General features: G+C 44.0%; 1 protein-coding gene across 2 annotated transcripts; it reads right to left on the bottom strand.

The window, feature by feature from the left end:
• Positions 1–27,693: 27,693 nt before the first annotated feature.
• Positions 27,694–96,443, bottom strand: GRHL3 (grainyhead like transcription factor 3). Of its 2 annotated transcripts, none has more exons than XM_086956422.1 (16): positions 96,287–96,443; positions 72,572–72,764; positions 70,805–70,869; positions 68,741–69,080; positions 67,245–67,324; positions 66,484–66,637; positions 63,126–63,237; positions 60,398–60,492; positions 57,657–57,815; positions 52,682–52,760; positions 50,381–50,514; positions 48,550–48,581; positions 46,365–46,453; positions 43,408–43,493; positions 38,360–38,424; positions 27,694–29,117 (listed from the first exon to the last, which is right to left on the bottom strand). In XM_086956422.1, exons 1-16 carry the CDS (start codon positions 96,313–96,315, stop codon positions 29,003–29,005), a joined length of 1,827 nt encoding a protein of 608 aa, XP_086812548.1. In that variant the 5' UTR covers positions 96,316–96,443; the 3' UTR covers positions 27,694–29,002. The 2 variants fall into 2 exon arrangements, with proteins under 2 accessions (XP_086812548.1, XP_086812547.1); XM_086956421.1 differs by having other exon boundaries at positions 63,111–63,237.
• Between the last annotated feature and the right edge of the window lie 47,736 nt (positions 96,444–144,179).

Consider the following 144,179-nt stretch of genomic DNA (forward strand, 5'->3'; position numbering starts at 1 on the left):
CATTTTTGATGCAGAAAGTGTAAAGCTTGTCCTTCAACTATCCAATCTAAGGACTTTGTTTTCAAAAACCATCAACACACTCATAAAAGCCACACAAATTGTAACACCAAGAATGTGATCTATGGCATAATCTGCCCATGTGATCTCATTTATGTGGGACAGACACAACAGTGTGTCAAAGCAAGATTCCTATCACACTGCAGCAGAATTAGATGTAGAGTACCAGGAGCACCCCTTGTTGAACATTGCGAAAAAACACAACCATCTGCCAGAAACATTGAAATGGGTAGTTCTGGAGCATGTACAACTAGGTCCAAGGGGAGGTGATTTATCCAGTATCCTAAACCTGAGAGAGATGAAGTGGATTCATATTTTCAACTCTGTAGCTGAGGGTTTGAATGAATCTGAAAGCAGTTTCACACAATTAGCTAATCTTTGATTTTGTGTCCTTATTACAAACCATGTGACAATCAAGGTTATCCTCATTTCATGAAAGAGCTTTTGCACAGCTAATCGTTGTTTTTGTGTCCTTATTATAACCCATGTGACAATCAAAGTTATCCTCAATTCAGGCTCTAAATTTGTTTGATTTGCCAGTAACCTACTCTATTCCTAGATTTGTAATGTCGTCAATAATTAATTATGAATCGGGATGGAGTTACAACATCCTACGAGACAAGTGCACTCCACTCCCTAGATGACATACCTTTGTAACGTATAAATTTTTCATCTAAAATAGAAATCGGATGAGTTACACTATCCTACGAGACAAGTGCACTCTACCCTTTGGATATGACATGTACTTTACTATATGTAAGAATTTCAACATGTTTAGATGTTTTACATCGTATAAGTCGAATGTTTTTGATTTTGTGTTTCTTTTGTTTTGAAACTTATTCCCTCTGTATGTACAATGAAGTACACTCCAATATTTCATACTAATGATGTCCAAGATGTTTCCTAGATTACGATCCCTATTTAAATGGGCGTGATTTTCACAACCTATTCCTATCGGCTTGATACTCCATATATGAATTTAGTTCGCAACAATTACATGAGGTTCTGTCCCGGCGAGAATACTGTAAAATTGTAGACACGCTATCAATTGCTTTGACTATCGAACCCAGGCTCGAGTTCATCCCCATAAAATAGATATACTTAGTTTCGCCTATTTACTTTACTTAAAATGGGCTTTCACCCTGACCAACACGGATCGTGTGACGCAAGTCTTTCTTCCATTTTCATTGTGTTCTGGATTGAAGCTCCACCCCTTTAAAACTAACCAGGAAGTAAGCGCAGTCACACTGTTTGTGGCTGAGCGCGGTGTATTTCAACACTACAAACTTTTTCCGGCTATCTTCTGAACTCGTCTCAGGTAAACTGTTCCGCGCATCCCCTAGAGTGTTGAGTGAATGCGGCATGCAAACAACCGGCGATTCAAACTTAGTGGATCTTTTATTGTTTCTTTAGGGGCCCCTGTCAAATAAACACGATCGACGCACCCTCCTGATATTCTTGAAAATATTGGCGGTAAGCCTCATGTAACGTATCACGACTGTTTTTTTGTTGAAGTGTGGGCATTTCTAATCACTGCCATTCTCCTCATTTCCCAAGCAATTAAATGTAAGGAATCACTCCAGCAAGCCTAGTGGTAGATGCCTCAAGAATCCTTCATTGATCGGAGGTTTGTTCTTTTCGAATGGATTCACAATCAGGCCCTGTCCTATATTTTCCTACACTGAGCCTTATCAGGTGCCTCTACTTTTTTATTAAGATCCTTTTCTAATTTGTGTTTCCCATGCACAGGCATACTACAAATGTTACTTATATTTGGAATTGCCCAGTAATAGATAGCTGAGCACCACTAAAAATCTTGTATGGAACAGATCCACTCTGTCTGCCTAAGAATTGAGTGTGAGTGGTAAGCTCTCTCTTTCTTTAATTGGTGCTTTATTTCAACCAGGGCAATAAGACCCGTATCTTTCAATAATGCATCTATGTTTTCTCTGTTCCCAACACATAGGCGTATCTGATTTGTTCTTAACAAATTTGAACTGAATAGCATCCGTTCATCGGAGTATTTGAAAAAATAGATCCGCTCTTTCTGCAACAGAAATGAAAATAGTGGTAAGCTCGAAAACGTTATCTATATTCTACAATCCAGACCCTTTGTACTAGTGCGTCAATGAATAATGCCTTTTCCTAATTTTAAGGTGTCGGGATGAACAACCGCTAAGGATCTTGGTCTCTATTTACCAGAAGCTCTGAGGAACTTCAGAACCTATAGGTATGACTTTCTCAATAGTTTACGGGCGAGTCCCATCGAAGTTGTGCATATATAGGCCACCAATAGTAACTTTGTGTAGATTTAATCTCCTTAGTGAGGTGGTTCAGTAGTAGCGAATTGAGTACCCTGAACTGATCCAAATCTCTCAACTTCTCCCTGGAGCCGTGAAGTGTAGACTCTACACTTTGCTTTAGAATATCAAGTGTATAGAGCCTATCGTAATCCATTTAGGTCTTCTGTATTTCTTTTTTGTCTCACACTGTATAAATGTTGTTCGTGACCAGACCTTTGACAGCACGTTTTTAATTGCAATTTGCTCTCTCCAATTCCGCCCTCCTTGTAATCATTAACAGGATGGGTGCGTGCTAATTGATTTCTTTTCAACTACTCCCCAGGAGGTTGCCCACTCACAACCCCTTTGTCCTGAAGAAGACCCGCCTCGTAAGGACTACTTTCCTACCTATAATCCGGGTCGAAACGTTGACTACACAACTACGACCAATCTCCTACCCCAAGCAAGACCCTAACGGCTGAAGCGGAGTTTGGTTTTGTGCATCAGTCATATGTTGGACTCTCTAAGAGCCTTATGTTGTGGCCTTTTGGCTAAAGGGACCATTTGTACTAAGTCTCCAAATTGTGATTAATACTTGTCACTGAATGAATCTGATTATCCTTTGACCCCACCCTGTCCTTGACACTTCCTTCACTTCCCCCCTCCCCGTTGTGAATGTGGGCACGTACATTTATCACAAATTTGTCATGTGTATAATCAAATATAATATGAACTCTAACCAGTAAAAGGTAATCATGCAAACCTGAATAAAACTTTTTTAGCAGTTACTAGCTTTGCTCCTTGAATTAATCAAGTGTTATTGATATAAGTTTGCAATATTTTGTTTTTTGTCTGGGACCCCTTCCCTTTGTAACGATAATTACCCAGGTCCCTTTCACTTTAGTGGGTTTAACCCTGTTTTCCATAATCTATATATAGTTCAGAGGATCTATGATGTTACAACGCGTTATTTTACAACGCATGCTGTAACATCGCAACTTTTACAATGCAGGTTTCATTACATCGGATGCCATTACAACGCAGGACATTACATAGCAGATGCAATTACAACGCATACCATTACATCGTAAGTATAGGTAAGTATATCTTTTTTTTAAAAATGTAATTAAGTTAGTCTAATTAATTTAATTTAACTAATATAATGAAATTAATTTTAAAATTGTAATTAATTTAATTTATTTAATTTAGTTTAATTAAATTTAAAAATGGAATTAATGTAATTTAATTATTTTAATATAATTTAATTAATTTAATTTAATTAAATTTATAATTGTAATTATTTTAATTTAATTTATTTAATTTAATTAATATAATTGAATAAAACTTAAAATTGTAATTAATATAATTTAATAAATTAAATTAAATTCAATTAATTTAACTTAATTAAAGTCGTACTTTAAAAATAATAAACCCTAAAAACACCCCTGTACCCCAAAACCCCAACCCAGCCCTAAAACCTAAAAATACCCCTGTACCCCAAAACCCAAACCCAGCCCTAAAACTTAAAAATACCCCTGTACCCCAAAACCCAAACCCAGCCCTAAAACCTAGAAATACCCCGGTACCCCAAAACCCAAACCCAGCCCTAAAACCTAAAAATACCCATGTACCCCAAAACCCAAACCCAGCCCTAAAACCTAGAAATACCCCTGTACCCCAAAACCCACACCCAGCCCTAAAACCTAAAAATACCCCTGTACCCCAAAACCCAAACCCTGCCCTAAAACCTAAAAATACCCCTGTACCCCAAAACCCAAACCCAGCCCTAAAACCTAAAAATACCCCTGTACCCCAAAACCCAAACCCAGCCCTAAAACCTAAAAATACCCCTGTACCCCAAAACCCAAACCCAGCCCTAAAACCTAAAAATAGCCCTGTACCCCAAAACTCAAACCCTGCCCTAAAACCTAATAATACCCCTGTACCCCAAAACCCAAACCCAGCCCTAAAACCTAAAAATACCCCTGTACCCCAAAACCCAAACCCAGCCCTAAAACCTATAAATACCCCTGTACCCCAAAACCCAAACCCAGCCCTAAAACCTAAAAATACCCCTGTACCCAAACCCAGCCCTAAAACCTAAAAATACCCCTGTACCCCAAAACCCAAACCCGGCCCTAAAACCTAAAAATACCCCGGTACCCCAAAACCCAAACCCAGCCCTAAAACCTAAAAATACCCCTGCACCCCAAAACCCAAACCCAGCCCTAAAACCTAAAAATACCCCTGTACCCCAAAACCTAAACCCAGCCCTAAAACCTAAAAATACCCAAACACCCCAAAACATATACCTCAGTACCCCAAAACATATACTCCTATACTCATAATTAAATTTAAAAATGGAATTAATGTAATTTAATTATTTTAATATAATTTAATTAATTTAATTTAATTTAATTTATAATTGTAATTATTTTAATTTAATTTATTTAATTTAATTAATATAATTGAATAAAACTTAAAATTGTAATTAATATAATTTAATAAATTAAATTAAATTCAATTAATTTAACTTAATTAAAGTCGTACTTTAAAAATAATAAACCCTAAAAACACCCCTGTACCCCAAAACCCAAACCCAGCCCTAAAACCTAAAAATACCCCTGTACCCCAAAACCCAAACCCAGCCCTAAAACCTAAAAATACCCCTGTACCCCAAAACCCAAACCCAGCCCTAAAACCTAGAAATACTCCGGTACCCCAAAACCTAAACCCAGCCCTAAAACCTAAAAATACCCATGTACCCCAAAACCCAAACCCAGCCCTAAAACCTAGAAATACCCCTGTACCCCAAAACCCAAACCCAGCCCTAAAACCTAAAAATACCCCTGTACCCCAAAACCCAAACCCTGCCCTAAAACCTAAAAAATACCCCTGTACCCCAAAACCCAAACCCAGCCCTAAAACCTAAAAATACCCCTGTACCCCAAAACCCAAACCCAGCCCTAAAACCTAAAAATACCCCTGTACCCCAAAACCCAAACCCAGCCCTAAAACCTAAAAATAGCCCTGTACCCCAAAACTCAAACCCTGCCCTAAAACCTAATAATACCCCTACCCCAAAACCCAAACCCAGCCCTAAAACCTAAAAATACCCCTGTACCCCAAAACCCAAACCCAGCCCTAAAACCTATAAATACCCCTGTACCCCAAAACCCAAACCCAGCCCTAAAACCTAAAAATACCCCTGTACCCAAAACCCAAACCCAGCCCTAAAACCTAAAAATACCCCTGTACCCCAAAACCCAAACCCGGCCCTAAAACCTAAAAATACCCCGGTACCCCAAACCCAGCCCTAAAACCTAAAAATACCCCTGCACCCCAAAACCCAAACCCAGCCCTAAAACCTAAAAATACCCCTGTACCCCAAAACCTAAACCCAGCCCTAAAACCTAAAAATACCCAAACACCCCAAAACATATACCTCAGTACCCCAAAACATATACTCCTATACTCATACTTATTAAAAACATTACTTAAATTAATATATTTAATTTATAATATTAAAAAACATAAATATATTTATTTATAATTAATATTAATTACATTAATTAAATAATATTAAATAAAATAAAAATAAAAATTATACACTTACCAATACTTACGATGTAATGGTATGCGTTGTAATAGCATCTGCTATGTAATGTCCTGCGTTGTAATGGCATCCGATGTAATGGAACCAGCGTTGTAAAAGCTGCGTTGTAACAGCATTCCGATGTAAAAGTTGCGATGTAACAGTAACATACCCAGTTCAGACTATGTACTTAATAATAATAATACCAGCATTTGTAAAGCGTGCAGCTACCTCAGGTGAAGTGTTCCGCCGCTAGCGGCCATTGGGAAGATTGAGCGAGCTATTGCCCAGAGTCACAAGGTGCTGAGCTAACCTGCCACAGGCGATCGAACCGTGAGCCCCGGTGACACCACACCTCTTCCCATGCACTTAGAACCATTCACTAAGTGGGACACTGAAATTGTAAAACTTTTGGTACAAAATCATAAAGACTTTTTCAAGCTCGAAATGTACAACTATTGCGCTAGATAGGACTAGGCCAATGGTTTGCTAGGTTTGGGTGATACTTCATTGATATCCTGCTAAATCCCGAGAGTACAATAGAATCTGTAGAATATAGGTTTATAGACCTAAATTTAGAAATGCATGGATGAATAATCTCGCATTTAATACCAAAATGGGAAGTCAAAAAGACTGTGTAAATGTGAAGAGTGAGTAAATACAAAGGGGCAGATTTATGATAACTGGCTAATTCCCAGGGATGCGCCAGTTATTTTGCACCGCTGCTCCGCCACCCATGGTGCGCCGCATTTACAATGCGGCGCACCATGGGGCAAAAACGGCAGAGATGCGTGGCACATCTGTGCCGTAAAGGTGGCACATTGCTCGAGTTGCGTCGCAAGCGTGACACAGCTCCAGCAAGGCTCGGGGGTGCCCCATCTTAACAATGCTGCGTCAAGACCTACGCCTGCTTCAAGCAGGCGCAGGGTTTTGACGCAGCATTGGCCTGAAAGTGACTGAGTGCAATCTTATAGATTTCACTCAGCCACTTTTGCGAGGCGCATCTGCCCCGGAACCCCCACCCTGCCCCGGAACGCCCACCCTGCGCCGGAACGCCCACAAGTGGCGCAGGGCTTTACAACGTGACGCATCTGCCTAGATGCGCCACGTTTACGCCCCAGTTGCGTGCCCCAAACGTGGCGCATTCCCAACATAAATCTGCCCCAAAATAATTGCAGATCGAAGTCTGAATGAGTAAATGGAGTGTGATTTGACATTTTTCAAGCTATCAATACATTTCATAGGCCCAGCTTCTTTGAGATGATTCTGACATTAACAGAAGAGTTCAAAGAATGATATTTGAGCAATTTCCATTTCTATGGTTCTTAATTTGTTATGGCAGCTGGACGTTCAAAATGTAAAGTTTGCTAATGTTTTCTAGTTTAATCTTTACAGTGCGAGTAGGTGAGGGATATGGTGGTCTGGAAAGCGATGTGAAGTTGTGACCAAGGAATAGAGGTTGGCACAACACAACAGGAAGGAATGGTTTTGGTGTTTGGCTCCGGTAACCTCTTGGGTCGCTTCATGACATGTCATCTCAATCAGTGTTGGCTTTAGGGCAGTGCGACGAGTGCGGCCTCACTGGCCCTGACTTGGAGGGGGCGCTTACCTCAGGTGGGGGCACTGTGGTTAGCAATAACTTACAATTTGAAAGCAGCTGATGCAGAGTATCTCATGAGTCCAGAGTTCAGGCAACAATAAAAATGTCAAGATAACGCCTGTGATTAATGTTCCTGCTACAGAGATAGATCGGAGGTTTGTCTAGTGGCAGTTTTGCCTCGCCATAAAGTAGTGCATAGGGTTACTATGCATGCTGCAAAGAACACCTCTGTATTTTTTTTGGGGGGGGAGGGCTATGAAAATTTCAGGGGGGGGGGTCTTAATTCTTCCAGCAACAGGCAGAGTGGAGATGAAGGGGTGAAAAAAACAATAACGCCTCGTTAACACGTAAATGGTCTTTTAAAGACCTGTGAAGTACTCAGGTGCAGCTATGATAGGCTAAAAAACTGTCTGTGTCAGCCAGGGAAGCTGTCTCAGCCCGGGCTGACACACACAACAGGGTTAGGGGCTGAAGCCCTTTGAGTCCCATGGGCGTTGCGCGCCTGTGAGTAGGTCATTGGGGGGCGCCACCAGCACTAAAGCCCACCTTGACCTCAATGGTGCTGCCATATGACCTAGGGCTAGCCCCAACAAAGATTTGGTGAAACTTCCTCCAGTTATAGTGTATCTGTTTTCTGTTACCCTGCAAGCATCCTCAGAATGTCCAGGATGATCAAAAGCTGTACTAAAAATGCAAGGCAGATCAGCGTGTTGGTGAAGACCAAAATAACTTTGCAGCCTGATTTTTTCTTCATCCTCCTGGATTTTTCCCCAAATTGGAGGCGAGTGCTGGGAAAGAATTTGTAGAGCTCATCGAGGGGATGTCCGACCTTTTTTCAATGCTGAGGGGAAGGTATCTTTTGGAAGACAGGAGTATGGTGTTGTGGAAGGATGGACGTGGCTTATTAAGGGACAAGAGAGAGCTGATTGTTCTCTTGAAGTTGGCCATTATTGAGTTGAAGATACTAACAATGGAGTCTGTGGTCAAACGTTCCAGGGAGCGCCAGCTGGGGAGAAGATGCCACATGTAGCATGTGCGAGTGGTTGGAAATGTCAATGTTGTGCAAGTTGTAGATGGGCTTTTTATTAGTGAAGAGCAACTGATGTCAGTTAATGTTTTGATTGAGATTGGGGTGGCAGCAATAGTGATCTGTTATCTTGAAGCACTGCTGTCATTCTTCTGAATGTAGTTGATTTTTTTACTAGCTGCTTCTATACAATACTTCACAGGTCAGCAAAATAGAATTTTTAAATAATTTAAATAAAGTAGTGAGAATCAAAGTGAGTGTAAGTGTAATTGTGATTGTATTTAAGCAGCGCTTTCTACCCCTGATGGGGTGTTTATAGGACTTAATGTTGATTTATTAAGTCTGCATTTAATATTCTTGCTTAAAAGCTTACTGGCATGAGTTAAATATAAGATAAAAAAACTGAAAAACATTAGATATTTATGGAATTTAATTGTAGTTAAATATCCTGAATATCTGGCATGAATCTGGCCCATCGGTACGTACATTGGGAACCCATGCACAAAGTCATAAGAAATCCATCAAACTTATTTGACAATAAAACATGTATATTATATTTCTGTGTACCAAAAGTATTTAGTTTTGGAGTAAATGTTTGTGGTGGCAACAGAGTTTTGTTGAAATTAGGGGTAGGCATAGAGATGTGAGGCGTGTAAAGGATGTTGAATGGTTGGAAAAGCAATCAGGACATGTTGGAAGACATTCCAGATCAGTGCATCCAAGTCCACACATAATCTTCTGGGCCCCTGTTACATGCAGGGCACACTGTTCTTATTTGCACCACAGCTCACCATTAACCAGGTGCATAGGTGCACATAGGGACAGTACACCCTATTACAATGAATGTGTCGCACCTATGGCAGTTGCAAACTCACACTGCCATGGGGGTAGCGCATTCAGTGGAATATGGAGAGGCTCTTTCGAAGCCACTCCGTGTTTCTCTGTGCAGGAGGCAACCCGCCTTCACTTTCAGGAGAGGTTACAGATCCCCCCGCAAGCGGGTGCAGTGACTGCACCTCCTAAGGTAAATTAATTCCCCATGCAAATGAGAGAATACCCTCTGAAGATAGCGCTGGCACTACCATATCACAGAAGGGGCCTCTTCTGTAATACCATAGTGCCCTGGGGATGCAAAAAGTTGGCACACATGCCCGTTTCGCCCCCCAGGGCACTATGTACCAATCCAGCCCCTAGAAAACAGGGCATAGGCTACACAAGTAGATATCTCGGAATTTTACTGTCAGTAAAATCATGCTAAACCCCTGTCAAAAGGCAAAACGAAGAGTACCCACACACCTGGGGCTTATTACACATAGTACACCTAGGGCACAACAGGTGTTTGATGATTTTGGCCTCAGAATTACCTCTTAGTCCTTGATCTACATCGAGGATACTTTATTGGTAGGTGTCTCCTTCTGGTAATACACACAGAGAGAGGCACTGGTCAGGTTCACCTGTAGGTTCTATGTACACATGGGTCTCAATTGCTGTGGTTCCTTAGATGTGCAGCTTTCCCACAGGTTTTTGGCTGATGCTGCAAGCATTGCCATATTTACCACTCTTAGTCTCTCTGCCTTCCATACACCAGTGATTGGCACATTCGAACAGAGACAGAGCTTTAAATTGTCTATAAGGGAATTTGTGTTCTGCCTCCTTCAACTATGGGCTTTGGATTGGCCCAAAATTGATACTGCTGATCTGCCTCATGTGTGGTGGCATCACTGTTAGAATCTACACTCTTTACACGTTTTGAGAGCTTTACGTTATTTAGTAGAGGCCCCAAAGAAAGATGCTCCTTATTTACCATTCTTATTGACAAGTGATCAAACTATTGTATGAAGCAGAACTTTTTAGGCCCTGGGGAATTCACAAAGACTCTCTTAATAACATTGTCTCTCTATATGTGGATGATGTGCTACTATACATTCCTGACCCTTCAACTTTTCTTCCATGTATATGTGTCACATAGATATCCTTTGGAGTTTGAGTTTGAAAGTATTTGTAGAGCGCGCTTTCACCAGCGGTTTCATGGCGCTGTAACATGCAGATCTCCAGAGTGGAAATGGCAGGGGAGGAACAACGTAACAAATAATCTAACTAAAGGATTTGGTGAATAGGTGAGCTTTGAGTTTCTTTCGAAACAGGGGGTAAGGCATTAGGGATCTGAGCTCAAAGGGCAAGGAGTTCCAAAAGACTGGGGCAAGGGTCGCGAACTTCGACCCCCCCCATTTTTTCCTGCGGAACCGGGGGACTGATAACAGGAATTGAGATGAGGATCGTAGCTCCCTAGTTGGAAGATATGGGACAATCTCTGAAGCGATGAAGGCAGGGGCCGTGCCCAGTCGAGCCTGGAAGGTGATGGAAGCAAGCTTGAACTGGACACGTTCGCGGACAGGAAGCCAGTGTAGGGATTTAAGGAGGGGTGTAACGTGACAAGATTTAGGGAGTTTGAACACCAACCGTGCCGCCTGGTTTTGGATCAACTGCAGCCGCCTAAGACTATATGCAGGTATGCCAGCATATAGGGCGTTGCCGTAATCCAGGCGGGAGATGACCATCGCAAGGATGATCAGCTTCAAGGCCTCAAAGGAAAAGAAACGAGATACCTTGCGGATGGTGCAAAGTGAAAGAAAAGAAGAAGAAACCACGGAGCTAACCTGGGAGTGAAGGGTGAGGTGAGAATTAAGTTTGATGCCTAAGGTTTTCACTGAGGTAGAAGGGACCGGGGAGAACCTAGGGAACGGGGCCAAAAAAGTGAGGACCAGGGACTGGAGGCACCACCTGTCAACACCAACTCAGTCTTATCTGGGTTGAGTTTCAGGTGGTTAAAGTCCATCCAGTCCCGGATGAAAATCATAATGGACTGAAAATTAAGGATAGAAGCAGAAGAAGAAGAGAGGTTGAAAACAATTTGGAGGTCATCCGCATGGTTATATACGGCGACCTCCATTTGTTGTAAAGCAAAGATAAGGGGAGCAATGTAAAAGTTGAACAAAAGAGGTGAAAGGGAGGAACCTTGGGGGACCCCGCACTGAACCTTCCGGAAGTCCGCAGAAAAGTCACCCAGGCGAACCGCCTGGGTGCGGTCCCTCAGGAAGGAGGACAACCACACCAGGGCCGTGCCCCCTAATCCTTGCCACCCTGACACGGGAAAGCAAGATGGTGTGATCAACGTGTCAAAGGCGGCCGAGAGATCAAGGAGGACCAAAGCCTGGGATCGACTGGTGTCCATTCCCTCCCTGAGGTTGTCAAGGACTGAAAGCACTACGGACTCCGTCGAGTGTGCAGGGCGAAAGCCAGCCTGGCGAGAAGCCAGAACCCCATGCTCCTCCACAAAGGCGCTCAGAGACTTGGTGACGTGACGCTCGAGCACCTTAGCCAAAAATGGTAGGAGAGAGATGGGGTGATAATTGGCGGGGACCGAAGGGTCCGCGCCAGGCTTCTTTAAGATGGGTAGAATGATAGCTGTTTTCATTGGGTTGGCCACAACCCCCTGGGAGAGGGAACTGTTGAGAAAGTGAAGGGGGGATCAGGGCAAGTAGTGTAAATGTGACGGAGGATGTGAGCGGGACAAGAGTCCAGAGGGGAACCAGATTTGATGAGGGGAATTAATGAAGAGAGGGATTCCTTGGTCAGAAGTGGGAAGGCATTAAGTTGTCCTTGAGGTGGAGGACACTGAGGGTCCACAAAAGTAGGGGAAGTTAAGGGAATGTTGGCTTTGATGGCGGCAATCTTATTGATGAAGAAACTGTTCAAGGAATCACAGAGGTCCTGGGAAGGGGAGGGCTTGAGGGATGTCTGGTCCGAAAATGCCAAGTTTTGGACAATCGAGAAAATTTCCTTCGATTGGTTCTCGGCTGTGAGGATCTTAGAGGAGAAATAGGCCGTTTTGGCGGCCAGGATAGCTTTCTTATATTGAGCCAGGAGAGCGATGAAATCAGCTCTAAGAATGGAACAGTAATTTCTCCTCCAGGCCCGCTCAGCACGGCGTAGCTCTAGTTTGATGGTTTTAAGGTCATCGGTAAACCACAGATTGGCATCCTTCTCCCGCTTAGTGGTCAACCGCTTTAGTGGAGCAATGGACTCACTAGCTGAAGAGAGCCACTGATCAATGGCGTTGGCCTGAGCCAAAGTGGAAAGGCCTTGTAAGGTGGGGTAGGAATCAACTAAGAGGGCAGATAAGTTATCCGGATCCACTCTGCTCCAAGAGCGGACCCAGACATTTTTGGGAAGAGGGAGCCTGGTAGTAGAACTAATGGGGAGAAAAAAAGATATTAGATGGTGATCGGACCAGGTGCAAGGTGAAATGGACAAGGAGTCTACCGGGTAGTTTAAGGACCAAATCTGATCCAAAATATGCCCCTTGACGTGAGTTGAGGAATGAACGTGAGAAACAAAGTTAAGAGATTGAAGTGTGTCTGAAAACTCTCTCGAGGATGAACACTCTGCTGGGTCAGAGGGCCAGAAATTAAAGTCACCCAGCAGTAAAACGGAAGAGTTATTAACCGTGAGGGTGGCCAGCACCTCCTGAAAGTCAGAAAGAAAACGTACAGGTGGCAGGGGAGGGCGATAGATGAGGACACAAGTGAGAGGGGGGGAAATGGAGGTAGTGCGGATGACAAGGTACTCAGTAGTAGCAATGTCTGACAAAGAAAGCAATTGGAATGGGAAATCAGATCGGGCAATAACTGCAACGCCGCCCCCAGTTCTGCCAGATGAACGATCAGCACGAAAAGCATAATAAGGAGCAGGAAGAGAGGCTAATAAGGCAGGCTATGCCATTATGAACACTTTTATTTTTCCGACTTTATACAATTGGAAAGGTTCACCAATAGTCTAGTTTCTGGACACACTCCTATCCTATCAAAAAGCCAAGTAATATACTTCTTGAGCAGGGGATTCAAGGACTTGTCCTGTCAGGAATTGATGTCACAACAAGCAACAATAGTTTATTGGGCATGAGGGATGGCATTGGTGGTACTAACCAATGATGCATCCTATGTAAGGTTGTTATATGATTCCGCCATGCCACTGTTATGACAAATCCTGAAGTAGGGAAATAGTTTACATGAAAATTCTGATTATTATCTTTCATGTATTTTGTATAATTGTAGTTTTTCTTTCACTTTTACTTTTCATGCAATTATTGCTGGCAGGTGATTGGTTCAAACAGAAATGTATACATGTCTGCATTATATGTGTAGCGTAAATGTCATCAAAACGCAGTGGAGGACTGTACACCGTTAATGGCAAGGAAGCAGTCAAACGTTGATTGGGGAGTTGAAGGGAAGCAGTATTCTGAAACTAGAGGTGGACTGCTACTTCGATCTGATGTAGTTTTCTTTACCAAGGTGTTTTTTTTAACTCTTTCACAAAGAGCAGGTTTGGCCAGTTCTGATGGATGTAGTGATGTACTTCCGGATTCTGAGTGCATAAATGGAGAAGGCCTGATGCCTCCTTGTCTTTACTTTGTTATACTTCTTTATCTTCTTTCTGATGCTGTCCTGGCTGTGGGTGTACCAAATGTTATCAGAGGTAGTGAGATAGGCATGGGTGCTGGTAATGATGGCTTTATAAATGATGCAGATGGTTTTGAAGATGGCGGAGACAGGCAAGGAGTTCTATTATGATGTCTCAGCGGAGCTGACAAAAGAGGTAATGGATGACAGTACTTCAGGAAACAGAAAGACGGTCACCTATTTGTAAATGATTCTCACAACTCTTGTGTCTGACACTATCAAAATAGTGACAGCACACTTCAGTCCTAGTGTGAATGGGACTTTGTTTTGTCATTAAAAGGAAGTAAGGGACAGTAGAGAGCTCAGCTTTGATACTAAATGAGTGAAAATGTGTGTGTCTACGATTTTTTCAGTATGGAAGTATGCTGTGTATTGCTTGATTTTGGGAGATTGCCTTCGGGGAGTCCATGGTAAGAGAGTATTACTACCTAACTTGATTTTGTAGATGGTTACAAGAATCAGAGAGACCCAGGGCCAGATTAGACATCAAAATAAGCCCCGACAACATTTTCAAACCAGTTCGACACTGCAGGAGAAGTGCCTGAATGGATCACACTGGGCCACTCATTCAAGGTCCAGGAGACATGACCTGTCTGTGATCAACTGAATCTCACTGCTGCAATGCTGAACTGAAGGAAGATGGTCTTGTTTTAGAGAGGGTGTAGTAGGCCTTCCAGGGCGCATAATTACAGTCTTGAGCTGGTGTCAGGATGCTCTAGAAACTGGGGCTACCATAGCTCTAACGTGCTGAAGGCCTATTTCCACTGCAGGACTACACATACATATATGGCATCAGCTGTGGAGTACTTTGCTCATCTTGTATTTGTTGTTTGTTGTTGTGTGCCACAGACAGCTAGGGGCAGCTGGAGCGCAGCAAAAGACTGGGGCCTACACTTGACAGGATACACTGCCAGTAAGGACCATTGACACATCCCAGTGTGACCACCAGATAGCGCCTACAATGAAGACACAAACCACTTTAACACCAAAACATGGAGATCCTGTAATCCTGTTTCAAATACTCTACCACACAAGCTGTGTTTTATCCAATGAGTAAGCTAATTTTAATGCTAAACAACTAATTGAAATCTATTGAAATATAACAAGTGAAAAGATTTGATGTGGGAGTCGACAAATGTTGTATAACAGCTTTGTGATTTACGCCTTTAAAGATCATTAACCTTCCTGACAGACCCCGAGGACATTGTCAGGGTAGGTTTAGCCTAATATGAACTGTCATTTTGAGGCAGGGCTGCGGTGCTTTCTTCAAGGGAAACATTCCAGTATCACCTCCTGGACTTTCCTCACTTGTCACAGCGCTGCTTACTTTACCCCTCCTGAGGCGAAAAGCCGAGAGCCACATTGCCGAATTTTTAATATTACTGTCACATTATTCTTTGTTTTTAAACGCACTTACCCCCCTGGGCACTCTTCATTCTAGCTAGCTGACACCCCGCACAGCTGATTGAAAGCTGCCGCGGACGAGTGTTGGTTTCAATCTTGACGCCATCCCTGGCCCAGCGGACACGCCCACTCGTGCTGGCCACGCCCCCTATCTGCTCATATAAACGCGCTGAACGATAGCGTCGCACTAGCAGAACCCCTCCTGAGGCGAAAAGCCGGGAGCCACATTGCCGAATTTTTAATATTACTGTCACATTATTCTGTGTTTTTAAACGCACTTACCCCCCTGGGCACTCTTCATTCTAGCTAGCTGACACCCCGCACAGCTGATTGAAAGCTGCCGCGGACGAGTGTTAGTTTCAATCTTGACGCCATCCCTGGCCCAGCGGACACGCCCACTCGTGCTGGCCACGCCCCCTTTCCTCACCCATTTCTACTCCATAAATTATGCTCATACATCGGACGCTCAGCGGACGAGCGCAGCAGGCGCGACGATTGCGCACCGTAGGCGTGCTTAAGGCAAGCTCGTCTGTGCTCGTCCGCGCCGGGCCAGGCCCAGGGGCCATGTCCCCTGGCTCTTCTGGGGGTGACAGGCATGTCTACGCCCGTCCGCGCCTGGACCGCGCCCAGTGCCAGGACCCCTGGCCCCCGAAGAGCCCGACCGACCCGCCTGACGTACTCAGCCGCCACCCTCACCGCTCTCAACACCGGCCGACACCCAGAATGCCACCAAGCCACTCCAAGACGCACCCACGGACCATTCAGCTGCCACGCCTGCAAGTTCTCCTGCAGCCGGACCAGCCCCGCACCAGCACCCGCCAAGTCGAACTCCAGCAGCACCCACCTCAAGTGCATCCTCCTCAACACCCGCTCCGTCCACAGACACGCCATCGAACTCTGGAACCTCCTCGACACCACAGCCCCAGACGTTGCCTTCCTCACGGAGACCTGGATGAACGCCTCTTCAGCTCCCGACATCGCCATCCCTATCCCAGAGGGCTACAAGATCGTCCGGAGGGACCGAAACGCCAACCAGATGGGAGGAGGCATCGCCATCATCCACAGGAACACCATCCGCCTCACGACCAGCACCGACAACACCCTGACCAGCGCCGAACACCTGCATTTCCAGATCCACACCAACCCGAACACCACCCTCAGAGGCACCCTGATCTACCGACCCCCTGGACCACGCACGCAATTCAGCGACGACATCGCCGACTTCGTCAGCCCGCATGCCCTCACCTCCGCTGACTACATCCTCCTGGGAGACCTCAACTTCCATCTGGAGAACAACAACGACCACAACACCAGCACCCTGCTCGACAACCTCGCCAACCTGGGACTCAAGCAACTGGTGTCCACCCCCACCCACCTCGCCGGACACACACTCGACGCCGTCTTCTCATCCAGCACAGACATCGACTTCAGCCACGCCACAGAGCTTCAATGGACGGACCACAGCTGCGTCCACTTCACCTTCAAGAGAACAATGACCCACCAACACCAGCAACACACCGCCCGCAGAAGCTGGAACAAGATCACAGCAGACCAGCTCGCCACCTCCCTGAGCCAACACCCTCCTGCCAGCTCAGCGAACCCCAGCCAGGCCGCCGATAACATCACGAAGTGGATCAGCAACTGCGCGGACGAACTCGCCCCGCTGAGGACCCCGCCTAGCAGACCCGGCAGCAAGAAGGCCCCATGGTTCACCGACGAACTCAAGAGCTCCAAGAAGAACTGCCGAGCCCTCGAGAAAGTCTGGAAAAGGGATCCGACACCGGACAACAGGACCTCCTACAAACTTGCCACCCGGAAACACCACCAGCTGATCCGCGCCGCCAAGAGAACAGCATTCAAGGACCGGTTGGACAACAACGCACACAACAGCAAGGAACTCTTCAACATCGTGAAAGAGCTTTCCAACCCCAACGCGGGAAACAACGACATCACCCCTTCGCAAGACCTCTGCAACTCCCTGGCTTCATACTTCCACAACAAGATCGCGGACATACACAGCAGTTTCAACAACCAACCAACACACACCACGACCGACCAGCCAGCCCCCCCCACCACCACCCTCCACGCCTGGACCCCGATCAGCACAGAAGACACCATCCGCACGATGAACTCAATCCACTCCGGATCACCAACCGACCCCTGCCCCCACCACATCTTCAACAAGGCCGACGCTGTCATCGCACCCCACCTGCGAGACATCATCAACACATCCTTCGACACCGCCATCTTCCCCGAGAGCTGGAAACACGCCGAACTCAGCGCTCTACTCAAGAAACCAACAGCGGACCCCACCGACCTCAAGAATTACCGCCCCATCTCGCTTCTCCCGTTTCCAGCCAAAGTCATCGAGAAGACCGTCAACAAGCAGATGGCCGCCTTCCTCGAGACGAACGGATCCCTCGACCCCTCACAGTCCGGCTTCCGAGCCAAACACAGCACCGAGACCGCCCTCATCGCCGCCACCGATGACATCCGAGCCCTGATGGACAATGGAGAAACAGCGGCCCTCATCCTCCTAGACCTCTCCGCGGCATTCGACACGGTCTGCCACCGCACCCTAATACGGCGCCTCAGCAACATCGGAATCCAGGACAAGGCGCTGGAATGGATCATCTCCTTCCTCGACGGAAGAACACAGCGAGTCCGCCTACCACCATACAAGTCAGAGGCCTCCGAAGTCATCTGCGGCGTCCCCCAAGGATCATCCCTGAGCCCCACCCTCTTCAACGTCTACATGAGCCCCCTCGCGGCCATCGTACGCAAACATCACCTCAGCATCATCTCCTACGCCGACGACACCCAGCTGATCCTCTCCCTGACCAACAACCCCGCCGCCGCCAGAGCCAACCTACACGAAGGGATGAAAGAGGTAGCCGAGTGGATGACGACCAGCCGCCTGAAACTGAACTCGGACAAGACGGAGGTCCTCATCCTGGGCTCCTCTCCCTCCGCCTGGGACGACTCCTGGTGGCCTCCCGCCCTGGGCACCGCACCCAAACCGACAGACCATGCACGTAACCTGGGCTTCATCCTGGACTCCTCCCTCTCCATGACCAGGCAAGTCAACAGCGTCTCCTCGGCGTGCTTCAACATCCTACGCATGCTACGGAAGATCTTCTGGTGGATCCCCACAGAGACCAGGAAGACCGTCACCCAGGCCCTCGTCACCAGCCGACTGGACTACGGCAACGCCCTCTACGCCGGGACCACCGCCAAGCTCCAGAAGAGACTCCAGCGGATCCAAAACGCCTCAGCCAGACTCATCCTCGACATCCCACGATCCAGCCACATCTCCGGACATCTGAGAGACCTTCACTGGCTCCCCATCAACAAGAGAATCACCTTCCGCCTCCTCACCCACGCACACAAAGCCCTACACGACCAAGGCCCGAGCTACCTCAACAGCCGAGTCAACTTCTACGCTCCCAAACGCCACCTCCGATCAGCCAACCACGCCCTCGCCGCCGTCCCCCGCATCCGAAGAGCAACTACAGGAGGAAGGTCCTTCTCCTACCTGGCCGCCAAGACCTGGAACTCCCTCCCGTCCGACCTGCGCCTGACCCAAGACCACCTCTCCTTCAGGAAGAAGCTGAAGACCTGGCTGTTCGAGCAGTAGCGGCACCCCCCCCCCCCCCCCCCCCCAGCGCCTTGAGACCCTACGGGTAGGTAGCGCGCTCTACAAGTGTCACTGATTGATTGATTGATTGATATACAGCTCAAGCCTCTTACATCAGCTGCGCCCACCAGTTACACCCAGATGTGACCTTCCTAGACATCCCCTGGAGATCCCTTGTTGCTGCACGCATTGTAAATCTGAGCTAATTATTACTACCACCACTGCCAGATCTGAGGTAAAGGATTATTCTATGTTTTTGCTTAACTGCAGGTCTCTAGTGAAACATTGCCTAGAAATCTCCCTGCTACTAGATGAGCACTCACCGGACGTGATCTTTTTGACCGAGACTTGGTTAAATCAAGATTCTCAGCCGGATCTTGCACAGGCCATTACTCCGGGATATCAGATAGCGCGGGCTGATCGACCGCTGGGCAGAGGCGGCGGCCTTGCGATTATTTACAAGGAGAGCTATGTCTGCCGCTGTTTGACGGAGGAGATTGAGGATTGCAAAAGTCTTTCTTTTGCGGTCGAGTCTTCCCCCAATACCAGCTTCACTGGTATTCTTATCTACCGCCCCCCCTGGATCTATCGGACAATTTAACACCTCTCTTCTATCGGTGGCATCCCAATTGGTTGTCTCTCCCTCCAATTTTACCTTACTGGGAGAATTTAACATCCATTTTGACAACCTGCTGGACTCCACGGCACTAGAGATGATGTCAAGTCTAGCCGCCATTCAACTGGAGCAATTAGTCCCCTCCGCCACGCATGAAAAGGGTCATCTTTTAGATCTGATTTTTAGTAACAGTGACCAACTTAAAGTGGGCACCATTAGCAGCCTTCCATGGTCGGATCATTTCCTGATAGCCTTCCCCTGGACCACGAGCAAACCCCCTCTATCCTCTTTCACATATCGGAAAACTCGAAATTGGTCCAAACTTTCTATCGACAATTGGACGAAGGCTCTTAGCACTACTCGATCCATACCTTCCCATGACCCGATGGCAAATAACGTTAAATATGACGAGTGGATTACCACCTCTCTTGGCTTGGTTCTCCCTTCACACCTATCTAGGTCAAAGAGGCAAAGCAAATCAGCCCCATGGTACACAGAAGATCTCAGAAACCAAAAGCGTCTCTGCAAGAGACAAGAGAGGAAATGGTGCATGATCTACAACCCAGTTGATAAAACTACCTACAGGAAAATTATTAGGAACTATAAATTGGCAATAAAAACTTCGCAAGCAGCCTACTACAACGATAAAATAACAACGGCTAAATCTAAGCCGAAAGAAATATATTGTATAGTAAACTCCCTGATAAAACCCTCCCCGCCTGCCACAGATAATAGTAGTTCCCCGTCTAAATGCAACGAGTTGGTGGATTTCTTTTTTCAAAAAGTGAACAAAATCTACCTCTCCTTTCCTGATCCAGCTATTGATTCACCTTCTCACCGCCTGGACTCAGTTCTGGACATGGACAATAAGCTGGAGTCTTTTCCTCTGTTGAAACTGGAAACATTGGAGTCTCTAGCACAACAAATAAAAACCGGCTACGCGTGTGACCCTGCTCCACCGGGCTCGCTGGGGCTGGCCAGCAAAACCATTCTCCCTACCCTTCTGGAATTGTTGAACTCTTCCATATTGAGTGGGATGGTACCTGCGACATGGAAGCATGCAATGGTACGGGCCTTATTAAAAAAACCTTCCCTCTACCCAGCTAACCCTAGCAACTACCGCCTGATTTATCTGCTCCCATGGGCATCTAAGATGCCTGGAGAAGCACGTCAACACCATTCTGACGAAATTCCTCGAGGAAAACCATCTCCTCGGTGCGTCCCAGACGGGCTTTCGCCCAAAACATGGGACTGAGACTGCTCTACTGGCCGTAACTGAGGAGGCGAGATGGATCTTGGATCGGGGGGGGGGTCAGTGGCAGTGATCCTCCTCGATCTAAGTGCCGCATTTGACACGGTACATCATAAAATTCTGTTGAACCGTCTCGCCGACCTAGGAGTGTCAGGAGAAGCCCTGGTCTGGTTCGAGTCTTTTCTATCGGACAGAACCTTCCAGGTCTTCGACTGCACATCAGTGTCATCGAGTAGACCTTTGGGGTGCGGAGTCCTGCAGGGTTCATCCTTGAGCCCTACGCTCTTCAAAGCATACATGAGGCCGCTGGCTGGGATTGTTCGTCCGCATGGTGTCAACATCATCTCCTATGCGGACGACACCCAGCTGGTGGTCTCCCTTGCGCAGAAGAGCGGCCTCCAATCACCGCCCAATCTAGCGGCGTGCCTGGAGGATGTAAAGAGCTGGATGATGAGCTCATGTCTGAAGCTCAACGACGACAAAACCGAGCTCATGCTCCTGGGCCCGGCGGCCCCCTCTACTTTGGAGCTGATATGGCCCGCGAGTATGGGTGCGGCCCCACCCCCCAGAGATAACATCAAAAGTCTGAGGGTATGGCTCGATAAGTCGTTGAGCCTCAATACACAGGCCACCAAGGTGTCGGCCACTTGCTTTGGCCTCCTTAGGGTGATCAAACAAATTCTCCCCCTCCTTCCATTTGAGGCCAGACAAATAATCATACAGGGCCTTGTCCAATCCCGCCTGGACTTTAATAATGCCCTCTATCTTGGAGCACCAGACTACACCTTACAAAAACTCCAGCGCACTCAAAATTGTGCTGCCCGTGCGCTATTGGGAGTCCCACGGAGGACTTCAATAAAAACTGGCCTAAGAACTCTACACTGGTTGCCTGTTAGGGACAGAGTGAAGTTCAAAGCTCTATGCATTGCCCATCAGACCCTCTGGAAAATGGGTCCAGAAATCAACTGTTCCCTGATTTCTCCCTATCTGCCCAACAAGGCGCTTCGATCCTCAACCGCATCACTGGCCAAAATTCCCAGAATCTTCAGAGCCAGAGCAGGAGGACGCTCGTTCTCGTACAATGTGTCAAAATTGTGGAACACCCTCCCTTTGCAGATGCGAGATAATTCCAACCTAACTAGTTTCCGGAAACAGCTCAAAACCTTTTTGTTTCAGTAATTAGTAACCTCCTGTTCTTCTGAGAGCATCTTCTGTTTTAGTTTCAGTGCCTGGACGCCTCAGGGCAACTGTAGCGCTTTACAAATCCCATTTTCATTTCATTTCATTTCACCAACAAATGCAAAGAAGCTACAAGACCCCCCATCCCCACCCCCCTGAGAGGTTCAGTGCTGTTCAATACTTTTTGGGATCCCCTTCTGTTCATCCAGTGACAAAGCCATCAGATTTCTTTGAAGTCTTACCTTATCAAGCATATGGTCTATAGAGAAGATTGCAAGTGCATACATTCATAGCCACACTGTGAAAAACCATGACCAGGAACGACAATCTATATGCGTGCATGAGTACTGCATTCTTCAAATGACTATATACTGAGATGACAATACATATGTAATTGTATGATAAACCACTGGAGAGCCAAATAACACATGATCCACCTGATCATCTAAAACCATCGCGCTCTCATGCCATCTCGGAAAGATTTTGTCCCCCTCTATGCCCCATATCCAGTTGTCAATCTCAAATGAACCATTTGTTATCAGGGTCTAATTGGAAACCAAAGTAGGCCCTTGTAAACATTTCTCACCAAGCCCACACTGCAGAAGCCCAAACGTATAACAGATCCATGGTTGGGCTATGGCAGGCCATCCTAATGAGAAATTAGCCTCTTGACCTGCCGTTATCCAGGAAAGAGGCAGAGCGGCCATCTTGACTCAGTTTGTTATGCTACCATGACTCATGCAAACAGGTATTGCAAGCTTTCTTCAAAGTGATACATTGTAGGAGGTCTTTGCTCCCTAGGAATGTCATCCATCTCTCATCTGGCATAATTCCAGCAACCACTCTGCTCCTGATTCTCCTGGGTTATACACCCAGTAGGCTCTGCTGTCAGATGAGGACTTCGCTCTCACTGACTATAAACTCAGAGTCTGCTCACTCCATCTGTGGTTTGGGTAGTGTACCTTCTCCAACTTATCTCTGCTCTAGGTGGATATGAGGTAGGGTCCAGCCCCTACATAGTGGCCTATTGCCCTGCTAGTTACACTGCTGCAGCACAATACTATCGCGCACAGTCTTATCTCTGGCTTCTTATATTTTCAACAGCAGACCTTTAGAATTGTCCTTTCATGCTTTCCCTTCAGAATGAGGCTCTTCTTACAAGAACAGTAACACCAGACATGGGCCCCAGAAGCCTTCTGTTTAACCACCATCCAGTGTACCACCAATAGCCGGAGAGATACTGAATGCAAAGAGGTAGGGACAGTAATCGGCACTCATACCTTTTCTCTTACTCTCTTTCTTTGCATTTTTTCTCTGCCCCTGTCAAAAACCTGTGACTAATTACACAAAGGCACCATCCTGATTTAGACTGCTGCCCATTTGTGCTGCAGAGATTATATCTGAAATAAGGTAAATTAGCAGAAATGTGAACAAGAGGGAACTAAAGCAGAACCCTTTTCAAGAGAATATATGCGTTACCTTGAAAAAGCCCTATTCTACAACTTACCATGGAGAAACCTGAGTCGGCTGAACTTTTCACAAAGGCTCTTCCTCAGCATCTGAAATGTCTTCCTTATGATTAGGATGGATTATAAATCATACTTAATCTCACATAACGGCCCTTCTACGAGCCTGTTACAGTTGCAGGTAGAAAATCTCACTTGGTAGGGGGTAATCCCACTTCGGCCTTCAGCACCTCAAAGTTCACCTGAACCTTTTAGGTATTTGCACTAATCCTAGAGGACAGGTCCAGTTCAACAGCTTAAACTAGCCTGTATATTATACCTCCCTGACACTCTACCAGCCTCTGCAGTGTTCAGATGCAGGCTTGCACTTTAGTGGGAAGCCAAGGGGGCAACAGGCTCTGAGGGTGGAGGAGCATAGCAGATTAGAGAGGTGGGGGTGAGCCTCAGATGTCCCTTCTCGTGTCCGTGGGGTAAATCCCAGCGCTTAGATCATAGGAAGTGTGGCCAAATGGCACAAAGCAGAGGAAGGGTACCTGATGCACAAGAATTGTAGCACAATGGCACATGAGGTACCAACCGGGGGGAGGTTGAAGGAGAGAAGGAGCATAGGGACAATTAGATCTATAAGGTGCATGTTAGAATATCAATAATTAAAATATTGTCTGACATAAATGCCTTGGCTTAAATGTAATTGTCAAAACTATTGCCCCATTGGGTGTAGATTTTGTATTATTAACCCCAAGGGGATGGTATCTTTGTAAACAATATTTAAGACATGTTATTTTTCCATACAGAAGCAGAGTAGGAGTACACTGAGTCACATCCGAGAACTCAATTTGCCCCAGTGCATCATGGTAAATGCAGTGCATCATAACACTTACTTCAGTAGTAGTCTTTCATTGTTCACCCTTGTTTGTGCAGCTTGTGCTCTGTAACTCCAGACATGCGTTTCTGGATTCATTCCTTCATCAATAGAGGACAACAGGTTGTTCTGAGAATGCTGGAAATGCTACCCAAAGTGTTCTCAGGTCTCTGTATCACTCACTGGGTGCAGGTGCATCAACACAAGCTTGCCAGCTCAGTAGCTTAAGGGAACCTTTTAAAACTGAAGCAGGGTGAAAGCACTCTGCCTCACATTCCATAACTCATTTTGCCCTCAGTGCATCATGGCAAATGCAGTGCATGAAACACTTACTTTGGTAGTCATCTTTAATTACTCACTCTTGTTGGTGCAGCTTGCGCTGTGTAACTGTAGATGTATTTCTGGATTTATTCTGTGAAATGAGTATGACTGTGGTTACTTATAGTGTATTCTGCAGAACTGACTCTAGTGTATTGCTTTTTCATGATACAGGGACATTGTTATGACTTAATGCCAATGAAATGCTGCATTGCTGGGGCAATATTGGGCATTACCACAAGATAATAGTGATCCATGTTCTGGTGCACCATTGCATGTTACTGGCATGGGGCAATGGTGCTGTACATACTAGGTTCTACATTGTGGATTGTGAAGATGCGTATAATGGTGCTGTACATGGGTACGTTTTAGATAACCTCTAGTATGGCAATGGTTTACATACTGGGAGCAATTTTGTAGATTACTATTGACTTGAGGAAATGTGTTGATTACCTAGTGAATACTAGGAGTAATCTTGTGTTTTATCATTAACATTTGGCAAAAGTTAATCGAGGTATTGGGGGAATGAGAATTAGTCGCATGAAAATGTTACATCATCTACTGTAGGCAACATGGATTGATGGCACAACAATGCTGCTTTTATGTGCTGAGAACAAATGAGAAATACATGCATAGAGATAGTTCTTTATAGGTTGGGGCATTATACGGACTGGCAATGTAAGGTACACTTCATATACTGGGGTTATGTGGATCTGGGGAAGTACTGTGTACTTTCGAAATGGCAAAATAGAGGCACCGATTTTCCTGTGGCTTAAATATATGTGCCTACTCTACGTCTGGAATTGTGTAACAGAGGCACACATTTTTTTAGATCAGATAATTTACTGCTACTGATTAAAATTGTTCATGGGTGCTGTGAGAGACACTGAAATAATGAAACATTTTATAGGTTCTTGTTCAGAACTACTTTCAAAGAAAATGGGCCAGATTTACCACTTATTCGCGCAGAGCAGCAGCCGCAAATGCTGCGGTTCGTGAAAAGAAAAGAGGAGAGCACCATATTTACAGAAATATGGTACTCTTTTCCCCTTTCACTAGCACTGGCACTGAAATCAGCAGCCGTGTGCCAAAGAGACCCTTTGCGCTATAGTACATGTTTTTTTTTTTCGCGAGTCTAGCATAGGTTTTGAACTGGGAGGGTACCCTTCCAGTACAAAATACCATGCATAGACTGACTTTAACCCTTTCCCCTCTTTCTATGAGTGCTGTAAAAAGCACACATACTAAGTTGGAAAAGGATGGAGAAATGAAAGCATTTCTCCTTCGGTGCGCCTACTACAAATGGGTGCAGTTTTCTGACACTAAACCCTGTCTACTTTATAAAGTAAATAGGGTTTAGTGTCAGAAATCTTGGGTGGTTGCATGGCAACGCCCATGCTCTACTCATGGTACTCCACCTTGGCGCTAAGTAATGCAAAGCAGCGCTATGGTTTGCTTTGCTTTGTTTTCATGTTATTTCCATCGCTAAACAAGTTTAGCAATGGAAAGTAAATCAGAAAAAATGATTTTGTGCTGATTTGGTTCACTTTTGTGTAAAATCTTAGTAAATTTCTTTCCATGTCTTTTAGCCAGTAAAAGGGAATCATTGTGCTATAGGAGGCACCATTGAGACCCATTAAAAAATGTTTGGACAGAACACAGGGAGAGGCCCAGATTGTTTTTGTGTTTGCCTGTCAAAATTAGTGATCATTGTTTGCTTTGTGGTATGTGTTGGACTAATGTGTGCCAGTGGTTGGCTGTGGTCGGAACCGGCACTTATTTTTCTGGACATGGACTTACTTTTCATCTTCAGACTTTGACCCATGGAAAGAGAGAGATCACCTGATAAGGGAGAAATAAGGAGGAATAAAAAGACAGGAGAATAGTGGCAAAGGGAGAAAGCAGGTATGCAACATAACCCTCAAGAGCAGGGTAATGAGTCTTCTAAAGAGACAGGAGTTGCCGAGTGGTGAAAGGAAGAGGCATAAGGTAGAATGAACACTTGGCAGTCTTGATATTCAGCAACCCGGGCATCTGCACTTCTGCAGCGCAGGATGAAGGGCTCTAAGAAAAACTTTAAACACTGCACAGATTTTTTTTAACAAACACTGCTCTTATTGTGTTGTTTGTGGCTGTGTTCTAGCAGAATGATATTGCATTGATGTACTAAAAAAAATGATAGACAATGCCTTTACTATCACTATAACCCCACACAACTCTGTCCTTCTGTATTTGGTGTTTAATTTATAAAAGGTTTCGTACGGGGCCAAACTTTTCCCCAGAGGCACGTGGCCTGTGTTATCGAATGTTGGGGGGGTGTAGGATAACAAGGCTGTACAGTCATGTTACTACCTCATGCCTCTTTCCTCCACCACCACACACTCCCTGCCCGTTTAACTCACTCTTTCAGGTTCTTTTTCATCCATGCTTTCTATCTTTCTCTTCCTCCTCCTCGCTTTCTTTTGTGTTTTTCTCTTTCTTGCTCTGAGTTAAAGTCTGATGTGGTAAAATAAGTTCTGGTAACGAAAAATTAGTGCTGATGTGCCCTCCCTGCAACCACCGGTTCAAATTAAGCACTGCTTCGAGGGTGAGAAGTGACAGAAAATAGGGATCAAGAACGGAAATGTAAACACGTACTTAAAAACATACTTACATGCATAATTACATATTTAAAGCTTTATCAAAATTGATGTGATTCGCTCTAACACCTAAATTTCACATTCTGAAAACTGGCAATGAAATATGTCTGCCTCCAATAGTGCCTTTTAGGGTGAATTCATTTAGACTCCCTGATTTGCACCACAAAAATATTTTAATATTAAGGTAGCTTCATGTACAACAAACTACCCCACCTTTTAAATAACAATATCTAAGTACAATTTTCTCTGTTTCATATTATACCCTTTATTACAGAACAAGTTTACATAATATACAAAAATATTGGTTGAAATAGAAAACAATATCATAGTTGAAAATCGTATTTTTGAAATGACATAAATGCAGCGTTTTTTCGGAAAACATAAAAAAGAAGCACACATAACACAAACATAAAACACAGAAAATATTTTGATGCTTAGAAATGTATCAAACAGTGTTGCAAAAAACCTGTAGCCTGTTAGGATGGCGGGAGTGTAACAGCCAGTTGATCATGTCGGCCTTTTCTGTGCAATGTAGGAGGGTTGCACATGCCCTTAAGAGCTTTCACAGGCTATCACCAGGCAAGAGGCCCTGCAATATGCATTTAGCGTTGACTGACACCCATATTCCCTTCTTGCTGGATTATGCACTTCCGGGTCACATAACCTACTGGACCATCCTTCAGGATACCTGTGTAAACACATTACATTAGGTTTCTGTGGTCTAAAACGCGACCCAATGGCGACACTCATGAGGCCCGTTGTGTCGTACTTTTTGAACATATGGCAAAGGTTGTGTGAAAACAAAGCAGTATGTTGCTTTCCTGAAATGCAACACATGAAACCATGGCAGATTCCAGCCAAACATGGATGAGCTTTGTGGTTATAATGCGCGAAAGAATGGCTCGGATGGGACACCATAGCTTTTGAGACACGTCCCCTCTGACCCCATCCGAGCGGTTGCTATGCCACTAGTTTTAGAATGCTAATTCGCAGTTTCTGTTTTAACTCTTTGCGCTCAATGCTTGTAGTTCGTTAAAGCGGTCCCTCTTTAGTCTTTTCAAAGTGCCCATCATGGGGAGAACATCTTGAGACTCAATAGCCGGGATGAGGAGGCTGAGCGCATGCGCAGTTGGTAAACCAAAGTCTGCTGGGCCAAAATAAACACTGGAACAAAGGTATTCAGTTATCAAGGTTCAATGGGAGGTTTCTCCGCATCCGCTTTCACGACTGCTTTATAGGTTTCACCAGAACAGTCAAAAGTTCATAAACAGCTCGCCTTTACAAAATGTATAAAAAAAAGATACATAAAAATTCAACATGCGCTCCAGCGATGCAAACTTTGCATGTGTGCTTTTCCACAGTCACTTTGTTAACGCGGCTTCAGAATACTTCCATTATGTCTTTGGGTGGCACCGTGCCTGTGGGAGTGCATGAAAGCAAAAGGCTGAGGTTTTCTGGCGTCGGAGGTTTTAGCCCGTTCCAATTTTGCCTTTCATCCACAGCTGGCAGAGTTTGTGTTAAGAGGTCCAAAAATGCAGCCTGTGCGTCATCATAGCTCCTTTAGCGTGATCTGTATTTTTCCCTCCAGCTCCATCATATCAAGCAGAAAGGCCATGTGGTTGCTATAATGTTGGATGATGTTGTTATCCATATTGACGAGAATTCTAAAAGAAAAAAATGATACAGGGCTTAGAAGGTGGGGATTTAAATTTATAGTTATTTTTAGGTGCTGTTTTAGAAACGTTAAGTACTCATTCTACTGAAATGTATCTTTTTAAATATTGAAAAGAGCGACTCAGTACAACTCAGTTGATAAAATTCCCATTCTGCAATTTTCTGTTGGTTTTTAAGAAATTTGAACTATCTCCCCAAAACCCCATTCTCCATGAGGGATGTGTGTGAGCCCTCTTCCGTTTTATCTATGTTTCTTAGGACCCAACTTTTTTTGCCACCTTTTCTCATCTAATTCCCTCACATGTGGATGACACCATAAAAACTGATGCTAGCGTAATCAGCCTCGAGCATTTACTGGTTCTTCTGGATGCGATCATATATAAGTGAACAATAAGTGTAGGGAACAATCATTTACCCTCACCTTAGTCTTTCATTCCTATTGGACATGTATCACCTAATTTGATGTAGGGCACACATACATGATGGAAGCGGTCTTCAGATCAAAATAAAATCTATACTACCATAATAAAGGAAGAACTTTCAGCCTTTGAGGCGGGTAAACTCGGGAACCACAGCACCAATCCACACACCCGATACACCGTTGGAATTGTCAGGGTATGTAGATGGTTATAGGCTATATACATTTTTAAAAAATACGTTATTTAAAAAATGTACATTAAAAAAAAAAAGTAGTCCCTCTGAAGTAGCGCAGGCCGCGACGTGTGTGCTCACGTCAGGGGCGCGAGGAAGAGCGGCGGCTGAGGTAAGGGAGCGGCGGACATGGCGCGAGGCGGAGCGGTGACATGAGGAGCAGCGGGCAGGCCAGCGGCGATGCGAGCAGCGGACAGGCGGGAGGAGCGGCGGCTGAGGTAAGGGAACCCATGTCGGTGCAGGCGGGGGCCGGGGCAGGCAGGGGTCGGGGCAGGCGGGGGACGGGCCGGGCGGGGGCCCGGGCTGCTGGACAATGTCGGGGCGGGCGGGGGTCGGGGAAGCCTGTTGCTCCCGGACAAGGTCGGGACGGGCTGCTAGTTATATATATAAAGACATGCAAAGGTAAATAAGGCAAAATATATACACAACATAAATCCTAATATAAACAGCGTAGTGTTACCAATACCTTGAAAATTGTTTATCACATTAGTGTCTGCCCATTTATTTAAGGCAGTCCACTTGGAGGTAGCCAAATGATGTGTCCACAGAGGCAAAACAACCTTTATCCTATTGCTCTCTTGTGTCACAAAACAATAACTTATGCAGTATTCAAAAAGGACTCCTCCACAGTTGTATCGTCGACGCGGACTCGTTTATTAATTGATTGCTTGTTTTCTTTATGAGGTTCAACAGTTGAAAACCTCAAACTGCGCCTCCATGGCACTTGGTAGGCGCTGGGATCAGAAATGTACTCCCATATCTCAAACGTCACGATTATTTTGTAATAGAAGAACAAAACCTCTAAAATGCAACTGCCTTCCGGTCAGCTGAAGATAATTAATCCGGTCACGAAATCTGGTCCGCAGTAAATGCCTCTGCATGCGCCATGTGGATGAACATTAGACAACCAAGTTGATAGGAACCAACTGTAACAAGACAAAAATCACGAACAGCGGTTGTGTAGCTGAGCAGCCATCTTTAAAAATCGGGCTACTTTTTATTATTATTATTAGAAACTATGAGTAACTGGGATTACTTTTTTGATAAGGACTTGTGTCAGGTAAAATGAAGGAGTTAGGAAAAAAATACTATTTTACAAGAGGGCACAGAATTTGTACGTACAACGGTTTTACTATCGACTTACACAAATACTGACTTTACTCTACTGACTACCACTATGTAGGTAATTAAATATAGGGAGGCACTGATTTACTTTTCGTAATTCTACATCTACTTACCTTGATGATGTGGTGGTAGTCGACAGCTGCGGTCCGTGCAGGTAACAGCAGCGGGGCAGCGTAGGGTGAATTTCAAGGGACGATGCAGAGGAAAAGTTAAATAAATAATGAATTTTCCCTCTGCATCGTCCCTCGAAATAACCCCCACACGGCCCCACTGCTGTTACCTGCACAGATCGCGGCTTGTAGTCGATATTGTGGGGTAGATGTTTTGCAAGTCAATACTAAAACCATTACACATTGATATAACACTAGCATGGAACAGCTTAAAGACAATAAAGTGGTCTTTGAAAAACTTGTAACAGCATGATGCCTCCTGCAACCAAGTAAGCAGCAGAAGTAAGGGCTGGGAGGGCTATATGTTCTATTTAAAGTCTTGAAGATGGGATAAGAGCATCAGGGGTGAGAAGGAGCACTGGTGTGGAGATGATCCCCCAGGAAGTTGGGGTATTATCCTGTTATGTACATCCCTTACAGGAAACTCTATCTTTCTGTATGCATTGCTCCATGATTTGATCAATTCTCTAATATTGTTCATGAACTAGGCCCTGTGATTACAAAGTACTCGAGCGTGATTCCGTTTCACAGTGTTGGGCTCTTTTTGATTCAAGCAGTTCAACCTATGTGGCAGCTTCATGGATCAAGATATGTCTACCTTATAGGGTTAGGGTCATTACTCCAGACTCTTGCCTCACGAGCCCTTTAAATCCGAGAGCACATGTGCTTTACTAATACCAGATGTCAAAATTTAAATATTTCTTTAGAATTGAGACACTTATGACCCGATTCACAAAGGTGAATTTACAATTTTGTGTAAGTTTATGATTTGTTTGCAATTCACAAAGGAATTTTGAGTGCAGTATCTACAGGACTGTGGATTCTCTGCACTCTTGGTGCGGACTCTGCACGCAAAAAGATAGACAGTCGTAAAGATACTTTTCACAAAATTCCTCTGTGGTATCCAAAAAATTGTACATTTAGACAAAAGTGTAAGTTTACCTTTGAGAATCAGGCCCTTGATGTTTTTAACAATATATATGGGTGGAAGACGACTGCAAAAAAGTCAGTATGCAGGGATGATACAGTGCACAATCTGCCGGGGATGCCTTTCCCTCTCTTCAAACAGAGGCCAGCCAGCCTCCATTCAAAGACAGAGGCATTGTTTCAAACAGCAGCTCTGCCATTCATTGATGAGCTCTCCTCACGAAATGCCAGAATTTTTGCGTTGAGGATAGCACACTTTTTTCGAATCTGCAGCACTGCACCAGTGTACCTGGAGAGCACCTAGTTTTCTTTTTTTTGCAACACATTTTTTATTAGTTTCAAACAGTGAAGTCAAGACTTTGTACAGTGGAGGCCCACAGAACCCCACTCTATTCTGCACTTCAATGAAACACCCACTGAGTCTACCATCGAGCCAATTCCAGTCCAGTAGCCCACACCCTGAATGGCCATCACACCCATCACTACTCCCAGCACATAAACATCTGACCCGAATAACCCCAAGCCTCCCCTAAACTAAGCTGTGCAGTGCATCCTTGAACCATGTCTACTAGCAATGAGTTAAGAGTCCTCAGTGTCTGTGGAGTGCACCTAGTTATGGTGAAAATAGGTAAAGTATACTCGATTTGTAATTTGCACCCTGGTGTTACTTTTATTCAGTTTAATGGTACTCGATATATCAACCTTTGTAGGAAGAAAGTGTCTGTTGGCCTTGAAGAATTCAACAAAGGGAACACACTAGATGTATACAGAACGACCTTTACTTGCTGAGCAATCATGGCAGCTAAACCTTACCTCATCAGGCCCACAATGTGTGTTGGCACACAATGGGTGCAGGAAGCAAGGTGTCAAATCTTGACAACCATGCAATCTGGATGATGACTTGCTTGGCATGTTACTTACGTGCACCCCAGCTAATCCACTTTTAATTGGATAATAACCGAGATATAATTTATATTGCCCTCGAAGGTAGGAACCATAGTATTGAAATAAGACGCTATTCTATGAAACCTCGAATGACTAGCTTCACTAGCCATTATGCTTTTTTCAGTCTTGGGCTGCGTAGGCGCTAGTATTTCAGGCAAGCATAGAAATATCTGTGGCCTCCACAGATCTCCTTACCTTATTTTCAAAGGTAACAAAGAGGAGGAGGCGCCGAATGTAGCTAATCTAACTCAAGGGTCGCCATTTTGAGCACCCGCTAACACCTGCTGGCAGGGGCTCATGGACGGGTATTAGAGCCACTGTTTGCCATGAGTGCATTGTCACCTGAAGCAACAGCCCTGCACAATGCGTGACCTGCCGTCATTTGAATTCACTTGTCTCATTTTACTTGAAAAGAAAGAGCAGAAATTGGGCCTACGCCAACAGCACACAATGGCCGGCTAATCCATCATGCAGTCATCCATGCGCGCAAAGCCGATCATATCGGTCTTCACCCAGAAGACTTTCTGTGTAGGATTTATGAAAATAAACTTTGCCATTTCCTGGAATTCCTCCACCTCAAATTAAGGGAGTGAATTGGTGTGCTAGATGATTCATCCAGGTACTTAAGAAATCGGTGTTGAAAATAGCAATTACATCTCTTTAAATGATACACCCACAGTTAGTCTCAATTTTTCCTTCTGGCCCAAATAGTAATTCCGTTTGGACAGCACAATGGGGCTTGGCCGCACACTGTCTCCGATTGCTATGAAAGCGAGAGCGTCCTACACAGGGCACACACCTTGTCTATTTGCACAGGTCTTACTAGTCTTTCAGCAAAAGAAATGTTTAAATAGCATTCAAGGTAAAGCTTTTCAGGCTTTGTGAGCGACATAGTGCGTGCACATGCTAGGGTCACAATGGCCTGGCATTTGACTGACCACGCCCTAGTTCTAGCTGCCTCTTAGGGGCACTGACTTATAGGGAAATCTCCGGATTTCTCTGTATCCAAGCTCCCTCTGGCGAAAATACTGACTTGTGATCTACAGACAAGTGACATCAAATGTCCCTATTAATTTGTTATCTTTGTCATTGATTCTTCATATATGTATTTATGTTCTTTTCATTATGTGAGACATTATGTGTGGTTATCATGCTATTTCCTATACAAATTAAATCACCCTTACCCTATAATGTAGACATAGCCTGATGTAGACACATATGTCTTGATATATACATATATATCTTGATATATACACACACACACATATCTATATATATCTTGATATATACATACATATATACATATATACACACACACACACACACATATATATACAGTTAGAAATGATAGTAAATCGGATATTATACTGAGTTCATCTGTGTATGTCTATATATATTTTCAGCCCTTGCATCTTGCTTCTGCATACAGCATGGGCCGAAGGGTCAGTCCACTTCAGCCATTGGATCTCTTCAATGTGAGGATGGCATTTTTCCATGTACACATCCACCTAAAAAATAATCCACTTTAATCCCTAGGCTACTACACTTTTTTCCAAAGTCATTTTTGCAATGGGTTATTTTGCACTTTTTGTTTTGCAAACATATGCAACCCGCCATTATTCACCTGTATTGTTACTTTGTATTACTTTTAAAGTCTATTGTGTGTTTGCAAAAATAAATCAATGAACATGAAATATTGCTGTCTTGTCAAGGTAATACTAGTTGGCTTTGCCTATGATTGTTATCTATGGTTGTTGATTGGTGAGAAGGTTCCTAGAGGATGATCTCAGGCACCGTGATAGTAAGGCAGGAAGGGTATAGTACCGAGTGGTTAGGTAACCTGACAAATTCTATGCACCCTAAACAGGCCTCGATGCCCATGCAACACAGGGTCCTTGTTAAAGCTGCAGAGCGCCACAGATAAATGAATAACGATTGCCAAACTGGTAAGAAAGCGGCTTGATGTGAGACAGCGCACACTCGATGCGCTATTTAAATGGTTGGGTGGGGGGTTGAAGGATGACGAGTCTTAAAGGTGTGTAGAAAAAAGGTAAGAAAATGCCTAAAAGTTCACAACAGCACTGATAGCATAAGCGGTCTGGCAGCTGACAACCATGTGTTAGAAATACCACATTTTTGGAACCCTTCACTGTGTGGTGAATGGACAGCATTGTGCAGGAGCGGGGACACAAAAGCAAAAGTTCTCCAAAGGACACCCGCTCTTGGCGTGTGCAGGCAAAGCCGCGACTTGCCTGCTATTGATGTCCTTGCTTTAATTTCGTTTTGGCAGGCACCCATTCTGCCCAGGGCCTCTCGAGCCCACGCAGCTGTGGTGCAGCCGTCACCTCCACTACAGTGTGCCCACGCGCTTTGGCAGCACACACAGGTCCAGGAGAGTGCCTTAAACCCATCAAAGGGGCCGTCTAGCAGAGGAAAAAGACAGTTCTCTTTACTCAGTCCTGCATCCCTGACAATTGCATTAGGTATCCCAAAATGGGCTTAGTTTGATATTTTCTGCTTGGGATTTGAGACTTATTAGGACTTCCTTCCCGGATAACCCTTTTAGATTGTGCACAGCTGCATGCTTGGATGCCAAAGAACCTCAAAGGCTGACGGAACTACTTGGCAGTGGGGAATAGTACATGGCAGGCTTGTGCCTCTGGAGGCCTGGTAGGACTGGGGCGGAGACAGTCGCATGTCGGGTAAAGCCTGGCACCAAACTGGCTGTGCACCCACCTGGGAGCTTTTACAGAGGCGGTCTGCCATCCAATCCGCTCTTTTCCTTATGATTCAGCCTACCTCTCCCTGTCATCGAGCTGAGCCTCGGTCTATCAGGACAATCGGTTATTTTATATTTAAGCTCTCTCGCAAAGGATGCTGGGAAGCAGTGCATGCTGTGCCGTCTGTTGCTTTCCAGTTAAGAGACAACAGGGCACTCTTTCTGAAGGATCCTTGGCGGAAGTCCATACCCTGGCCTTTGTGCGACGGTGGCCTCCTCCGCAACCACACATCAAAGGACTCACAGCCTGCAGAGGGTTTTAATGTGGTGTTACCTCTGAAGTAAAGACACCAAAGTAAACTGCCATTAGGACTGAAAACAATATCTGTTATTTATTTTAATGCACACAGATTCATTTTAGTCATGTGAATAACTATTCGGTAAATGAGAATGATAAAGGTCCTGGATATAAAGATAAATTAATGCTTGAGTAAACTATGAGTTTTTCTGGGAGTAAATGTCATAACACTGAAGAAGAATGTCTACTCCGAAGCAGACAACTGATAGTATAGTGTAGAAAAGTTATGTAATGTATACAATTAATATAATTTTTTATTGTATCTTTTCATAAAATGCTTACAAAGTATGAAAATAGTCAAATTAAGGAACAATTCTTTAAAAAAGATAAACTCCTGAAAGTATCGATCAACGTTATAAAGACCCGTTCAACAGTAACATTGTGGAAAGAAAAAGGAAATATATCAAGACAAAGACGGAAGAAATGGCATGAATCACTTTGCAGTGCATTGCATTTTAATGGTTTTATGTCACTGCTTGTTTTATGTTTTTGTGATGAAAATACGATACATAACTTAAAAAGTTGTCTTTGCAGATTTTTTTTGTTTGCATTTCCAAAGAGGAGCGTTTGCAATACGTGAACAAGAAAAGTGGGAATATTTTTTGGAAAAGCAACCCAGGTGCCATTAAAGAGGCATCCTGCGGCCATGATAGATTGGGAACCTGTTTACTTACATACCAGCTAAACGGCCTCCAAACTTACCTGACCGCCTTTGCAAAGGTCAAAGGGATTTTCATAGGCCAACCTACTCAATCCCTCACATATTTGGGGGTGAGATAGCCACCTGTGAGTTTCCGCATTAATGTATTTTGAGAACATACAAGCACTTTACGGCTTTAGGTGAGATACATTGACTATTAATAAGATTCCAATAAAATCCCCTAAAGCCCAAGGGATCAGTCCATTATCCTTTGAGAGACATTACACAATACAGGCTGCTAAGCACATTAAATGCAGGTTTTCTGTTCAAGGACACTATCCCACCTGTCAGTCAGTGCCTCTGGTAAGTACTCGTGTTGCTATGTTTTGACCCAAGATTTAGAGAAGAGGCATAGGAATATTTGAGGCGAGGATACATTACTATTCTAGCAATCACATTTTTAGTAGCTTTGGTGAACTCATGGTATGCAGGGAAACCGATTACAAATGTGCGGAAAGCATTTGCATGAGTAACCGGGGCTGTGATGCACTAATAGATGGGAAACTCACTCCACCTTAAGGATTTGTTGCACACAATACTTCTGTGTGTGGACAGTAACCTGTCAGCCACAATTCCCCTGCTGCAGCCACCAGGAGCCAAAGAAAAAGCATGCAATGTAACTTCTCTATTTCACTAGAAAATGTGTAACTGACACTTAAATGTTACAATATTCACACTCTTCTATAAGATAATTAATTACGAGAATACGTAACAATTAAGGGGTTTTAATACCGTTTTTTTTCTGGAAATCATTGCTTCGTTAATTGTTCAGGAGAAAAAACTATTGAAATTTCTTGCCAAAATAAATATGTAATTTGTTCAATTTTATGAAGACCTAAATACTTCCATACCTATCCTTTTGGCACCAAATACTTTCTATAGCATAACAATATTCCTTGCTGTGATTGCTTAGCCCTTGTAATCAGGGCCAAAGACTCCACAGCTAGCCACGATGTTCTGAAATTCATGAATGTCTGACTTCCTGGTTTAAATGTGTGGTTGTTTTTAAAATTTCTGTCCTTAAAGTGTCCCAAAAAGATCCTAACTGAAGCCCTGCTGACTTACAACTTTGTAGTGCCTTGAACAACAACTCTGGTGGAAATTCTGGCCGGCAGGATACAAATGGTGTCCACAGGATCCAATAGCTGGTATCTGTATTAGTACATCTTCTCAACTGTGGTTGATGAACGTGTTTTTTATTTTAGTTGCCTCTAAGAACCAGCTGCAGTCCTTGCAGGTATCAGCGGTGGGGCCGGGTTAGGGGGGATTTCAAGGGACGATGCCGAGGGAAAATTAATAATGCATTTAATATTCCCTCTGCACCGTCCCTCGAAATCCCCCCTTACCCGCCCCATCGCTGTTACCTGCACCGACTGCGGCTGCTAAGAACTGATTTTTGTTATCCAATTGTGTCTCTTGGTGCAAATGTTCTTATTTGTATTCAATATTAGCAGTCCAAAATCTCATACGCCATTTGTTCGTCAAGAGGTTACCTTTTTAAAGCTGGTCAACTGCCTTGTCTCCCAAGGATGTCAACTGACTGAATGGCAAGCACTTGTATTTTAACGTAAAAATAACAAACTAAGCATTGTTTTATCGATTTTGACTGCTTTTTATAAAAATGGGATTTTACTCACCCTCGTTTGCACTTTTTATACACTTTGTGAATTCTGTCTTCTGGCAGTCCATATTTTTCTGAAATCTGCAGTAGAAGAAAGTGCTGTATTGTAAATTTTAGCATGTTAATGAAAGTGATTTACACAAAGAGTATGCAGATAAACTGGAAAGGTCTTAGCCCTGTTGACACGTGAACATCATTTCTGGGTGCATATTGCCAGCTCCTAGAGGCATCAGATTTCCACATGTAAGATCTGGTATAGCATATCTGTGCATGGTTTGTCGGCACTAATTGGTGGGATGGCAGTTGAACTACCATATCAAAACATCATTAGGGTTCAAAATCTACAAAGTGAGGTCCGAGGAAACTCAACCACCCATGCAAGTCTGATGCACTACTGCCTTTGTTATTGGAAGCTGATATTTATTTATTTTATTTTGAAGGTTTTATATAGCGCGAAAAGACCCTTGCGGGTATCAGAGCGCTTTACAAGAAATATAGGAAATAGATATATACATACAAAATACTAATAGAAATATTAGTCCGACAGTGTTGACTATTACAGCATAACACATATTTACATGACTGCATCCAATAGTTCAAGTGAATTTGGCCAAGGGAATCGATTTCCGTTCTTTTTTGAAGAGTGCTGTGTTAGGGGTATGTCTTGTTTTTGGAGGCAAAGCATTCCAAATCATAGGGGCCATTCGTGAGAAGGTGCGGTTATAAGTTTTCTTCTTGGAAAATCCTTGTGGTTTCAGTAGCAGGTTATAAGAACTCCTGGTGGTTCTGTTACCTCCCAATAGTACTAATTTCTCCGCACGGTATCGTGGGGTTTTCTGATGCAGTGACTTGTGTGTCATACAGGCGATTTTCAAGTGGATTCTATCATAAAAGGGCACGCAGGTCTGGGGAGATGTGAGTTTCCTTTGTAGCCTGTGATTAATCTGGCGGCTACGTTGATTGTCGCCCTTAGAGGGGTTGTCATTGATCTGGGAAGGCCACAGAGAGCGGCCCTCCCATATTCCACTCTGGGGATTACTAGAGTTTGGACTGTCTGTTTAAAGTCATTTGCGGGTATGAAGGGTTTTAGACTTCTAAAAGTGTTCAATTGAAAATTGCACCCCCAATGCCCCCATCATGGCAAAACCGCCTCCCACCCTTCCAGTCTCCCGGTTGAAACGCCTGATGCATTGTACTCCATGTCTGGTCCTGAATTCACCACAACTGTTACCGTAGATTTATCTGTGTGTAGACATGGACATCCACACGTATGTCGAGACTGTCACCTCACATAGACTCCACAGACCAGCAGACTCCAGACAACTACCTTGCTCTAAACACTGACATAGTTCATGTGAGAATGTGGCCTACAGATGAAGGAGTCAAGATAACAAACCTGTTTAGCCAAACAGTCCCCCACCAAGTGCTTTCTGTTTTATCGTTTTGGGGTTTAGGTCAAAGGTCTTGGAGCAGAGATTGCTAGTTAGACCTAAGTTCAGCTGCTGCTCCAGGTGGTTTTGTGTCTCCTGAGGCTGCTGGCGATGAGGCCTCCATGTCAGAGGTTCTTCTGCATTCCAAGCTGATCAAAGCTCTTGAAACAAGCCGAGCAAACGTTCATACTCTGAGATATATATATATATATATTTGCGGTCTTCAAGTTATCATTTGCTCTGTCATCTCAGGTGGGCATTTCAGTGCAGAAATGCTGTCACGTATTCATTGACCACTGAAGATTTGACAGGAAGATACACTGAGTGACCCATGACCTAAAGATGAGCCATTGTGTGATTTAAAAAAAAAACAATTATAGTTGGAAACCCGAGGCTACAGCACGTTGAAGAACACTGATTGATAACTGACCCAAACCGTCTATTACAGCAAGCAAAAGCTAAAGGCATGGTTACTTTAACTGATAACGGTGAGATTGGTTAAAACACAGGGTTGAGAAACAGACCGCAGTGGTCGCAAGCGACAACTTAGGGGTGGCAATTGTAACTCTTACATGAGTCCACTAAGGGAACAGGTCCTTCGTAGACCCCCTGCACGAAAGGCTTTGTGTGAGTACCTCCTTGGAGCCATAAACACACACTCAGGAAATGTTTCTGCCAGTGCTTTACATAAAGCGCCAGGTCCGGGCTGTCATCAGATAAGCCTGTCTGTATTTTGATTTTTGGAGTCCGTTGTGTCAGAGCCTGTGCTGATAAGGATCAGGGGGCCGAGCACGCGGGCCGGCAGTTACAACATGGCGGAAGCTTCCAAAACAAACAGAAAACGGCGCAGCCTTCGTCTTCACATCTCACGCAGGCCCGAGGTTTTAGTGGAAGCACGAAAACATTCAAAGGGAGGGGCGCACCGTGTCCTTCTCTCCCTGCCAGTGCATGATTTAAAAACATAAATCAATAAATGGGTGCAGCGGCCCAAAGGTTTACAGGACCCTGCGGCCATCGCTGCTGAATGCCAAGGGTGCGTTGACCCAGGCTGCCTAATTCTGAATGCACCTCCTGCGTCTTTCTCTCCCCACCCTGCACTTCCTACCTCTTTATCTCACTCTTGCAAGTTTTTCTTCATCCCTATCTCCTTTTGCAGCCGTTTTAATAACTCTTTCTCGCTCATCTGCATTTCTCTCTGATGCTTTGTGCCAAAATCTAACATGAAATCTCTGAAAGAGGAGTTCCAGTGCCCGCCCCACCTGAGAAATAAAGCACTGCTCTCTGGCGTCCTCCTCAGGTGCAGCTTATAAAGTTCCATGATGACATCATCGCCGTTGACATTATCCTGAGCGTTTCCTAGGGAAATGTTGGAACTAAAAAAAGGGACTTCTCTCAGAGAGGTTTTGACAGGCCTTCCTCCATGGTTGGCTATGGGGTTTCCTCCAGGAGGCGAGAGGGCTCACACGCAGCACCAATTTCTCCAGTGTTTTGATAGCCCGTGCTAAAACCGAGGGGTGGGAAGATCACAAAAAGGTACCTCGTCTAGTGCACAAAAATACTTTGAGACGGTCCTGGCCTTCACTCCGGTGTGCATTTTTGACTCACTCAATGGGAGGTACAGAAGTATTAAAAATAGAACTGGCTCATAGAGCTACCGAATGACATCCACTCAGGCTTTTCGAATACCCACCTACATGGAATATGCGTGAGCTTACTTTCAACATGAGGAATTTCAGTTGTGATTACAGGGACATAACACGGACCCCTGTGGTGCAGGGGGACCCCCAACCTTTCAAGGGGCCCCTGTTCAGTACAACAACAAAGCCTATGAATATTTGTGAGATACTGGACAGGTGGGTACCCATTATCACATTTTTCAGGGAAGGGGGGGCACTGTGGGTCATACATTTTGCGTTATGCCACAGGCGTGATTATGTGCCTAATGAGAAGTTTAAGAACTTAAATGGATTTTACTATGCCTCTGGAGGATAGGCCCAGTTCGATATCAAGAATAAAAGCAAAAGTAATTGCTTTCCAGAAAGACAAGCAAGATCAGATCACAGGGCATAGAGCTTCCACAAAACAGGACTCGACTGAAAGAGGACTGTACTGATGTCAGGACACAGGGCCGGCTCTTGGAAGAACATGGCTGCCACAGCCATGGTGGTGGCTTTCCAGGCCATGCAGAAACTGTGAAATGCCACCAGATATGTGTTATGTACTAACCACAGTCCAATGGGACGGTCACTGCTAGTGCTTCTGCACAGCAAGAAGACACTTACCCTGCATGGAAATTCGTAAGATTTCTCAACAGGACCGACTTTGCCCCAATCTTATGTATATCCATGATAAAATTCCTCTTTTAATGTTCATTGCAAATTATCTGTCTATCTATCTATCTATCTATCTATCTGTCTGTCTGTCTGTCTGTCTGTCTGTCTGTCTGTCTGTCTGTCTGTCTGTCTGTCTGTCTATCTATCTATCTATCTATCCATCCATCCATCCATCCATCCATCCATCCATCCATCCATCCATCCATCCATCCATCCATCCATCTATCTATCTATCTATCTATCTATCTATCTATCTATCTATCTATCTATCTATCTATCTATCTATCTATCTATCTATCTATCTATCTCTATCTATCTATCTATCTATCTCACACAGGTAAATGGAAAGGGTCCCTTGGTACTGTAGACAGAGAGGTACAGTTCAAGAGTCTCGTCGATTCTCCTGAGCAAACTAAGCAGAGAAGAGACAGGTTTTAAGATGTTTAAGATGTTTACAGAACTTTAAACGTTCTTGTTAGACAGCTAGAGTTGGGCTTAGGGTAAAAGTTAACGTTAGTATAAGGGATAGGGTGAGATAGTTTTAGGAAGGTTGGCCATGTTGGCATTCTTCATTGCTGTTCCTTCATTATTGCCAAAAAACTGTAAATTATTGAAGGCGTCATCATGTGGATGGATCAGTATTACATTTCTTTATTATAGTATTCATTTTCAAATAGAATTTACTGCAAACCCAGTTCTGCTAAGACTCTCTGACCCCATTCTCTCAGTGTCAAAAAAGCCATCCCTTGGTGTAGGATGTGCTCATCAGGTCAAATACTGTAGTGTTTGGGCAGTTTGTAGCCTCAGCAGCTAGAAGTTAAACCTCCTTGAGAATCAGTTCACATTTAACTTATAATCTCACAAGTACGTCATATCTTGACCTTGAATTTATTTCTCCTCGATGGGTTATGAGGCTAAAATCCTCTACAAAAATATTATAGCCTGCCACAATAAAGTGAAAGTAAATGTATATGTTGGTAAGAATAGCTTCATTGTTTTTAACTGCACATCTCTGTACCTTGACAATACATACGTTGTCACAGAACATAGATGGTGAACTAAGAAGAGCACATCTATCCATACGTAAACATACTGACCATCACAATACCATGGTATGTAATATTTGGCCATAGAATTTTTGTAGGATGATATTTAAAATATAACATTTTCGTAGGATGCCCACTGACTGAGGTGGATGGAAATGATATCCAGTTTCTCATTTAGTCTCATGGTCTAAACATAAACACTTTTGAGAAATGCAGAGCCATCCACACAAAATACCTATTAGTAGTGAAACTTACAGCATTCCTTAACCCTTGAAGGTCCGGCGTCTTCAGCATTAAGGCATCAAACACTTCCTCTGATTCTTGCCGTACATACAACAATACTAAAAACATAAAAATAAGGATTTCAGCCTTTTTTGTTCATAATAAATGTAACATAGATCAGTGCTGGAAGATTTTAAAATAAATCCCATGTTTTCTTAAGATGTGTAGTTGTTCATGCGAGTAAAATAGTGGGAAACAGAGAAAGAAAAGACAGGGGGGAAAGAAAGAAAAAATGGAAAAAGTGAGAATAAGAAGGAAAAAGTGAAAGAGAAGTTTTAAACAAACGGTGAAAGAGAGATCGAAGGGGTCAAGGAGAGAGCGTGAAAGTTGAAAATGCTGGTGAAAAAAGAGGGTTCTAGGAGACAAAAGGAGTTAAAAGGAAGGACTTGCAAGTAGAGAGGGGGAGAGGACACCTGAAGAAAAAAGCTAGAGGCTAACAGATAGAATGGAAGAGAGGAGAAAAAATGGGAGTGAGTGAGCACGATAACCAGATAGACAGTACAGTTATACAAAAGATATAATATTATCTTTGAGTTAGTGGTTGTTATGCTTATGGTGTGTTCTGTCTCACTCTCTGCGTGCCTTCTGGCATATTTTTGCTTTCCTTTTTTGACCCATCACTGTGCTGTTTTATCCCTCAAGATGACCAAGGAAAGGAAGCTCTCTTCTCCAAATCACATGATGCTTAAGCCCAAATCCTGTCCAATACTGGAGTATTGAGTTAGTGCTGTCCACTGCCGTGAACGATAGTGGAACAAACAAGTGCATTGACAACAACTGGTCATTCCACTGAGCGCTGCCTCTGACTCTTTCGAGTGACAGGAACAGGGTAGGATGAGCACTTTTCAAGCACTCCTCACAGCTACTGTGAGGAGTCATATGTGGACTGTGTACAACCAACCCACAGGTGATATTTGGGTAAAAAATCTGTCAGAACTACAGAAATGTTCACAAACAAGTGAGGCCACAATGAACAATTAGTACCACAGGAAGAGGATATCATTAGTTGAAGTATTTCTTTAAGGGCTCCTAGAAAAAAATCCCAAGAGACTGTAAGAGGGTATTTAGAAGATCCTGCCTTTTGGGACTAATCAAATCCTAAAATCCTGCAATAACACTTGTAGGCAAATTTCTTTAAATACAATGATGTACAACTCTCAATGGATCAGAAGCGACGCAGTCTTTGCAGCATTTGTGGAAGCTGAGTAATTGTGTATTTGAATGGCCTGAACTTTGAGGCTATTCCTCCAAACCATCTTCTTTCCACTAACTTGCAAAGCACTGTAGTCACCATACTCCAATGCCAGTTAACAGATGTTTAAGGCACATTGGTGACCATGCAAATCATTGTGTTGCATCTAATGCCTAAAGCAATGGAGCCAGCATGGACCTATATTTATCTGTCAGGTTTACCATATTTTTGAAAGATTTACATCTGACTAGATACGGGTCTGCCAGCAGTAGCCAATGATTTCCAGAACCACTGTTTCTTTCTTCCCAACAAATATCTTCCATCCAACTTTTAAAGCTCCACAGAAATTATGTTGGTTCAATACTCAGAATCTGTCGCTGATCATCCGCTTCAACATTTAAAAAAAGGTTTTAACCAGATTGAGATTGTCCAGCATTAGCCCCTGAGTGCCAGATCAGCTTTTCCAAACCAATAGCTTTTGTCCCCCTCTCAGAGTATTTTAGCAAAGAAAGCCCACTGCTGATTAATAGCGCCACCCTCGCCTTTTGACACATTGGTGTCTATTTAGCTGAAGTTGCCCACTGTTAATCCAGATGCAGTGGCGGATGTTCCTGATATCCAAATTTGCTAAAACTACACACAAATAAATTAAACGAGAATGAATTACCTAGGCAGTGGTTATTACGACAACTGGCGATGCTCCGGCCCAATTTAAACAGGCCTGTTCTATGCGAAAACCTCCATATATTCAGAGATTTGCATTCCAGAAGATTAAACCCACTCAAAATCTCTTACTAACACTTATGTACAACAAACACCTATGTCCACAAGCCTAACCCTCTGACATTCTCCCAAAGGAGGTCCAATAGTATTGTACTTTCTACCCATCACTCTACACGCCTTCCCAGGCTCTCTTCCCTTCCACAGGAAACAGGAGATTTTCCACAACACATCCGGGTCGTGCCTAATCTCCCCATTTCCTTGATTGACAGCATTTAATCTACGCTCAACATAGATAACCCTACAAAAAAATTCTAACAACTTCAACACCTTATTTCAAAATATGAAGATAAATATAATTAAGTTTGCCTGCATTCAGACTGTATATGTGGCCCATTGGCTCTGTTCACTAGCCATTGACTCCAGTGCCCACTGCGAGGAGTCACCTTTTAAGATAAGTAAAAATAGGGGCATCATTAGAATATTTAGTGTCATTCTTAGGCTGTACTACATTCAAAATTACCCACCCCTGTTGTGTTATTAATACCAAATTACAAATGGTGAAGTCAACGAGCAGACAGGTTTCCTTTATTTTTCGTAAAATATGTTTTATACCCCTTTCCTATGTCATTCCACCAACCGACTTCCATCTTCAGGTCCCCTGCCTCACTTTGCAGCAGCCTCAGGAAGAGTTTAGCACTATGCAAGCATCCAACACGACAACACATGAAAAGCCGTACAAGTTATAACAAAAGGTGCATGACTGTAGGTGGTTGGTTGAACTTGTAGATAAGTTCATAGAAAAGGTTCTTTCAAGTGGGTAAACAAGCTAAGTGTGTTTATTTAACCTGACTCACAATGCAGCTGACTGCTTATTGACTATCAACCCCTGCTCTGCCGCTATAAAGTATCCAGCCCCTTTTTTATTTGATAGATTTGAGCAAGAAATACTTTTTATAAGCTTATAAAACCAGCCTGGCTCTAGCAGTGAAGTGGGAGTGATCGGTGAAAGAATTACCTCTTTGTGAAAGATCCACCTTCGGCTGCTTGGACGACGACGGGTCATATTCATCGGCGAAAGACTGGCAGCTTCTTTTCATTGATAACCTGAGAATACAGAATGCAGTTCTATCAGAAACAGCTTGTAATCGGCTCATGCATTAATACAGAGCTGCACAAATACCATCAAGCAATACGGATATCTGTGTGTTTCCTTCACTTTCTAGCTAGTGAAATATTGACCTACAAAACTATTGCATCCACTATATCGACCTTACCGATACTTTGCAAGATAATTCTAGGTAGGTGGATGTGGACCTAAGAATAGTAAATATATTCATACCACAACTATGAAGTGATAGTTGATGTAATGGTTTCGATATTTTGTTGCTCGATATTTCTGCTGCAATATGGTGATATACAACAGATATGGTACACAGTTGATCCAAATCTGAAAATATAGTACAGTCGACACTGGTGATTTCATGAAGGTTGTTTTATGCAAGAATGTTCATAAAGGAAAACAAAGCCAGCCTTCACGTGTTTCGTCAACAGGTCGCTACCTGTGACTCCTTTATGAACATTATTGCATAAAACAACCTTCATGAAATCACTGTTGTCGACTGTACTATGTTTTCAGATTTGGATCAACTGTATACTTTATACGTGTGCCCAGGACTTGCATATATTTATCTGGCAATGAGCTCTTAACTCATTCCTTATTCAGGGGTTTGGGTCCTCCCCTGACCTGGTTGCACCGTGAACCATTTGTTCTTCGTTTTCTATAACCCTGCACTGTTACCTGCCCGAGTGCCACTCACCTGCTACCCTAAAACCCTTGCAGAAACCAATATATAACAGATATGATAGTAAAATATTAAGACATAAATCGGTACTGCCAATTGAAATAGGTAAAAAAAAAGCTCTTGGATGTAGTGCCACTTTTCAGAAAAATAACTCCAAAAGTTGGAACTCTCATCCAAAACATATACAGCTGGTTGACTCATTACATCAGTTTAAAACATGTTGAAAGGCCATTTAACCAGCTACTGGTGGGTTTCAGGCCCTATGTACCACATATTGACTGTCTCTACTAAATGGACAAGAAAGAAGACCCTAAACGCACCCTTGGGTCAGTAATGGTCAAACTGCGGTCAGTAGCTTAAAAGCAGACTTGCGATGTGGACTGGTCTTTTTATGCCTAGCTCTAGTCCTGAATGTTGCGTGCTGCTATGGTTGTGGGAATGTTATATCCAGGGGTGTGATGTGGGCCCATGAAGACACTTTGATTGGGGAGGCCCCTACATCGAGCAATGAAGGAAACCACTCAATCATTGGTGCTTGTATCTTTGCTGTAGCATCAACAAGCTCTTTTTGCTCTACGTTTGCCCGTCCCACTACAGACTGTGGCCTCAGAAGTCCCTGTGTACATTTTTTAGAATTGTCCTGCTATTTTACTTCATCCTCAAGGAGATAATCTCTTTTCACCTCATGGAGCTATTCTATATTCACCTATGGACAGGGCCCATGGAATAATGCAATTGTGTGGCTGTGGTGATTTTCGCATTAATATAGATTTGCCGAATTTGCCACATAATTCCTCATCTCCCACATAATTTGCAGATTTTCACCCCCAAAAATGTGTTTCTAGCTCAAATGGTTCAAAAGTTAATAAAAATACAGCCACGTGTTGCAGCGCAGTGGAAGGCCCTTTGTAAAGCGGGACTGATCACCTTTCTGTTGCTTACATCTAATTTTGGGTATTAAACTGGTTCTAATGAAGTGCAACCATTGCTCATACATTATTACCAAGATAAAAAATGACGAAATAATGAAGTAATATTATTAAAAAACATGTCACATTATGCAGCCTAATTTGCTTTTTCTTGCTGCATAATGTAGTCAACCCTGCCACATATCTTGGTTCTTTCCTGCCGCATAATTCCAGTGGCCCTGCCTATAGAGGATGTCATTTAATGTGCATTTATCACAGACATACACACAGACACACAAATAACATTGCATTCCACGTCAGCAGGTGAGCATAAAATAACTATCATGACCATTCTACAAATACTGCTGTTCCACTAAATTCCAATACATAATTGAAGTTATATATGAAGTTAATATGTACACATACTAAGTAAAGATTGACAAGTACACCATTTTAAGAATGCATTATCAATTACAATTCATTCAAGTACCTGTCGTTCTCCTCCTGAGCAGCAGGGAGTACCTGAATAGGACAAGAAAATAAAATATGCTTTTTTAGTCACAGTTAATGCATCTGTTAAATATTTGCGGAGTTTCCCCAATAAACCCTTTCCGTGTTACTGTTTTTCCTTCTTTCAGACCTGCATTCTTCTTTTTCAGGCTCTTTCGTCTATGTTATTTTTATAGAGAGAGGTTTGTTTGGTTTGGGGATTCCGGCATTAGGAGCAGGGTGCGCTCCTGCAGCCGCGCCCTGCTCTGTGGATCAGGTACACATGCTCTGTGGCTCCGGTACACCAAGCCCCTCCATGAGCACACGTTTTCTAAAGCTTTTCAGTATGTATGTTCTTAAACTTGTATGTATTTATCTATAGGCAGTTGTAGCGCATACGTCAGGTTAAAGATTAATGGAGCCCTGAACATGGGCCTAGGCATTGGTGTGGCAAGGGTGCTAGTGGAAGCAAGCAAGGGTTGGATTTGGACCAAAATAGGCCCATGCACCAAAATAACTGTGCCCCCATTAATGAATCAGATAGATTAAAAAGGGACCCACATTTGCGAATCAGGTCAGTTTTGATCTTTTAAAGACATGATGTATGAATGTTTTGCATGATATGGGCGATTGCATGCAAGTGTGCTTGTTGTAGGCAATCCTTGTGTCAATAACGGGGAAATGAACACTACAAAACGGCCCACTTGGCCATAAAACAGACCCACACACTGTTAAAAACCATCCTACACACTGATCTGTCAGACAAGCCCATCGGACACTGCCTGATTGCCCTATAGACTGGTCCGTACCAGGAAGCAAGGAAAATGCACCTCTAAATGCTCTTTGGCAGGGCTTTAAGTGGGCCAGGTCCTGAGGGTGCTCAGCACCGGCAGTTCTTAAAAGCAGGTGCTGAGACAGGCTCTCCATTTTTGCCCTCACCCTCATGGTGAGAAAAACAACCCTCAACTCTGCAGTAGTGCCACTGCGAAAAGTTTTTGATCTAACTTCAAAGAGACTCGTCTTAGTTCTTTCACAGGAGCATTTTCAAAATTAAATACAACAAAGCCATAGTTGCTAATTATTTATCGTGTGCAACTAACAACCATTGACAAAGCCAATAGTACTGGCTTGTTGTATGAATAATCATACTTGTATTATATGTCTGGATGCAATCAGGGCCGGACTAGGAATCAAAACCAGCCCTGGCAAAGTGTTTCGCCAGCTCCCCGGGGGGTTCGGAGTGCTGTTGAGATGTTTGCCAGGGCTGGTTTCAGCCAGTTTTGTTACAAGGACCGATATTGCAGCTATGCTGCAAAAACGGCAATGTAACAAAATCCCCCTCCCCCCCAAGGGGCCTAAAACTAGCCCCCACCATGGCGGCCCACTGAGGAAATGCCCGGTGCACGCTAATGCCATTCCAGCCCTGGATGCAATGACGGAAATAGCAAACTACCACACTATGCTAAGCACAGATTTTTAGCTTAGGTGTTTTAAGCCACATCCTTAATTACGTTGGCCACGCCCCTTTAAGAAACCCTCCAGTTTTTTATCCCACCTACTCTTTGGCTAGTAAAATACAGCAATAACAAGGACCCCGGTGCCACCGCACCTACTGCCCCATTAATAGTTCCATCGCTGAGTGACAGCCCGGAGTTGAATCTCACAGTTGTTTACAAGATGCGGGACGATCATGAGTGGTGAATTCTGTCGTATGGTGTTATAGTGTTGTCTGAAGGGGTTGGATAGTTATGTGAGAATGCGAAGCCATGCTATGTTTTATTTTAAGACGTTATGACATATCAACATCGGTGCCCACTGTTAGGGATACGTACCACGCCGCATCGGTGCATGTTGGAGAAGTGCATGTTGGGGATGAACAGCACAGGCTGGGTTTCGAGGTCGGCTTCCGGCCTCAGGTACGTGATGTCGTTCCCTCGATAGCCGGCGAGCAGCGAGGATTTCACATCTACCCAGAAAAAGACACATCATTCTCATGTTAGCTGTCGCCACAATTTGGAAAGGAATCAAAACAATACAGCATGTCTCGAGCACTTCGATCGAAACCCCCCCGGGCCGCGTTGACAGGGACATGGTGCAGGTGTAAGCTGAGGCGGTGCACCCCGAGCCGTGTGGCGCGCCTGCTCCCGCCTTAGATTAACGTGATACACTATATGGAGGCGTAATGCGCCTCATTTATTGTCCTCTTTGTGTGCTGACGAGCCGCCTCCTTTCACTGGCTGCGGGGCAGGGCTGACAGACAAGCAGAGGGAGCGTGTGTGCGTGCCTGGGTGAGCTGCTCTGCCTACAGAGAGCACAGATCTGGCATGTGTTCATGTGCTCCGAGCAATATTCAGAGGTGCAAGCATATCAGGATTTGGGTGAAGAGAGCTTCTAAGGTCTATGCGAGAATAGCTCATCCAGGACATCCACTTTGCACCCTTGGACTTGCAGTACTGATTTTAGAATAGGATAAATTGGATGGGAAGTCCCAGAATGCAAAGCAAAAACCTGGACTAGATGTGCTACCAACTCATGGACTTGTGAAACTTATGTGCTCTGTGATTACCATAATGCATCTGCGCCTCCGGACAGATTAGGTCCATTGCCTTGATTCATGTTAGGTAGAAGAATAAGGAATACTGGCAGCATCTGAATTCTCAAGGTACTTAGGTGCGTGTGTGAGTAGCTCATCCACTCCAGACGTTTACATTGCGCTGTGGAACTCGCTGTCCTGATTTAAAAAGGTGGCTAAAGAACAACAAACCCCAGAATGCATAGTATAAAAAAGGAGTGACTGTGCTACTCCAGCATGAACCTAGGAAACTTGAGAGCTTAGAAGAATTTAACTCTGACCTAAGGGCTCACTGGCTTTCACTGTCTTGGATCAGAATGAGGTATGGTTCTAGTCTAAATAAAATCTATTTCCATACTGTAGGTGTAGCGTATCCATGAGCGTCACTTTGGATAGCAATGAATGTGATGTGAAATTAAGCAATAGTGGTAGTAAAATACCAATCCACAACAGTGGGTTCTCATCAGTTTTCACATCACATAATCACATCAATATTGATGGCATTGGAAGATGTCCAAATGACTGTCTAAAGTTCATTCTCTGGTGACCAAATTAATGCAGACGACACGCTAAGGCACGTTGGTGTCTGGTGAATTACCCAAATTTAATGAACACCCCTTCAGGCCTGGAGGTTTCAAGATAATCACATAATGCACCCAACACAAGAACCTACGCTCATGACTGGCCCATAGTCTCAAAATCCCAGCTCTGAAGAAAAAACACATGGGCACCACATTGTTCTCTGTGCAAGAGGCTAAACTATGGAATTTGTAACCGCCAAAAATAAAAACTACTGAGAACCATCTCAGCTCATCTTAGCTTCAGAAGACTAGTCAAGAGCTGGCCCTTTCCTTCCTGATCACAATACTTACAACACAACAATCTACAGAAATAGTATGAACAAGACATTAAAAAATATATATAATTTTTAAAAAAGACCTCCACTATGCCTATAACAATGCTTGTAAATGCATACGATACACATTTCTTATATATGTCTATGTATATAGATATTGTAATGTGCATGCACATACGTGTATTTAAAAGGGTCTAAACTTTATATAGTTATGTACCATTATGTCTATTTATATCTGAATGCATATACTCATGTGTGTGTATTTATCAGTATCTGCGTTTTATTTAAAAAAATCTGTTATACATATCGCGATGTAGGTATACTTATGCATTACAAGTAAATGCGGATATAAATTGGAATTTACATTACAACCTTTGTGTTCACCAAGGCCCTTTCCATTAGCGAAATATGTTTTATTACTACTGTCGATCAATCGCTCGCATAGATGTTGAGTGTTTCCATATCATGAGAGTCCATTTTAATCAGTCCTGAGTTTTCAACAACCAGCACTATGCATGCGGGGACTTGACGCTTCTCATGCCCCATTACAACCACTGGCCTACATGTGCTCGTATGCTAGTAGCTGTGGACTAAATACACAGGACTGGCTAAAATTCACCCAGATGGCCAGGGGTCAGTGGCCGGCTGTGCATTCTCTCGCTCACTACTCATCATGGAACATCTAGTTGGGGATCTGGCACTCACCTTTGTTGCTGGAGTCTGGGCACTTGCCTCTCCGCCTAAACTGTTTCCGCTCTTCGTCTCGCATTTTTCTCTCCGCCCCCTGTCATAGGGAGAAAACCGTAGTTCACGTTTAGATCTTAAACTAGGCACGAAAAACGGCTTATCTGTTTAAAAAGATAGCTTATGAACAGAAAGGAAACACAAAGGAACAAAAGACAACAGCATCGAAAGGACAAATTCAGTCGACCGGTTGTTTTTTCATAGAGCTTGTTACATTTTTTTTAAAGTGCATGGCTGCCAAGTAGGCCGCTGTCATGTGTATCACTTTCCTCCTGTAGTTTTGCAACCAAAACTTAGCATTCTGGTAATTTCAGTTTTGCTTTTGCCATTAAAACTATGTGCCTACAAATCCCAGCTTGCAAAGCCTGAGTGTTTTAACTCCAAGGCCGTCTGATGATGCCACTAATGTAAGCTGATTGTACAATATAGAGAATAAAGAAGGAATGCAAATTTTGAAGGTGCATTTCTGAATTGCCATATGACGATGCTTGGTTCATGTCACAATGGCACATTTTTTCCAGTCCTGGGTATTTATTTAACAAATACGTGGATTCTAGGAGTTTTTTTGTCCAGTTCAATTGAAATAACCTGCCTATAAAAAGTAATGTGTATAATGAAAACCCAGGACCAACAATGCTGTCTGTCATTGTCGTGTAGTCACCTCATAAAGCAACCCAGAAGCTACTCACATTCGTTTTGACTAACCTACATATAGCTTTTTAAGGCTTTTGAAAATAAAGTCATGCAGCACTATATCGACTGTGGCGAGGTGACTTATCATTCAAACACACTACTGCCAAGTGGCACCTTGTTATGTGTGATACCTACAGTCATTCTTGGCTTTTAAGCCAGCAGCACTGACCAAACAGGTTTTTTAAGCATCACTTGTAATGTTAAAAGCAAAACTACAAGTCCCACAATGCATCACGTTGTTGGTTAAAAAGCAGTGGCCGTTTCAAAATGTTGCTTATGGTCTGGGGCCATTTAATAGCGCTGTATAAACCAAATACTGTGTAACTGTTTATGAAGGAAAACCAATAAGTAAGGAAAGCACTGCATGTCTTGTGAATTCGGTGGGAAACAAAACAACAGTAAAAAGCAGATCAGAGGTTTTACTTTTCTGGGAAAACAACGCTCTTATCAGTTCATCTCCCCCGGTGCCCCGGTCTGCAGAACCCTGTAATTTAATGACAGCGCCATGGAGACAGCCCTGCAAATTATGAGGCTCTGTCTGTCCTGGATTGTGCCGATAAAAGCATAGTAAAACTCAATCTTCGTCCACTCATAAACCCAAGCTTTCTCTGTCAATAGGAACCGTCATGAACGGTGCCTGCACTTTTCTGTGAGCCACCCCTGATCTCAAAAATATCCTGCCCTCCCCCCCACCACCCCATGCTAAATTTAACTCTGTTTTGAAATTTCTGTCTATACATTTTTTGCAGAGCCCTCAGGCTTTCATGAACAATGTGCGAGTAGCTCATCCAGTCCAGGTTCTTGTCTTATGTTAATACACATTTTCTTTCCTCTTATCTCATGGGAAAATTAGGCCAAGTCCCAGCAAGCAAAAACGGGGTGGCTCCTCCGTTAAGGCAGAGGAGCTTCGCCCCACTAACTAAATTGGCCCCAGAGATGAAAAAATAAAATGTTAATAAAATTCGTTCATTACCATTTAATTTTTCAGTACCCCATCCCAAGCAGAGCATCAGGACGAGGGGGCGGGGCTTTCTGATTTCTGTTGAACAGCAGAAAGCAGTGATGGGCAGGGCACTTTAAGATTAAAGTGCGCATGACTCTTTGGGCAGCCGTCTTGTGATGGCCGGCCAGACATGCGCATTTTAAGCCTCTCTAACCCAGCAGCTGGGTTAAAGACAGCATAGAGCTCCAGTAGCCGGAGGAGTGCCGAAGGAGGCTGCTCCCTCCAATACTGGCACTTCTTTCATGCTGCATGAGAGCAGTGCCAGGATTAGTTACTGCAGTTTCCTGGTTGCCGCATTGGAGCCTGCCTCCCCGGGAGCATGGAAAGATGCTTGCAACATACATTCTTTACATTGTTGTTCATGGCTCCTTTGTCTTTTATTGGAAATACTGACACAAAAACAGAAGCTCACTAATTCCATTGCAAATGAATAATATGATGAAACAGTGGTGGAGAGCAGCAAATGGATCAAGAGAGTCCAGAAATAAAGGGGGGCAGGAAGGGAGAGAAACGTATGATTGATATGGAAAAGGGATGAAAGAAGGTGGATGGCGAGAAACAAGGAATAATGATGGAGGGAGAGAGAAAAGGAAGAAAGGAAAAAAGACTGCGAGAAGAGCAGTAGGAAAGAAAGTCGAAAGAAGGATGAATGAAAGAGATTAAAAAGACAAATTATGAAGAGAGGAAAGAGAGAAGAGATGGATGGGGAAAGGAAGAGAGGGAGACAGAATACAGGGAGGAAAAGGATGGAAAGAAAGCATGATTGAAAGAATTAGTAAAATAAAGAAGAAATGTGGCAAAGAGGAAGATAAAGTGTACACGGAGAAAAAATACATGAAAAAGCAGATGTGAAATTTGGAATGAAAAAAGGAAAGATAGAATGAAATGAAAATTTAAAAAAACAAAGAGAGAAGGAAAGAACAAACCAGCCCTGGTTTACCAGCTTGATGACTCGTGGCATTGACATATGGTACAAGTGGTGGGGAGTTTGTTTTGTGGCTATTTCCTTGCCTGTGGCCCTGTGGAAGTTAAAGATAGACTGGCTCTGCCCTGCCAAGGTTTTAATCTACTACCTCTACCTCCCTGGGTGGCACACAAGACCCTGGGCAGACTCCATTTTAGCCACCCACCCTCTGCCTATCCTTCAGTACAGGCCCGAGTACAGACCCTCTTCGGCTACTGACACAGACATTTTCAAGATAGTAAGCCTGCCTCGTTCTGACTTAAACGCAGAAGTTTTTAAAGCGAACCATGTGGATAAATCCCATGTTATAGATTTGGGTGCTACCCGCAATGAACACACACGTGTTCCACAGTACTCTCGCTGATGGTATCCAGTACACCCATGTGGGCCAGCACAGGCCACAGAGCTGACTCATGGGCATCCGAAGGGCAGGCCGCGCCCCTCAGCGGGTTTTCCAATCCAGACCAAATGAAAGAAAGGAGGGGAGACATGAAAAGGAACCACCGGCTCCAGGAGCCTAATTAATGCAGACGAAAGACAATGCGAAGAAACCGCGTGTTTATTTCTGTTAACAGATTGAAATTAACAAAGGGACAGAGGCAGTCCTTCCAACCAAAACACTTGCCACAGAAAGGACACATTCCCCAGCGTTCGTCGAGACGCCACCCCAGAAACAAAGGCACAGACGCTGCTGCTGTGCACGCTTTCCCCGAGGAGCCGCCTCTTACTCATTCAAGAACGCCCAGCAAAACCTCAGAATAAAGTCCTACAAATGTCCCCATGTCACGTGCGACATCTTCAGCCAGAGTTGGCTTTTTTAGCTAACATCATTTTGCACGTTGGGGTTTTAAGTCCAGAATGTTTATGAGAAACACAGAAAGTACATGTTTTAGAATGCAAAAGTCTGTTGACAAAAACCAGTGGACTGGCTAAAGATGTAAAAATGAATGTGTCTACTGAGCAGGTACCCCTTCAAAAGCCAACGCCCAGCAGACACATCTCTAAAAGATGTTCAATAAATATAGACGTATTTTACTCCCCTGGTATGATTTGTTTTATATTTTACTCTATGTAGGGAAACGATGAAGTTCAAAGGGTGAATAATACAGAATACCATCAATATTATGCGTGCATAACATTGAACAAACGCAGCTGTCAAGTGGTCCCATGACGTATAAAAACGTAGGCATCTTAGCTTTATAGCCAGTGGGGCTCTGCATGCTCACATATGTATGTTCATGCAGAGAACGGAACAACCAAAAGTCTCAGAAGGCAACTTTTTCCTAAAACGTTTGGCATAGTTGAAGTGGTGTTTTACCACAAGGTGCCTTGTTGGCAGCTATGGGAGAAAACAATCTCTTGTAATCTGGTGTAGAAGTAAACAAAGCATTTAGCAAGGGGTTTCACTTCCACAATCTGTGGTACAAGTTGCAGGTATGTATATCATTTCATGAGGTTCACTGGGTGCTCACTTTGAGCAGGTAGTTGAAGTGGGGCCCACCTGCACTCATTTTTGGGGGGGGCGTCACTTAATTTTCAAAATCAGACTTTGACGCAGAGCAATAGAGCTAAAAACATAAAAGTTAGGGGGAGACAGGGGAAGGGAAAGAAGCAATCAGTCCAGCGAGCCGCAGCAGCTCCTGCCCTTGCTGCAGGGCATCCTAAGAGGTGGGCGGGGTGGGGCGAGGAGGTGGTCAGCAAAGAGGATGAACACCATCTCACTGTACCTTTTGTTCTGGTGGATCCCTATGAAGGCCACGTTTCTCACTCCGTCCCAACCACCCGAGAACACCCAAGTTGTGGGGATGCCAGACAACCAGAAGGCGGGCTCCGTTCAATCGAGGGGTCCCATAGACCTGCCATCTTGGAGTGGTCACAAACAGAAATTCAATTCTAATTCTTGTAAAAATCTCAACTTGTCCCATGTCAGATGCATGGAATGATGACTAAGTATTTTATAAAGAGTGCTTGCTGTTTCCCTCCAGTCAAAGGCACTTACTTAAGTTACTTTATCATTTCAGAAGGATGGAAGCCTGCTTCAGGCCTTTTGAGATTCAAAACGCTGCTTGTTGTGTTCCTCAAGGACCTAAGAACCGGTCCCAGGAATCCCCTTAGTGTTCTTACTTGGTTCAGCTAAGTTGCTTCACTTGTAGTTTTGCTTAATGAGCCACTTATGCATGACATGGGACAGCTTGAAAACTTTTTCTTGATTGAATCTTTCCTCAGCCATTGATCTGGGGTGTGCTGCTACATGACGGACGATCACTAGTTCTTACCTTGTCACAGAATATTTTGATCTGACAGACGGCCCGATGCACGAGTCGGTTGGTCCCAGTGCCGCAGTCATAAGTGTCGATCTGGAGGTTTAGTGGGACTCCTTTCACGCCCTTTTGTGAGGAGAAGTCGGTGCTCAAGCAATTAATTCCAATGAACATCTGTGGAAAGAAAAGGGCCACTTAGTCTTTTGCATTGCAGATTCTAGCACATGTTACTTGACTCCGTCTGTTATTTTTAGATTTACTTGGGGTTTCTGTTTATCACCACTTCCTTTATCAGGCTCTGGTTTAAAAAACATACTTCATGAAAGAGCTGCATAGCATAGCTGCCAGCTAACCCTGTGTCATGAGAGGCACCAAATTCCAGTCCTAACAACACTGGGACTTGTAGTTCCACAATTCTATGCTAAGGATTGGGCCCAGGTTTCTGCATCCAAATGGTGATGAAAGTAACCCTCGTGGTAAGTGTCATGCAGCAGCCATGCTATAGTGATTTGACTTCAATTAAGGATTAGGAGATTGCTTTGTCTCTTTTACTGGGTTCCTTCTGACATTACACTGCATGAGTGGATTTCATTAAAACCTAGACCAGCTTTTATCATCTCTTAGGGTCATAGCTGCCATGTGCCCACATCAGCCGGTCATGACTTTTTACCCTACAGCTGTTCATACCCTGAGACCTTTAACCCCACACCTACACTCATAAATGTAAACCTATAGATGTCAGAAGCGAAAGTGCTGGTGTATGAAATGCATAGCCTGGATTGTCTGAAAGGGCATGCATTGCCTGGGACTGCTTGGAATCCCGATTGTCTTAAGCACATTGACAAGTGTTCATCATTCATCTTTGCCACCGTCAGTGTAACTCAAGAACTAGTCGTGTCGCTCAGACAAGGGAGGTGAATTAATATATACATATACCGTCAACGAATATTTTAATGTGGATTTACACATGCCTTTCAAGACGTTTAATCAAGTATTATGAATCCCTAAATTATGATTTTTTCCCAGGCGTTCTGACTGAGGCCTGAAAAATCTGTTGTGAATTGCCCTCAAATGTTTATGGAAAAATATATGTAGTGACATATAACTTTGTCTTGGTGTCAGCAAAATCTTACTCAGATATTGCGCTGTTTGCTGAAAACGTCTGAACTGCCTTTTTTCCAGCTGTTTGCCAAAACGCATCAACAGCCATCAAAACAATTTAAGAACATTATTGCATTAGCTTTTACTTACATTTTACAATGAAGCTGTAGTTCAGTGTCATATAATCTTGGTATTTTGGTTAGCATGCATGCTCAGAATTTATGCTAGAGACTCCTGATTTTAAAATGCAAAATTGGCTTTATTAACATTTTCCAGCTTAAATTTGACTCCATTTCAATGCAACACAAAGGCAAAATTACATCTCCTATTGTTTTTCGAAATCTACTTTTTATCTGGATCCACATTTTGGAATGGTGATTTACAAATATTAAAAATATATATATGTCAGTTCACTGCTTGCAGAAACCCTGAGGGTTCAGTCACAAAAGATGTTTTCCTATAAGTGTGTCTTACTTGAAATATAGGAATACATCACATCTAAGTTTGCAGTAGGAAAGCACAGCTCTGAAAAAAACGTGAATCTGGCTCTGAAATTGCTTCGTGCATGTTCGGGTGTTTAATCTGTGCAGACTCCTCTAGGCCATTCACTTTTCTGCTCATTTCCTCCAGCAGATATTGAGCAATCTTCCAAAAAAGCTCGAGGCTTGAAGACAGGTGTAGGGGGCGAATGCCTGTCTTGTGAAGTCATGGTTCTAGCGTTTTGTTTTGCATACCCTTCCACCCAAAAAGAGACCATTTCGTTGTTTTTTGTACATCTTAACTGTGGGAAGGAGGTGGGAAGGGGGGTTGTGCAACAAGTGCAATGCAGATTTCTAATTGAGTCCAAATCCCAGCGCCTTTGGTGAAAGCGCCCTCTCTTTTCTCTCTGCAGTCACACCCAGTCAGCGCCCCCGGCCATACTGTAGACAAGGGTTCCTGTTAACTGCTAGATCAGTGCATTTGTCATGAGCTGCCCCCAGGTGCGGGGCGACATGCCTGAAATGTCTCGTTTCTGACAGCTTGGCCTCCTCGATGTTTATCGACATCTCAGCGTCGTAAAAAAGATGATTTGCCTCTGGGCGCTAACCACCAGGGAAGGCATCTCTGCAAATTACAACTGTCCAAGTCAAACCTTGAGGCTTTCTTATCATTTCCATCAGCCAGTGTCTCTTACAACGAGAGCAGCAGTGAAGGGAAAGTATCACTAGTGACAGAGATGTCCTGTCTCTGTGGGTGGATTTGAAAAGAGTGGCTTCCCGAGCTTTGAGTGTCTAATCCCTTGGATTTGCAGCAAGAGTCACAGTAACAGGCGGAGTGTAAACTAGGCCTTCAATTGACATTGCCAAGATTGAAACGGCTCCTCGATACTGGGATACATCTTGCCTCACTACATCACACTTAAGGTTTCCTAAAGAGGAAACAGCTTCTTAAAAATTGAACATTTCAAGACCGTGCAGGGGGATGTGCCTTATTGGATGTTTCCCCTTTAAAACCTGAGAAAAACCTACTCCTAACCTTAAACAGTCAAAACAAGGCAGCTGGTCAATAGAAACTAACTAAAAACTTGGACACAGACTCAACAGTCACTGATGCTAGATGGCCTCCAATTATGCACCAGCGCAAATCAAAATATATTTTCTGGGATTTTTACATACCTTTCCTTCTTCGTGAATGTTCCACACAAAAGACAGTGCATTGTAGGCCACTTCCTCGATGTGCTGAACTGTGTTGAAATTTTCTTTGTAGTCAGCTGAAATTAAGACATGAAAGTTACAGTTACACCAGATATCTTAAAATGAGCTTTTATTGGACAATACGGAAAGAGGAGATGGCACATTAAATACACCCTTAACATGCAAAACTATGTGACCATGATGACAATGTCAGATATAGGATAGATCGATATACAGAAGTGAAAAGTGCTTGTTTGTATTGCAAATGTTGATGGTTTAAAATAAAAATGAATACACTCATGTTTAAGGTATTCTAAAATGCTTGTGAATAGCCCACATGGTCGCAGCTACATGAAACTGTAGAAGGGGTTAACGCGGACGGTGATAGGTTACCTGTAAGCTTCAAACTCAGCATTGAGCCCTGGTCGCCAATTCTATAGTGTTTGGGCGTCAAGAGCAGCTCCTGAAGTGCCAGACCCATGGTATATTTTTGGATAACCACTGCATGTGTAAATTATTTCCCATTTAGTTTTCTTGTATGTAAAAATACCTTATGTGGATAGTCGGAAAACGTGACATGGATTCGCCCCCGAATGACCCATGCTGACACCAAAGATATAACCTCGAGAAGTAATGCTGACTAAAGAGAGCAAAACAAGACAAAGAAAGTGTAGGGAGGTGTATTCCGAGGTAAGTGAAGCTGATGTGTGTAAGCTTTTGTAGTAAAGCCTTACAGGACTCACAGAGAGTTAAGACCAGCTTAACTTCTTTGACAGATAGGTGCATTCTAATCACAGTTGTAGTTTGTTAATGCTGCATATGGTGTCAAGTGCTGCGTCCTAGGTCTACATTAGAGGTATTCAGCAAAGGCTGATCGCAGATTTTCAGGATAATCACTGACTACGTAAACAATTCCCATTTACATTAATTGTTTGCAAATGTATTTCGAGAGCAACTCTTTAAAATCTGGTCAGGCGCTCAGAGTGCAACTCTGCAAACCTGTACTCTATTTATTTATTTATTGGCATTTATAAAGCGCAGCATATACCCTAGGGTGTCTAACGTTTTTAAAATGTGCCTAGACAGAAGTCTTTCCTCAGTGATTTTTTTAATGCTTTTACATACGTGCATACAAGGGACATTTTAAGGATTTCGGGGGCCCTGGACGAAACAATTATTTTGGAGGCCACTGTTTGAACTAGCTTTGAATTTATGATCCAGTTTCAGCTCTTTTATGTCCCGTTTGCCCACTGCACAGGCACACTGGTCCAAATTATAAATCTGTTAAAATCTAATATTCATGGATATTGATGTGTTTTTGGGTATTATAGTGCACTAACAGCTCACTAATATTATTGCAAATAATCTTTGTGACCCCCTCCAATTTCTCAAACTGTTTTGATCTAAAAACAAGCTTTTTTTTATAGATGTTGCATGGTTTTGAAAAACAAACATTTCTCTGCAAAATGTTAGTAATAGACTCCCATTCATCACTCACACTAAAAATAAATTGAAGGAAAATGGTATTTAAAACAATCTGTTTAAGAATTATTCAAGGTCATCAGGACAAGACTATCTACAGAAGTGAGCTAGCTTTATCAGGCCCTCCCTGAAAGGCTGGGGCCCTGGGCCAGGGCCCGCTTTGCCCATGCCTTAAAACGTCTCTGGTGCAAAGCCAGTGCAGGGGGATAGCAGCTGCCTCTGCTCTTTCGTGGATGGTACTGCCCTTGCCCACAATGTCCTTTCGTAGTACCTGAATCATTGTTATCGGGCAATGTATTGCACCATGCCTAGATGAGGAACTGAGTCATGTACTCAATGGATGCTGTTCGTCACATTTAAGGATTGCAACATATCGCGTAATTGCAGCTTTTGCTCTTGGTAATGCTTGCAACGCGGCTGATAAACACTCATAATAAGGAAGTTGCCTATATTGGATTTCATCCCAAATGTGACAGCGCGCTGTACCTTCAAACTTGAGGTCATCCTTCACCGGAGGCTACTGAGCGAAATTATTGCGTTGGCACTGACCGAGTACCTCATTGCTGCTCGAGTCATACGGCCGCCATTTTAGAGCACTTTTTCCTTCCTTAGAGGGGACTTTTGCCCGTGCAGGGCTCTGTCAGCAAGGACTCTACACAGGGAAGGAAGGTCTAGCTAACGAAAATGAACAACAGGCAGGCGCTGAAATGTCGTGTTCACCTGACAGACCACTATGCATATTCAACACAGAGCAAAATGGTCAGTCTCTAAAAAAGATAACCACTACTCTATATGCAAATGTGCTGAATTGATAGGGAGTAACATCTATCATTAGCTCAACAACACACGTTTTATAGTTTTTGTACTCAAGTGTCTTCAATAAAAAATAACGACCATTTATGAAGCAAACAACACAAACTGATTTGCCTCTTGGTACTTGAATAATAAGCGGTACTATCACGCAACTCAATATTACATATTTTATCCACTCTAGTGAACCATTCTGGAATTCCAACTTGTGGCCTGCAATCTCTGGGCGCTGCACCTTCCACTTAAGAATCTCTCTGCTCTGCTATGATAGATGACTAGCTACGTAACATATTCCAGTTTTAATGTATTTGTACTTAGTGAAACAAATGATCTTTACATTTAATACAAGTAAATGATAAAAATGTAAGTGCTTCTTTCACAAATCCAAAAGACTTATATTTACAGCAGCTCGCCGTACCAACATCGATGACCCTCTGCTTGGCGGTGGGCTGCCGCGAGTGCCAGTGCTTCCAACATTTCAGCTGCTCTTCTGGATTCTTCTCATTGTCGAAGACGACCATAACAACGCTCTGTGGAGCACAGGAGCAAGGATTAAGTAAAAAAATGCAGCATATATTTAAATAAAAATAAAACTAGTTTAACCCTAGTTTCTTCGACATGCGGGTAGTGGAGAAACAAGAATTGTCAAAAACTGTAACAATGGATCCGTGTCTTTGGGTACATTTTGAGACTGGCCAGACATCACTAATCTAAGGTACATCATATTGATGGTTTGTTTGTAATGTTTCTTTCTTTCCCTACCCTGGCTTGTCTTTCTTTCCTAGGAGTGGCCTGAGCACATTACCTACTCCTTCCTCCAGGCCTGGCCTTCATCCCAAGGACTGATATCTACTCCTTGCAGTGTGAGTGCCATTCTGATCTCCTCGCAGTGAGGGAAAGATAACAGCCCGATCCTTGCCCCCGCCTGCCTCATGTGAATGATGAATTGCAATTTAGAGCAGAATGCTTCCTGGGGTATTTAAAACTTGATACTGTTGTGATTGCCTGATACTATGAAAAAATGAGAGTCTGCTTTTTGTGAGATCCAGCTGTGAATGATTGCTTGGGTTTTTTCTTGCCTCCACAAGCTTGTGTCATTTCCTGGTCACAGTCAACCAATCAGACTTCCTGCAACCTGAGCCCATCACCTGGCCTTTCCACTTATCTGTCCTGGTCTGATTCCCTTGTTTTGTGGGCGCCATCTACAGCTGCTTGCCAATCCCTTTCCATTCCAGCTTTTAACCCTGTCTTGTCTTCAATTAACCCAGCATGCCAATTAGATCCTTCAGGAACATTAGCCTACTGCCAACAGTACTAGTACGGGGTATGGCAGATACCCAGTTTGTTACAGAACCAGGTCCCTCACTGATTGACTCCACAAAACACTGACACAGGCCTCCGGTACCCAGCGCATGGTCGCAGGTTTCTCCTCTCTTGCTCCTGGGTGGAAACTAAAGAGAATGATGTGGGCTACAGGGCATCCATCCAGGCTTCCTTTAACAATTTCGCACTGAAAGCTACACCACTACCACTCCTGGATTGCCCCATACAACATTTATCCTGCTGCCTTTTGCTTGTGCACTCCCAAGGGTTGTTCTTCTATAACTCCCCTGTAATGCCTAAAAAGTGTTTAGTAGGGCACGCTTTCTCCTGTGTGCCTGTCGGTCATTTCTCATGTCTCTTGAGATAATTTACAGTGGCTGACTATATCCATGCATTCCATAGGCTGCTTCTCTGTCAATCCTATGTGGACCCTGTAGAGATCCACTCAACCAAGCGTAACAACAAATCGCACCTCCCACTCCTCTTCCTGCCATTGCAGACCTATTTACAGTGACCAAAGACAGGAAAGGAACACCACTCTGGTTACCATCACCGACATTAGAAGGCTTCCTACATCTTCCAAGCACAGTGTAGCCTGCTATCCACCCGTGAGGGCTTTTTGGCACCTTGTCATGGGTATGAAGCACTTTTTAAATGTATTTACATTGTAATAAAATGAACAATCGCACACACTCTAAGATTACTCAGGGAATTCTCATGGTTTGCATTTGCAGAAAACACTTTCTGCTGAGCCAGGCAATTAGGGAAATAGGCTGCACAAAAGCAAAACGCCCTCTAGGCTGGGGAAACCCCAAGAACTGCTGTGTACATGACCCGGAAGTAGTGGGGATTTCCACCGTTTCCAACCGGCGCTCTTTTTTTGCTTTTCGCCCCAACTGTCAACTGAAGAAAGTCAAATGTAATCATTAAAGCATCTTTTTTTTATTTAAAAGGACAAAGCAAATTTCATATTCTATTCAATCCAGTAAAACTTTATGCTCAAATACATAAGAAGCAGTCTCTTTGATGAGAATCTCATCCGTTTTGTGAGATCCTTCGAAATATACAAGTTGGAAATTAGCAATTTTGGGTAGTGCTGCTGGGTTTGCCCAGATAACATAATATTTTAGAATGTTTGCAAGGTTATAATAAAATCTACTGAGAAAGACTGAACGGTGGAAAAGGCATTGGGGGAGGGAGGGAGATTATGACAATGTTTCAGCAAGGTGACAGAGACAGTAATCCATAATGCAAGCCAGAAAAATGGGACCCTAGGCCTTAGGTTTGTAGTAAACAGAAGCTATAACTGTGGTGCAGTGGACCACAGTCCAGTCCGCCTGCTGCACTGTTGATTGCTATGCTCCAAGTGGAAGACACTTCATGATGCACTATCAAGACATGCTATCGGGTAGCAATGAGAGTCACAAGATTGAGATTTACCACTAGCTGAGATGCAAAGTCATGAAATCTGAACATGACTACAATTTCTCTTCAATAATTTTTTCATTTTGAATTGGGTATCTGAGCAGGGCTCAGAAGGCAGAACCCTAGCTCTCTTGTACATGCCTCCCTTCCTGATGTAGGTGGGAGACTACCGATTTCAAGGTGAGCCTACTGCCTCCCGATTCCTGCATACAAAGTCCTGATTCCTCCGTAGGCTACTGGTGACAGGGACTTTTTTTGTGGGACTCGGAGTGTGCACTGCCAGTAACCTGCTCTTTTGTCATATTCTCTCTACATGTCATAGCACTTTCTCCGGGCTCCTGACAGGCAAGGGAAAAATATATATATTTGCATTCCTAATATCCAATCCTGCAGCAGCACAGTTGCAAGTTCCATACATGACAACAGACCCAATTCAGCCTCGACAGAAGTCAATTGGACAAATACTGTCGCCCGATTATTTTTTGTAATTCCCACTTTCCTCTTATTAAATGTTGCCATGTATGCACTCTGGTCAACAATATTTTTTAGGACAAACATAGCAGGATTAAGAAAAGGGCTACAAAGAAGATACCCAGGCATAGTAGAGCTGCATGTTGTGCAATTCTGCTGGCTGAACCTACAGCCATGGGAACATAGGGCAGAGGGGCCATGAAGCCGTTTGGACATTGGAGGAAAGTCCCTAAAACGTGGTCCTCCTATTTGGACAGATCAGTTCAACCTACTTGAAAAATAGGCTGAGTTGATCAATCCAGGATTGGCAGACTAAGCGCATTGCTGGTACACTCTTAGAGTCTATAAAAAGGATCTGTCCCCAAAAGAAGCACTGCTAAGGAATATCATATATATGTAATCCATGCAAACAAACCAATACTTTCTCTGAAGAAAGGGTGTACGTGTTGCATTTGCAAACATTGTAACACATTCATTCCAGACTAATTTGCTACTGGAAATCCTCTTTTGTGTGTGTGTGTGCGTATGTGTGTAGATGGGTATCTAAAATGCCTTACCTTCACTTTGTTCGAAGATAAATGTAAACACTTTCCACCTCCAGTTGTTCTGAGAGTGACGGGGTAGAACTGCCCCTTGTTGAGGTATGCCATCGGAGAGTCTCCGGATTTGACATGAATCGCCTTCGGAGAGCCCAGAGTGTATTCAAAATCCCTGAAGATACCAAGAGAGAACGTTCTGTAAATACTCAGGCCCACAATCCAAATTCTGCAGTAATAGCAACGCAATAATACTGCAACCAGTATTTGCGACAAAGCTGACACCGCTATTTCTAGGATGCACAACTCCCCAATGGATTACAGGCAATCCCACATAAACCCCTATTGAATTGAGACTATAACTGGAAATCGGTGGTTTCCATGTTATTCTGCTGTTCTGGGAATTATTGTTTTGACAAGTTCGTCTAGGTTTATCCTTGAGCATATGTCCCCAGAAATGCATGTGGTAAAGTGCATTGGGTACCACAACATTACCTGTAATACTTCTGTGGCTGTTCACTTCAGTCTACACCCAAACCAGTATGCACAGGACCTTTTAATATGAGCGCCAGTGTTAAGGGATTCACTCTCCCCAGGATGAGCATGAAATACACAATCTAGCTAAGCCCGTTGTAAAGGAATGGACAACATCAGTGCATTAATAATTCACTTCTGTCAAAAACAAACTATGGCCCAAAAGCCCAGGAAGTACAGCTTTGAATAACATATCACGATGTAAGCTAGGATATACCTCAATCACAGAAATGTTATGTTCAACCAACCTCTTTGTGCCTGAGGGAATGTAGTCCTCAGAGCAGGTGGGTTCAGCCTGCGTTCGAAGAATGTCATGAAAGATGAGCGACTGCAAAAGACAAAAATAGAAATAGATATAAGGAGGCTACACAAACTTGTGTGGATTCTTTCTATTGAATAATCTGCAAGCCAGACTTGGTAATTTCAGTAGAGAACTATGGTTCGATAATCTCACACTTAATGCGGACATTACTTTTTGGTGTTCTAGCAACATGTTTTGGAACTGTATTCTTTTTTCCTGGAGATAATGAGCACCCCTATGGTTTGTGAGTCAGATTTACGTCTGCTTTTACCTCCTGGATCTCAAACCCCTCCATACAAACACCATCTCTTGAGCTAATTTGGTCTTGGGGGTTTTCAGTCGTGTTGTGGTGGGATCTTTTATTAACTGAGAGGAACTGAAGTGCAAACCCATGGAGGACTTTTAAAACTGATTTGTCAACTTTTTTAATGTATACATCCACAAAACCTATGAGAGCTAGGTCTAGCTTGTATGGCCATTTTACCTTCTTTCACACTGTAATACATCCCTTGTCGCCCGATTTTCATACTAATGTGATGAACTGCATTTCCTCCGCACACATTTTGGACTTTGTGTTAAAGGCACCATTACTACAGCTGCTTAGTACCACTGCCTAATGGCATTTATGCTGATGTGGCCTCTTCTTCACGTCAGAGACTTTCCTGGCATTACTGCAGCACATAGATACTTGTTTGCAGTCATCAAGGACTGCACCGAGTTTGGTGTTCGGGTACATAATTGCTATGCAGATAAGCAATTTGTTGCATTTATATGTGTCATGAATAATCATTGTGGAGATTCTAAAAGCTGTATGCTGGGTTTGGTGGTCAATGACAGTTAGCGAGCACGCATACTTTAAAGCACCACATCTGCAAGTCTCAATAAAGAAACCTTCTTCTATTTAGATTCACCCTATAAATGAACATGCTTGAATCATCTGAAGTGTTTTTTGGATGCCTGTGATGTGTGTATCATATGTTGACTTCCCTGTATCTTACACAATTGCAGGTCCTTGCACTTATCTTTACAGTGCTTCTGTTATTAGTAGCATTAACAAATTAGATTCCTAGAAACTATCCCTAATTTGCCTTTGTCCATCTTGCCTTAGAGAATCCAGAGCTAAAAACAACATTTCATGTAAAGCCTCGCTAATAGTTTAGTCGACATCAATAAAACAACACTATTGGTTTAAAGTAGTCCCATGCCTGGTGGTATATTGGCTTGTCTTAACACTTTAGAAAAAGGGAAAGGATCTAGAAACATCATAAAACACGATATGGGGTACTTTAAAGAAATTGTAGAATGTCCAGAAATGCAGGAAGTGTTGTATATTCGGAACCCTGTGTTCCTTGAGAGGTAAGGCAGATAAATGAAATGGTAAAACAAAGGGAGATGCACAGCTTTTGTACCTAAGTATGCAATCCAGGCAAAAAAAGTTCCTACCTCAGGCGGATCATCTTTAAATGTGCTATCCGGCTGCCAGCGTTGTTGGGAGGGAGCCACATGTACTGTCTCAAACAGAGAGTTCAGAGTGTTTTTTTCATAAACGTTGCATGAAGAGTCCATGAAGTCATCGGTGGAGTTTGCGTCTAACTTGCTCGTGCTTGGTGGGGGGACAGATTTATCCAAGCTGAAGAGGTAATCCAGGCCCAAAAGGCTTGGCTTTTTATGTCCATCACAGTACTCTTGCGTCATGGAGGCGTTCTCAGCTAAAAACTTCATGATGTGCGCAGAACTTTCCAAAGTTGAAATATCCGACTCATAGTCCATGTTACTGAAATTCCTACAAAGATAACCATATATACAAAGTTAGAGAACTACCTCCAAAGTCAACCACAGATGTAAAGATAAACATATTTGAATAAGTAGCCCCACCTGAACCCTGCCCATTACATTCTCTTTTTTAATCCAGGTTGAATTTATCTCCTTGGAGTCAGTATACCCAAATTGATATTGTATAGCAAATCATTGGGGCTCCCGGAAGGCCACTTGGTGAGTAATGACCAGGAGAAGAAAGGAATGAACTGAGGGATGAGCCTCAATAAAAGTTAATTACAATGACTTGAACCACAAGTAATTAGATACACTCAATCACATACAAAAAAATCTCAGGCATGAACCACGACAAATGTATTAGTCTAATTTAAAGCGCACCTACGCTTTGCCAAAATGAATCATGGAAGACACTGTGCAGCAAATTTCTAAGCCAAGTTTGAGGAAAAACACTAGAAAGGGAGAAAGTGGAATTGGAATTGAAAGAGCTGCCGAGAAGTTTACACTAGAATGAGGTGCTGAGAGAGGTCACATCATCTCCAAGAAATGTCAGGCCTCATGGTAACACGATTATTTGCTGACCTTGATGGACTGATATGCTAGGACATCAGCACAGATTCCATAAATCACCTAAAACACAGGGTTCAGCAAAGCAAAAGGAAGAACCACGTGTCGCCGTTCCTTGTCACCAAAGCATGCTTCCTGCAGCTCCCCAAAACCAAGCCATCTTTGCAGGCCATAGTCCTGATGAACATTGAACTTTTTGTAAGAAATATAGAATGACCACCAGAAAAGCACAAATCTGGTTCTCGTTCCCGCAAAATGCCAAATAAGTGACTGATGTCTATCCATGATACTTTACTTCTGTCCTGGCTATGCATTCAGCAGGAAACCCGAAACTGATACCTCCTATGTATCACCCTTATTTCCTTTCATTTCCTAATTTGTACATCGACAGATAATGTAGACCTTTTAACCCATGTGCATGTACAGAACCTGAATATGGCATTTATCCAACCAAGAAGCGAAATAAGGCTGCTGTAAATTATGTGAAAAGTTATACTACAGAGAGGTCGCCATACCAAATTTAACTCCAGGTCTCTGCTTGCTTCTTGCCCCATGTTTCCCATTCCCCTACTCGTTCATGTATAGTGTTAGTTGAGCTGTTTTATTTTCCATTTAAAACCGTGCCATATATATATCTTTGTTTCCACTTTCTCACAGAGGTATAGTCAAGAGGAATATTTCCAAGACAGTTAGGAACTAAAGGCATCAAACATGCTCTGGTTTAACAGTCCTGGTAGGTGGCTAACAAGTACAGAGAAAGGCTGCCAACATACTTGTATACTTAATCCCTGAAGAGCACACACAAGCTGTGTACAGGCAGAAACTATGAGCCGTGTCTGGGATCAGAACATTGGGATGGTAAGAGTTCCACTCAAGATGGACCAATGATTAAATTGCAATAACTTCTCTTTCCTTCGATAGAAGAGAATACTGCTAAGCTTTGACTTGAGACCATTTGTTTACAGTAAATCAAAGGAGAGATACCAAGCATGATCTATTATATAACATTGAGATTTCAGCAGACGAGGGATACAAGAAAAGACAAGAAAGCAAGAGCACTCCAGCGACAATCCATTTTGATTACATGAGACTTGAGAACATATACTTATTTGATTGAGAAGGTTAATACAATACATAGGGAGAAACTGTTATCAAGAATCGTCTAACCTTTTCACTTGTTCGTTTCGTCCAGCTGGCCCAGGTGGAATATTGATTCGCTTTTCCTTTGGAACCTTTTGAAGGAGAAAAAAGCATAATTACTTGTAAAATATGTCCTAACATCCTATGATAGAAGGCAAACAAGTAAATATGGACACTTCCAGAGGTTGAGGTAGATGTTTCCAATTCACTTAACATCTTAAGGGTTGTGATAGCGGCTACTGGATCCACCAAGGGACTGAAAATATGGTGTTGAACATTAGATGTTGGAACACATCAAAACTCTTCTCTTAAGGCTATTAAAGTTGAAGGTGGTGCCTCTGTGCTCATTGTGTCTAATGCCCTACACTGGCCCTGCATCATATTTTTGGCTAATGAAGAGCCAAGCACATGCAAAGTCTTTATTTTACAATAAAAAATGACAAGGAATATTTCCTATCACTCATACGTGTTATAACATGCCCTTTGGCTTCATAAATAGAGTCTACATGGCATATTTTTTAACCTTGGGTATCTGATTCCATAAAGCGAAGTCTATTACCATTTGTTACAATGGTTAATAATACTTATGGTGTTAGGATGAAATAACAATTTTGTTCTCCATTTTTGTTATGTTTATCTCTAACAGTGCTGAGCTTTTTTTAATTGGAATAACAACTTAAAGAGTCTTAAATTCATACTCTTAACTTTCCAAAGCTTCGGATGCCCTTAGCTGTCCAAAGCTAGACCGAGTGAAAAGGCAATATGTTTAATTAACAATGAAAAACCTGTGTATCAGTACAATGCAGGAATAACATATTCATTTTTAAAATCCTATATTAGTGTACAATTGAGGTTAACATATGATTGAATGTTTCCATTCAGACTAAAATACATAGTGACTGCGAACGCACCTAAGAAATATGACATTCAAACTGGTTAAAAATAAATAAATATATATTATGGACGGTTAATTGAATATGGATGGGTGTCCAATGGTGCACTTGCTCATTGATCGATGATAACTGGACATCCTCGTTAATAAACAATACAACCAAACAGGAAACAATTCTTCTCTTATGGGTGATTGTTTATTCTAAAGGTGGCTTGTAAGTTGGAGCAATGACTCATTTTCTAGCCATTGTTCTTCTATTTATCGATTCACTAGAGGTCGATGATGTTCTGTGCTCTAATTATTGCCTGTCCTCTTCTGTAAGCATAAACGTCTCTTTGAACATTGTGCAGGATGTAGTTGACATGGACGGAGCAGGGATATGAGAAATATCCCTCTCACTAGAGGGGTGCAAAGCTTTCCTTATGCAAGCAAAGTCTTACAAAGATCATGGTTATCGGACTATCACCTTTTTCGCCAATGTGGAGAACATATTTACGAATACACAGCCGCGGCCGGCAGTGGGAGTACCTGCATGGCAGTGACGTGGGAAGGGGGAGGGGCAGGGTGGGGGGTAGTAATGTATGGATTACGGAGTAAACATTTAAATAAATAAAACGAATTTTGTTGTGTGCACTGCATTCGTTTTATTTATTTAAATATTTACTTACCTGTAAAACTCTGTAATCCATACATTACTACCCCCCACCCTGCCCCTCCCCCTCCCCACGTCACCGCCCTGCAGGTACTCCCACTGCCGGCTGTGGCCGCGAATACATAAGTAAAAATGTATATCTATGCCACAGCTCATTTTCGGAATGTCCTCTATGTAGTACAGGGAAGTGGGGAAAATTCAAAGCATATTCAATGAAGGCGGTAGCATGAAGCATAAGAAAATGTTGTACCCTATAATAATCGTATAAAAGACTCAAAGCAGCCACACTGTCATCATCTCCGTTCACCCTCATCATGGCCTTGGTGGCAACCGTCAGTGGGTTTTCAAGGTAGTTCTTCCAAGCTTCGTCGTCGTTGGTGTTGGTGTAGGCGTATTTCTGGAGGTTTGCGCTCTCGTTCTGTAGCAGCATGACAGGTCGGAAACTAGGGAGAAGAGCACCAGAAGGATCTTACAAATGAGACATTGGATTATGCAGTAGAGATGCTTAACAAAATCAGAATGGCATGTTTATTGGTTCCTACCATCCATTTGTGAGGTGCTGATGTACTTAACAGAGTATACACCACAGTTACTTGATTTACTGCCAACCTAACTCTAAAGAGCAGCAAAGGACTTTATGAAGAACAGTGTATCTTCTAGAGCAGTTATTTCAGCCATAGCGTAGCGCCGTACTGAGACAGGTATGGTGTGTGGAGTCCAGCTGTGACCAGAATGCATGACCCAAGTCTTTATAACTGGGACAGCACTAGAGACTACCCTGTGCATTTGGTACATACTTGTTCATAATCTACCCAGATTCATGCAGTCAGAGCTAGAAATAAAACCCACAGATTATTGGGTCAGCATGTTAGCCATTAGATCACCTCTCCGCGTTTGATCTTTTCAGCCAGTTTTACTTTTTCAAAACATGCATTTATTTGCTATAAAAGATGCATAGATTTCAGAAGTCCAACAGCAATACATAAAGAGAACATTCAATTCTAGATTAAGGCCTGTATCTTTTCTAGATCAGTACTTTTCTGAAGTGCTTCTTGTACTACTTGTGGTCAGAAGTAAATCCCATGTTCGATGAGAGGGAGTTCTAGAGATCAGCTCCAACTGAAGTGAAGTTTGGAGATCTAAATATGGATGTTTTATTTTCCAGAGTTATCACGTGACTGACGTTAAATAGCATATAATTGATTGCTATTTTACCTCCACCTTATCCTGTTCCCAGGTATTTGATATTAAGTATATTGTTCAGAATTACACGATGTGCCACACTTGTACATATCCATTTGCAGTGAAATTAAAGTACCTACAAAAGATCGGGACCCAATCTAATAAAACCCATTTGGAAACCTGGATGCCTAATTTGCAGACTGACAAATGTCAGCAGCCAGCATCAAGTTTTGCCCTTAGTCTGCAATTTGCAGTGCTCCCTATGAGCTGAGAGGTCACATTGCAGAACGCACAATTGCAGGGGATGTCACAAAAGGACCAGCCTATGAATATTAATTATGAAAGTAGCAATTTGCAATCCCCTGAGCATGCCTGCACATGCAGGGATGGTGGCCTGCAAGGGTCAGCAGACTGCATCTTAGCATCTACCCTTCCCTCTTCTATCCTTCCACTATCCTTTTTCAATCCAAATAATAGACCCACATGTCCACCACTCAAACTAATTTCGTATTTCCCTATACTAATTCACTACTAATCCTTTTTGGGTTCCAGAGTAGCGTGCTACTGGCCGAAAATCGCTTCGCCACCTCATCACGGGTAGTAAGCGCCACAAAAATGAAAATACAATTAGATTTTATCTTCAGAAACATTTTTTCATGCCCCCTTCTCATTGCAATTTGTAATGATTCACAAGATACCTTTTTAGCGTCAGAAAGGGTCCCCCCACATAAAAAGGGGGTTTAGTACGAGGCCCAATATCATTTTGCGGTCGCAAACCTCCTGACTTGCAGAGCTTGTGCCTGCAAAATGGTTTGGTGCCTGTTTCCATTTTTTTTTCATAGTGAATGTTGGCTCTTCTCTGTTTGCCCTCTCTCTTACAAGACACAGGCCGCACTTCTTTGTGGCTTCTTTGCTTTCTTTACAAATTATAATCTTTTTCTTAAGACTACAACAAACACTGCCATATTCTGATTGCCATGAAATTACAAACAAGCACCTCAATATCTGGTGTCCCTCGGGTCTTTCCTCATACCTTCTTGCAACTAACCGCCTTTGCATATGCAGCATTGAAAACAAATCTGGTGAAACAAGCGGGAAATTCAGTGATGAGATAATGACCATCTTCGCTCGAGCATGAAAGAAGGAAGACAATCATAGAGGGAGTGCCATCATCTCAGTTGTATTTAAATGGTAGTTGTCAGGTCTATGAGATGCCTGAGGAGCACCAGGGCTGATCCCCTTTACCTCCGTGCTCTGTAGCCCATCCTTCTCCCGGGACAAAATAGCAACATGCAGAGATATTTTAAGGCGTGGGCACAGTGGGCTCTGGCCCAGGGACCCAACCTTTAGAGGCCCATGATAGAGCCAGCTCTTTTCTGCAGAGTCTTTCCCTAATAACCCTGAATAATTCTCAAACAGATTATTTCAAATACCGTTTTCCTTTCATTTATTTTTAATGTGGGTGATGTGTGTGAGCCTTTTATAGACATTTTGCAGCGAAATGGTGTGTATATGTTTCATGCAACAGCCATAAAAAAAGTTTCTATTAGATCAAAACAGGACCTCACATATTCATATGTCACAGAGATTATTTGCAGTGATATTAGTTAGCTGCTGCTGTGATACAATATTGAAAACACACCTCATTATCCGAACAGGGGCCTCCAAAATACGTTTGGCACAAGCCCCCAAAATCCTTAAGATGTCCCTGGTGACATGGCTTGATGACACGCTTCCAGCTCCAGTCCTCAGGGCCCCATTGGAAGCCCCACACTGAGCGAAAGCGGGGAGCCGCTGCAACAGAAAAGTCCCTGCAAGAGACAACCAGAAGGTCCAAACCATAAGTGGGCTGTCCTGCAGCAGCGATACCTCCATGAGGACAAAGGGGCGTCGCCCTGCTGCTGAAAGTCATGGGTAACATGAAACGTAAAATGGTAATAAAACAAATGTATTACCATTTTCTTTTTCATTCAGGCAAGCAGCCGAGGCTGAGAGGGTGGGGCTGGCAGCAGGAAGGAACAGTGGGCACAGTGGACTTCTGTTTAAGGTGAGCATTTCACTTTGGCCCACTGTCTTGCAATTGCCTGCCAGACATGCGCACTTTAAACACCCCAACCGAGCTGTCTAAGACAGCTGGGTGGAGAACAATCACTGGCCTCCAGGGCCTGAAGAAGCATCATACCAGGACGCTCTAGCCAATCCTGGTGCTGCTCTCTCGACGCCTGAGCAGCAGAAGAGCAGCGCCAGGATCGGTAGAGGGGAGTTGGACGAGGCTCTGGAAGCTTGCTGCCCGTGCTGGAGGAGCCACTTAGTGCTGAGACAGGTAAGTAAATCTTTATTTCTTTATTTTAATTTACACTAACTCACTGACAGGAACTGTGAGAAACTTGCAGTACCTTCAGCTTCAACTTCAGAGCTCTTAATCATGCCCCTTTATAAACACTGATTAAAATGGATCATGATTGAGAGATCATGATTGAGAGCAAAGGGCACTGCTGTTTTTTTTTTTTACCAATGCCTGTCAGTGGGTTATATATTTGCCCTACCAGTTTTGTTTGCCTCTGGCGGCCACAGCTGCTCTGCCTACCTAACCAGAGTGCAATATTCTGATATATACATCAATTTGATTAATGTGTGAAGTCACTCAGTAGATCCCGTATTGCAATTATTTTTAATTGCGGTCTTTGGAGGCGTTTCCCCCATGCTCTTTAACGGTAACGCATCTAACAGACTTCCTCTTTCTTTTTAGGTCCTTCTCCCTCTCCCTACATGGAGGCAATAATTCAGTTTAGCATCCATTCATTGGTTGAATAGGGTGTAGGCCCCGCCCCAAAGCCCCAGTGAGATCCAGAGGGCAAATCAACCTAGCAATTATCCCATCTGTTTTCTAGTTGGCTGCTTCCATGGCGGTGCCCACTCCATATGTCCAAGACCCACTGTGACCATGGCCACACAGACCGGGGAACACGCTCCCTGCCCTAGATCTTTCTTTGAGAAGAAAACAAGCTTCCATTTCTTTCAAACTCAACCTAACACACACTTTGTATTATAGAAGTTGGAACAATGTCACAAAAAGTCACATTTCTTCTCAGCAAAGTCAGTGGTTACACAGTCAACAAAGCCTAACATCAGGGCCATGCCTTTTGTCGCTAAATATCAAGTTGTTATTTTACTGTGAGTGTTGGCGTCTCTGACAGTCTGCAGTGGGGGCCAGTCACGCACAGCATCTTGGTAGTGGTTAGCTGCTTTTCAATAGACAGACTCTGCCACACTCCCTCCTGTGGCATTTGTCAAGGTAATATGCCACACACTTTGTGGTTGACGGCCTTTGCTTTTGTCCCACTCCTGTGCGGCTTCTTGCCTGAAAGAGCGTATTCAGGGAGAGGTAGCAGAACATAAGCAGTCATGCTCGACTGTGGTTCTCTGTTGTTACTAGACGACAATGCCTCGCCGTGCTGTACATGACTTCACCAAGGGTGCAGCTTGTTTGTTTTCTAACTTTTTTTAGCCTGACATTTGGTGACCCCGTTGAGATGTCTATTTTGCTTGCTGTTCTTCAGTCATTTCGACGCCGCCTTCGCACTGGGTACATGTGTAGGGGTGTTGAAAGAGGCTCAGACGCCAAGGAAACTAGATGTCCCAGTACTCAGTCAAGTGTAAGTAAGTAAGTAATTTATTGTTTTTAGGTTAACAAAAACCATTACAAAAGAAGAATACATTAAAAAACAAGTCTCACAAGAGAAATTAAAAAAGACCTTTAAAAACAAGACTCAGTCAAGTGGAAAGGCACCTGTCTTGCACTCTATTTCTCTTGTTTTTATTCTTAATTAAGATATTTATGTTCAGTTCAGGCGGATTTATATGTTTTGCTAGCCCACCACTAACAACAGCACACAGCGGAACGAACATGAAGACTCTTGTACCCATGATCGGTATATAGTATTTTATAATACAAGAATCTGCATTATTGTCTGGAGAACTACTGAATAATATGTAAATAGGTTCGATTTGGATTCAGTGCAAGTAAATATCCTGGAAAATGGGCATACAGACGACTTTTCAAGACCAAGTTGACAACCCTGCTGGATGGCATGTTTGATGACTCGTGGCCATCAGTATTGTCAAAATACAGTTTTCGTGGGAATTATAATATATGCAAAGTTCATGGCTATGATATTGTCCTTGCTTTCCATGGATTTCCAACAGTGATAGTAAAAAAGTGTTACAGCTCTACCTTCTGCCGAGTCACATTGACAAACCTTTTAGCAAGAGTCATGTCCTTCCAAACTATGTAAAAGTTTGAGTATTTGTATGTAGTCGAGGTTTAAGATTGCACTAAAATTGCAGCCAGAGAGCACTCTTTAACAGAGCCTGGTTGATCGAGGACAAAACACCCTCAGAAATAGTCTTGTTAAGTGAAGAACAGAGTATGCAAACATATGAATATACCCCAAATCAACTATACTCACTCGAAGACCAAACACACTTATTTGAAACCAGCTCGGAGTTTGGAGCAAGGCACCTGTAAGGTATGAAGACCAGATATTTCAAATGGTGCTTGCGGTTCTTTGGGTTAGCTTGTATGGAGCTACTACCCATCATTCTGTTTATGTTCAGGGTGGCAGAATTGTGCTATCTATGTTGATTTTTTTCTATTATTGGAGTAGGCCAAGTCTTTTTCTTATGTTTTCCAGATTATTATCATTTCATTGGCTTTCCGATTCAGAAAATTTGTGACAATGTTCGCTTTGATTTCCCAAACCCACCATGGGAAACATTCTCTTCCTAAATTGAATGTTACCTTAAGGTTAACACTTTCTAGTTACCACCCTCCTATTAGAAATGTCTAAATCTCAGCCTTGCAAATATGCACACCCGATCTGAAGTCAACATGAGCCCCAAACTAACAACAAACATGGGCCAATCTATTTTAGTCTGCAACGAGGCAGGCAGGAGTAGTCTGTCCCAATAAAATATTAGAAAAGTGCTTCGATGTTTACGAGGGAAAATGTCGACTGCAAAGATATTTCAAAAAAGATATATCTGTTGATCAGAGTTAAACGGAGTCAGGTTAGTCATTCAAGTAGTTTATTTGCATATTGTGTACAAAAAGAGTTAATGACGATCTATGTGTTTATCGTACTTAATTACATTATCATTAAAAGAAACCTCCCAATGTATACCATTGTGAAATGGTTCCACTTCAGCTGGTATCTGGGCCATTCCTTGGAGGTCAGCAGAGGGTGGAGTATGTGTTATGTACATTTGTATTATAAATACCTATTTACTTTCCACCGGTTATTTGTATTCTTCCCTTAAGAGCAGAGGCATCATTTTTGAATTTATCAGAGTTCCTGCAATCTCGCTGTTCCTGTGTCTCGTTCCTGTGGCATAGGAACTGGAATGACAGTGAAGCCTAATCTGCTCTTCTAGGATGATTGGAAAGACCATCTCTCCCTGGGCTGCGTGATCACAGCAGAGGTATCACCACCCTACTTGGGGTGGCTCTACTGTCCCTGATTTTCCTTTTCAGGTTCCCTCTGATAAGGGAGGCAAAACCCAATGCCAGTAAAACAAACAATAGCATCTAAGCGCAGGGAGAACACTGTGTGTCGGGGGCATCGCTTTTTTTGTTTGTTGGGAGTGTTTGTGACTAGCAAAATGACCTCTCAGTGGGCTGAAGCAACATGGTGGCCCACTTGGCATTTGACTCTGACGAAAGTGTATCCACCGCACTGGCTGATTTGTTAAAGCGATCTCTACTAGGGACAGTATGTCACAATATCAAGGGGAAATGCTGTTATAAAATATAGTGGCTTAATAATTACCTAAGTAAGTATTTCTTGTTAAGCATAGATGTACTATTTTTAACTCCACATCCACATAATTTAAAGATATATACATCATCAAGGTACATATATAAGGAGTTTAGTAGGTAAAACGATGCTTTCCTGTATAAATGTACCTTTACAATATTCGTGTAATAGATATTTAAGTCATGGCACTGTTGTAATATGAAGTTGAGATCATTAAATTCTGACAAAACCCTGCCACACAAGTAGATAACCCTAAATACAGCTGGTGTCCCGCCACAGGTGGGCAAAGATCAGGGGCTTTGCTGACCTTGCAGGCCCTGCCATGGTCAAAATCCCTCTATCAGTGAAATGTGACACTCTGTATGCTGATTTATTTTAGCTGACACTAATTGCCGCATTTGAAGGAAGGGAGCTTCTACCGGGCCCCTTGAGTGCTTACCGCCTTTGGACAAGCTGAATTAGGCCAAATTGTGCAAAGAAGGAAAGTAGATGGCTGCTGAAAGAGATCAGCGCAATGAAAAGATATCTATTGTCTGCAAAAGTGTGTAGGTGGTGAAGGCACACAAATGCGAGCATGACAGGAGGGCGAGGTTGTTGGAGCCCGTGTGATTGAAGAGGGTGTGTGCCCTGACAGGTGCTCTTGCATTCTGTGGCTGGCTAGAAGGGGAAAATGGTTAATTTCGTGTAATTGCCCATGGGAATTCCTGCTGCGTTGCGTTTGTTATCGCGGCGTCGCGGGAAGCCGGCGTCAAACCATCCCACCCCTTTAGTTCATTGAGCTTGAAACGTGTCGTTGACGACCACCTTTGCTGTGTCGTTTCTGTGGGCAGGTGATGTAAACACAGGGCTTGTCTTGATAATACAAGCTGCCTGTCAGGCAACCTGTTAACAAATGGCGTCCCTTGAATACAAACGCCTTTTAATGGCCCCTGTGATGGGCGGCTACTAAGCGACTGTCCTGGGTAACAGGAGCATTGGTATTCAAAGACAAAATATTTATGGGTTCGCGGTGGTCCTGGGAGGTGTTGCCTTGAAATTAAGATTCTGTTTCGGTAGGTTTCAGGTGAACGTATGTACACAACACATTTACTCAGTATATAAACAAATGTACGATTCGTCATGGGCGGGGGGGGCTGGGTCTGATGACCTGCAAACTGCGTAAAAATGCTATGTATTTTCATTATGGTCACATTCACCCACCTCTGCTCCCCCAGAATGAATGGATGTTTGTGACCACAGATAATGTACACAACTTTTATGTGGTATAGACAAATAGTCTTCAAATTGCTGTCGTTTGTTTAACCCTTTGGAGGAGGAGGCCAAAGGACACCCAGGTAGGCGCTAGACACAGGTGATAGACGATTCGTCCAAACCCCGCCTGCTTTTCTAGCTCATCAATTATTTTTGAGTCCAATATCGCACATGCCAATCTGTAAACAAGTATGACAGCCACAGTGTGCCGTTTCTGTCACAGGAGAACAGGCATTCCTGTTGCCTGTCCTTTAGGCAAGATGCCTACCTGTTAGGCATCTGTATTTTAAAAGAATTTAGCGTGAATTCTAGTTTTATTAGTGTACACGTTTACCCATGGCCTCGCAAAGGGGATCACCCAAACTGAACTCGAGGCTGACTGTCCGGTACTAGATATATAGGTGCTGCCTCTGAAAGGACGGCGGCTGGGGCAGAGACAGTCTCTCCTCTTGCTCTACCTAAGATGTAACTGATTCCACCTCAGCCCACTTCGGGAACACCACACTGTCGATCACACTCTCCGTTTAACTTTACGCCAGTGGCCCCTGAATGAAAGTCAACAATAGAAGCTTGAATATGGGACTGAATCAGCAATAAGGTAAACCATAATGCCATTATGTAAAGTCTTTGGAGCCACCTACTGAGGGTGGGTCAGATACCATCCTCATTCAACCCATGGACCCTTTTCTGGCACAATTATTGAGGGTACCACCACGATTCAACAACTGGAGGGTTTCGTGAAAAGTAAGAAACTGCATGATAGGAAGTACCCTGTGGCCACAACTCCGTGTCACGTTGGCGAGTGAACACTCGTCGAATAGTGCTGCTTATGAATGTGGATGGGAAGGTGAGCAAGTTACTGGGTGAGAGGGTGACGGAGTGAGTGAAAGGGAGTTTTTCAATGGATACTATAGCATGAATCAACTGGTGGGTGAATGAAAGGGCAGATGAGGGTGAGTGAGTGAGTGAGTGTGCGAGTGAGTCAATGACCACATAAGCAGGATGCCAGTGTTGTGACTTTAAGGCACCTGGAGTCTAACGATGAGCGGTTTCAAGGGATGATCTTGTGTAGGATGTCACAATAGGCCATAAAACACAAGCATATATTTAGTAAAATAACATCCTCAAATGTTATGTTCATTGTAAGCTGCAATATGCCTCGCAATACACAGTGCAGTCCAGTAGGCTCGACCTAAAACGGAAGGGCACAATACAATGAAAACTCATCACCTGTGCATCCTTCCTTGGGTAATTTAAGCTCTATAAGTATACCTCTCGAGCGCTGGTGAAAGTACAAATTAGACGACTGGTGTCCTAATATGACCGCAACTCTAACCTTAGTAACCTAATTCCAAGTGAACATGAAACAGTGTACGCAGAGCTTCCAGGAGCACATCTTCGCCTGCGTGCTTACACAACACAATGAAATAAGCCTATTTTATTTAACATATGCTGATGACCCATATGTCTTTTAAGTATGTATAATATCTGTCTTACTGTATTTCTGATCTACCCACAATTACAGCTGGAGCCCTCGACTCCTCCCCCCAACAAATAGTCAAATTCATCCAGAAAACTGGACTGACAAATAGGTAAATTATTTTGAGAATGAAATTCATCGAGTGTAAATTAGCTTCATATATATTCTTTGTGAGTATCCTGAAAACCTGATCAGATTTTTACCTGAGTGGGGACCATGAGCCCAGCCCAAGGGTCTTTCTGTTTCCTCTGCCTACAGCACTTACTTCCTGCCTCTCGGGCTCATGCAACACCTCACTGACAAGGACCTAGGAACCTGGAACACGTTGTAGGCTTCAACTCAAAATACCCAAAGACCGAGTATTAAACAACGTGCTACAGTAATATTGTAGCAGAAAAATTGACAAGGTAATATGTAGTTAAGTAAAAATTTACTAGATCCATGCACATTGAAGATATATATATTGTCATGCTATGTATATGTATATAGTTAAGCCTAAGTTTACTAGTCTTAACGTCAGATCTATGTACATTGAGGATATCTATATATATGTATGTATATGTATACATATATGTATAAATATTCAAGTTACGTATCTGTGGAGTTAAATATCGTGACTTTATATTTATCTATATGCAAGTAGCTTGTCGATATTTTGGTTGTCGATATTTTTGATACAATATGATTGTACCCAATAGTTAATGCTTGCTGTTGGGTAGCTTACCATAACAGGGGTGTATCAAGTGCTGTTAAGAAGCCAGGACTTGAATCTATATAACTCTGTTGGTAATAGTTTTGCAATATGCAATATGATGGGCAACAATTATTTTATTCAGCGGGATCTGCCTACCAATAAAGTTCTGCCCAGGTAATTTTTAGCTCTACTGCCCAGGCACAGATGTATTTGTTCCGGGCTGGATAAATCATATGCACAAAATGGCATGTCTGATGAATATTAATGAGCTTGGCAGTGCCTTTGTGTCAAACTGCAGTAGCAGAAAAGACTGTGTAGATAGGTTCACTTGGGGCAGTGGAACTACACTGATTGCCTACATGTAACCAGTTCCCACCTTTTGCAAACGCTTCACTTAAAGAGGCAGCCATTAACAACTCCATGGCTACCACAGGAGACTACAACCATTACCGAGAAGGCGCGCTCACTGCACCTTCACTAGTGTCAGACTGTGACAGATAATAGGCCCGGGCACTAAAATAAAAGATGCTGTATAACTGTTTTGCAAGGTATGGAAGGCTGAATGGATTTGAGCTGGCTGCAGGCAATGTTTGTTTTAATATCAGGGAAATCAAAGTAAGAACTGGCCCAGCAGACTTTAAAATGGCCATCAAACAGCCAAAAAACGGTGCCCCACACTGACCTCTCAGACAAGCTCATTGAGGACTGTCTGATTGCCCTGTAGGTCAGTCGGACCATGACCTTCACTCATCCAGCTCCCTCCTTCATCCATGGGTGTGCTACAGATCAGTTCTGTAGACATCTCCATGGGGCTAAAGTTTAGCAAAACCTGGGGTTTGCACATGCAGATCATAAAGCCATACCAGGCCTCATTTCTTCCCCTAGGGCAGTGGTCTTCAAACCTTTTAATGCTGGACCCTCCACCACCACCCAGTAAAGAAATAAAATTCATCGGGCCCGCCTCAGATTTTTCATAATTATTCTATTAAACTGGCAATGTTTAAATAAGTATAGACTTATTTATACACAACATGTTAAAAAAACATTGCAGTAAAATTCTGTTACCTTTTTCCCCAGCTCGGATATAAATGACAAAAAGAAGCTAGTGATGGTACATTACAGAGTGGCCTACTGCTGCTCATTTCTCCCCACCGCTTAAAACAAAGCACTGCTATCAGCACAATGCTTCTTTTGGCCAGAGCATGGCCCGCCCCCCAGCTTGAAGACCCCCATCTCTAGGGGCCTACTCTGCCTTTAGGTTGATACATTGAGTACCATTAAATTGGAACCATGGTAACATATGTTCTTTGTAGAGCTATGAAACTGCCAAAGTGTGGAAGCAAACACCATAAAAAACAAGATGTTATGAAAAGTATTTCTTTTCAACAGGAGAAGGCTCAGTGATCAATATTCATGAAAAGCGTTAACATGGGCGACCTCGCAGAGGCAGGTGAACACCTGAAGCCCCATGTCTGATTCCATGAGTAATGCTGTTGCAAGTGACTGCGTCACAAACACGATGGGTACTCCATACGGCTTAATGCAAGTGCCATAGGATTAAATAATGCAGACAGGAAATCGGCAATGTTTGTGAAGGAGTAACCCATCCGCCAAACTGTAAACAAGCAATCAGAAAAAACACATGCAGATAGGCACGCAGGCCAATATAAGTGAAGCCCTGAGAGATAGGCAGACACAGAGCCAGTAGACAACATATATATTAATAAACAGAGATGTAAACAAACTGACAAATGGGCTGGCATGGGATAGTAGGCAAGCAGTGGGCAGGCAGTAGGCAGAAAGGCAAGCAATACACAGGCAGAGTGAAGGCTAGCAGGAAGGCACAGCAGTAGACAGGCAGGACAACAACCAGCAGACACGCTGAAAAGCAGCATGGTGAATTGACAGCCGGGCAGGCAGAATTAGAAACGTCGGTGGGAGTTAGAAGATTCACAAGCGCAGAAAAGCAGACAGAGTATAAAATACACAGATAATTAGATAAAACGCAAACTTTCAAGTCCTCACAAAAATAAACAATATAGTGATCTTGGAAGGGTTAACCTAGAACAGTCATTGTAGGTCTATGATCATATGTTCACTTTTCTGGTTCAAGAAGGGTTTGCCACTTTATGGTCCACTAAAGATGAGCAATGCAGGGACATAAGGCGACCCTTGCAAGATGCTAACTGTTGACTATGTGAACTAATTCTAGTTAGATTGATTGCACGTAAATGTATGTTGTGTGGCTAATTATCTAGCATGTCTTCTGCTCTCTTCGACATATGATTAAAAGGCCAGCACTAACGTAAATGTCCCATTTTTTTATCTTTTTCATGCCCTCCGTTTAATGTTCACTATTTGTGTAATACTTTTCTGCATAGCTATTATTCTCTTATGTAACAACACATTTCTCCAAATCCACAGAATGGGTGAACCACTTTGCTACTTCAAGCTCTTAGTCTCTTAAGCACTTTAAGATAATGTTAGGTGCAAACAGGAAATGTGCAACATATTTTTTCTCCTAGATCTTAAGATGCAATGACTGGGATGCTATTTTAAAACTAGTAAATCTATCTGAAAGACATTGAAGACAAAAAAACATAATGCCTCCATGCAGCGTCAGCACATCATATTGTTTTGTGATTTTTACTGGCTGAAGCATCTCCACGCCTCGTGCAGTTGAGCTTTACTAACACACCTTCTGCTGCACAGAAATTTGCTTCTGGCAATCATAGTTTCGACCGCAAAACCACAAGGAGGAGGCCCTTACATTAACCCTTTGTTAGCCGCTCAGTACGCTTATCACGTTGTTGCGTGATGATTCCTCGCCGACATTAATATCCGCTGATTTATCTGGTGTTTAGTGATCGCTTTGCACATTCCAAATAGTTTACAGACACGATTTGCATCTAATTATAATGTAATTGCTATGAGTTGTCGCTCAGTATACGTCATAACTTAGGGTGGCTGAGTCAGCAGTGCAATTGTCAGGTCATTTAGGTTCTTGAAGGCTTGCATCCCATTGGGCGGAACTCTGAGAGCATCAGTAATCTTCTTACAGAGTAGTTACTGCAAAGCGGCCTTTATATCTGCCCACATTTCATAATTTACGGATAAGTCTGCACATTTAATTTAATATTATTAGGTTAATAATACTTAATCCATCACACCTGAGCTTGGAATGTAGAGAAAAGTGTCCGTCTGTACAGATAAGTGCGATGCAGGATCCTGAAAAGTATCACTGCGTACAGAGAAGTGCTGATTTCTCCCCCTTATATAGTATCACATTCTTAGAATGAATGCAGCAAAACCTTTTGTAGACCAAGACTGCGCTACAGAGGTGCGCCGATGTTACCCCACAGAAAGTAACACAGCCTGAGAGAAAAGTGCTGATTCAATGCATCGAAAAACAATCTATTGCTGCAGAGAATTGCTGATACCGTCCCATGAGTAGATCAATGGTCTTACAGAGACCAGTGCTGTTAAAATCCTTTGAAGAGAAACACATCCACACAGGGAAGACAGGGGAAGTCCCTTGTAGAGCAGAGAGATTCTGACACTTCTCCATGAAAGTATTGATAACTACGGGCCCAATCCCTTGAAACATAACGCTGCGGTACACAGCACTTCTAAAATATTCAATGAAAAGTATTATGTACCTTGGAGGACACAGTGCTACTGAGAAGTTCTGCTACCATCCCTTGAACATGCTTACAGTCCTACAGCGGAAAGCAGGTGTTCTCAAATTAAAAGTATTATGGCCCTGTAGGCATACTACTTTCATATTGTGAAATCAGGTTTTTTCAATTTTAAATGTAGAAGGAGGGGCTGCATGTCTTTAATATAAATATACTACTGGGCCACACTTCCAGCTTTGCTTTGGAGGTTAACCTGACATCTGCCACAAAGCCCTTCTCACTATATTGGGCATGGTTTGTTCATGGAAAGCCTCCATAGGCCAAACCAACCCCGCATGGAGTCTCGTCCTAGATTAGGCAAAACAGATCCCCGTCCATGGGCAAATCAGAGAAGAGCAACAACCTGTCACTGAGCAAAGTGGCCAGGTCCATGGTAAACAATTACTATATAGAATCGTATAACGTATACTATACACTTGATCCCAGAAGCATTCATTAAGGTTCTGATGAATAAATGACAACAAGTAGATAATAAGTACACACATTGGTCATGTCTGGACAAGAATGACTTTAAGTTAAAAGTTGCTTGGACTTAGCATCGTTATATATATGAGTGGTCACCAAATGCCAATGGTAGGTCCGCGTACCATTGAGAAATACAGCCGACCCATTATGTAATGTTGGGTGTTCCCCAGCAGAATCTTCCTCTGACAGGAAAATACCACCAGAGAGACACTCAGCCACTAATCACTTGCAGATATTGGTGAGCATGACGGTATGTGAATGGTGTTGCCTCAATTGTCTTCATCATCCTGTATGGTGAAAGGACACATAAATGCTGCCACCTCATGAGGGGACACCATAAGGTCCCCCTCGCTAGATGCAGATATTTCCAGTGACACTCATGTACAGCAGCTGGCAGAAATAGATAGGCAGATAGGAAAGGGTAGGCTCTGTCCTTTTCCCACCCACCCATGGTGGATGGCGATTATTTTATGTACTCTCCCTCTTCCACATGCAGTAATGTACAAGTTAAGTGTAAAACCAAATCACGCGGCACAAAGTAGTTTGCACACAGAGATTTTGAACTCATTGCTATGTTTTATAAGCACCTAAATCCTACCTACATTCAGGATATGGCAATTCACTTTAGCGTTCTATGCTCTTGTACAGAAGGCTAGGCCTTGTTCCCTATTCTGGTCAAGGGTGTAGGCTAGGGTTAAAAATATATATTTAAGCGGTGGTCAACGTAGTGGGTGAGACAACCTCTTAAATTTCTTTTTATGACCCTACTTAAATGTAGAAAGGCAGAAGTGACCAAAGATTGGAATTTTCAACTATTTTGTCTGATAAGTACTCTCCATGACTCCCAATATCATGTAGGCTGGAAGCACTATCTCCTTAAATATATACATTTATTTATTTGAGTATTTTTGTACAGCACCTCAATTTCACCCGAAAGCCACTTCAAAATGTTCATAAAATAGTTTGCATCTCTGGGATGATGCATTATATAATGTGTTTCCCTTGTATCAGTAATGCATGTTTTTGATTAAGGCACTTTCAGGGTCATTTGTACCCTAGAGAGCTTCCCGCGATCCTGCCAGGTCACTTGTGGCCATGGCCTCCACTCTGGTCATAGAAGACAATCTGCCCTATTTAGAGATCTCCGTCTGTCTGTGGAAATCTCTAAGCCTTCAGAGCAACTGCTCTTTTTTGGTTACATTTGTACGGTATTAATACCTACACAAACATAAGCATGGAGGTTTCTCCCTGCGCCTGGGGGCCATTGAGCGATGTCCCAGAGCAAGACCTCCTTGTGTCATGGGCACAGAAATCTATTGATGGTCACCCTGCTATAAATAGGCCAGGCCGACTGTCACTATGACCTGAAGGCTCTTTGACCAATGGCCCGACAGGTGAAAAGTTTCTCGTAGCAGAGCCAGCTGAGGCTCCATCATCAAAAAGCCTGCAGTTCCCCCACCTCTAAAATGGGCAAGGGGGGACAATTCATTTGGGGTAGGGGTGGTGTTGCGGCAATGCAACGGATTTACAGCAATGCTGGCGCCCTGCCGACCTCTAAATAATCTGCTTTATGTCCATGTAGGCACTTCTATGCCAGTCATCTTTACGGTTTGTAGATAAGGTTTGCTTGGATATTCAAGAAGGTGAAGTTAGTAGCGAGGTGAATCTTAAGGTAAGAGTTGTGTTTAATGTAGGGTTGAGGTGAGGATTAGTAAAGGTCATTGAATTGATTTTTCATCAGTAAGGGTCTATTGTTGTTAAGGGATGTTTATTATTGTATTTCTCCATTATTGCAGAATATGTTTTCAGTCAGTTTTGGTTTAAAGTTTGATGATCCTTTGTCTTGGGTGGGTTCATAAATTTCATCATCTTCTCCATGTACTGCTGTAGAACCTTTTTTCATGCTCCTGCTACATGGCCAATCAACATACAAAGCATGTAATTCCCTTTCACAATAGTGGAATTTCAGAAAACCAATCTTTGGGGTAATTGAAAAGACCTCATATGCAGAACATCACACACCCTTTGACTACTGGTGAGATCACTGGAAATGACATCATGTGATATTTTATCCCTGTGATGGGAACTACAGTTTTATATGACTTTGTGACAGTCTGAATGCTGCAGTACACTGGTAGACAGGGACTGATGACAGACACTAACACAGAACTACTTCAACATAGAGAAACGTAAAGAAAAGCTTACTTAAAAAAAATATTTTGATTCGTAAAACCACAGTAGTCGCAGAGTAGTTAACAAGTTTTCCATTGTGTTGTAGCATTTATTTAGCACTTCAACCCCTTCTGGAGCTCCTAAAGTGTCAATAGCAGCAATAAGTAGGATGCAATTTGTACTATGAACTATCTCTAAATAAGTCCACCACCTTTCGCAAGACTGTTGGAGACAAAATAATTCACCAGGCATGGCAATTCCTTTAGAAAATCACTGAAAAGGCCTAGAGCCTGATTTAGTGTTCAGCGGACATAGGGCATCTGCCAAAAAGGGGGGATGTCCTGTTTGGCTTACTTAAAGTGCGCCTAGATGTGTATATACTGTAAATAGGGCGTAAGAATATCCGCCTGATGCCTACGGCTGCCAAACTCTAATCAGGCCCTTGGTTGCTTCAGAAGTGGTCACACTTTGTTCTTCATCTGCCTGCAGTAACTATAAGCTTTGCACTAACAGCTATGCCAAGCCCATGTTTCCCTCAAGACAAGGCATTGAGACACCCATGAAAATGTGACTATACAGACGATATGGGGTCTGAGGACCAGCTGAGGGGAAGAGAGGCGGTCTGACACAGCAACCCTCTTTTAAGAAGAGAAAAAGAAGGTGAATCTTGGATATCTGTCACTCCTGCCACAAGAAGCATGACTGGGGCTACATATAGGGTATTGTAGGCCGCTGCCTTATGGTACCACCACAAAAGGCCTCAAGAGGGCACCAGATCACGAAAAATGGTCTCATAAAGGCTGTGATGTAAAAGGAATTGGAGCTTAGAAATGTCAAATCATTGCACCAGAGCTGACCGCAAGAATTAACTGGAACAAAACCAGTAACTAAGAAATAGTAAACTCTGTCACTCTGAGCCAAACGATTGACATGACGAGCAAACAAAGACACCACAGATTCATCACCTATCACACTACAGTGCAGATAAGAATAGAGGGTGCAAGCACTCACCAAACAACAAGTGCATTGGTTTCTAAAAAGCGCAGACTGGCCCTGACTCTAGGAAAACTAGCGCATTACGTAGCAGGCCAGTGGCTGTAAATGTCAACTGCATGTCATACTTGCCGGCATGCACCTGCCTCTGACACAGCCGTAGTTGACTCCAATGGTGTTGCACTTACTGGAAAATCGACTAGTTATGCCTACTGGCCTCTTACTAAGGGCTGTGTTGTGCAAAGGTGTGGGCGAGTACCACCAGTGCTACTACACTGAACCAACACATCAACCAATGGAATGGTCCTTTTTTGTGGAATTACTCGCCACAATGAGGCAGACTGTTATTTGCAGGCCTACTGGAATTAGGAAAGTTTTTGGCTGCAAAAACGGAATATTGATTTTCCTCTATTACATAATGTACCATCTGCGGCAGTCTGCAGATTTTAACAAAAAAACTGTCATTTCCTTCCCAAAATGTTCATTGGTCATCTTTCCGTTTCTTGTGCGGTGTCTTGAGTGTTAAACTGGTGCTAATGAGGTGAAACCTTTTCCCAGAACACGTAAACTTGTATAACAATGGTAAAATAATGAAGTAATACTGTCACAGTTTTTTTTAAATACGCCACATAACGTGGCTTTTCTTGCTGCATAATTTAGTCAGCGCTGAACCTGGCCCTCCCCTGCCGCATAACTACTATGGCCCTTGTTATTTCATTGGCGGCGAGAGGCAGTGAAGATTCGTTCCTCTGGCCTCTCTTTGCTGCCTCATGTTTCCCTGTCGAAGTGGCCTTTTGTGTGCGGGTGCGCTGAGCTTTTTAAGGTAAATGTGCCTGAAATGCATTGCTTTCATGGCAATCATGTTGGGCTTGTTGGACGAAATGAACTCGCGCGTGCTTTTTAAAGTCAACCTCCACAGCATAAGGTGGGTTCTTAAGCGCACCATTCAGCGCATTAAACGGCGAAGCGGCAAATTAACTCCAAAAACAGTGCACAAGTCGCCCTCGCCATCTTGGTTCGACAGGTCGGGCCCGCCACAATGACGTAATGATCAAAAGCCGGATTTAAACCCTGGGTTTGGTAAGGGTTGACGTTTGAGGTGTATCCGAAAGTGTTCTGATAGCAATCGCTTGCAAGCCTGGTCCTGCTGAGAGATTATCTCTGGGCGCGTTTTCAGTAAACTCGCGACGACCCATCGCGGTGTTTGTCTCTCTGCTGTTTTTAGGGTGGGCCTCCTCTCTAAATCTGTGCTGATTACCCTTTCATACAAAGCGGTTACATTACTAGCGCCTAATCAGCCCCAGTTCCCAAGCGCCGCGCCCTCTGGAGCTGAAAATCTTCGACTCGAAATTTGTGGAAATCTGACAACTGTGTGGCCGGCAATTAGGGCCTTTAAAGCTCGACCTGTTCTCGCCTCTGGCAGTAACGCCAGCTCTTAGGGCCGCAGGGCCTTTTTTACTTAATAAAAGAGGCTTACATAACCACAAACGTGTTAGCGTTCTGGTGAAGTGACCAAAAGTAGACACGCAGAGCTTTAAAAAACTATAAAAAATAGTCATGAAAATAATGAACAAGGCAATATTAGTGTAGGTCTTAAAAGATGAACCCTGCTGTCTACATTCGCTTTATATGTAATAATAACTGATTGTTTATACAGCTCTTTTTCTGCTGATTCTAGGCGCTGTACTTAATGAGTTAGTATTGCTCTTTTAAATTACATGTATTTTTCCAACCCCTGAAGGGTGGAAGGCTTTTATCTGATTCGATGTTGTGACTTGCAAATAATGCAGGTCAGCGGCGAGCGCTCAACTCTTTGTCCAATACTGCAGGGTTTTTGAGGTAAGAGAAAAGCAGAATAAATGGGACATGTCATCTGGTCGAAAAGGAATAGTCCAATCACAGTCAGAGGAAAGAATTTTGGCAGTGAGACTAGTCACGTCACGGAATAAGCTCCGCCCAGATGCAGCGCCAGCAGTTTCTGGCAATATGTATAAGGGCAAGTAAACAAACTTCTTAGAGAGGCGCAGCATTTATTGTTATTTATCAATGTACATGGCCCTTTTTTGTTTGTTAATACTACACGAACTAAAACCAGGACTGATATCATCCTGTTCTTTGTTATCGACTGGTATTCATTGAGTTTCACACTAGACAGAGATAAATAATGTATATTTGCCATATATTAACTTGTAGATAGCTCCCTGCACTCTTTGGCCTCCTCGATGGGAGTGTATTGGACTGAGCACTAAATTGAGAGATTTCGTAGGAGGCTTCTGGTGTAAGGAAGAGTTAATCAACTCTCTGAAATTCTTCCAGGGCTGTAGCTAGCTAGAGTGCAGTAGGTGCAGTCACACCGGGGTCAGGGTTGTGAGAGGGGCACTGCCCCCAATGTGTCTGCTTTTTACTACCAAGCTGGGGCTGCCGGCCGTTTTCACCCTTGTTGCTGCCACTGATTTCTCCACAGGCCTCTTTAACCGAGAGAGGGAATCTCCATCTCCTGGCAGCTGCATATGAAAGTCTCCCGCCTGCTGGGCTGCGGTAAATAGTGCCAGCCCCCCGCCTGCTGGTGCCTGTTCCGTAGGCGCCTACCTTGGCGGATCGCCCCCTGCACCCTGCATGTGTGTCGGGTCATCCACCCTCCGAACAAAACAGACTCTGAGAGCTGAATAGGAACATCTCCTGCCTGCTGGGCGTCCCAGCCCCTCGCCCCCTCCTCCGCCGCCTGCTCGTGTCTGTTCTGTGGATGCCTACACTGGCAGCTCGCCCCCTGCAGCCCTGGGTCAATCGCCCTCAGGCACAAAGTGCGCTCTGCCCTCCTTGGCGCTGCGTGCACAAAGGGCGCCCGCTGTGACTCCATCATCTGCAGCTGACCCAGGATGGACTTCAGGGGTTACCAGGGGTTCCCACATGTCACAACGTGACACTGCTGGCTATGACAGGCAGTGAAAAGGAAACCTAGCACGTGACGGCGGTGACGGGATATTTGCAGGGAGGGAGGCAGCATACACATGACGTCATCTGTTTACCCACAACCTGCCCCGTGAAAGGGTCCATCGCAGCCTCTAACAAGCGGATGCACATTGGAGGCTGACAATGGTGGGGCAGTGTGATGGATGCGTGATGGCTTCTGCTGTAAGCTGCACACATGATAGGCACTTTGGAAACTCACGAGGGTTCAATGTGCATGAAATGCCCCTAGGGTATTTCTAAATACTCTGTGCACATGGCATGTGCAGTAGACACTGCTGTAGGCACATTTACTACTACTAGAGACCCCGCCCCTCTTGTAGGCGCATTGGACGCTGCTAGTTGCCCTTTACCCATGATATGCACATTAGACACCTCTGTATGCTTTGTACACGAGATATGCACATTGTCACCTCGACATACCTACGACGGGCAGCGGCCCTGAAGGCTGAGCAGGGCAGGGGTGCAATACTAAACATAGAAGTGCCCCCATGGGGCAGTAAATGAGAGCGTTCAGGCAGAAATCCAGAACAAAGACAGCTTCTGTATAAAATCAGTGCCATTTGGAGCGGGGGTCCTTCAACCACCACCTCTCTCAATACTGTTTAACAATCACAAATAGTTTGATTTGCAGCTGACAGCCCTTAAAATGAGCACACCCGATGGGTGGCTGACACAAGAAGTGTCAATAATTTGGCCGACCAGAGAATAACATTGTGTCCCTAAGGGCCTAGTTTAAGACGCATTAATGACCGTCTCCCCAATAATAAAATACAACAAAACGAGCTTCCGGTGTTTCGTGATTCAGTGAAATGTCACATGTGCATGGTTCACGTTTGTGTCACACACGAAGAGTCCGTCAGCAGTCGTGCATGCCACCTCTCACTGAGCTCTGCGATAAGCAGGGAAGCGTGGATTAAGCATTGATAAATCATACAAGCGTTTCACTAACTTGTAACACAACACTGGGAGTTTAAAGGGTTTAAAACAGAGCAACGCCTCTGCCGGTCCATCCACAAGGGAAGGGTGCTTCCTGGTGTGACACGTTCCCATGAGGACATCCTCGCGCGCCTCCCTGGAAGTTTGCTCTAGTGGTGGTAATCGGGGCAGAGTGCTCGGGGGAGCACAGTTGAATGCCTGTCTCCTCTAAGTGCAGGAGGGAGCAGGTGCCCCCACCCCCGCCTGTGTGGAAACCACAGCCCACATCAGAGCCTGTCACACGCGAGGCACAGCGGAGGAGCCGCACTCCATATATGGTAACCGGAAGCTTGCACTACCGCAGCATCCCGAGGTGGCGCATGTGTGATGTGTGTACAATCTATTGCACTGAGAGGGTGCTCACTAAGCGCACTGCATGGGGTATTAACTATGTAACACCGGCGACATAGTGACATGAAAAGACCTACACATGACATGTGGGTACAATCAGGTGCATTGAGAGGAGACCTAGTCAAGTCACTGCCGTGCACTGCGTATGAGATGCATGTGTGTACCTGCACCCTCGAAAAGAGGGTACGGTCCACCACAGGCACACAGACATACACAAATCAAGTGCACACAGTGACAACTATCTTGTAAGTGAGTACATGCACACACTCTAAATATGAAAAATGCACCCGGTGGTAAAACTGCGCAATGGATATAATCACTGACAGGCAGGCACACCTATGAAATATGTATGCAGTTCATTGCACAGTGTGTGCATGTTACATATGAGTTGTGTGTGCAGGCGGAGACCGCAATACACAAAAAAAATAATACTTGACAATGTCTGCTAAAAGTCCATCAGGCCCAGCTCCAAATTCCAAAGCTATACACATTTGTACAGCGCATACTACAATCGGAAAGGTCTCTAAGCGCTAAAAACCAATTCAGTGTCACTCAATTTATTGTAACCGAAGGAAGGAAGAATGTGTCGGTGTTTGAACCTCTGAATCTGAACCCCAAATCTCTGCAGCTGGTGCTCTGATCCACTAAGGTACTCAAAGCATGCACTAAATTACATTTCATGAAATGCTCCTAACTGCAAAACATACAAAATGGATGTATTCACTTTTATTTTGGCGGATCCGCTCTGTGTGTGACCCGAGAGTAGATGACAAACGACACCAAAACTCTGGCGAGTAAATACAGTTTGCTCCTAAATGGGAGGCAGCAGCCCGTAGCCCGAGGTGTGAGGGTGGATTCCTGAACCTAGTATTCGGTGTCAGCACGAGGCATGTGGGGACACGAGCCCTGAACATGCCTTCACAAGCGAGCGCTGCGAGCCGGTGATGCAGGCTCAGAGGCACTCGGCAGGTGCACTGTGCTCAGCAGGTGCCCCGACCTGCACGTGCTCCAACTACACGTCTCAGAATCAGGTAGATTTGCCGAAATCAGTGACACTTTAATGTGCGGCCCTGGCAGCTTTGGGCAGAGACTTTAAACGAACCATTAGCAGCCATTGGATAGAAATATCATTCATTAAAACAATTAAAAAGACGTACAATATTTTTCTATTTAAAAAAAAAACATATTTGTGACTATTTTTTTCAAACTCTTCCTAGCGATGCTTTGAGCACAGAAAGCAGGATCAAAAGCCATTTCTGAGCGTGAGAGTGCGAACTTCCGGTAACGGTATGTTTTGTGCGTATGTAGTAATAATACATATCAAATGTGTATCTTCAAATGCATACACTGACTTGGCTTAGTATATTTTCACTTTTATATATTTTATGTATGTGTTTTCCTTCACTGTCTAGGAAATATATGTAAGAATGCGAAACAATTCGAGCATGATCTGGGGAGGTAAGCGGATAGAAGTGCGCAGGGGGATGCTTATCGGCGCTAAGCAAACCATTCATGCACTTAAGTAAATAATAATATACGCTCACGTGTGTGTATAAAAGTATAGGTGCGTGTGTGTGTGTAAGGTCAGATAAAATACACACGTCCTAGAATAAATAAATATGTACACGTAAACATACACAATAAACACACGCATTATAGTTTACACGTTAGTACGTCACATTAATGAATGTAATAAATGATTTCTGTCTCTCTTATATATATATATATATATATATATATATATATATATATATATATATATATATATATATATATATATACACACATATTTTTCTTTTTTTCACATACAAAGCCTTCTACCTAGGCAGCCAAGGCTGCGTATGTCAAACAGCGCGCGGCGAAGGCCAGTCCCCAATGAAAGCACACGTGCAGCCAGCACAGACAGGCCAGTACTTACTCGAGGTCGTTGGACATGTTCCCCGGCATTCCCAGGCTGTGACCGGCTCAGTGCAGTGTCTTCTCTCGTCTGCTCCTGCTCCGCACAGACAGCGGCCGCTCAGGCTGCTGTGCAGGTATTCTGCTGACAGGTGGCTTCCCTGCAGAGCGCCCTCTGATTGGCTGAGGCGACAGGTGCCGCGAGACAGGTACACCTCGGCAGGTGCAGCCTTTAACCCTGCGTGCGCCGCCGGCCGGGCTTAGGGGAGGGGGCGAGAGGTGAGGGAGAAGAGGAGGAGGCACTTTCTTATTAAAAAGAGGTAGCTGTGTGCCTTGAGACACGAGCGCGGTTGGGAGGTGGAAGTCGAATTACTGAACAAGAGCCGTCTTGTTCAGGTTTCGAGTTGCATAATCATAATACTCCAGGTTTTTACCTATTTATTGGACTGGAATGAAACATGACAAGGTGGCGCAGCCAATACGTTTTCAAAATTCCACAGCGCTCTTCCTTGTCTCCCATCTCATCTTACTTACCCAAATTCATTCCTTCCATCCATCCATCCATCCATCCTTCCTTCCTTCCTTCCTTCCTTCCTTCCTTCCTTCCTTCCTTCCTTCCTTCCTTCCTTCCTTCCTTCCTTCCTTCCTTCCTTCCTTCCTTCCTTCCTTCCTTCCTTCCTTCCTTCCTTCCTTCCTTCCTTCCTTCCTTCCTTCCTTCCTTCCTTCCTTCCTCCCTCCCTCCCTTCCTTCCTTCCTTCCTTCCTTCCTTCCTTCCTTCCTTCCTTCCTTCCTTCCTCCCTCCCTCCCTCCCTCCCTCCCTCCCTCCCCGTTTCTTCCACTGACCTTCACCCCTACTTTCTTCTTCAAGCACGATTCAACAATTTTGGCTCCTATTTTTCTTCCTTACTCTTTCACTGCTATCTTTGTCGCTTTCCCTTCATTATTCCGTCTTCCCCGTCTCCTATCCTCTCATCCTTTCTCCTCTTCATCCACCCTCCTTTCTTTTATTCTTCAAATCATTCCATCCCTGCTTCCTACTTCCTTTTTTGCGTCCATTAACATGGGCCTCCCATCTGCACAACATTTTTAAATATAATATTTGCACGTACCGTTTCTTCACGCCACGACGCCAGTGATATAGGTACCCAGAGCCACTCAACGTGGCAAAGCGGGCGACATCTTAAAGATATATACACTATGCATACATTTACAATATTTATTGATAGTTGCTAGAATTCTATATGACAAATCCTTGCGTGCCATGTTATATGCCACCTCGCAGTATTTCATGTACATATAATTAGTATGACGGAATGGTATGTAACAGATTTATAACCCGGCCGTGCTATATCACGCAGAGCCAGGGTGACAAGATGGCGCCCAGGCTGCCCTGGCCTGTGGAGGGAGGCGTATGCACGCTCTGGTGCTGCGCGGCCCAGGCACCTGCGAGCTCTCCCGCAGCTCCTCTGAGTGAAGGCTGGGCTGTGACTCATGGGCTGGGCTCAGAAGCCGCCTCGGTTTCTGGGACATGTCGGCACAGGCCTCAGTTAAAACCCATTCTCGGTTTCTCTGTCTCCGGATACCTGGCTCCTTCTCCCGCTCCCTGGGTTTCGCCTTAATGCCGCCCTCCTTAGCAGATCTGTATCTGTCTCTCGCCCTCCAGCCTTTCAGTAATTATGTGTCCTTTTTAGCTCGCCCCCGCGCCACTCCTCTTTCTAACACCCCCGCTGCTTCCCTCTTTGACCCATTATCTGCCTTTCATCTCTTTGGATCCCTGGGAATCTCACCGAGTGCTCTCTGGGCAGGGGGGAGCGACCAAGGGGCTGAGGTGTCTGTCCCCTGTGAAAGCAAAAAGACTCAAGGTCTAACCCCGGCGTCTTCAATCAGATTGCCTAATGGTGTGATTCGGGGCAAATCAAGCCATCTCTCTCTCTCTGTCTCTGGGCCTTGTTTCCCATTCCCACCAAAGTCAATGATGCGTTAAATTTGTTTAATCCCTTCAATTAAACACTAAGCACATTTTCGACTTTTTTTTCGTTCCGACTGTATCTATCACCACCAGGCCTCAGTCCTGGCTCCATCACCGCGGCGGCGCTGGCTTCCCCGAGCTTTATATTGACTGGACTCAGCATAGTGTATGTTATGCCATGGTTATGTTATGCTATTATATTAATATCCGAACAGTGTTCATCCTAGCATCAGGGTGGCCTCGGAGTGTTATTGGCGGCGCCTGTCATTATAAGACAAACCTTGGCAAATGAAAGTCGTGTCAAGGCATAGCTGGTTGCAGCTGGCACGAGATGCGCATTCCTTGGTGTATTAATAATATTGAACTTGTGGTGCACGCAACGCGTCCTCGTAGATCTGGCCCCAATCATGCCAATGCAACCTGTAACACACAATACATGCTCTGGGGGAAGAGAAGTACTAGAGTTAATGAGAGCTGGACAGATCTTACCCAGTGCAATATGCGTACTACGCCGGCGTAATTTCGCGTAATTCACGCATTCCGAGTCGCTGGAGATGTGCGAAATTTCATGTATTTTTTTGCCCTGGGGAGACTGGTTTGAGTAGAAACATGTTTGCTGAAATAAACCTTTCCCTCAAAGAAGACCATTTTGCCAGTTTCTCGCATGATTTTTCTATGCAAGTTACACTCATGAGGAATAAAGGTACGTGGGATACCAGCAACATCTATTTCAAATAATATACACAATTTGGCGAAAATACACATTTTACCCACGCCCAAAAAATGCGAATTTAGAGTCAGTACAATCTTCTCAGAGTTTGGTGTGATGGCAGTGCCACTGTCTGTTCTTTACTATAGGCGCCAGTGCGCCTTGGGTGTACCTGACCTACAATAAGACACCTGAGCATGTGCCAGTATTTCCTGCATAGGGTGGAAGCAGCTACTCATATGACTCTGTTTCTTACACATGCTCCCTGTACTTGGGCTTTGTGGACGGTTGCTCTTGGACACATGAGCTACGTGGCTTATCACACTATACTGAATTGGCACAAAGTTGCAGTGCCTGAAATATGATATCACCCCCAGTAACTGGCAATTGGGAGCGTTGAATGCATTTGATGCATAGAAGTGCTTATGTGGAAATTCTGGACTGATGAAAGAGTAAATGGGGTACGATATTTGTTCCTGGTGCCCGAGTATATGAGGCTGCACCAGTGTATATCATGCAGTAACTTGGCAGATTAGGCCAGTACCTATGCATGTGAAACTGCACATGTGTATGTGAGGCTGTCCATGGGCACTCAAGGCCTCTGGGTGGCTATATACTCCTTTTATTTGGTGCCAGAAGTGGCTGTAGCTGGCACATGGAGTCTCGGCCTGGGCACGTTGCTGTTAATTGTTAATGATCAGTTATATGGCATTGCAGCACCAGAAAAGACCTAGCCACATACTAATGTAAGCAGCCGAGTGAGAAAGCATTTAAGTATGTGTGCTGCCGGGCTTAGCTTAAATTTGACCGAGACCTAGTGCCCTTGTCTCTGTTTTTTATTTTCTCATTTATTCCATCAAGTCTACTCTGTGGTATCATTAATGCATTATGAATTTGTCTAAATTGCCCCAGAGGAGATTTCTTTCATGGTGTAATGATGCAATATCTATATGTCTTTGTTTTACATTTCCGGCTTCAATAAAAATTTTTTTTTAAAAAAAGTCTACACTGTGGCTGTCCTGTGCACACATTCTGTGCCTTTTGTGCTCTCTCTGTGTTCCTTGTGCACTGTAACCCTCTGGTTTTCACTCTTTTTGTTGCGCAGGCCATAGCTTCTTTTTCTCATTGCTTTCTTTCTCTTGCTGTATCTCTTGGTCCCTCTCAAACCTTCTGTATCTCCCTCTTTCTCTGCCTCTTGTTCCTTTTGCCCTTTTCTATCTTGGACCATCGATCATCATATGTCTTCCTCCCCCATCTCATCTCCTGGTTTCCACCCTGCATTCTATTAAACTCACACTTTCTCTTTCCATTCCCCTCTCATCTCTCTCTCTGAGCCAACAATTTCAATCACTGATTCCCTGCCTATCTGCCTCCCTCCCTTTGTATTTTTTTTCTCCCCTTGGATTTCCCCTTCTCTCTCTTCAGTTTCCAATAAAAATAGCAGCAGCATTTCTGATTTTTTCCACATTTTCATTGAGTGTTTGAACTCGTGAGGATGAGTAAAGGTGATCCGGGGGCTACGAGGCATCAGTATACTCTGATGATGTTTCCAATCGCCAGTGGATTCGCGGGGCATATGAAAATATCAAGAGAATAGCTGCAGCTGGGTAACAAATTTCAAAGATATCGAGCAACCCACGTTATTCCCATCAGTGCTGCTTGATGATGTTGGTGGACAATCCAGTTACAAATGTTTTCTACTGAATTCAGTTGTACCGTAGGGATTTCTGAACATTGGAGGATAAAGGTCTGGAGGAAGTAACCCTGCTCAAATTAAAAAGATGACTAAAACCAATACATACCAATAGCCGTCACCCCCATGCAACTGGAATCCAGTGGAAGGGTCTCAAAAATATTCCAGTATTTGTTCATCAATAGGATTATACTTGGTTAAGTAGAAACCTTTTGTGGTAGTCAACAGGACTTTCTCCTAGAAGGTTTATAGAACTGAGTACCTCTTGAGCTAGAAGATGTAGATATAATTCATAATAAGTATTTAAAAGCTCAAGCAAATATCTTACAAGGCCAATATTCTGTGCATCATATGTATTTAATGTTTTGATGTGGTTGTTTTAACCTTACAGCTTCACTTATATTTGAATGTCTAGGGTAATTTAATATTTGCCACTGGTGTTTAAACTATTTCCCCTCTCTTCCGGTTTTAACAGATAACCAAAACAAGGTACACAGTGTTAATGTAACATAGTCAGGACCCCCTGTTTTGGTCAAGTGGAACAGCAAAAATATGAATGTATGTTAACTACATTTTTGTGCTAAGAATAAGATGTACCCTGTTAATAAAGATTAAAAAAAACATAAATTCAAGTTATGTTGCATCAGTAAAGAGTTGCACACGTGGCCTCATTTCTTTGAGATGCCAAGGTGACAGACGGGTCCCCATCTCATGAAAAGCCAAGCATCAACTCAATATATAGCGGAATGTACAGTATGCAAATGTTTAAATAAAAATTACAATATACTCCATCTGCGGCTATTCTCTAAGTAAAGTCTAGTATGGCTGTATCACCCACACAAATACATTTATCAGACACATATAGGCTGAAATCGCCACTATAAAACACACGAGTCACTCCCTACAAGTTGTTACAACCCTTCCATCGCGCCCGAGGGCTGCCTTCACAAATCGCAGTCAGTTTCGCAGGCCAGTGAGAGTTGGAGGACGCCATGTTGTTTACAAAGCTTCCGGCTTCAGTTCCGTACTCTACTGAGCAAATGGGGATGTCAAACTCTGCCTTGTTTTCTTCTTAATGTGAATGCTACATTTTGTATTTATCTTCATACAGCGCTTTATGTAAATAAGAGCTCTCGCTAACGAGCAGTTGTTGGTACCTATATGACAGACAGGCCTTGGAGCGACTGAAGGGTCACCGTCCCGGGATCAGATCGCGTGAGTTGCCTAGCAACACGCAGCACACTGAGAGAGCCGCCACCTCCACCAGAACGAAAGGTCCACTCCTAATTGAACTGATCACATCAGCATGATATTGGGCAAGGTGCTTTGAAGTGAGGATTATTGAATGAGAATTAGCAGGCCTTTCATTCACAAAATGAAGTGTGGTAAATAAAGTTCATTGTATCCAGCACACCTTTCTGTCCCGAATTAAACCCACATTAAAACCTTTGACTTTAAACAAACCAAAACATTAGACCATTGTTCCTATGAGGTTCAGCAGCAGGAGAGGCCCGTGAGAGCATGGCGTGACCGAAGGCATACGAATTGAAGACAAAGGGCGGGACAATTACATAGGTGGGGTGGCAGACAGTCGCATGGACCCACCATAGGAGTCGGCTCCAGACCAGACACCAGACTTAAGAGCGGAGGCGTGTTTGTTTACTTATGCAATATTGTCACACATCGCCTGCAATAACAGGCCAGTGTTAAATTTAAAAAGTTGTCGAGATTGTTTTGTTTTTCAATGCCACCTATTCACAGGTATAAGTGCGAAACATGACCATTTTCTTTTCTCAGTCACATTTTCAACATTTTAATCAACAAGTCCATCTTTTTAAAACTCCTAAACATTTGTCACCAATGACCCCAGCTTATTTTCGAAACTTCAGTTTGACTTTTCGAAGCTTCCAATTCAAATTTTCCTAAATGCCATGTTTTTGAAGAGTTTGCCACCAACTTGAGTTCCAAGAAAAAATGTCGCCAATAGAATAAAGAGAAAGCAAAACTCTTTGACTTCACTAAATGGTGTTGTATTCATTTTACATACATTCACCGCTCAGAAACATCTTTTTTATTAATCCCACAAAGTAGCAATCTTCAAGGGCGTTTATGTGGCCAGGACCAGGGGGACACTTGTATCGTTACCTTTATTGGTACAATTCAAATTTATGGCAAATACTCATAAAGGTGCTTGGTTTCCAGAAAGTCGAAACACACTGCACAAAAATTGGACTCTTCATGCGCATTTAGAATAGGTCTACAGCTTGTTCTGGGAGCTGTTGAATTTTCGGGTTGCTCGCTGCCTGGCCAGTGCTGGTAGGATCTTACGACTCACCATTGGACCAGTTCCTACTATTTCTACTTATTTGCTACACCACCTTGTGCCCCTCACTCTCACCGATGAGTGTGGACTCTTCCCTCACTTTAGTGCAAGACCTAACTTTGTGACTCCTGGGGTATGGACTATAACTTGGGAAACGAGTTCCCTGGCCAAGGAATGCAACAATAAAGCAGAGAGAGAAGTTAATCAGAGCACCCCACACTCCTGCCGGTGACCACACCAGTGAGACTTTAAAAGGTGTTCATGGGTCTGACATTGCTCACTGTTCTTCACACAAGAGCCTACACTTACCTTGAACATGATTTTGAATAGGTTAAGTTTGGTCTTGATATCAAGTGGAGAACCTTTGTTTATTTTCAAACTCAAAAATAAGCACAAAGTGGTGTATCTAGTGCACATCTGTAGTCAGTGCTTTAGATGGGAAAAAATAAGTGCAGGTACTCATTAAAATGAGCTGGAGGTATAGTGAGGGGGAGGGGCTAGGGATGAGGCCAAGGGCAAGACATGATGATAGTTAACAACTTCTACATTAGTTGCAGCACATACCAAAACAAATAAAAAATGTGTTTATATAAACAAAGCAGGCTAACTCATTACACAAAATGAAAGAGAAATGGGATAATATGTTAACATTTCCTTTTTTTGCAATAGTTGCACCTTCTTAATGTCATACTGTTAATTGCTGTTTGGCACAATACTACATATTTTTGAGCACGCGAGAAGGAAGAAACTGAAATTACTCCACGTCAAACCAAAGCTCTTGTGGCACCAAGCAAATGAAGCAACTCATCAAAACCCTCCCCAGAAGATATCTCTTGTCTCTTCCATCGATCTATCCATTCATCCTTTCATCCTACCATTTACCTGCGAATGTCCACCATTTAACCTTTACAATCTATTGTCTATTCAGTCTTTTATCAGTCAACCACCCTTTCATCCATCCTCCCTGCCATTCATGCATCCAATATTTCACTTATCCACCCATCATCCACCCTTTTATCCAATTATCCGCCCACTTTCACCCATGCATGCTTTCACTCATTCATCTATTCATCCATCTCTCTATCCATCCACTCTTGCTCACTCATCCATCCACTCACTCACCCACCCTCCCTTTTACATTATTTATGAATCTTTGTCACTGAGCAGACATGTACAAACCAGCCGCGGCCCGTGGAGGGAGTTGCAGTGGGGCAGAGAGGCGGGGCGGGGCAGGGGCAGGGTGGGGGTTGCATCTTTTCTCTTCACCTACCGTGCCTTTTTTAATTGCCCCCAGGGCCAGACTGGCCGTAGCCTGATTGCCACTGCCAGGGGACTGACATGATTCCTGTGCTTACACAAACGCACAGGATAGTGTGAATGTGATTCACAGCACAGGGCCTGAATGGAGCCTGCTCTGTCAAGCACAGCATGATGGTGAGCACTCGGACATTATTCAAATGACCCCTGCAGAATAGCTCAGCTGGGGCTCAGATGGGGGGGGGGGCTGCAGAAGCGGCGCCTTGGCTGCCAGAGACACGTCCCACTCCTGCTCACCAGCACAGGCAATGAGCCTACCTCTCATGAATACCGGTGCTCTCCACTGCAGTAGAGAGGTGCCAGTACTCAGAGTTATAAATCTAAGAAGTGCCGGTACTCAGTACCGGCCCATTTAAAGCACTGCCTATAGTATGAATTCATGCATGTGATTTAATTCGTCCATGTGATAATTTACTGGTTGTTCAGCTTGAGTTGATGTAAATGAGAGTTGTCAAGCAAAGGCCAGAAAGAGCTGGGAGCATGTCAGATTTTTTGACCTTGCCTTCTAATTCACTGTATATATATATTATGTGGCTACCCTGCCATCTTGACATGGCTCTACCCCTTCCTGGACCAATGCTGGACACCAACATTAACATATTCTGTTGAGTCATAAAGTGTTAGCATTTTCTGTGTTTTAGTTTCACAGGCAGTTTCCTCAAATGTTGATAAGGAAATAACCAGTAATTCTTTCCATGACTGGAATAGCTATGTCTTTTGGGAAGCCAGGATGTTACATGAATTCTTCTGCTTAGTCAGACAATGTCCAAATTTGGTGTGCCAGGGGGCACGTTTATGCCACATCTTTTAGCATATGTACTGCCTTTGTTGGATTCAATTGTCATGTGTTTTATGCACAACTATCTAATGTGGCTATGTATAAAATATGCTACAGAGACTCTGTGAATGACACCCATAGTGTAGACTGTGAGCTGCAGTAACAAATGCACATAACACTTGGGGAACTACTTTTTATTATTTGATTTATTCATGCTACCTTGGAGTGGTCTTTGCTGAAGAGTTCTAAAGTGAGTTCAGAAACTGTAAAATACATTTTTTGCTCATCTGACTGATCTGTCGAAGAGTACATTTCTTAATATATGTTGTGTATAAAATCCTATATCTAGAATACCAGTCAGCTGTGTGTCTGTTCTCTGCTCTAATCCGACAATTTGTTTACCATTTTACTAAAGTACCAAGAGATCGAAAAAATAAAAAGCATCAGAACCAACCATTTGTCTATTTTATAACTTATTGTGCACCCAAAGGCACGATCGCCACTTTCTCATGGGTAGCTGTTAACTTTTCCTTCCGTTCGTGTATGCCACAAAACCCCTATGTTGACACCCATCATGTGATGCAGTACTTTTATACACCTTTGCCTTCATTACAGCTAGGGTGGCTCAGTACTGCTGACAGGAACCCCAATTCCACCTGGTAGTACTGAACCGCCTACTGCACATTGGTGGGTGGAGCTGCATACTGGACAATGTGGTTCATAAGTGGGATTTTCTTGTAGGAAAATACCACAATGTCTGCAGTAGGGCTAATTTGCATGGATGCATGTTGGTGTGAATGAGACAAACTTCCTCTCCTTGATGGTGCTGGGAATTCATTTCAGGGTTAGAGAGGGAAGAGCCAGGATGTTCAGACCCGGAATTAAACCAGAAATGAGTGCCGGAGGAGTATCATTGGTACACTATTGTAAAGTGGACAAATGGTCAGTTTTTATATTTTGCCATAAAAGAGAAAACATTGCTTACTTAAAAACTCTCCATACTCGTGCAACACCCGGGAGAGACATGCTACCTCTAAACCAGGTTGTAGACGCCAATTCTGAGTGGGTTAATGACCTTCCGCTCATTTAATGCTGAAGAGAAGTTGTCAAATGCAAACCTGCTCTACACCTTCTGAGCACCAATGTAATCGTCAATGTAATCATCGGTGGATGGGTTGTGAAACGACAAATATTGCACAGTTCATTACACTTATTCTGAAGGAGCTTGCAAGGAAAATCCCTGACACCATTTTGTATGTAGAAGGGCCCTCATGGATTCCAGGACTCATAAACCATCAGAGGTTCTTGTGTGTTCCCGCATCAGGAAAAGATAGCCCTTCACCATATTGGCTCTTCTTAGTTTCAGATGATATCGGTAATACGCTAGTTGCTCATGCACAACCCGGATATAGATTAAGCAAAAAGGTAGCTAGAGTTCTGTTCTTTGCGTTGTGGTAAATTTTGTTATTCCAATCAAACTCCAGCATGCATTTTGTACACACAACCCTTTACAACTGCAGAATCCAGTCCTATGGTCTTGGGGCTGTTCAAGAAGAGTAAAATAAATACTACCAATTCTATTCTTCTGTAAATTTTACTTAAAATATATCAATTGGTTTTTAACTCCTTATTTTAGAAAATAAAGACCCCTTTCGCTCGGGGAGTCTTATTCAATGTTACTTTCCCTGGACACAGAAGAACTAATTATCGCACTAGCACTTTTTTGAGAATTATAACACGTGTACGTAAAATGATGGATAACCCCTGAAAATAGTCTTATGAGAACGGTATTAGATTTTTAATAATTATGAATTCTGTAATTTGTATTTGTTATGTAATTGAATTGTTTTTAATGTGGTACTTTTATGAATTTTATGAAATTCGAATAAAGGTCTTTTGAACTTGAACTTGAACTACTACCAATTGTATAGAGATCTTTGATGAAAAAGCAGATGTCCTCCAACCACACTACATTTGGCATTCACACCTGATTCAAAGTGCAAAGATTCCCTATGACAGATATAAACTTTAACAGATAAGGAAAATGTTTTATCCTGAAAAAATACACCCAAGACAACGAAGAGAAAGTATTTATCCTAAACTGTACCTCCCCTACAGGAGCATTTATGTTCTTCACACCAAAGAAGAAACTAAACTGTAACCAGGCATCAACTATCAGCTCTCAGACCGGGATTGCAAACAAGAAATTATGTTTACTGCTTTTGATTTCCAATCTGATGGGTTATGTTTGAGGTGCAACCATATACACCAGACTGTACTAGAAAGAAGCATGCAACTTAGTTCGAAGGTTTCCAAGACATAAATGGGAAGACTTGGAAGGGGCATTTTGAAAACCTGGGGTTGATCTTTGCAATGCTCCGTTCCAGCATTTTACAAATGAAACCTTTGGGGATAACATGGCAGATTTGTAATAGTAATAGAGAGCAGTACAGCACCATATCTCTTTACCCCCAAACATAAGATCCATGGTTAACTACCTTATCCTCAGAAGACTACTCAAGAGTTGGCTCTTGACCACATAACCACCATACTCAAACATAAATATACAGCAAATCCCTCTGTATATAAGCATTTATTTGAACTATAGATGCGTACCTACATGTGTATTGCTTTCCATAAACATGTATAATAATTATGTTTTAAATATACAGATATTCGTTAGATCTGCTTAATAAATGTAGATATTCTTTATGGTTATATTATGCTATGTTTTTACATGTGTATAGGTGACTGCATAAATAAGTAATTATTTTATCATAACTATTTATCTGCAATTGCTTCACTATTGAATTACAAAAAAAATAACTTAAAGTACTGCAACACTTGAAAGTGTGAGTTTATTAAATACAACCTAAATGAACATATATTGCCTTCCTTATACATATATACCTTCCATGTACTTATGTTATCTTTATATTTATTACTTGTTTCTCATTCAGCATCATCAATGCACTACTCTATATCTCACTGCATGCTTCTCATAATATATCCTCTACCTCCACTCTGACTGATCTCTAACCTCATTCTACTACTCATTCCAATGCACCACCCTATTTCTCACCCTATACCCCTCTCAATATATCCTCTACCTCCACTCTCTCACTTATCCCAAACCTCATTCTACTACTATGATCCTCAAAATAACCCTTTCTAGACTCTTCCCTCTTCTATCCCTCCTTGCATCATGTCATACCTTTTTTTCTATTCAGGTCTCCCAAAGAAGTCTTTCTAAACTCTTTCCTCTGACTTTTCCACCTCTGCATCCTGTTTACTCATCCCAACCATCCTCCTACTATTATGAACTTTAAAAAAAAGTTCGAGACCCTTACCTATTCTATCTCTCCACTATTCCTTTTCAATCCAAGCAGACTAACTTGTCCAAAGCTCCAATTAATTTCATATTTCCCGATCCTAATTTCCAACTAATCATGCTTGGGTTCCGGAGTAGCATGCTACTGCCGAAAAGGGCATCAACATCTCATCAGGGGTAGCAAGAGCTATATAAATGCAAACCCTTCACTCTTCTACCACTCCACTATCCATTTTCAATACAAATAACAAACTCACATTTCCACTGCTCAAATTAATTTCATATTCCCCTATACTAATTCCCCACTAATTCTCTTTGGTTTCCTGAGTAGCATGCTACCCGCCAAAAAGCACTTCAACATCTCATCAGGGGTAGCAAGCACTATATAAATGCAAACCCTTTCCTCTTCTATCCCTCCACTATCCTTTTTAAAACAAATAACAGAATAACATGTCCACCACTCAAACTAATTTCATATTCCCTTAAAATAATTCACCACTAATCCTTTTTGGGGTGTTGGGTTCCAGAGTAGATTGCTACTTGCCGAAAAGCGCTTCAGCACCTCATCACAGGTATCAATTGCTGTATAGATGCAAACCCTTCCCTCTTCTATCCCTCCACTATCCTTTTCAATCCAAATAACAGACTAACAAGCCCACCACTAAAACTAATTTCATATTCTCCTTTACTAATTCAACACTGATCCTGCTTGGGCCGAAAAGCGCATCAACATCTCATCAGAGGTAGCAAGTGATATATAAATGCAAACCCTTCTCTCTTCTACCTCCTCTACTAATCTTTTCAATACCAATACCAGACTCACATGTCCACCGTTTGAATGAATTTCATATTCCCCTAAAGTCCTTCTACAGCTCATTGCTTTCAGAGGTACTTCTTTCCTTTTAATTGCACCCTCTTCCTCCAGCACTGTTGCTTGCCTGCCCCCTACTCTCCTCCTGTGTAGTGGCTTGTCAGGCCAGCCTTTTCCTCATTGTTGCTTGCCCCAACCACCCACCACACCACCCCCTGTGTTGCATGCCCTATCATGGTTTGCCAGAAAATTAGCACACAAAGGTCTAAGGTCACACCAACAGGTTTCAAGATGCTACAAAGATGCAAATGTGGCTGGGCTCCCTGCTCTACATGGCCTTTTTTGTGGTGTTTTCATAGGGACCAACACAGCAAACTTCAGCACAGATGCAAGATAATAATTTGTAAGGACAGAGAATAGTCCCATGCTAAGAAAAGTGATCACTTCCCTTTGCAGTCAGAGCTGGCTGTGTCACAGCACTTTCTCTATTAGCTTTCAGCCATGGTGCATAGCAGCAATGCTGCCTTACAACATGGCTAAAACAAATTAACAGAGCCAATAGTTCTCTCATAGGCACGACCTACTGGCTTTGCCAATGTTTGTTTTCCTGCTTGACACCCCAGAACATCTGGGGTTAATCTTGGATTAGCGCAATTTAGACTCCACCCTTACATGTTACAGAAATGCCCTTACCTACATGTGACACTGTATTTACTGTGTGCAATAACTTCATTGCTGTGTGTGAACATTTAAACACATCAATGAAATTAATTTACTGTGGAAACTAAAGTTTTCTAAATGTGTGTGCTAATGTTCAGTTTAACATCAGGACATGTATTCTGTATTCATGTGTGCATTTATACTTTAAGTCACATTTGCATATATTCTGAAAGCCATATTTGAAAGTGTAATCATCTATGCTTTTACTTACATTTGCATTTATTCTTGAGTTACATGTGCATAAGTATAACCATGTATTTGAAGTGAACGTTTAAATGCTTACTTAAAGTAGCCTGACTAAAGGCCTTCTTTCTTTTTCTGGTGAGTTCTCAAGGTTTCATTATCCAGAGAAAGGATTATTGTTGTTTGTATTAGTTGCTTGATAGTAAGGCCTGAGAAGAGGCACTTTATCAGGCAACATGAAGATTTAACGAGCAGCGGAAGCCTCCTAATTATCACATATCAAGAATGGAGAATGTTTAAGGTTGCAGAAATTTTTCAAGTTCTTGGGAATGGGAAATTCTGGTAATGTTGCAAATGCACAACACAAGAAGGGAACTGTTTGATTTCAAGTGGTGTGAGAAGAGATTTGATTGTTGTTGAAGTTTTATTGGTTTTAATTAGTGTCCACACTATTAGAAGTTGGAGCTGATTCCCTTAGACTTGGAGGGGTACAGACCCCTCTCCTGCCTCTGTTCTTGCAAGTGTAAAGCATCATACTAAGCACTTTTTACAATTCTGGAAGACTTCTACAGTAGCCTTTACTATTCTTACACCTTCCTGCAATTCCACATTTCCTTGAGTCCCTATTCTACGAACCATACATATCCTAAACGTAGAGACTTGATTAGATGACTTTAGAACTTACTCAGTTTAGGAGAGAGAATTGGAGTTTCTTTGGGCCAGATGTACAATGGAAAATTGCATGCGCAAACAGGTTTGTGACTCGTTTGCACATGCAATTTTCCTCTGGGCCATGTACTAACACTATTTTGCAACTTGCAAATAATTTGAGACTCGCAAAATAGTGTTTTGTGACTCGTTATTACGAAGGAGCGTTCCCTTCCTAATAGTGACTCACAAGCCATGTACAAATGTTTTGCGACTGCAATTATGGTCTCAAAACACTCTTAATTTACCACCCTCTTCAAGATGGTGGTAATGCCATCGCAACTGGGAAGGAGTCCCGAGGGGACACATTACCCTTTGCAGATGCAGGTGGAAATATTTTTTAGGGGCAGGCAGTGGTCCCAGGGACCACTACCTGCCCTCATAAAATGAAACAGAAGCGTAAACTATGTTTTGTTTTACTGCAGCTCGTTTTCCTTTAAGGAAAATGGGCTGCATTAAAAAAATCTGCTTTATTGAAAAGCAGTCCCAGGCATGGAGGTCTGCTGAGCCCAGCAGGCCACCATCCCTGGGAGGACCAGCCATTCCCAATGGGGTCGCAAATTGCGAGTGACCCAGTAATATTCATGAAGCTCGCATTTTGCGACGCCATTGGGAATAGCAATCAGTGTCTCTGACACTGTTGTACATTGTTAATTGCGACTCGTGATTGAGAGCAAATTGCGAGTGCAATTTACACTGGTCACACATCTCGCCCTTAATTTCTATTTCTCAGTTTCTGTATTGCTGTGGCTATTTCATATTTCATTAATCTGAGACTAAACCTATTATGATATTTCAATTTGCCAGCTATAATTCTGTATCTTTTTAAAATTCTCTTTACATGCATATATAGAGGACTGAATATTAATTTGCAATAAACCTGCTTAACATCAAATACTGATTCCTGGTCCTTATTGTGAGGCTAACGAAAGTTAAATTGTTTAATAATTGCTAACTCCCTTTGTGTCTCAATCAACTTAAAAACCTCCATTAGATGAGAAAGTGTTAATAATGCACCTGCAAACACTCAAATGGTAGCTGGTTGAATGGTTTAGTTATTGAGACAGAGACAGTGGGAGTTACTGTATCCATGTGAGAGCCCAGTCTTGCTCAAACACAGTCGAAGCTCCTAAAGTCAATGTTTTGAGTCAGAGGATCGGCAGAAATCCAGCAGTTCAGAACAGAGTTGTAACAGCAGAAGAGTGAGTATCCGTAGGACCAAGGGTTTTAATTGCTTATGTCATGCTTGTGGAGTTTTGCGGAGATAGCGTTGTGTGTAGCAGTGATGTTTAAAGTTGTTGTGTGGATGTGGAAGTGCTTAATGCAAAGAAGTTAAGGTGGTTATCGGGCTCGATGTAGCATAAGATCCCATGATGATAATAAGTTACCACTGTAGAAAATACTGTGTTGTAATTGCCTGCTAAGTTATGTCGTGCTTGTAGGGAGGTACCGTCGATGGCATAATTGAGATACAGACATTTATCTTTGTGTGAGAGTAATGTGTGGTTGGTGTGGTGGATCCCTTTGCACAGGGGTGAAGCTACACTAATCTGGGTGATGTTTCCCTCATGTGTGAGTCAGAGTAGGCCGAAAAGTGTCACTACAGACATCTCTTGTGTAATTGAATACTATTGCTTTTCTAGTAGAGCAGACAATGTTGTTGAATTTGCTTGCCATTGTTGTTGTGCTTCTATTGCGATGTTTGTGAAAATTGTAAAGGAGGGTGAGCCGCTGCAAGGAGTGAGGAGTACGTTATAGTGTGCTGCGCTTTGATTGGACAGATGGGGTTACTGCTACACTGTTATTGGTTGGCTACATCATAGGGTGCCACACTGTTATTGGTTGTTGGCGCTGAATGTAAATTGTGGGCAAATAATTATTTACTGGTTTGGAACTAAAATCTACTTGTGATTGTTGACATTTTTGTTGAAAAATTAAATTCCTTAAGGCCATGTGAAATATGATTACGGGAGATATGAGAATCCCTATTTGAGTGGGAGAAGAGGTATGATAAGTATGATAGGTCATTATATGGCCATAAACATGGGCCTTCATGCATGTTTCTGGTTGTTTAAATGGCATAGGATCACTGTGAAAAAAGGTGCATTGATGTTTGCAGGCAATGGCACATTTATTTGAGAATCATTTAAAATTTGAGATGGGTATTGTACGACATAAAGCCACCTCCTAGGTCTGCACGGTTCGAAGCACTTAATGCCTGGGAGCATGCAGCTCATGTTTGGTTAAAGGGAAAAATATTAGGGGAGAGTCCAAAAAGGCAGTGCATAGCTGTGCTGATGCCAGATGGGATGCAGACAATGGCAGTGGAGAACTGATATAGTAGAGGGAACCAGACTATACCCTGTATTTACGAGTTAAGAACCTAAGAAAGAGAAAGAAAAGAAAGGGAAGAAGAAGGAGGAAGAGACAGGAAACCCTCAGAGTATAGGAAAAGACTGTGATAGTGATTCTAGCGATGATTTCTTTGATGGTTGCTTTCAACGCGTTTACCTCCATTTAATGTGGTCTAACACGAGGGAATTAATGGTGCATTTGCCAGTCAAAACTCCGGATTAGCCACACCACCAGCAAATACTGGAGTCAATGTGAGTCAGAATCTGAAGGGAGAGAGTTCATGGATTAGTGCACTGGTAACTCCACTGTTCCCTATAACCAGATGCACTTGCTGTTCTGGTCACTATTAGTCCCACAGCTCCTTGTATAAACCTGAGTCAGCAGGAAACACAACACATACTTTCACAGCTCCTACTAGAGTATATATAACAGCTAATGCTCTGGTGGTCCCAGGAATATGAACTACTCCTTTAGTCCTGACTTAGGTGAATACCCCTTATGTTTCCACTACAGCATCAACCATGAATCAGAAAAGATTTACTTGTGTAGAAGAGTCCGCTCAACGATTGCAAAATTTTGACATGTCTATTTGGAATTCACTTCAGAGTATTATCAAAAGTATTCTTAGAGAAAGGGATGTATGTCATTACAACGCATACTTTTACAACACATGCCATTACAATAAAACTTTTACAACGCAACATTCATTACAACGTATTCCATTACAACGCATGCCATTACAACACATTTTACAAAACTACCATTACAACACATTCCATTACAATGCATACTACCTTTACAATGCATACCATTACAACGCATACCATTACATAGCATGTATGGTAAGTATTGGATAGTGTAGGGGTAAAATTTACTATTCTAACTCCAGGGGGTGCAACAGTAGGGTAAGTGTTGGATAGCGTAGGGGTAAAAATTACTATTCTAACTCCAGGGGGTGCAACAGTAGGGTAAGTGTTGGATAGTGTAGGGGTAAAAAATACTATTCTAACTCCAGGGGGTGCAACAGTAGGGTAAGTGTTGGATAGTGTAAGGTTACTATGCGTTGTAATGTTATGCGTTGTAATTGTATGCATTGTAATGACTGCGTTGTAATGACATGCGTTGTATCGGTATGCCTTGTAGTGTCATGCGTTGTAATGGTTGCGTTGTAATGGCATGCGTTGTAATGGATGTTGCGTTGTAAAAGTTTTGTTGTAATGGTAGTGTGTTGTAAAAGTTGCGTTGTAAAGGTTGTTTCCTCAGAGAAAGGATAGTGACTAATACCTCTGTAGTACAGAATGGCATTAACTCCAGAGAACTAGATGCTTTTATAAGATTCCTCAATGTGTGCAGTGGATGTCTTCAAACTAAAGGTAGAACTAAATGAGATCATATTAGGAACCCTTGATTTTTTCCAGTTAGATAGCCACCAAGAGAAAAAACTTATATTCATGTGCAAAGATGTTACCAAACGTGCAGGACAAGTACATGATACATTTTCTGAATTGGCCCAAACTCATGATGTAGATTTAGGCCAAACCAAGTAATTGCAGAAAAGCTATTGTGTATATTTTGATGAGATTGATATTTGTAGTATGAGAACTCTAGCAATGAAATCGCAAATTAAGGAACTAATTAGTTGCATCCGAAAATGGAGCAAGCTAGACAAGTGGGAAGGGAGATGGGCATGGAGATGGGCAAAGAGATTGTCCAAGAATTCAACATCTTCATGATGATGTCTTATGCGGACGACACTCAACTGGTGATCTCCCTGGACCGAAAAAACAGTAGGGACTCCGAGAGATTAGCACCTTGTATGGAAATGCACAAGGAAGGGATGAGAAAAAGCTGCCTAAAACTTAACGGAGACAAAACCGAACTAATGGTCGTTGGGAACAAGCAAATCCCCAGGCTTTCCATAAGCTGGTCAGAATGTCTAGGTAACTCTCCTGTACCTAAAGAAACAATCAAAAATCTGTGTTTCTGGCTAGACAAGGATCTTTCTAGCCAAGAAAGTCACAGCAACCTGCTTTGGACTTCTAAGAAGTCTCCAAAAGAACCTAGATCAAATCCCTATGCAGCATAGGAAGACGGTAGTCCACTCTCTGGTCACTTCCCGGCTGGATTATGGATACACACTATTCCTGGGGGCACCGAAATATGTAACCCACAGACTGCAAGTGGTCCAGAATGCGACTGCAAGACTACTGTGCAGTGTACCCACTCGGGATTCGGTGAAACACACCTAAAAGGACTACACTGGCTCCCCATAGAGGCTAGAGTAAAATTTAAGATGCTGATCATGATGCACAAAGCCCTACACAACAGGGTCCCCAGGAAAATAAAGAGTCTATTATCACCGTATACTCCTAATAGGTACTTGATATCAAGTTCAGAAGGATTCCTAAAACCAACTAGGGCCACAAAGGAGAGGTGGGGAGGAAGATCTTTTTCCCACCAAGTCCCCAAACTCTGGTACTCTCTGCCATGCAAATGCTGAATGTTAGACAAAGAACTGCAGTTCCAGAAAGCAATTAAAGCATGGCTGTTTAAACAATACCTCTAGGACCTTCCCAGTCCCACCCAATTAGGTTTCTCTTAGTGCTGGGAAGCCTTAGGGCAGCCATGCACCCTACAAATCTTAAATAATAGTAATAAAAGAAAACAAAGTGAGAGCTGGTTCTGTCTTTAATAGATGGAGAGGGTGCTTCAAATTTTCTATTGAGGGAAATGCCTGGTCGATATTATGTCCATCTGTCTTGGAGTAGGAGTGATCTTGCATCATTCACCAATGATTTCCTAAAGTTGAGAGAAAAGTCAGTGGAATGGTATAAACAGGCTGAACTATTTGTGAAGATTTCACAAGTTTTGTGGGTGGACATTGTGGTAATAAGTGATTTGTGGGTAGAATGTAAAGTGGCTGTAGAGTGGCTGGAGAAGGAACCTTAGAGAAATCCAATTTCAATTGAATTGAATTTGAAATTTATATTGCGCTTGAATGCCCAAGGGCGTCTAGGCACAGAAGCGGATGAGTCTACCGGAAATGAGAAATAAAAGGTAAGATTTAATTTGAGAAAAGCCAGGTTTTCAGTGCTTTTCTGAAGGAGAGTAATGTTGGGCAATTTTTTATAACTATAAGAAGTTAGTTCCACAATATTACTGTGTTGAGGAGAAAACTGCTTCTTCCACAACAAACTTTCCTGAATTTGGGTATCTGGAGAATTTTGATCTGAGCTGAGCGAAGCATTGTACCTGGATGGCACCATATAAATGCTGTTTCAGGTACATAGGTCCTGTTCCCTGTAAAGCCTTGAATGCTAGACACAAAGCTTTAAATTCAGTTCTATTTTTCACAGGGAGTCAGTGTAGTTTTTTTAGGCCTTGGCACACAGACTGGAATTTAGGAATATTCAGCAACATCCTGGTAGCAGCGTTTTGAACCCGCTGCAGTTTGAGCATGTGCTGTTTTTGAAGGCCCAAGTAAAGGGGGTTTTCATAGTCCAATCTGGCCGTTGCTAAGGTTGTTACCAATGTTTTCACTGCAGCTGGGGGAATGTATGGTTTCACCTTCCGGATTAATTTTTGTGTTAAGTGAACCTGAGAGGTGACTTTATTCGTTTGATGTTGGAAGGTGAGTCTGTCATCTAAGATGAAGCCCAGATTTTTAACTTTGTGCACTGGGGTGAGAAGGCTACCCATGTCCAGAGGCCACCAGTTCTGAGACCAAAAGGAAGTGTCGGATCCCAACAGGAGAACCTCTGTTTTGCTTCCGTTAAGCATTAGACAGTTTGCACTCATCCAGTGGTCTACGTGGGATTTACACTGGGTGAAACAAGCCTCTGTTTCCTCCAGATTGCTTGAGATGGATACTACAATCTGAGTATCATTTGCGTGGGACACCAGTAAGAAGCCAAACTGCCTGATGTGGGTGACATATAGATTGAAAAAAATAGGGCTCAGTGATGAGCCCTGGGGCATTCCATATGGAAGTGCTAATTGCAGGAGTCGCCAATCTGAACAAATTGCAGCCTGTTGTTTAAGTAAGATTTGATCAAACTTAGTGCTAAGTTTGAGACTCCCACCTTCTAGAGCCTTTTGGTGAGGATGTCATGGTTCACAGTGTCAAAGGCCACCGAAAGATCCAATAGGATCAAGGCGGCCTTTGCACCGGAATCCAGCATGGAGCGAAGCTCCTCTGCTGCCATGACCAGGGCCATCTCTGTTCCGTGCCCTTGCCGGAAACCGTATTGCGAGGAATCCAGCAGATTTTCTGAGGACACGAAGGCAGTGAGTTGGGAGTTTATGATCTTTTCCTGGACCTTAGCTGGAAACGGGTTCCTTGCTATGGGTCTATAATTATTGTGGTCACTAGGATCCAGATTAGTTTTTTTTAGCAGGGGGAGGATAGAAACCTTCTTCCATACCTCTGAGAAAATGCCAGACCAGAGCATCTCGTTAAAAAGTAGGCTAAGTTGCTCGCTATGTCATCAGACGCCAGTTGGAATATTTTAAGAGGGCATGGGTCTGATGGTGCCCCTGATTTATCTGATCTGACTATATGCAAGATCTGTTCTGCATTGGGTGGAATGAAAGAGTTCAGACCATAACCAAGTCGTCGAGAAGATGTGGAGAGTTGATTCTCTTGAGGATCAGTACCCTTTTCTGTAAGGAAGTCGTAGATAGATAACACCTTGTCCCTAACAAAATCTGCAAGGCGATTGCAGAATGCTGCACTGCTATTCTTCACTAATAGAGTGGGTAGTGTTACTAATTCCTTTAAAGTTGTAAAAAGTATTTTACTTGAGTTGCCCGCCTGCCTAATTTTCTCTGTAAAGTAGCTGCTTTTTTTGTCCAAGATAATTTTTTTACATTTGCTCAGAGACTGTGTTTATACAGTTTTTTCGGCTTCCGCGTAGTTTTTCTCCAGCGCCTCTTTGCTCTTCTGCAGAGTTGCTTCTGGATACGCAGTGTGTCACAGAACCAGGGTTCTGTTTTCTTCATCCACTTACTAGTGAGGGTTTCCTGGAGCTAGGGTGTTAACTGCTGCAGCAACCCAGTTGGTGAAGTTTTTGAGTGGCAGTATTTGCTTCAGGTGTTAAATTCGGTTTAGAAGCTACTAGTGTTAATTGTAGCTGCTGTGGGCAGATATTCTTCCAATTACGCCCTTTGAATGTCCTAAAGGTGGAGTGAGGGGGTGTAAAATGGTGAGAAGAGGTAAGAACACACCAAATGGCCTTATGGTCTGACCATGGTATTGGCAGAACCTCTTGCTCTTTCAGTTGAGGATTAGATGTAAATATTCCATCTAAGGTGACCGGCCTCATGACTTGAGAGCTACCCCACATCACATACCCCATCACTTATGGTCATGAAAAAGTATCAACAAGTGATAACCTTTTTGTGAGGAAAAATAAAAGCTAAAGACATTGATTGAGCCAAGATTGACAGGACAACCCAAGAGCCCCCAAAGAGTCAGTGCATGCTTATTATGAGAGATTGTTGCAGGTGTTTAAGCAGGACTGTGGAATGGAGACTCTCAAAGCTAAAGACAAGGGGAATTTTTGTGTCCCGGTTTGTGATGGGATTGAGACCCTGGGATAGCTTGATGATTCACCAGCTTTTCATCTGTTGGCAGAATAAATCGGTTGATGATATTTTAAGATATGCGATTTATTGTAGTGATGAATTGAAAAAGAAGCAGAAGCAACTGAAAGAGAAACTGATGGTGGCACAGATAAAAGCAACACAGAGAACAAGTCAGAGTCAACCGTATGTAGGGAATGTTGGTACTATGCAAGGTGTGTATCTGCAAGGAGCACCTATTATACTGGTTTGGAACTAAATTCTACTTGTGATTGTTGACATTTTTGTTGAAAAATTAAATTCCTTAAGGCCATGTGAAATATGATTACGTGAGATATGAGAATCCCTGTTTGAGTGGGAGAAGAGGTATGATAAGTATGATAGGTCATTATATGGCCATAAACATGGGCCTTCATGCATGTTTCTGGTTGTTTAAATGGCATAGGATCACTGTGTAAAAGGTGCATTGATGTTTGCAGGCAATGGCACATTTAAATTGAGAATCATTTAAAATTTGAGATGGGTATTGTACGACATAAAGCCACCTCCTAGGCCTGCACGGTTCGAAGCACTTAATGCCTGGGAGCATGCAGCTCATGTTTGGTTAAAGGGAAAAATATTAGGGGAGAGTCCAAAAAGACAGTGTATAGCTGTGCTGATGCCAGATGGGATGCAGACAATGGCAGTGGAGAACTGATATAGTAGAGGGAACCAGACTATACCCTGTATTTACGAGTTAAGAACCTAAGAAAGAGAAAGAAAAGAAAGGGAAGAAGAAGGAGGAAGAGACAGGAAACCCACAGAGTATAGGAAAAGACTGTGATAGTGATTCTAGCGATGATTTCTTTGATGGTTGCTTTCAACGCGTTTACCTCCATTTAATGTGGTCTAACCCGAGGGAATTAATGGTGCATTTGCCAGTCAAAACTCCGGATTAGCCACACCACCAGCAAATACTGGAGTCAATGTGAGTCAGAATCTGAAGGGAGAGAGTTCATGGATTAGTGCCCCTGGTAACTCCACTGTTCCCTATACACAGATGCACTTGCTGTTCTGGTCACTATTAGTCCTGCAGCTCCTTGTATAAACCTGAGTCAGCAGGAAACACAACACATACTTTCACAGCTCCTACTAGAGTATATATAACAGCTAATGCTCTGGTGGTCCCAGGAATATGAACTACTCCTTTAGTCCTGACTTAGGTGAATACCCCTTATGTTTCCACTACAGCATCAACCATGAATCAGACAAGATTTACTTGTGTAGAAGAGTCAGCTCAACGATTGCAAAATTTTGACATGTCTATTTGGAATTCACTTCAGAGTATTATCAACAGTATTCTTAGAGAAAGGGATGTATGTCATTACAACCCATACTTTTACAACGCATGCCATTACAATAAAACTTTTACAATGCAACATTCATTACAACATATTCCATTACAACCCATGCCTATATGCTATAAGTAGTGATGAATTGAAAAAGAAGCAGAAGCAACTGAAAGAGAAACTGATGGTGGCACAGATAAAAGCAACACAGAGAACAAGTCAGAGTCAACCGTATGCAGGGAATGTTGGTACTATGCAAGGTGTGTATCTGCAAGGAGCACCTATTATACAAGGTAGAAATGGGTTCCCGCAACAAGGTAGAGGCCATGGTGTTCAATTGACCCTAGTATTGGGATTGATGTGGCAACTCTGAAGCAATCGAATCCTTGTCATTATTTAAATTAGTTAGAACATTGGAATTGGGAATGTTGTCTTAATTCCACCAGAGTGATGAATGAGAACCAGGTTTAGAATTCACAGTCACAGAATGTACAGAGACTGAGAATGTAAAATTCTAATGTGCCTCAAGTGATGCAGGTTCCACAAGCCCTGATGCCACAGCACAATGCAAATGGTCCCCGATTAAATTCAAATCAAGTCCCAAATCTAAATGAGAATTTCTTCTAAAATCAGAGTGTTTCAGTAATTTCCTATGATTGATGTGCTTGAGTGCTACGGTTCTGATGAGTTATAATGATTGTGCCGGGGGTGGGGGTAAGGGGGTGATTTCATACTTGGATCAGCCATAGAGGTAGACCAAAGTGGTCCATTTGTAGAAGGTGTGGTGAATGGCTACCCCATATCATTCTTGATCAATACCCGCTCTACTATTAGAACATTTGAAGTTCCAAAAGCACCTATCCTTTGAGGAAAATCACCAGTTTGTGGTGTGTGATTCGAGAACTGTGAGCTAATGAGACATGATTTATTCTGCAAGTTAAATTGCACTATCTACTTTACTTCAAAAGGAATAGAATTCCAGACCTATGATGGAGATATAGGCATTAAACTGATGAGTCAAGGGCTAGAGGTTGGGTTGTATCAAGTAATGATATCTGAGGACTTACCACTGGACCTTTAAGTTCCAGACCCTGAGGTCTGGGCCTTTTCAGTGAAATATATGGCTCTCATTAAGGGAGCTAAGCCTGTTCACATAAAAGTAAAACCTAATGTTGAATACCCAAGAATCCCACAGTATAATCTGACCCCTGAATCAATTGCTGGGATTGCTTCAGTGAATTAGTCAATGATACAGCAAGGCATTTTGGGACGAGATAATGGGGAGTCCATGTAATTCACCCATTATATGCTTGCAGAAGCCTAACAATAAATGCCACATAGTGCAGGACCTGAGATATTTTTCAATATAGTTGTTTCCTGCTGTCCTGTGGTAATACATCCAGCTGTGGTTTTGTTTCAAAATCCATATGAGGCAGAGTGGTTCACTGTTAGCGATTTGGGTCAGCCCTTCTTCTCTATATCCTTGCATGAGTACAGCCAGTACTTCTTCACTTTCTGGTTCCAGAACTGTCTTTTAGCATGCAGGAGTTCCAAAAGCATATACAGAAAGCCCCTACATTTTTAATTAGATCATCAAAAAGAATCTTGAGGCCCTAGTCATGCCCTATAAATTAGCACTAGTGTAGTACACAGATGATTTACTAGTTGCATCAGATACACATGAAGCTCGTAAACAAGATACCATTGCATTTCTGAACCACATAGCTGAGAATGGACATAAAGTGAACCTGAGTAAGTTGCAGTCTTGTCAGAAGGAATTTTTGTAGCTCAACATCACAGTGAGGAAGGTGTCACAAGAAAGAATCTTAGCGGTTCTTAAAATGAATCTGCTAACCATCTAGAGAGAAGTCAGGATGTTTTTGGTAATGGTGGGCTACTGTTGCCAGTAGAAACCCAACTTTTCCCTAGTGGACAAAACCTTTTAGACACACAAGGATGTGTTGGATCTCATACCATGGGATAACAACTGCTGGATTGATTTCCTAGAGCTAAGAGAAAGTCTCTGTCATACTCGGTCATTGGAAATGCCTGATTACAATAAAGCTTTTACTCTTTTCTGCACTGAGAGGAAGGGATGTGCTCTATCAGTGCTTACACAAATGCACCGAAATGAGAGATGATCTGTGACTTACATTGCTAATACTCTTGATCCTGTAGCCGCAGGGCTGTCTAAGTGCCTTAAAGACGTTGCAGCAGTTGGTGTCAGCATAGAACGGTGTGAAAGTATTGTGATGGGACATCCCCTAACTGTTCTTTTGCCACATTCAGTTGATATTTTGTTGACATGTATCAGCACACAGCACTTGACAAACAGTTGCTTGACAAAATATGAAGAGATTATCCTTGCCGCAATTAATGTCACTATTACAAGATGTGCCTCTTTGAATCCTACCACCTTGATGCCTTTTTCGGAGAATGATGATGATGATGGAGAGTTTGAGCATGATTGTCTGGGGGTCACTGAACCAAACACCAAACCAAGACTAGATTTATGAGACAAACTACTAGTAGAAAATTATTACATACTCTTTTAACAGTGTGAATGACAACTACTGTTTATTTTCGGGGGCTAGTGTGTTTCTATGCTACTGCCTCAGTTGATTTTAGGCGTGGATGCTACAGCGTGTGTTTTCTCTGCCCTACCTGACCCCACGCTGTAGTTTGGACGCTGCTTGGAGCGCGGCCACCATCTTGGGGGGAATCAGGTTGGCACACTAGTGGTTAGCGTCCTACGACCTACTTCCTCTCCCTATATAACTCTAATGCCTCCGAGGACGTGCAGCGGATGAGTGCAGTGGGCGCTCCTTGCGCGCGCCGAAGGTGCGCCAAAGGTAAGCCCGTCTGCGCCCGTACGCGTCCCGGAGGTGCCGGGCTCGGCCACGCTAATGTATCCCTAACTTGCACCCCTGTTATCACACATAGATATGACTCTGTATTTCTTAACAGCCTAAGGGGAAATATTGGCTGCGACTGCCCGGAGCCCCTGTGCGACCCCTCTGCCGCTGTCTTAAACTGTGCGTTGTGCGGATGGGTGACTTTGACTGCATCCGTCAGTCAGGACACTGTACGTGCGGCTAATTCCCCTGATCTGGCGTCGATCAGGGGAAGCTCTCACTCCTGCATGCTACTTAACACTCGGTCCCTGGGCAAACATGCCCTGGATCTTTTTAATCTTTTAACTGAGTGTAAGCGGGCATGCCTTTTTCTGACAGAGACCTGGCTTGGCGACTCTTCTAGCCCTGATATCGCTACCACTCTTCCCTTGAACTACTATATGGTGAGGAAAGATCAAGCTGTAGGTAGGGGAGGGGGAGTTCCCATTGTGGTAGACAGGCGATACTCTTGCTCAGTGGTTGAGACAGAGGACATCTCAGGGGTGGAGTCACTTGTTTTTTGTCTCTCTTTCTCCCCCCACCACTCGTGTGCTGGTCTGTTGCTGTACAGGCCACCCGGCCACTCTAGCACTTTTTATGATGACCTTCATATGGCCATGTCCCCATTGATCATGAAATTTAAGCATTGTTTACTTCTAGGGGATTTTAACATCCATATGGATGATGCAGAGGCAGCGGATTCCTTGAAACTTCGGGATGTAACTAGCACATTTGGCCTATTACCGTATATTTTTTCTGCGACTCATAATAAAGGTTACATTTTGGACCAAATATACTCTTCTATTCCCATTATCTCTCTCCCTCCGTTACCCTTGGTCTGGTCGGATCACTACTTATTGAACTTTGACATATCGGGCATTTCTAAAGCAGCCAGTGGTGGCGCAGACTCACAGTCTACGGCCTTTCGCCCTTATCACCGGGTCACGGCTGATATGTTGGAGCAATCTCTTGCTACGCATCCTTGCCAGCTCAAGGGTGAGCTGGTGAATGACCTAGCCCTTTTTCAGTCATGGCTTACACAGCGCCTTGATGAGTTAGCACCCATCCCCACTCAGTCTAAATCTGTCTAACATACATCGGCTCCCTGGTTCACCCCTGCGCTCCATGAGACCAGAAGGAGTTGCAAGAAAGCCGAACGAACGTGGCGCAAATGCTACAATGCTTCATCTAAAGTGACTTACAAAGATCTCATTAAAGGCTATCATAGGGCTATCATTGCAGAGAAGAAACTGTACTTCTCTAGAAGAATTGACGCGGCGGGTAACATTAGCAAAGAAATGTTTAAAATTGTCAAGGAGTTTACATCCCCTTCCTCCTTAATCCCAAAATCCTCCCCCTCAGAATCCTGGGTCAAGCAATTGGCTAGTTTCTTTACCAACAAGATTCTAAGCACCCAGGCCTCTTTTTTGCCTACTGTTTCTACAAGTGATCCTGGCTCAAATCCTTCTGTAATGTGTTCCCTCCCTGAAAATCATATGCTCTTAACTTTTCCCCCTCTATCTCCCCAAATGTCACTGGATCTGCTATTAAAATTAAAATCCGGGTCACCGTCTGATCCTTGCCCTGCTAAAATCCTGTCTAAAATGGCACATGTTATCAACCCTATTGTTAACCCGCTCCTCAATGCCTCTCTCGAAACTGGCACCGTCCCTAGAGTATGGAAAAAGGCGCACATCGTTCCACTGCTAAAAAGACCTAATTAGGACCCCTTAGAGCACTCTAACTATAGACCGATCTCGCTGCTCCCTGCTTTGGCTAAAATTGTGGAAAAGCACGTTCACTCCACTCTGTCCAACTTCCTTGAAACCCGAGATATCCTGCACCATACTCAGTTCGGTTTCCGCTCAAATTTGAGCACTGAGACTGTGTCATTGGAAGTCACAGAGTCTATTAAGGAGGTGTAGGATAGTGGAGGGAAGGTGATGTTGGTGCTTTTGGATTTTTCGGCGGCCTTTGATACCGTCCCTCACGGTCGTCTTCTCTCAAGACTCCAGGAGATCGGACTGAGAGGGACAGTATTCAATTGGTTTGTGTCTTTTCTGTCTGGCCGCCAACAAGCGATCTGGGCACCTTCCTTTTCGGCTACTGTTCCCCCGTTGGATGTGGGAGTTCCACAGGGTTCGGTATTGAGCCCCACTCTTTTTAATATTTATCTGTCTCCCCTGGCTGACCTGGTGGAATCTCATGGAGCCCGAATTGTGTCCTATGCCGACGATACGCAGCTTCTCTTCACCTGGGACAAGAACACTGAGTTAGCCGGTAATTCCATCAGGAGCTGTCTTGAGGCCGTCTTTTCTTGGTTTCAACAGAACCAGCTAAGATGCAACTCGGATAAGTCCGAGATTATTTTCTTTGGCTGCCCCCTGATGCCCATTGGAAATCCTAGTGGCCTGCTGATATGCATCCTCCATCATCAGCCACCTCATTGGCGAAGAATCTGGGTGTAAAAATTGATAACGGCTTAACCCTCAGATTCTTAATTTAGTCGGCCAGTGTTTTGCCCTGTTACGAACGCTTAGGAAATTCCTTCCCTTTCTCTCCCATAGCCACAGGAGAATTACGGTTCAGGCATTGATCGGCTCTCGGCTTGATTACGCCAATGTACTCTATTTGGGCCTTCCGGATTACCTTCTTGCACGCCTCCAATCAGCTCAGAACTCGGTGGCCAGGGCCATTTTTGGCATCAGCTGTAGGGCACATACCTCAGCTCTTCTGAACTCGCTACATTGGCTGCCGGTGCGGAAACGTATCCATTTTAAGACTCTCACCATGGCCTTTAAATCCTTGCATGGTATTGGTGCTGTCTACTTAAGGAAAAGAGTCCAGTTCTATTTTCCCTCTAGATCTCTTCGCTCGGCCTCGCAAGCATTGGCTATTGTCCCAGCCACCAAACGTGCGTGCATTGGTGGTCGTTCATACAGATTGCTGGCCCCTCAACTCTGGAACAAACTTCCCCTTTCCCTTAGGAAACTAGATAATCTGATGTCCTTTAGGAAAGGACTAAAGACTTGGCTTTTTGGCCTATAGTCTGTCTGCGTTTCTCTGGCCACTCCTCTACAGATCTGTATAGCGCCGGGACACTCTGCCTGAGTAGCCGAGCGCTTTATAAGACACCCAATAACATAACATAACATAACATTACTGTTCGTGAACGGGTCATGTTTGAGAGACAATGAAGGAAATGTGAGAGCTGCCTACTCAGTCTGTACAGTATCAGGGGTAATTAAAGCCTCCTGGCTTCGATGGGTGTCCCCTGTACAATGGGCTGAACTAATCGCTCTCACTAGAGCTTGCTGTGTCTTTGAGTCAGTATAACGTTGATGTCGTTAATGACTTTGGGGAGTTATGGTCACAAAGAAGATTTATGACATAATCTGGATCGCCAATCCTCAACGGAGAACATGTCATAAAATTACTTGAAGCACTGGAGCTGCCCACAAACATTGCAGTTGTGAAGTGTCCCCCTCTCTGTAGTGGTAAAGATTATGTGACAGTAGGCAACTGTTACACTGATGAGGTTGCACAATACTTTGCTCGCGGGTCATGAGCATGCAATGGTGAATACATGACTGAAGCACACACAACTAAAGGGGAAGAGGAAGAACTCCTACATTAGCCTCCCCTACAAATATCCAAACACACAAAAGAGAAGTACGAGTATTTGAAATCACGCTGTTATAATTGGTTACAAGTTAGCAAGCCTTATGATGAAGCATGCCACAATTTGTGGGTGAGGCATTTTTAAACAATACAATGTGTGCCACCAAGTATAACAGTGTGATTTCAAATACTCCTACTTCTCTTTTGTGTGTTTGAATACATTAATGAACTTGTAGGTGAGACCAACTTTAACCTTTTGTTGTCAACAACTGATACTTGGGAGGAAGTGAAGAGATTGCAGGAAGAAGTGTCAGAGGTAGAACAGCAGGTTTGGATCAGAGCATAATGTATGAATAGAAATAGAGATGATGATATATGGGTTTCTGTAGATTGAAGACCAGTTTTACCAGACAGCATGTTTTTGCATTTTTTCCCCAATGGCAAGACATTTTCATGGACTAGTACGTATTGGGAGGGATGCCATGGATAGGTTGTTTAGACAGCATTGGTTTAGTCCACCATTTAGATTGGTGACTGAAAAATAGTGCAACAGGTGTGTTGTGTGTCAACAGATGAATATAGGCAAAATAACTCCAATGGCATTGAGTCATATAGGAAGATCAGGAGAGTCATTCAACTGGATGCTCATGGATTTTATCAAAATGCCTGTGCACAACTGGCTGAGATATGCCCTAGTGATTGTGTACTACTTCTTGCGTTGGGTGGAGGCATACCCGACCAGAAGAAATTACAGTCTCACAGTAGCTAAGTTATTGTTAAGGGGGTTGATACCTAAGTTGTGTTTCCTGACTTCGCTGGAGTCAGACAGAGAGACTCATTTCAATGAGGTCCTGAAAATGTTGTGTGTAGCACTACAAGTGGAACTGAGATTACATAGCAGTTATTAGCCAGAAGCTACAGGAATTGTGAAGCAGATGAAGGGAATGTTGAAAGCCAGATTGTCCAAACCATGTGCATCAACATCTCTGAAGTAGCCAGGCGTTTTGCCTTTTGTGTCTATGGGTCTTGGTAATGTTCCTGACAGAAAAACATGATTATCGCCACACAAGATTATCATGGGAAAGCAACGAGACTACCTGCAGTGCTAGCAAATGCACTTGTGAACATTACAGATGACATGATTTTTGACTATTGCAAGGGACTAGCTGATAGGGTCCATTCCGTGTCCTGCCAGGTTGAAGCTGTTGCCACCTCTCTAAGTCTGGATCAGTGCCAAGACCTCAGTCCTGGCAACTGGGGTTTTGTGAAGAAACATGTTTGGAAATTGTGTCTGGAGCCTAGATGGCATGTACCATGCCAGGTCATCCAAGTGATGAATACAGCTATTAGGCTTGGGGGTCTCCCTAACTGGATTTATGCAGCCGACACTCATATAGTTGAGTGTCCTCTTGATGATGTGACAGTGCCTCTTCATGAAGTGGAACTCACAACGGAGTCAGCAAAAAGAGAGTGCACAGAGTACTGAGATTCGGCAAAAGCCTGTGACAGTCCATCCTCTGTCTGAGAGGGGTCTAGGTGAACTGACAGTTAAAAAGTCTTGGCCTGAACTGTTACCCGTGCCAGACTCAGACTGCCTAGTGCTGTGTCATGCTGGATAGAGACTGAGGACCGTTGGCTGAGAAGGCAAGAATATGAGAGATTAAGATTGTCTACATAACAAGAACTGAGTACTGTTCCCGGAGGATACTGAGGATTCTGGCCTGATTGACTGCGAAAGTGAACAACCTGCACTCAGGAGATCTAAAAGAGCTAGAATGCCATGTCGGAGGTACCCTTCCACGAATAGACATACTTAGCAGCAAATAACGATGAGAGGAGAGAATGTTATTCAGAGAATAACAGTAAGATTACAGGTGATTTTCCATAAATCTGTGTTCATTGTTGAATTGTGTTGAATTATAAGAGACTATTAAATGAACTTTGTTAAAAGAACTAAGAAGATCACCTAGGCCCGAGGCTGCTGAAGGAGCATAAGGGTGACAATTAGAAGAACACATAGTGGGGCTAAGGAAGGCGTATGAAGACCTTGTAAATAACTTAATCACATGATTTATGGACTTTGCCTTCTGCATAAGTAATAGCGCACATGAGAAATTAATGTGATGCAAACCTTACTAAATGGTCTGATTCTATAGAAATAATTGAAACTAATAAAACAAATATACAAAGATATATATTAGTAGGGATGTTGTTTTTCGTTGTTGTAGTATTAATTGTTATCCTTGTAGGATTTTCTTCACCTACATTTCCCACAGTAGCAGAGCTAAAGCATAGTGTTACATCTAAGACCCTGCATCCTACAGGTAATAGTTTGCATGCACTAGATTATAAAGCTTTGCAGGTAGATACTTCTAAAAGAGATTATTCTTCAAATGCCTATTTTAATTTTCTTAATGAATATGTTGACACTATTGATGCAAAGACAGTTATGTCTATATGCAGTGACATGCGTCAGCTGCAGAGGGAATTACCTACCACCATATTCTTCTTATATATGGTGTTACCTATATGTTAGACCTGTCTGGCCTTTTGCGTAGCCCCTCCTATTATTTATTTATTTTTTCCCCTTTTTGCCCCTCATTTCCTTACTATCTTTTCGGTCTACTAGATTTTTATGGTGTTGGCCTGGGGGATAGTTGTTCTTGTGCCCTCATGATTTTTCATCTGAGGCCTAGGCGCCTTCCTGACAGGATTTTTTCTGACATACAAAATGGTGGCTATTAACTGCCACAACTGCCACCACTGGGACTGGGTTCATAGGGCACAATAGGATTCTTCTAGAACCTTCCGGTCCCTTCTGGACCTTTTGAGGTCTGCCTATAAAAAGGCTGGTATGTGGGCGGCCATGTTGTGATGACCATAGAACCCGAGGAGTGAGGCTGTGACCTGGGGAGGGTGGCGCACAATTAGTAATTAGTTACCTTTAAGGCTGACACTTACCACTTGAGGATGCTCCCCCCTGAGTCCCTTTGACTGAGCCCCAGTGTGGTTCATTACCCCTGAGGGAAGTGGCCCTTCAAGCTCCTGCTGGCCCCCCTCTGGTCCTTCCTGAACATTCCTCTAACCCCCCTTGATAAGGCTCCAAAAGACTGACTTACCAGCCTTGTGAGTAGCGCAGCGCGAATCCACGAGGTGCCCTGAGCAGCTGTAGTCGAGGAGGAGCCCCTGGGACCCCGCGCAGGTCTGAGGAGGTACATCGCCCCTGGAGAAGTGTTGTGAATAGCACCAGCTGAGGCGGGAGACACCGCTCTCTCACGCAAGCCCCGAGGCGCGGAGTTCTTGAATAGGCGGCGCCGGACGGAGACACTGCCCCTTCGCGCCTGCTCTCTAGCGCGGCTGCCCAAGGAGTGAGGTGGGAAGCGCAGGAGATAGCGTGTGCAGCGGCGCCCAGCGGAGACACTGCTCCGTGGCGCCTGTGTGGAGGCGCGGCTACCAAGAGATGAAATGGGCAGCGTAGGAGGCAGCGAGGGAGGCGGCGCCCGCGGGGACACCGCCCATCGCGCCTGAGAAGAAGCGCGACCACTCGTGGGGAGAGAGTGGACGCGAGTGGCAATTCGAGGCCACTGGTGCCTCGAGGAGGCCTTCCTTAGTTGTGGGGCTGCTGGGCATGAGGCCTGGCCTGTGAAAGAGGCATCGACTTGAAGAGAGAAGCTCTGGCTGCTGTGGTTACCGCTTCTGGTCCCAAGTAAGGTGGAGAAGGGAGGGGCTGTTAATTCACTGGGCAACCCCCGTGTGACACCAAGGAGGGGTGGTGCTCCAAAGTCAGCCAGTATTTGGTTAACTGAGAAACTGAAGGAGAGGAGATTGAGACTAAGGTCTATTGACCCTGCAAAGTGAGGAAACAGTGTGAATAAAGAGAGCAACTGCCCAGTGACGTTTACTTTAACCCCTGTGTGCCACCAAGAGTGGGAATTATGCTAAAGATCTGTATTCTCTTTCAGAGGCGGGAGGAGGGAAAGTAGCTCTGGGCTTGCTTGACCAAAGTATTTAGGCTGTACAAATAAGCTGTGTTGTGCACTGAACCTGTCCATTGGAACCCTAAAAATAGTCACCTGTTCTAAGGGAGGGAGTGTCACCCTTTGGGTGCCAAGGTGCCAATTTAAGTGTATAAGCCTGAAGATTTTCAACTGAAGTGAATGTTTAATGTAACATCAAAAGTACAATATTAAGCTAAGTAAGAGGAAGAGTTTACATGATAAAGAAGTGTGACCCTTAATTTGTATTGTAAAAGTGACTTTGAAACAACAAATGAACCTAAGAAAATAAGTAACTGACAACAAGAGAAAATATAAAGCTTTTTCTACTTTTATAAAAAATTAAGGTGTAGTGTCATTTTTGAGTGGAATTGCATTGAGTTACCGCTGGGTGGTGTGCAACCTTTACACATGTGCCTCTATTTATTGACTGTCTTACCCTAGGCCAGGCTACCCCAGGTGATCTGACAACTCTAGGTCCAACATATTGGTGTCTAGCGGTGGGATGAAAACTGTGGTTGCGACTACTCTGCAGTAACTAAGTGTAATCCACTAACCTACACCTGGAGTTTTCTCCTGGCGGACTTCCTAATGTTTACTTTTGCTTTTTCCAAATTTATTCCTGGTGGTGGGGTGGAGGTAGCTTCAGGTTACCCTTATAACTCTATTCTTTTTGTGTGTTGACCTTGAATTGCCTTTAGCAAAATGGAATTTGCACTGGAAGAACTAGACACTTATTCTGTGGCCCAGCTAAAGGACTTCTGTCAACAAATGGGGGTGTTCTTTAAGCGTGGTGCCAAGAAGGGGGAACTCCAGACCAGTTTGAGGGCTTGGGTGGAAGCACACAGAGAAGGGAAGGAGGAGGATGAGGGGACGGACTGGGACACGGTCATAGGGGTAGAGGGATTGTTCCATCCAGAGGTGGGAAACCTACTCCCTGGACCAATAACCTACTCTAGGAGGGGCATTAGTGTCTCCGGAGGGAGCTTGACCGAAGCGGAACTCACAGACAGGAGGGAAAAGAGGCAACTGAAATGGGAGTTTGCCAAGCTCGAACAGGAGAAGGAAGAGCGGAGGATGACTCACAAATTCAAACTAAAAGAGATAGAACTCCAGGCCCTGCAACTAGGACCCTCTCCTACTCCAAATGGTGGCAGCGAATCTAGAGAACCAACCAGGGAGTCCAGACCCTACTTGCCTAAGGACATAGTTGCCAGCTATAGTCAGGGGGATGATATAGCCAAATGGCTGGCTGCCTATGAGGTCTCCTTAAGAGCCCATGGGATCCAGGAAAAGCACTGGGGGTGGGTTATATAAGTATATGCCTCCTACTGGTCGAGACACCTTGTTAGCCTTAGAACCAGAGGAGCAGACCAACTACCCCACCATGAAGCTAGCATTGATCAGGAAGTTTGGGCTAACCCCAGAAAAGTATCGCCAAAAGTTCAGGGGGAGCCACAAGTTAAGCACCCAGAACTGGGTGGATTTCCTGGATTATGCGAGGAAGGCATTGGAGGGCTGGGTACAGGGCAGTGAGGTGAAGGATTATGAGGAGTTGTATGATCTTTTTTTGAAAGAGCATCTACTCGAGAAATGTTTTCCCGAGCTGTGCCAACACCTGGTGGACAGCAAGCTGACCAACCCCCGGAAGCTTGCAGAGGAGGCGGACATCTGGGCAAGTACCCCGGTGTCCTCAAAGGGGACTGGAGGGGATTCCCAAAAGGCCGGACAGGGCGCCCCTCAGAAGAAGGAGGAGGGAGATAAAAAGTGGGAGTTCTCTAAAGGTCCCCAAAACAGTTTCCAGGGAAAGGGAACAGGTTTCACCCCTAAGGCAAACCCGCCCAGAAACCCTCATCCTGGCCAAAGCCAGCAGCCAAGGGTTGTCCACTGCTTTGAGTGTGGTGGTGTTGGACATTATAAGGGAGATGTCAGATGCCCAAAGAGACCACCCCCTCCCACCGGAGGAAAAGCCCCGGGAGTAGCTAGTGTAGCGCTCGGGGAGGAGTTGCCCTTGGATAAGGGGGGTGAGTGGGCGGGTGTCACCTTAGTGTCCCTGGGAGATCGGGAGATGGTTCCTAAGATCCAGGTGCCCCCAAATACTACCAAGTATGGGCAATGGATCACCATCAATGGCCAGAGAGGGGAGGCTCTGAGAGATACAGGAGCCAGTATGACTATGGTGAGAAGTCAACTGGTGTCTCCAGAGCAGGTGATTCCCAATGTACTCCACCCCGCCGCGATGGCTGACGGCAGAATGGGCCACTACCCCGTAGCCGAGGTTCCCTTTGAGTGCGAAGGGGTTGCAGGTTCACTTCGAGTTGCCGTGAGCCCTGCCGTGCCAGTTGATTGTCTGCTGGGGAATGACATGGAGCACAATGCTTGGAGAGAGGTGGAATACCGGACGCATTCAGCGATGCTGGGTACACCTGACTGGGCCTGTGTAAGCACAAGGTCTGCGACTGCCCGGAGAGGGAGTTCGCCTGGGTTGGAGCCTGGAACAATGGCCCTACCCGCTGCCAAAAAGGGACAGAACCGAAGACAGGGGAAGCCTGCTTCGGCTTCCACACCCCACGAGACAGATCGGCCACCTGCGGTGGTGGACCAGGAGTCCGTGGAGGGGAAGTAGTTTCTATGGAGGACCTGCCCATCCCTGCTGAGTGGCATGTGGAGGGAGGGCCTACCAGAGAAGAATTCTGTAAGGGCCAGAAGGAGTGCCCTACCCTTGAGGGACTGAGGCGACAGGCTGAAGCCCAGGCAGCAGGGGACGTTGCAGGACACTACCACATTTACTGGGAGGATGGACTCCTCTACAGTGAACCCAAGGTACCCTTACCTGGTTCATCAAGGTCCTTGGTAGTACCGCAACGATACCGAGCCTTTCTGCTGGAATTGGCTCACGAAATACCCTTGGCAGGACACTTAGGTCAGGATAAGACCTTTGCTCGGCTTGTCCCCCACTTTTACTGGCCTCAGATGAAAGTGGCGTCTAACACCTACTGTCGGACATGTGTATCCTGCCAAGCCAGTGGGAAAACAGGGGTGAAGCTGAAAGCTCCTCTGACACCACTTCCTGTCGTTAGCACCCCCTTTGAAAGGGTGGCATCGACATTGTAGGGCCATTGGATCCACCAACAACAGCTGGTCACAGGTTTATCCTGGTTCTGGTGGATCATGCCACACGGTACCCAGAGGCAATTCCTCTGAGGACTGTCACTGCACCTGTGGTGGCTAAGGCCCTAATGGGGATCTTTACCCGAGTGGGTTTCCCCAAAGAAATTGTGTCCGACAGGGGGACCAACTTTATGTCAGCATACATGCGGGCAATGTGGAAGGAGTGTGGAGTGACCTACCGGTTCACCACTCCCTATCACCCCCAGTCAAATGGACTGGTAGAAAGGTTCAACAAGACCTTGAAGGGCATGATCAGAATTCTGCCTGAAAGCCTGCGGAGGAAGTGGGACGTCCTCCTACCCTGTTTGCTATTTTCCTACAGGGAAGTGCCACAGAAGGGAGTGGGCTTCAGCCCCTTTGAGCTTCTGTATGGGCACCCTGTACGCGGTCCTCTCAGCCTGGTGAAGGATGGATGGGAGAAGTCTCCCAGGAAACCCCCCCAGGATGTGGTGAGCTACATGCTGGCCTTCAGGAGCCAAATGGCGAAGTTGTGGAAGCAAGCTTCTGACAACTTGGAGGCCAGCCAGGCAGTAATGAAGGAGTGGTATGACCACAACGCTCACCCGGTGGAGTTGGAGCCTGGCCAGAAAGTGTGGGTGATGGAGCCTGGAGAGCTAAGTGCCCTCCAGGATCGCTGGTCAGGCCCCTTTGAGGTGTTAGAAAAGAAGGGTAAGGCCACATACCTGGTGGACCTTAAGACCCCTCGACAGCCCCTACGGGTGCTACATGCTAACCGACTCAAACCCCACCATGAGAGGCCCGAGGTCATCTTAATGATGGTGACCGATGGGGGAGAGGAAGCGGAAAGCGAACCTCTCCCAGACTTGTTCTCGTCTCAGGAAAAGGATGGGTCAGCGGACGGAGTGATTCTCTCTCCAACCCTAACTCCTGAACAGCGGGAGGACTGCCGCCAGATACTGGAGCAGTACTCTACGTTGTTCTCCCTTGTCCCGGGAAGGACTCACCTGTGTACCCATGATGTGGACACAAGGGACAGCCCACCAGTGAAGTCAAAGACCTACCGGCTGTCCGACAAGGTGAAGGCTAGCATCCATGGTGAGGTTACCAAGATGCTGGAGCTAGGAGTTATAGAACCTTCCAGCAGCCCCTGGTCCGCTCCACCAGGCACCACTCCAGAACTGAGGTTCTGTGTGGATTACCGGGGACTGAACTCAGTTACCAAAACTGATGCTCATCGAATCCCTAGGGCGGATGAATTAATTGACCGGCTAGGAGCTGCCCAATATCTCAGTACCTTTGACCTAACTTCAGGGTACTGGCAGATCTCCTTGACAGATGGAGCAAAGGAAAGGTCAGCCTTCTCCATGCCTGAGGGACACTTCCAATTTTGTGTAATGCCCTTTGGGCTCAAAAATGCCCCTGCCACATTTCAGCGACTGGTGAACCAGGTCCTCACCGGGAATGGAGGGTTTCTCCGCTGCTTATCTGGAAGACATTGCTGTCTTCAGCAGCAGTTGGGAGGACCATTTGCAACATTTGCAAGCTGTTCTCCAGGCCCTGAAGCAAGCTGGATTGACAATCAAGGCCAGCAAATGTCAGATTGGGCAGGGATCGGTTGTGTACCTAGGCCACTTGGTGGGTAGGGGAGCAGTGCAGCCCCTCCAGGCAGAGATTGAGGCCATCATGGCCTGGGAACCCCCAAGACACAGACTGAGGTCCGAGCCTTCCTGGGCCTCACAGGTTACTACCGTCGCTTTGTGAAGGGGTATGGCACTATTGTAGCGCCCCTCACAGAGCTTACCTCAAAGAAACATCCTCGACGGGTAGTTTGGACAGAGGCTTGTCAGCAAGCCTTTGAAAAGTTGAAGCAGGCAATGTGTGCGGCACCGGTCCTGAAGGCCCCCGACTTCTCCAAGGAGTTCATTGTCCAGACAGATGCATCAGAACATGGCATTGGGGCAGTGTTATCGCAACTCAATGAAGAGGGTCTGGATCAACCTGTAGTTTTCCTGTCCAGGAGACTGCTTCCCCGGGAACAGAGGTGGAGTGCAATTGAGAGGGAAGCTTTTGCGGTGGTGTTGGCTCTGAAGAAGCTGCGGCCCTACCTGTTTGGCTCGCACTTCCTGGTTCAGACTGACCACTGACCCCTTCGTTGGCTGATGCAGATGAAGGGGGAGAATCACAAGTTGCTGAGATGGTCCATCTCCTTACAGGGAATGGACTTCCGGGTGGAACATCGGCCTGGAGTGGACCACGCCAATGCAGACGGTCTCTCTAGGTATTTCCGCCTTAGTGATGAGGACTCCCAAGGGGTTGGGTAGCTCTCCCCACTTTCAGCTGGGGGGGGGGGGACGCGTGTTAGACCTGTCTGGCCTTTTGCGTAGCCCCTCCTATTATTTATTTATTTCGTCCCCTTTTTGCCCCTCATTTCCTTACTATCTTTTCAGGTCTACTAGATTTTTATGGTGTTGGCCTGGGGGATAGTTGTTCTTGTGCCCTAATGATTTTTCACCTGAGGCCTAGACGCCTTCCTGACAGGATTTTTTCTGACATACAAAATGGTGGCTATTAACTGCCACAACTGCCACCACTGGGACTGGGTCCATAGGGCACAATAGGATTCTTCTAGAACCTTCCGGTCCCTTCTGGACCTTTTGAGGTCAGCCTATAAAATGGCTGGTGTGTGGGCGGCCATGTTGTGATGACCATAGAACCCGAGGAGTGAGGCTGTGACCTGGGGAGGGTGGCGCACAATTAGTAATTAGTTACCTTTAAGGCTGACACTTACCACTTGAGGATGCTCCCCCCTGAGTCCCTTTGACTGAGCCCCGGTGTGGTTCATTACCCCTGAGGGAAGTGGCCCTTCAAGCTCCTGCTGGCCCCACTCTGGTCCTTCCTGAACATTCCTCTAACCCCCCTTGATAAGGCTCCAAAAGACTGACTTACCAGCCTTGTGAGTAGCGCAGCGCGAATCCACGAGGTGCCCTGAGCAGCTGTAGTCGAGGAGGAGCCCCTGGGACCCCGCGCAGGTCTGAGGAGGTACATCGCCCCTGGAGAAGTGTTGTGAATAGCGCCAGCTGAGGCGGGAGACACCGCTCTCTTGCGCAAGCCCCGAGGCGCGGAGTTCGTGAATAGGCGGCGCCGGACGGAGACACTGCTCCTTCGCGCCTGCTCTCCAGCGCGGCTGCCCAAGGAGTGAGGTGGGAAGCGCAGGAGAAAGCGTGTGCAGCGGCGCCCAGCGGAGACACTGCTCCGTGGCGCCTGTGTGGAGGCGCGGCTACCAAGAGATGAGGTGGGCGGCGTAGGAGGCAGCGAGGGAGGCGGCGCCCGCGGGGACACCGCCCATCGCGCCTGAGAAGAAGCGCGACCACTCGTGGGGAGAGAGTGGACGCGAGTGGCAATTCGAGGCCACTGGTGCCTCGAGGAGGCCTTCCTTAGTTGTGGGGCTGCTGGGCATGAGGCCTGGCCTGTGAAAGAGGCATCGACTTGAAGAGAGAAGCTCTGGCTGCTGTGGTTACCGCTTCTGGTCCCAAGTAAGGTGGAGAAGGGAGGGGCTGTTAATTCACTGGGCAACCCCCGTGTGACACCAAGGAGGGGTGGTGCTCCAAAGTCAGCCAGTATTTGGTTAACTGAGAAACTGAAGGAGAGGAGATTGAGACTAAGGTCTATTGACCCTGTAAAGTGAGGAAACAGTGTGAATAAAGAGGGCAACTGCCCAGTGACGTTTACTTTAACCCCTGTGTGCCGCCAAGAGTGGGAATTATGCTAAAGATCTGTATTCTCTTTCAGAGGCGGGAGGAGGGAAAGTAGCTCTGGGCTTGCTTGACCAAAGTATTTAGGCTGTACAAAAATGAGCTGTGTTGTGCACTGAACCTGTCCATTGGAACCCTAAAAATAGTCACCTGTTCTAAGGGAGGGAGTGTCACCCTTTGGGTGCCAAGGTGCCAATTTAAGTGTATAGCTTTGTGCATTTGCTTAAATTTATTATAGAAAAATCAAATGTGATAACAAGCAATGTCAGTTAATCACAATGCATGAGCCATATCATTTGGTAAATAAAAGTGCCCCAAGAAAGGAAGGGGAGTGGGATAGCGTGATGCTGTGAAGGAAAAGGACAGTGAGGGAATAGAGTTGGTGACAAATTATATATTGCAAAGTTAATTCAGAATGCAATACGGTTTCATGGCTTCAGATCCCTGAGCCGAAGAATTGGGAGATTATAACATATCCCAAAGGTTTTGAACTATTTCTGTTGACACCGAAGTATTCAAAATAATGGGGGAGTGTCAACCGAACAAGATATGGAAGTAGCCGTCGACGTTTCGATCCCACGCTACACTTGGAGGCGTGTATATAGCCTTACATCGGGGTCTTCATCAGGACAGGGTAATCAGCAAGGGAGCACTACAATATCTAGAAATATAAAAACAATATGGTGTAAATCGCCGACAGTCAATGTCAAGTTACCGTAGTGAGCGGTAAACACATAACTAACACTGTTACCATGGCTATATAGAGGCAAAATTTTTTTTGCAAGTTTTATGAATTATACATTTAGAAAAACATGAGCACGAAAAATCAAAGCTTGAGTACACATTTCAAATTATTCTGTACAACCCGTAATTGGTATCTAGCTTTAAAAATGATTTAGTGTATACAGGCTAACACACACAAACACAAGATTCCTGACTCGGCCAGGGAAAACCAATTAGTTCAATGGGAATTACTGATCCCGTTAGGGTCACAAGGCTTATCGTGTTTGAGATGCTATGCCAAAGGTGACGTTTAGGCTTCATTAGGATAGGCTAGGGATGTAACGAGTGGGTAAAACAATCTAGATTTACTGTTGGAAAAATAACGGAGAGGCATGGAGGACTCAGATCACTAGAAAAGTTAAGGCAAAGAGAACATACCTGCTCAGATTGAGCAAGTTGCATGGCTATGTCCACATTATTCACGCTGGATGATCAAGCTGGATCTGTGGGCAGGGGGACGAGTATTAATAGACCAAACAACCCTTCACAGATGAATTGCGACATTATGTAGAGATTGGGGCTTACCTATACAGCCCACAAAGGTTAGGAGTATCCTGCTCCTATAATATCTCCGCAACGGCGGTGCGTCACTAAGGGTCACATCAGATATGCCGCATCTGTAAATAGTGAACCATGAGGGGGAAGTTAAAGACCACATCACTGGTATGTTGGCTAAGGCCTAGGGAGAGGGATTGGTCTCACCTTGTCTTAGAATTCACGGAGTTATAAATCAAAGCCTTTCCGCGGTTACTGACTGCAGAAGATAAGCGTGGCTGGTTGGGGAGGTTTAATCACGTTGCTTGAACACACTGGATCTGTGGGCGGGTGGGCAAGTGTTAATGAATCAATCATCAATTCGACCGTAAATACATTCCAAACATCATGTGGGGATCGGGCTTACCTATATAGCCCGTGAGGGTTCGAAGTATACTATTTCATAGACTTATCACATGTCTCGGCGGAGCGTCGTTAAAGATCGCATCACAAATGCCGCATCTGTGAATTGTAAGACAAGAGAGGGAGAGGTGGTGGATTATGGCCAACTCAATGGAAATTTGTAGGCTGGGAAACGTCTGAGGAGAGGGATTAATCTTACGTTGTCTAAACGAACACGGAGCTCTAAACTGCAGCCTTCCCGCGGTTGCTGACTGCAAGCGAGTGGGCGTGGCCTGTGGGGAGGTTTATAAAGATAAAGGGAGGACAATAAGTCGGGAGCGTTGCTAATAGCAACATGAGGCTCCGAAGGCTGTTCCGGGTCTGTCGCAGAGACAGAAGAGGGACACTGAGTCCAGAGCGTTGCTGATAGCAACCTGATGCTTAGAGGGCTTTAGGGAGTGAGCAACGGCATTAGCCGCGATATGCGTATGAGAATTGCACAAGTGTCCGGGACAGGTACTGAGTACACTACGTCATGGATATGAATAAGGCCAAATTATTAAAAGAGGTCGCAGCGCAGTAAACTTATGGATACCTGTGGCATCAGTAGAAATTATACATTCTTCAAGTAATGGAAATGATGCACCTCTCAGACACGAGAGTGAAGATCTCTTCCTATACATCTGACATCGGATTGCATGTTGTAAAATAATTTTGTGAAAGGTAAAATGTTAAGAGTTACTAATCGTACATTCATCACTGTGCAATAAATACGTATTCGGGTGTCATTAGACTCAATACAAGTACAGTACAAGATACGTTATACGTTCGTGAAGAGATGCACCTCTCAAACACGAGGGTGAAGATCTCTTTCTATACCTCTGACATAGGATTCCATTCAGTGCAACAATGTATAAATTGTGCAGTCTGTCTCGGGGGGTGGTCGACAGACGTGACTCTTGCACATATTATGTCTGATGCTCAAAACAATTACTCAGCTCAGTTAATCCATACTTAGGACCTCTCGCACAGGAGGGTCAAAAGGGATTAGTTAGCATACCGTTTAGGGGGGTGACATCATGTGTCTATGGTACAGATAGCAGACATATTCGGATAGCAGACATATTCATATGTTAGCGACCAAAGCTAGCTAATTGGGCATGGCTACTCTCTGACTCATTTAGGCCATTTCGGATAGTGTCCAAAATGGTCATCCATTTGGATTCTCTCAGAGTTAGGATACGTGCAATGTCCCCACCCCTGGGGCCCAGATTGATTTTCTCTAGAACTAGCCATTGTAAGGTCTCTGGGGTGTGACCTTTCAGAGTGCAATGATCTACTAGGGGGGCACCCTGTACTTTGCACCTGATCCTGCTGCCGTGTTGTAAAATACGGGCTTTAACCTTTCGCTGGGTCTGGCCTACATACGCCAAATCGCAGGGACACTTAATCCAGTAAATTACATTCGAGGAGTTACAGTTAGTATGTGACTTCAATGTATAAGTTTTGCCTCTGTACGTCAAATCTTTGGTTTGGATTGTAGTTGCGCATGCCGTGCATGACCCACATCTAGTGTGTCCCACAACTGGAGGAAGATGCCATAATGATTGGATGGTAGAATTCGGAGGTGTGGGAAGGAATGATTGTACAACCTGGTCCCTGATGTTCCGAGCTCTTTTAAAGGAGTGTAATGGTGGTGCTTGTTGTCCAATGTCATCTGCTACCAAACGCCAGTGTTTGTTGATAATTTTCTTAATATCATTGCTGCGTGTGGAAAATGTGGTTACACAGATGATTCGTTCAGCAACAGAGTCCTCCTTGCTTTCGCAATTCAGTAGGTGCTCTCGGGGGCTATACCAGGCTCTTTTTCGTGCATGTTTTACTAAACGTGTGGGGTAGCCCCGCGCTGTTAGTCGGTCTGTAAGGTCTTGCGATTCCAACATATAGTTCTCTTTTGAGGAGCAATTCCGTCAGATTCTAAGGAACTATCCGACAGGGAGGTTGTCTCTAAGCCCCCTGGGGTGGTGGCTGTTCTATTCAAGTAATGAGTTCCGCTCAGTGGGTTTGCGAAACAGGGTAGTGATAGAATTCACTTTATCGATGCCCCAATCTCCGTCTCTCATATGTAAGTTAGCATCATATGGCTAACTAATGGAGTTCATATATGCACCTGTACCGCATTATTCCGTTTGCTTCTTTATTATACAAATATACGTGTGACCACATTAGTTCCTTAGCTTAGCCTGTGTGCTGCCATTTTGTGCAACTCTGTGTTCGCGAGCCTTACTCGCTCATCTACCCCTCCCGTAGGAATTGTGAGTTTCACTAAGACTGCAGTTTTCGTTTCTCGGCTTACTGTGGCCGAAACTAACAAGTTTCTTTATCAGTAATGTTCTCATGCCCCAGAGACGCTGAAGCCTAGCTCCATGGCCTTGAGTAGAGATAGCGATGTTTCTCTTGCAGGTGCAGATGCCTGCTGTATGATGGCATTGTTCACTGGTCTGTTTTTCAGTAATTTTCCAGAAGGGGCGTACCTTAACGAATTGTATTGCATTATAATGTATTGCTGTGATGCAGAGAGTCAGTCCTCTCGTTCGCACTCTTAGGAGTGAGGTCGGACAGGGCCCTCTCATATGAGTGTTGTTTGGCCTAATAAAGACTTTGTTATTCTTCTCCACTGTCCGGCTGACTTCCGATATAGTGACTATAGGTGAGTGCGGTAAGTCACTCGGGTGGATTTGAGCCATGCTTATCAGATGGCGCCCGAATAGGGACCCCGCGATAAGGATCTTTTCTCACCCGTAAGTGGGTAGCAGAAGACCGGGGACCCGCTGGTCGGCACGGTGGGCCCGGGTACCCATTTGATGCCGAGCTTGGTTCTCGCAGCGCTGCCCCACCCTGCTGATCGGGAGAGGTCCCGGTTCTGATCTTACGCCGGGGTCCAGAAGGCGGAACTCGAAGCTGACCGTGTTGGTCCTGGCAGCCGGAGGTGGAGAACGGTAGAGGTCGGTGCCGCCTACGGAAGGTGAGTGGTCCACCTGTGATTGTTTTAGGAGACTCAAGTGTCTCCAGTGGTTTGAGGAGCCGGTGTGCTTCTGGGGCTAGTGTGCTCCGGGGAACTCAGAGTGCGAGCAGGCGCTCTGACAGACTTGACGAGGTTGGGGGAATACCTAGATTTATTGTTTGTAGTGATCCGACCGGGTGGTACTGTGGTGAAGGCGTGGCTCATCGTGGGTGGACTCCGGTGCTCGCCCTGAACTCCTAGAGTGGCGTTTCAGTGGAGGTGAGTCCTGGGTCTCCCGTGGTAAAGCGCGCAGTGATCCGTAGTGCCGCACGGGGAGCGGATTTATTCCCCATCCTCAGAGCAGTTAGTGTACTGTTCTGTCTGCGGTAGGGTCCAGGTTCCCCAGGACTTGGTCGACGGGCCTTGTCCCATTTGGTAACACGTGTTCGGAGGTATTGTATATGTGCGTGTGTGGTTTCCTAATGTATATCTATATGTGTGTATGAATGAGCTCGAGCTAGCGACTCAAGGTAACGAAGTTTGTGGAGACGTGTTTCTTTCACACCTAAGTAAAGATGCCGTGTTTTAGTAAATTACGATGTTTTGGATGCTGTTGTCGACCCTCGGATACTAGACTGTCCGAGAGTCAACCTGCACCCCCTGAGGGCACTCCAAGCTTTGATATGTACGTCAAGCATGGATTGATCCCGATTTTGTTTGGTACTTTGTGGCACCGGTACACCGCCGACAATGTGGATTTGCAATGGCCCTTAACGGGTTCTTTCGATGAAGCTAAATTGGATTATTTGCAGGACAAATTGTTTGCTAGGCGTAGCCGTCAGAGTATGTTTGATTCTTTAAGAGTGTGGCAGAAAGAAGCCAGGAAACGTAAGTTGAGAGAAGAGAAAGAGGCTTATAAAAAATCCACGCAGACTATGGCGCAGAAAGCGAGAGAACAGGTTGGAAATGAGAATGCGCTACGCATGGAGCGCTCAGATAGACTTTGTAGGTTGAAAGAAAATAAAAGTTATGTAGTGCGAGAGGATGACCCAGATGAGATGGAAGACATTTTGGATACCCGACCCCCTCCCCCTTATGCCCCGCAGCCCTTGTACCCCTCTCTGCCTGTTCCGGCCCTCGTTAGTGGGGTTCCGGGTCCATCAACCAGTGCCCCCCAACAATCCCTGCCCTCAACACCCCTCGTTTCTTTACTCCAGCCCACTTCACCTGCACCCTCCCAATTTTCCTTGGCACTCCCTACTGTTTCAGCTAGTACTACCCCAAGTCAGGAGATGTTAACGCCGAGTCGAGGCGCAGGTAGTGCATTGTTCTCACAGGTACGGAAGTTGCTTACGCGTTCTACAGTCGGTTTAGATGAGAAGAGTATAGTGGCTAATCAGGAATGTCAGTGGGCTCGGAACAATATTTATTCGTTTGAGGATATTTGGTCCACTATGAAGGATTTTGAGCCCTTGATGCAACAGCACGCTTTGTGGCATATGTCAAATGTGCTGATACCGCTATGGGAACAGGGGTATGGAGGTGTGGCTCCAGCGGTTTCACGAGACATACAAGCCGGAGCCTATAGAACGAATACCGGGGTGAAAGAGGTGATGAGTAGCTTACGTGCTCTACTACAATACAGAAATGAATTGCCCTCTGCAGGCGCGCCCCATTTTCCAGGTATACATCCAATGCGCGAGGTGCACCCTATTTTTCATCCCGAGATACCCGAGTTGGTAGATCCGATCACGAGGGCTGTCACCAGGGATAGGATAGATGCACATTTCCAGGAATAGTGGGTGTATAAGCCATGGAAGAGAAGTGAGGTATTATCATTGAAGGCTCAGCTGCCAGATTCGAGGAAGAATCCGACTGCATACTACAAAGAGCTTACAGAAGCTGCGTCTTCCACTGTAATGACTTTGGCTGATGTTGAATTGTTTTTGGGCTTTTGGTCCCAGTTGATGTGTGGCGGCAAGTGAAAGGTACAGATCATTCTGAAGAGTTAGGAGGTACGTGGCAGGAGTTGCAGGATTGGGATAAGGAA

The sequence above is a fragment of the Lissotriton vulgaris genome, chromosome 2_1 (genome assembly GCF_964263255.1).
Source record: "Lissotriton vulgaris chromosome 2_1, aLisVul1.2, whole genome shotgun sequence".
NCBI classification, from domain to species: Eukaryota; Metazoa; Chordata; class Amphibia; order Caudata; family Salamandridae; genus Lissotriton; species Lissotriton vulgaris.

Excerpts from the sequence above, each read along its gene's own strand:
- GRHL3 (XM_086956421.1), bottom strand. The coding sequence starts at position 96,315 with ATGCCGGGGAACATGTCCAACGACCTCGA. Across the intron at positions 70,870-72,571 it reads TTTTATACGATTATTATAGG|GTTCCAAAGGAAAAGCGAAT; the intron begins GTACAACATTTT and ends CTCCTTCAAAAG. Across the intron at positions 29,118-38,359 it reads TATAAAAAGTGCAAACGAGG|AATTCTCGTCAATATGGATA; the intron begins GTGAGTAAAATC and ends TTTTTCTTTTAG.